Source organism: Emys orbicularis, chromosome 9 (assembly GCF_028017835.1).
Source record: "Emys orbicularis isolate rEmyOrb1 chromosome 9, rEmyOrb1.hap1, whole genome shotgun sequence".
NCBI lineage: Eukaryota > Metazoa > Chordata > Testudines > Emydidae > Emys > Emys orbicularis.
In genome coordinates, this window is record NC_088691.1 from 58,286,866 (window position 1) to 58,431,044 (window position 144,179).

At 43.5% G+C, this 144,179-nt stretch overlaps 3 protein-coding genes across 6 annotated transcripts; 1 reads left to right on the plus strand and 2 right to left on the minus strand.

The window, feature by feature from the left end:
- Positions 1-19,932: 19,932 nt before the first annotated feature.
- SFT2D3 (SFT2 domain containing 3) lies at positions 19,933-20,586 on the plus strand. Its single transcript, XM_065411357.1, has one exon. It carries the CDS (start codon positions 19,933-19,935, stop codon positions 20,584-20,586), a length of 654 nt encoding a protein of 217 aa, XP_065267429.1.
- A 3,906-nt stretch (positions 20,587-24,492) lies between these two features.
- Positions 24,493-89,872, minus strand: WDR33 (WD repeat domain 33). Of its 3 annotated transcripts, XM_065410270.1 has the most exons (22): positions 89,646-89,872; positions 86,570-86,638; positions 85,995-86,099; positions 85,139-85,234; positions 84,481-84,632; positions 82,567-82,664; positions 44,876-45,002; positions 43,979-44,133; positions 43,770-43,848; positions 43,401-43,511; positions 41,813-41,907; positions 41,587-41,595; positions 40,843-40,929; positions 40,416-40,555; positions 40,017-40,169; positions 38,473-39,531; positions 35,172-35,274; positions 34,460-34,910; positions 30,392-30,558; positions 30,183-30,275; positions 27,087-27,272; positions 24,493-25,993 (listed from the first exon to the last, which is right to left on the minus strand). In XM_065410270.1, exons 1-22 carry the CDS (start codon positions 89,847-89,849, stop codon positions 25,764-25,766), a joined length of 3,969 nt encoding a protein of 1,322 aa, XP_065266342.1. In that variant the 5' UTR covers positions 89,850-89,872; the 3' UTR covers positions 24,493-25,763. The 3 variants fall into 3 exon arrangements, with proteins under 3 accessions (XP_065266342.1, XP_065266341.1, XP_065266343.1); XM_065410269.1 differs by lacking the exon at positions 41,587-41,595; XM_065410271.1 differs by lacking the exons at positions 24,493-25,993; positions 27,087-27,272; positions 30,183-30,275; ... (11 more) ...; positions 43,979-44,133; positions 44,876-45,002 and adding an exon at positions 75,993-76,042.
- A 42,298-nt stretch (positions 89,873-132,170) lies between these two features.
- Positions 132,171-138,219, minus strand: POLR2D (RNA polymerase II subunit D). Of its 2 annotated transcripts, XM_065410815.1 has the most exons (5): positions 138,120-138,219; positions 136,070-136,250; positions 133,276-133,371; positions 133,147-133,178; positions 132,718-132,788 (listed from the first exon to the last, which is right to left on the minus strand). In XM_065410815.1, the coding sequence occupies exons 1-5, from the start codon at positions 138,190-138,192 to the stop codon at positions 132,784-132,786; spliced, it is 387 nt and encodes a 128-aa protein (XP_065266887.1). In that variant the 5' UTR covers positions 138,193-138,219; the 3' UTR covers positions 132,718-132,783. The 2 variants fall into 2 exon arrangements, with proteins under 2 accessions (XP_065266886.1, XP_065266887.1); XM_065410814.1 differs by lacking the exon at positions 133,147-133,178 and having other exon boundaries at positions 132,171-132,788.
- Positions 138,220-144,179: the final 5,960 nt, after the last annotated feature.

Genomic DNA, 144,179 nt, shown 5'->3' on the forward strand with positions numbered 1-144,179 from the left:
GGTGACAGGGAACATGATTTCAACGTCCCATAATGCAGTGTTCTCCATCCCATAATTTTATCTGCATTCCATAACATTTTGCACCTCTTTTCCAAATACCTGCAAACCTGTGTGTCCCTCCTAGCTGTCCGCCATCTGTGTCAGAAGTATGGATCCTGCACAACTCTGCACCATTGAGATAAGTGTTGCAAGCACAGGGCACCTGATCCTGTAGTATTTTTGTGGAGCCATGGGCAACATAACAATTCCTTAGAGACTAGATTGCTGTGAGACATAAAAAGAAACAATTCAAAGTTGTTGCCATTCGTGGAGCAGCTGGAGACAATGGAGCTCTGGTTCTGGACCCAAGAAACAAGCACTGACTGGTAGACATTATTATGAAGGTCTGGGATGATGAGCAGTGGCTGTAGAACTTTCGGATGTACAAAGCCACATTCCTGGATGTGTGTGCGGGGCTCACCCCAGCCCTCCAGTGCAGTGACACCAAAATGAGAGCTGCACTGACAATGGAGAAGTGAGTGTCAATCGCTCTCTGGAAGCTTGCAATGCCAGATTCCCAACTCATCAGTCAGGAATAAATCTGGAGTTGGGAAATCCACATAGGGGCTGTTGTGATGCAAGTGTGGAGTGCCATTAATCACGTCCTGTTATGAAGGACTGTGACTCTGGGCAATGTGCAGGACATAGTGGATGTTTTGCAGCAATGGTGTTCCCAAACTGCGGTGGGGCGATAGATGGCACCCATATCCCTATTTTAGCACCAAACTACCTTCCCACAAAGTACATCAACAGAAAGGGCTACTTTTCTATGGTCATACAAGCACTGGTGCATCACCGGGGGGGCACTTTGCTGACATTAATGTGGGCTGGTTAGGAATGGCACATGACAAGCATATCTTTATACGTTCAGAAAGCTGCAAGCAGGGATTTTCTTTCCAGGCTGGTGGATTACCATTGGGGACATTGAAATGCCAATAGTGATCCTGGGAGACCCAGCCTACCCCTTATTCCCATGGCTCATGAAGCCATACTCCGGCCACATCAACAGCACCAAGGAGCATTTCAACTACAGGCTCAACAGATGCAGAATGACAGTTGAATGTGCCTTTGGCTGTTTGAAAGGTCACTGGTGCTGTCTATTCAAAAGATTGGACCTCAGTGAAAAAAATATCCCAATGGTTATAGCTGCCTGCTGTGTCCTGCATAATATCTGTGAAGCAAAGGGGGAAGAGTTTCTGCCGGGGTGGAGGTGAACCAGCTGTCTGCTGATTTTGAGCAGCTGGATACTAGGGCTATAAGAAGAGCTCAATGCAGAGCTATTTGGGCTCAGGGCGGCTTTGAAATACCATTTCAATAGTGAGCCACAGTGATATGTGTTTCTGTAGTGTGCTTTACCTGGCATTGCTCTTTTGCACTCTGGTATGAACCTTGTAATGAGTGCTCTGTGTGTACTAATATAACATTGCAAATGCACCATTGCTGTTATCTGTGAATAGTGTCAGCCCCAGCCTGCATATGTTGTGAACTATTAAAGATGAATTAAGTTTCCAGAAATGGACTTTGATTCCAAACCCATGCAGACAGACACATTTATAACTGAATAAAACATAATAAATAAAGGGAAAAGAACTTCTAAAGGGGAAAGAACAGTCATTTCGATTTCAGAAACGTAAACCAAACGTGTCTTTCACAGCTCAGTGTATGTGCGGCTGTGATTGTACTCTCCCCTGGGGTGGAGTGGTAGGGGTCATGCAGCAGCCCAAGATGCCATGTGGAATGTGGCAGGGAGGGGGATATAGGGAGGTGCAGTTCTTTATGGGCTTCAGAGGGAAGCAAGCATGGGACTTTTGAACCTGAAGGTCAACAAGAGTCTGAGGCAGAGATGTTTGCTGCTTGAGAAGCGCCAGCATCTTTTGTTGTATGTCCCCCTCCTTTTCCTGCAGCTTTCTCCTCTCCGCTCTATCCCTGCCCATGCTGTTCGCGAGGATGATCTTCCAAGACCTGTGGCTTGATATCTAAAGCAGCAGAGGCTTGCAGGATCTTTTGGAACTTGTCATCCCACATCCTCTTCTTGCTCCTCCTTATCTGGCTGAGTTGCTCTGCTGGTGTGGATGGAGAGACCCTCAAGGCCACATTTCCAGTTGCAAAAGATACAGTGCACAGAGGTACTATTGTGGCTGTATTCACGAGATAAATCAAAACTGGGTATACTGAACTCACTCCCCTTTATCCACACAAGTTGCAAGCACTACATTCTCACTTCTCCTTGAGATTCATTGAGCATGGTGATACTCCAGTCATGGTGACCATGGCCCTGGGTGGCTGGGGGTGTTGGGGAAATAAGGGGGATAGCTTACAGGCATGAGTATATGCAGACAGGGCAATTGAACTGAATACTGGCACTGTTTTCCATAGGCACTGGTGATTTTAGCTGATATCTCACTCCTGAAGGTAACGGAGGCTGAAAGGAAACAGCTCCTGCTGCATCCATCTGCAGACTGGGGCCATATGCTGCTAGCCTGTGTGCTGCAGTGGTGCATGTTGAAGTAATTTCTGGGTGGCGCAGGGAAATGTCGTACCACAGCGGAAGAAATAAGGCAGCCCTTCGCAGAAACCTTCAACAGAGGATTGCAGACTACTTCCATGAAAGTTTCCTCGAGATCTCTATGGAGGATTCACGGGATATCCCGGTGCACATAAACAAACTGTTCCACGGGGCCCCCTCTGCCTAGCTGAACAGGTGAATGAGAAGCAGACAGCAACTCTACCTCTGTTGGTGATTTCACTACCTTTTCTAGCATAAGTAAAAAAGAATAAATCAATAGATGTGTCCTGCTACTTTAGAGGTTCCATCCCTGCAATTTCAAAGCAAACTGCACATTTACTACAGGTTCCTTCCCCTGCATCATGCTCACCCGTGCTGGACTGTAGGGACTGTCTGGACTGCCCAGAACTCTAAAACAGGTCCTGGCTTGCTGCGCCACTGGATCCCCCTGGTCACCTGTTCCCCATACTCCTCCCTCTCTTCCTCCTCCTCCTCCTTGCTGTTCACAGTGGAGGCCTATGACTCAGGCACCTCCAAATTATCTACAGGGCTCTTGGGAGTGGTGGTGGGGTCTCCTCCGAGGATGGCATGCAGTTCTCTGTCAAAGCAGCACATCTGAGGCTCCACAACAGAGTGATTGTTAGCCTCCCTTGCCTTCTGGTACCCCTGCTGCAGCTCCTTGGCTTTCACGCAGCACTGCTGCTGGTCCCTTTTGTAGCCCTCCTCCTCCATGCCCCAAGCGATCTGCTTGTATATGTCAACGTTTCTACAGCTGGATCGGAGCTATGCCTGCACAGCCTCTTCTCCCCACAAACCCAGGAGACCCAACTCCTGTGCAGGGCCGCCGGGGGGGGGGGGGGGGGGCGGCAAGTGGGGCAATTTGCCCCAGGCCCTGCAGGGGCCCCGCGAGCCCTGGCGGTGGTCCGGGTCTTCGGCGGCACTTCGGCGGCGGGCCCTTCAGTTGCTCTGGGTCTTCGGCAGCATTTTGGCAGCGGGTCCTTCAGTGCTGTCGAAGACGCAGAGCGACTGAAGGACCCGCCACCCCCACTGCCGCAGACTCGGAGCGCCGCCTGGTGAGTACAGGCGCCGCAGCTCCCCCGCTTTGCCCCAGGCCCCCTGAATCCTTTGGGCGGCCCTGCTCCTGTGTACTCCAGACAGGAGCGCGTCTACAACATGAAGCCAGCATGGTCAGCTGGGCAGTTGCTAGGCATGTTCTAGAGTTGCTAGATGAGCTCTCTAAGCCCGGCAAACAGGAAATGCAATTTCAAAATTTCATGAGGCTTTAAAGGGGAGGGTTGGCTTCCTGGGTACCTGGCCGCTGGGCAGCGGAGATCAAAATGGGACACTGTGGGACACTTTCTGGAGGCCACTAACAGGTGATGTAAGTAACACAATGTCTACACTGACACTGCATAGATCTAATTATATCAATCTAAACTCTATACATAAGACATAAGCTGTGTTGTGTCGACCTAACTACGTAAGTGTCTACACTAAAATTTCGCTCCCGCTGACGCAACTACCTCTCTACATCGACTTAATAACTCCACTTCCACGAGAGGCGTAGAGTCAATATCAATGTAGTTAGGTTGATTCATTGTCAGTATAGAGACTGTATTACTTACATCAACTGTTACTGGCTTTTGGAAGCCATCCCACAATGCCCCACACTGACAGTACAATCGGTACAACTGCTCCTGGTGAGGTCGCACACACCCCCATACAAGGAGTGGACACACAAAAGCGATTTAATTACTGCGGCAGCTGTATGCCAACGTAATTTAGGTCAACATAGTTTTGTAGCTTAAACATGCCCTCAGGTTCATAGCATGCTGCTGCTGAGGACGGAGGAAAACACTTACAGAAGACTCTTGCAGGATGATTAGATTGTGTCTCAGGCCTGGTCTACACTACGAGTTTAGGTCGACTTTAGCCGCGTTAAATCGAATTAAGCCTGGACACGTTCACACGACGAAGCCCTTTCTTTCGACTTAAAGGGCCCTTTAAACCGGTTTCTTTACTCCACCTCCGACGAGGGGATTAGCGATAAAATCGGCCTTAGGGGGTCGGAATTGGGGTAGTGTGGACGGAATTCTATGTTATTGGCCTCCGGGAGCTATCCCACAGTGCTTCATTGTGACCGCTCTGGACAGCACTCTCAACTCAGATGCACTGGCCAGGTAGACAGGAAAAGCCCCGCGAACGTTTGAATTTCATTTCCTGTTTGCTCAGCGTGGAGAGCACAGGTGACCACGCAGAGCTTATCAGCACAGGTAACCGTGATGGAGTCCCAGGATCGCAAAAGAGCTCCAGCATGGACAGAACGGGAGGTACGGGATCTGCTCGCCATATGGGGAGATGAATCAGTGCTGGCCGAACTCCGAAGCAGTAAACGAAATGGCAAAATATTAGAAAAGGTCTCCAAGGCCATGAAGGAAAGAGGCCATAACAGGGATGCACAGCAGTGCCGCGTGAAAATTAAGGAGCTAAGGCAAGCCTACCACAAAGCCAGAGAAGCAAACGGAAGGTCCGGGGCTGAGCCGCAAACATGCCGCTTCTACGCGGAGCTGCATGCCATTCTAGGGGGTGCAGCCACCACTACCCCAACCGTGTGCTATGACTCCCTCACTGGAGAAACACACAGGGAAGAGGGTTCGGAAGAGGAGGATGGAGGAAATGTAGATAGCTCACAGCCGCAAGGAAGCGGAGAAACTGGTTTCCCCAACAGCCAGGATATGTTTGTCACCCTGGACCTGGAACCAGTAACCCCCGAACTCACCGAAGACCCTGAGGGCACACAGGGGACCTCTGGTGAGTGTACCTTTGTAAATATTACACATGGTTTAAAAGCAAGCATGTTTAATGATTAATTTGCCCTGGCAATCGCGGCCAGTACAGCTACTGGAAAAGTCTGTTAACGTGTATGGGGATGGAGCGGAAATCCTCCAGGGACATCTCCAGAAAGCTCTCCTTCATGTACTCCCAAAGCCTTTGCAAAAGGTTTCTGGGGAGGGCTGCCTTATCCCGTCCGCCATGGTAGGACACTTTACCACGCCAGGCCAGTAGCATGTAGTCTGGAATCATTGCATAACAAAGCATGGCAGCGTATGGTCCCGGTGTTTGCTGGCATGCAGACAACATCCATTCCTGATCGCTCTTTGTTATCCTCAGGAGAGTGATATCATTCACGTTCACCTGGTTGAAATGGGGCAATTTTATTAAGGGGACATTCAGAGGTGCCCGTTCCTGCTCTGCTGAACAGAAATATTCCCCGCTGTTAGCCATGCGGTGGGGGGAGGGGTGAAGTGATCATCCCAGAGAATTGGGTGTGGGGGAGGGGAATTAGTTGGGTTTGTGCTGCATGTTAACCCTGAAACCGTAGCCCCTCCTTTTACATTGCAAACCCATTTTAAATGGCCAACCCAACGGGTGCTTGGTATGGGAAATGAGAGCACTACTGTTTTAAACCATTCCCACATGTTAAGAAGGTTAAAAAAGCCAAAAGACTGTGTCTTACCATGGCTGCCTGCAAGCTGAAATCTGTGGCCTGGCACTGCGTGAGTGATCTCTCACACCAAACCGGCAGGCCCTCAATATAAGAGGAAAAATGCGACCTTGTAACGAAAGCACATGTGCTGTGTAATGTGAACAGCAAAATTTAACGTGAAAGAGTGTACCCATTGTTCTCTAAAATGTGTCTTTTTTAACCACCTCTCCCTTCTCCTCCACCAGCTGCAAATGTTTCTCCTTCACAGAGGCTAGTGAAGATTAGAAAGAGAAAGCGAAGGACACGTGATGACATGTTTACAGAACTACAGATGTCCTCCCACGCTGACAGAGCACAGCAGAATGCGTGGAGGCAGTCAATGACTGATTATAGAAAAGCCCAATATCAACGAGAGGAGAGGTGGCGTGCTGAATCGTGGGATGAACAGAGCAAGTTGCGGGCTGAAGATGATAGGTGGCGTCAGCTTGCAGACAGAAGGCAAGAGTCGATGCTCCGGCTGCTGAAGCATCAAACTGATATGCTCCAGCGTATGGTTGAGCTGCAGGAAAGGCAGCAGGAGCAGAGACCGCCGCTACAGCCCCTGTGTAACCAACAGCCCTCCTCCCCAAGTTCCATAGCCTCCTCACCCAGACGCCCAAGAACACGGTGGGGGGGCCTCCGGCCACCCAGTCACTCCACCCCAGATGATTGCCCTAGCATCAGAAGGCTGGCCTTCAATAAGAGTTAAAGTTTTAAACTGCAGTGTGTCCTTTTCCTTCCCTCCTCCCCCACCCATCCCGGGCTACTTTTGCAATTATCCCCCTAGTTGTGTGATGAATTAATAAAGAATGCATGAATGTGAAGTATCAATGACTTTATTGCCTCTGCAAGTGGTGCTCGAAGGGGGGAGGGTAGGGGAGGGTGGGGAGGTTGGTTTACAGGGAAGTAGAGTTAACCGGGTGGTGGGGGGGGGGAGGGGCGGAGGGTTCATCAAGGAGAAACAAACAGAAGTTTCACACCGTAGCCTGGCCAGTCACAAAACTCGTTTTCAAAGCTTCTCTGATGCGCACCGCGCCATGCTGTGCTCCTCTAACCGCCCTGGTGTCTGGCTGCGCGTAATCAGCGGCCAGACGATTTGCCTCAACCTCCCACCCCGCCATAAATGTCTCCCCCTTACTCTCACAGATATTGTGGAGCGCACAGCAAGCAGCAATAACAATGGCGATATTCTTTTCGCTGAGGTCTGAGCGAGTCAGTAAGCTGCGCCAGCGCGCTTTTAAACGCCCAAATGCACATTCCACCACCATTCGGCACTTGCTCAGCCTGTAGTTGAACAGGTCCTGACTACTGTCCAGGCTGCCTGTGTACGGCTTCATGAGCCATGGCATTAAGGGGTAGGCTGGGTCCCCAAGGATCACGATAGGCATTTCAACATCCCCAACGGTTATTTTCTGGTCCGGGAAGAAAGTCCCTTCCTCCAGCTTTCGAAACAGAGCAGAGTGCCTGAAGACGCGAGCATCATGTACCCTTCCCGGCCAGCCCACGTTGATGTTGGTGAAACGTCCCTTGTGATCCACCAGGGCTTGCAGCAGCATTGAAAAGTACCCCTTGCGGTTTATGTACTCGGTGGCTTGGTGCTCCGGTGCCAAGATAGGGATATGGGTTCCGTCTATGGCCCCACCACAGTTTGGGAATCCCATTGCAGCAAAGCCATCCACTATGGCCTGCACGTTTCCCAGAGTCACTACCCTTGATATCACCAGGTCTTTCATTGCCCTGGCAACTTGGATCACAGCAGCCCCCACAGTAGATTTGCCCACTCCAAATTGATTCCCGACTGACCGGTAGCTGTCTGGCGTTGCAAGCTTCCACAGGGCTATCGCCACTCGCTTCTCAACTGTGAGGGCTGCTCTCATCCTGGTATTCTGGTGCTTCAGGGCAGGGGAAAGCAAGTCACAAAGTTCCATGAAAGTGCCCTTACGCATGTGAAAGTTTCGCAGCCACTGGGAATCGTCCCACACCTGCAGCACGATGCGGTCCCACCAGTCTGTGCTTGTTTCCCGGGCCCAGAATCGGCATTCCACGGCATGAACCTGCCCCAGTAACACCATGATTTCCACATTGCTGGGGCCTGTGCCTTGTGAGAGGTCTATGTCCATGTCAATTTCCTCATCACTCTCATCGCCGCGCTGCAATCGCCTCCTCGGCTGGTCCTGGTTTTGCTTTGGCATGTCCTGGCTCTGCATATACTCCAGGACAATGCGCATGGTGTTCATAGTGCTCATAATTGCCGCGGTGATCTGAGCGGGCTCCATGATCCCAGTGCTAGCTATGGCGTCTGGTCTGAAAAAAGGCGCGAAACTAGTATCTGACGGACCAGGGGAGGGAGGGAGGGAGGGGCGAGTGACGACATGGCGTACAGGTACAGGGAATTAAAATCAACAAAGGTGGCTGTGCATCAGGGAAAAACACAAACAACTGTCACACAGAATGCCCCCCCCCCCCTAAAGATTGAACTCAAAAGCCTGGGTTTAGCAGGCCGTTGATTTGACGGAGGAAGGGGGGAAGCAAATGAATACAGAACAAATCTATTTTTTACATCTTAAGACGACGGTGCAGCATGACTGATAGCCCTCGGCATCTTCTGGGTGCTTGGCAGCAAATACTGGGCGCTTGGCAGTAGCCTTCAGGCCTATTGCACGATCTGCTGCTCAGGGAAGACTCTGCTAATGTGCGATGATCCAACAGGGCGCTTGGCAGAAAATGGCATACTACGACTGATAGCCATCATCATCATTGTGAAGGCAGCAGAATATGACTGGGGGGATGGGGGACTGGGGGACATACGGAGTTCCAGCCACTGCTGGACTGAACATGTCTGCCCAGGTGCCCATGATCGACAGCCACTGCAATACGATGATGACGGTTACCAGTCGTAATAAACCATCTACTGCCAAAAGGCAAAAGGCAAGGGCTGGTGCAATGCAGCCCTACGGCTGCCAGCCCCACGGCTGCCAGCACCCAGATCGCCGATGAAGGCTACCAGTCATGCTGCACCGTCTACCGCCAAAAGGCAGTTAGCTGCTGCTGCTGTGTAGCAATGCAGTCCCACGTCTGCCGGCACCCAGATGACATATGGTGACGGTGAGCTGAGCTGAGCGGGCTCCATGCTTGCTGTGGTATGTTGTCTGCACAGGTAACCCAGGTAAAAAGGCGCGAATCTATTGTCTGCCGTTGCTCTGGCGGAGGGGGAGGGGCCTGACGACATGTACCCAGAACCCCCCGCGACACTGTTTTGCATCATTCGGGCATTGGGATCTCAACCCAGAATTCCAATGGGCGGCGGAGACTGCGGGAACTGTGGGATAGCTACCCATAGTGCAATGCTCCGGAAGTCGACGCTAGCCTCGGTACTGTGGACGCGGTCCGCCGACTAGAGCACTTAGAGCATTTTATGTGGGGGGACACACAATCGGCTGTATACAACCGATTTCTATAAAACCGGCTTCTATTAATTCGACCTAATTTCGTAGTGTAGACATACCCTCAGGCTGTCAAGCTACCAAATAGGTGTTATCACTTAAGACAGCTCAAGCCACCCTTATTCTCTTGTACTAATGTTTGAGCTTTGCTTAGTGAGATAGAAATGTATTGCACCATGTTATATCATGATGTGGTAATGTAATATCACAATGATCTGGCCAGGGGGAGGAGTTCCTGTCCAAATCCAATTTCTATTTTGTACTAATTCCCTGCAAGCTAATCAGGCAGGATTTGACAGATATCAAAATAGGATTTTTCTGAAAAATTTCAGGCAGGTGATGGCAACTCTATGCTCACTGAATTTCATGTTATGTAGAGCTGTCTTGTTTGAACCATTTGGCAAAAACCTAGACTTCCACTGACTAAACTAGGCTTTGATTGTTAAACCTGATTAATTAAATGGGTACAAAATGTGTCAGAACTTTCTTACTTCTGTTTAGCTTTAAGTTGATTCAGAATAGTTTTAAATAGGTTTCATTATTAACTGCAATATGCCATTCAGACTGAAATAAGAATGTTCACACTGATTTCATAGAACAAATTTAACTAAACGAGTGTAAGTTTGTGTATAGAAAAGCCCTTACACACTCAACCTATTTATTTTAGGTACTTATATGGCCCGTTACCATAGTATCAGAATATTGTGCAATATTTAATGTTTTTATCCTCACAATTCCCCTGTGAGATACGGATTATCCCCATTTTACAGATGGGGACCTTGATGTTGTCTGATTAAAATATAATTATGCAAACCATTGTTGCTACCACTGTTATATAATTGCAACGAATCCGGTACGAAGTGTAATATATGGCCAGAAAGGGTTAAGCAGCTTGCAGGCTAACTAACCCAGAGCCAACCTGTAGAGACATGTTAGAAATGGTAATTAGGGCCATTCAATGCTAGACAGGCTAGAACTTTGAAATGCAAACCTATATTGTTAGAAGTTAGAAGTGATAGTAATTGTGTACTCATAAATGTTAGCCATGTAAACGGACAGTTCCTGTCTGTCACTATAACTACTAATTCAGAGATCAAAAGGGAATATTAACAGAGACAGGTGCATCGTGAAGGTGAATGCCTGGCTGCGAAGATGGTGTCGCCAGGAGGGCTTTGGCTTCCTTGACCACGGGATGCTATTACAGGAAGGACTGCTAGGCAGAGATGGCGTTCACCTTTCGAGGAGGGGAAAGACCCTATTTGGACACAGACTGGCTAACCTAGTGAGGAGGGCTTTAAACTAGGTTTGACGGGGACAGGTGAGCAAAGCCCACAGGTTTAAGTGGAGAACATGGAGACCTGGGAGATGGGTCGGAAATAAGAGGGAGCGTGGGCTATAATGGCAGAGCGAAAGGAGGGTCAGGGCAAAACTGGGAGGCAAAATCAAATCAGTATCTTAGATGCCTATATACAAATGCGAGAAGTATGGGTAACAAGCAGGAAGAACTGGAAGTGCTAATAAATAAATACAACTATGACATTGCTGGCATCACCGAAACTTGGTGGGATAATACACATGATTGGAATGTTGGTATGGATGGGTTACAATTTGCTCAGGAAGGATAGACAGGGGGAAAAGGGAGGAGGTGTTGCCTTGTATATTAAAAATGTACACACTTGGACTGAGGTGGAGATGGACATAGGAGACAGAAGTGTTGAGAGTCTCTGGGTTAGGCTAAAAGGGGTAAAAAACAAGGGTGATGTCATCCTAGGGGTCTACTACAGGCCACCTAACCAGGTGGAAGAGGTGGATGTGGCTTTTTTTAAACAACTAACAAAATCATCCAAAGCCCAAGATCTGGTGGTGATGGGGGACTTCAACTATCCAGATATATGTTGGGAAAATAACACAGCGGGGCACAGACTATCCAATAAGTTCTTGGACTGCATTGCAGACAACTTTTTATTTCAGAAGGTTGAAAAAGCTACTGGGGGGAAGCTGTTCTAGATTTGATTTTAACAAATAGGGAGGAACTTGTTGAGAATTTGAAAGTGGAAGGTAGCTTGGGTGAAAGTGATCATGAAATCATAGAGTTCACAATTCTAAGGAAGGGTAGAAGGGAGTACAGCAAAATAGAGACAATGGATTTCAGGAAGGCGGATTTTGGTAAGCTCAGAGAGCTGATAGGTAAGGTCCCATGGGAATCAAGACTGAGGGGAAAAACAACTGAGGAGAGTTGGCAGTTTTTCAAAGGGACACTATTAAGGGCCCAAAAGCAAGCTATTCCGCTGGGTAGGAAAGATAGAAAATGTGGCAAAAGACCACCTTGGCTTAACCACGAGATCTTGCAGGATCTAAAAAATAAAAAGGAGTCATATAAAAAATGGAAGCTAGGACAAATTACAAAGGATGAATATAGGCAAACAACACAGGAATGTAGGGGCAAGATTAGAAAGGCAAAGGCACAAAATGAGCTCAAACTAGCTACGGGAATAAAGGGAAACAAGAAGACTTTTTATCAATACATTAGAAGCAAGAGGAAGACCAAAGACAGGGTAGGCCCACTGCTCAGTGAGGAGGGAGAAACAGTAACAGGAAACTTGGAAATGGCAGAGATGCTTAATGACTTCTTTGTTTCGGTCTTCACCGAGAAGTCTGAACGAATGCCTAACATAGTGAATGCTAATGGGAAGGGGGTAGGTTTAGAAGATAAAATAAAAAAAGAACAAGTTAAAAATCTCTTAGAAAAGTTAGATGCCTGCAAGTCCCCAGGGCCTGATGAAATGCATCCTAGAATACTCAAGGAGCTAACAGAGGAGGTATCTGAGCCTCTAGCTATTATCTTTGGAAAATCATGGGAGACAGGAGAGATTCCAGAAGACTGGAAAAGGGCAAACATAGTGCCCATCTACAAAAAGGGAAATAAAAACAACCCAGGAAACTACAGACCAGTTAGTTTAACTTCTGTGCCAGGGAAGATAATGGAGCAAGTAATTAAGGAAATCATCTGCAAACACTTGGAAGGTGTAAGGTGATAAGGAATAGCCAGCATGGATTTGTAAGAACAAATCATGTCAAACCAATCTGATAGCTTTCTTTGATAGGATGACGAGTCTTGTGGATAAGGGAGAAGCTGTGGATGTGGTATACCTAGACTTTAGTAAGGCATTTGATATGGTCTCGCATGATATTCTTATCGATAAACTAGGCAAATATAACTCAGATGGGGCTACTATAAGGTGGGTGTATAACTGGCTGGATAACTGTACTCAGAGGGTAGTTATTAATGGTTCCCAATCCTGCTGGAAAGGTATAACAAGTGGGGTTCCGCAGGGGTCTGTTTTGGGACCGGCTCTGTTCAATATCTTCATCAACGACTTAGATATTGGCATAGAAAGTACACTTATTAAGTTTGCAGATGATACCAAACTGGGAGGGATTGCAACTGCTTTGGAGGACAGGGTCAAAATTCAAAATGATCTGGACAAATTGGAGAAATGGTCTGAGGTAAACAGGATGAAGTTTAATAAAGACAAATGCAAAGTACTTCACTTAGGAAGGAACAATCAGTTTCATACATACAAAATGGGAAGAGACTGTCTAGGAAGGAATATGGCAGAAAGGGATCTAGGGGTTATAGTGGACCACAAGCTAAATATGAGTCAACAGTGTGATGCTGTTGCAAAAAAAGCAAACATGATTCTGGGATGCATTAACAGGTGTGTTGTGAGCAAGACACGAGAAGTCATTCTTCCGCTCTACTCTGCGCTGGTTAGGCCTCAACTGGAGTATTGTGTCCAGTTCTGAGCACCGCATTTCAAGAAAGATGTGGAGAAATTGGAGAGGGTCCAGAGAAGAGCAACAAGAATGAATAAAGGTCTAGAGAACATGACCTATGAAGAAAGGCTGAAAGAATTGGGTTTGTTGAGTTTGGAAAAGAGAAGACTGAGAGGGGACATGATAGCAGTCTTCAGGTATCTAAAAGGGTGTCATAAGGAGGTGGGAGAAAACTTGTTCATCTTAGCCTCTAAGGATAGAACAAGAAGTAATGGGCTTAAACTGCAGCAAGGGAGGTTTAGGTTGGACATTACGAAAAAGTTCCTAACTGTCAGGGTGGTTAAACACTGGAATAAATTGCCGAGGGAGGTTGTGGAATCTCCATCTCTGGAGATATTTAAGAGTAGGTTAGATAAATGTCTATCAGGGATGGTCTAGACAGTATTTGGTCCTGCCATGAGGGCAGGGGACTGGACTCGATGACCTCTCGAGTTAATTAATGTATATTAATTTTTTAACCTATACTCTCTCACTCTCCTTTTTAAATAAATTTTAGTTTAGTTAATAAGAATAGGCTGTAGCATGTATTTGGGTAAGATCTGGAATATTCATTAAACTGGGAGGTAATGTGTCCGATCCTTTGGGATTGGCAGAACTTTTTTATATGATGAATAAGATTTTCATTAATCTTCATCATATTTGACTTGGGTATCTGAGTGGAGGCCTGAGGCTGGGTACTTTAAGGGAACTGTGTTATTGACTTCTGAGTAACCAGTGAGGTAATAAAGAAGCTGTTTTATGCTGGCTTGGTAAATCTAAGTATTGGAATATCCACCAGCTTTGGGGATTGTCTGCCCCATTCTTTGCAGTTCACCCTAATTGAGTGACCTCAGCTGGCTCTCCTGGGAATCCGGTCACAGGACCTGACCATTCTTAAAGTGGTCTGAAAAAAAGTGTGGGGGTCTGTAATTTTCTACAGAAATGTAAGTGACATATCTGCCTGTTCCCCCCATCAATTCTGCCCCCATGTCCCCCCAAGCCTCATCTCTACTCCTTCTGTGGCTCTTCATCCACCTCTTCCAGGCCTCGGTGCTACAGTGGGGTCCCTTCTCCACCTTCCATGTTGGCAGGGAACAGCTCCAGGGGCTGCTTACCCCCTTCCCAGGCCAGGTGTTGCAAGGAGCAAAAGAGCTGTCCTATTGCTCACAAGAGGGGAGAAGGAAACAGAGGAGCTGCCCTGAATTGCTGGGCTCTTTTTGTTCCCCCCATCCTGTAAGAAAGGTATTGGCTCTTCAGATGAGGTTGGGGAGAGCTGGGACTGCTTTACACAGCAGCTCTGATTGGCTGCTCTACTTCCAGAGGGTAAGTGCGGGAGCCAGACCACAAGAGGGGTTTTCTCCATGCACAGCTGAAATGTGTGCCCTCAGTGCCTGGCTGGCAATGTAGACATTTTATCTCCTGGGTCTGTGACCCGGATCACTTTAAGCACTGGGAACTGAGATACAGAGAGGCTAAGTAACTTAGAAGTCTGTGGCAGAGCAGTGAGTTGAGTTTAAATCTCCAAGTCCTAGGCTAATGCCCTAATGCCTTGGATCATCCTTCCTCTTGCCTAACAAGTCTTTTGTTCTCATGCAGGCAGGGCTGAATTACATCCATCTCAAATACTGCCCCCCACCCCATCCAATACTGGACCCTTAAATACATCTGCACGTTCCAATTCCACCCTAAATAATGGAGCTTTGCAGGTCAATGACAATCTCCAGCCTTTTTTCCAGCTGCTGACATCTTGCACTGTGACCCCTCCCAGCCACCAAGCACTCTTAACCACTCCATGAGAAGCACCCTAACCTAATTCCCCTTTCAGTTGCTGAAGCCTTCCCAACCTGCAACAGGCACCCTCACTCCATTCTCTTAGCTGCCAAAGCCTCCCATCCCCCTAAAACAAGCACCCACCCAGCCCCACCTATGAAACTCCCCTTCCCTCCATCATCAAGTGCCCTAATCCACCTCCTGTATATTCCCTGTACCTCATCCTGATACACCTAGCTTCTACTGCATTCCATCGCTCACTCCAGCTGCCAAGCCTACCTCCCCCCCCCCCGTTAAAAGCCACCCAGTTACTCTCCTGCAAATCCCCAATTGCTAATCTGTCTCAATCTGACACCCCCTCAACTGCCACATCCTTATCACATCCCTCACTGAAAAGGACCTATGTCAGCTTCTTGCCCAATCCTCTATTACCATTGGCCAGACCTCTTTCTCAATACTCTACCCCAGCAACAAGTACCCAAAGCTCCCCACCCAGCTGTAAAACCCTCCAGTTCTCAGAACAAACAGTGCTGGGCTACCCCATATAGAGCATTTCTCCCCTGCAGTTAGCAGCCAATGGAATTGAGTATCTTTGAAGGTGTTAGAAAAACGACAGAAAACAAGTCTGTTACGTTTTGTGCATTTGGCTGAAGTCCCGCACAGAGAGGACTGAGATGACTTTCTGCAGCTCCTATCCTGCAGTCCGTATTTCTGCTTCTCTTAACAGAGTCTTTACCTGCTGCTGGAAGCTCCTCAACTAGAGAAACATCAACTGCTCCTAGTCAAACTGGCCCAAGGAACAGGAGCTAGGATGGCTCTAGGCTCCAGTCAGCACAGGTTTAATAAGGCATTTTACCTTTTCTGGTATTCTGTACAGTGAAAAGTTTCCCTAATTTGCCTGAGTCTGGATGGGGAAATTGAAGTGCCAGAGACTGGAGATGTGCTCAAATGCAGGAAACTGAACCTGGTAGCCCCTAAATGGAGCTATAAAGATGTGAAGAAATCCAAACAACTACATATTTGTATTTATATTATATTTGTCTTTCCTTCTCTCAGCCTCTGTTTTATCACTCATTATGTTGCTTCTAAACTTAGATTTTAAGCAACATAGGACAGTGACTATACCTTTTACTTGTTCCTTAAAATGCCATCATTGTGAGGACATTGTATTAATAATAAAAAATGTAAATTAATAATAAACTATCATTAAGCCTACAATTTACTTAGGGAGGTCGCGGCAGTCACGGATTCCATGACTTTACCAGACCTCCGTGACTTCTTGGGGTTCAGCTGTCAACAGCTGAAGCTGGGGCTGGAGCTGCGGCTGGAGTCAGGGCTATACTTCCCTGCCCCGCGTTGGGGACTGCAACCTGGGCCGAGCGCCCCGTCTTGCGGCTTCTGCCGGGGGATGAAGTGGGACCGTGCGCCCCTGCCCCGCGGTGGGGGCTGAAGCTGGGGCCGTGCGCCCAGCCCTTTGGCTTCCGACGGGGGCTGCAGCTGGGACCACGCACCCCTGCCCCGCGGTGGGGACTGCAACCTGGGCCGAGCGCCCCGTCTTGCGGCTTCCGCCGGGGGATGAAGTGGGACCGTGCGCCCCTGCCCCGCGGTGGGGGCTGAAGCTGGGGCCGTGCGCCCAGCCCTTTGGCTTCCGACGGGGGCTGCAGCTGGGACCACGCACCCCTGCCCCGCGGTGGGGGCTGCAACCTGGGCCATGCGCCCCTGCCCTGCGTCGGGGGCTGCAACCAGGCCGAGCGCCCCTGCCCTGTGGTGGGGGCTGCAGCCAAGGCCCTGTGCCCCTGCCCCACGGCTTGTACGGTTATATTTAGTAAAAATCATACACAGGTCAGGGGATCCCTGAATTTTTGTTTGTTGCCTGTGACCTGTTCATGACTTTTACTAAAAATAACCGTGACAAAATAGCCTTAACTATAATGAATTTTGGAGATGCAGTATTATACAACCCTCCATTCAGATAGTTACTTGTGATTCAGCTGTTTGCTGTACATTAGTTTCCAACATAACCAGATCTCGTGTGAATGGAGGATAGAGGAAAGAAGGGTTGCCATGATAAAAATTAGGACTGTGAATGTGTCTTTTAAAGAAACCTTCCTCTTTATAGATTTATAAAAAAAAAACAAAAAACCTTTACAACACATTGCAAAATAACACAGTACAAACTATGAGCCTGATTCTGTAATTGAATGCCTGGACGGGGACTCCTGCCTTTCTGAAGAGCCCTGATTTAATTCCATGGGGCTCCACAGATATGCCCATGCACATCCCATTGCAGGATTGGTCTTCAAAATAGCATTCAGAAAACAAGGCAAATACTAGAATATGCAATCTGGTATAGATAATATTATCCTGTTAGCAAAGTCACATGCTCACACCAGTTGTCAATGGCAGACTACAACTACTTAAATGTGATCTACAAAGGGGAAAAAGGGCATGTGCCTCTGTTTGTTTCTTTATCACACATAGAAAAGGCCTCATGTTTTAAACACTTTTTTGAAGCAGGCAGCAGTATCTCCTGTCAATATAAACCGACTTGTTTGTCTGAGTGATTGGCTGACCAAGAAGTAGGATTGAATGGACTTGTAGGCTCTAAAGTTTTACATTGTTTTATTTGTGAATGCAGTTTGTTTGTACATAATTCTACATTTTTAAGTTCAACTTTCATGATAAAGAGATTGCACTACAGTACTTGTATGAGGTGAATTGAAAAATATTTTTTTTTGTTTTTTATAGTGCAAATATTTGTAATCAACAATAAATATGAAAAGAATGAGGAGTACTTGTGGCACATTAGAGATTAACAAATTTATTTGAGCATAAGCTCTCCTGGGCTAAAACCCACTTCATCGGATGCTTGCAGTGGAAAATACAGTAGGAAGATATATATACACAGAGAACATGAAAAAATGGGTGTTGCCATACCAACTATAACGAGACTAATCAATTAAGATGGGCTATTATCAGCAGGAGAAAAAAAAATTGTAGTGATAATCAGGATGGCCCATTTCCAACAGTTGACAAGAAGGTGTGAGTAACAGTAGGGGAAAAATTAGCATGGGGAAATAGTTTTTATTTTGGGTAATGACCCATCCACTCCCAGTCTTTATTCAAGCCTAATTTAATGGTGTCCAGTTTGTAAATTAATTCCAATTCTGCAGTTTCTCATTGGAGTCTGTTTTTGAAGGTTTTTTTGTTGGAGAATTGAGACTTTTAGGTCTGTAACTGAGTGACCAGGGAGGTTGAAGTGTTCTCCGACTGGTTTTTGAATGTTATAATTCTTTACATCTGATTTGTGTCCATTTATTCTTTTGCGTAGAGACTGTCCGGTTTGGCCAATGTACATGGCAGAGGGGCATTGCTGGCACATGATGGCATATATCACAGTGGGAGTGGATGGGTCATTACACAAAGTAAAAACTATTTCCCCATGCTAATTTTTCCCCTACTGTTACTCACACCTTCTTGTCAACTGTTGGAAATGGGCCATCCTGATTATCACTACAAAGGTTTTTTTTCCTCCTGCTGATAATAGCCCACCTTAATTGATTAGTCTTGTTATAGTTGGTATGGCAACACCTATTTTTTCATGTTGTGTGTGTGTGTGTGTGTGTGTGTGTATATATATATATACACCTTTCTACTGTATTTTCCACTGCATGCATCTGATGAAGTGGGTTTTAGCCCAGGAAAGCTTATGCTAAAATAAATTTGTTAAGTCTCTAAGGTGCCACAAGTACTCCTCGTTCTTTTTACTGATACAGACTAACACAGCTACCACTCTGAAATAAATATAAAGTGAGCACTGTGCACTTTATATTCTGTGTTGTAATTGAAATCAATATTGAAAATGTAGAAAAACATCCAAAAATATTTATTAAATTTCAATTGGTAGTCTATTAAGTACAATTACTCACGATTATTTTTTTAAATTGCAATTAATTTTTGAGTTAATCATGTGAGTTAACTACAATTAATTGACAACCCTAAAATTAAGATATCATAAGAAACAAGTGACTGAAACTGGATTACTTGAGAAGGGAAGAGATTTTCAGATGGTTTAAAACTCTTTTTGGCTTCTTTGCTAACACTTCTTTAAGTCCAAGACCTAATGAACATTTGAGGAAAAGGAGAACATCATTAAAGTTTCAACACATCATCCCTTCGGTTAAGTTCTTGAGCTCACAATAAACATCCCTGAGTTTCCCAAGAAACCTTATAGCAAAATCCCTGAAGAGCAGACATACCAAACAAACACAATACAAGCATAAATAATATTAAAAGAAAACAAAAACTCTTATAGGCCTCCTTGATCAATCAAAAATATATTTAAAAGAACACAAACGTAATGCTCTCTCTCTCTCTCTCTCTAAAACTTTGCAGGTCATAATTAAAATCCCCCTTAATTCTGCCTTTTTCATGGGGCTAATGAACACCCCAACTGTCCCAGTGGCAGCCCATGATCCCTGAGCTGTCGAACCAGCTCTATAACTACAATCTCCTTAAAGCTTTGAGCAGCCACATTGATCCAGGTGCGGTGGAACAGGGGTGGGGATGGTTAGGCGTCGCACGCGGGGCTCCGCTCAGAGAACTACCTCTCTCCCCTAGTTCTACGCCCTTTCCTGAAACTGGGGAAAGTCACGTGATTGATTGTGCCATGTGACAACCGTCTGCACCACCGCCTGTCGAGCTCTACGGAGTCTTCCAGTAACCCGGATGTGGCTGCGCTTCATCGAGGGCCTCGAAGAGCAACGTGTCCTATTGGCGCTGGCATTCACATCCGGGTCTTTCCCTGCCTGTTGTTGCCCTCCCCCTCCAAGATGGCGGAGCTGAACCGGCAGTTACAGGAGTACCTGGCTCAGTCTAAGAATGGCAGCGGCCCCGGCCCAGCGGCCCCGAGCTCCTCGCGGCCGACGCCGGATGCAGCCGACGCCGGAGGGAGGACGTGGCTTGGCCGGCTGAGCCCCTTCTCAGGCCGCTCCTCCTCTTCCTCGTCCCCGGCGGCCGGCTCGTGGCCCTGGGCGGCCGAGCCGGACCCCTGGCTGCCGGGGCTGTCGCGCTGGCAGCGGCTGGTGGGGAGCGCGCTGTGCCTGTTGCTGGCCGCGCTCTGCTTCGGCCTGGCCGCGCTCTACGCGCCGCTGCTGCTGCTCCGCGCCCGCAAGTTCGCGCTGCTCTGGTCGCTGGGCTCGGCCTTTGCGCTGGGCGCCGCCGGCTTCCTGCGGGGGCCGAGCCGCCTCCTGCGGGAGCCCAGCCGCGGCACCGTGCTCTACCTCGGCGCCCTGGCCGGCACCCTGTACGCCGCGCTCGGCCTGCGCAGCACCCTGCTCACCGCGCTCGGAGCCGCCGCCCAACTCGCCGCCATCGCCGGCTGCCTGCTCGCCCTGCTGCCCGGGGGCCCCGCCGGCCTGCGTTATCTCGGCGGCCTCCTGGGCGGCTTCGTGCGCCGCCGCGTCTCCAAAACCCTGCCCGTGTGAGGGCGCGGGACGGCGTGCGCCGAGCAGACCCGGATGGGGGCTGAGACCAGCGGTCCCCTCCCCATCCCCAGGACGGATCTTTGCTGCTGTCCTATGAGACCGATCCCCCATCCCTGCCGGGCGGACGCGAGGACACGGCTCTCTGGCTGGGCAACAGCCTTTCTGAATACAGGGCCACAGGCCATCAGCATCCCGGCCCTCTAGTGCGGCTCGCACGGCTGCCTCCGCGGGGTATGCGGCTCCGAGGCCGTAGCGGGGCGTGGGTGTCCTGCTGCTCGGGGGCAGGGGGTGACTGAGCGACAAAGCCAGTGCGGGTTTCCCCCCTTCCCCCGGTCCTATTGAAGGCAAGTTCTTCCTGTACAACCGGTGCGCTGTGGTGAGGGAGGAGGCACTTGGGAGCTGCGCTCTGTTCGTGCGCCTCCTGAGGACCGGGACCTGTACAAAGACACTTGGCTGTAAGTCGGCAGAAGTTACTTGGGAAAGTTCAGGAAAAACGACTCAAACTTGACAGTTAATGTGGACAACAGGAGCGAAACCGACCAAAGGAGGGAAGAGTTTTGCTTCTCCAAGGACCAGTGTTGATGGAGCTGTGGAACATTTTTTCTCCCTAACTTTGAACAGTGCAACTAAAATCCTAAAGCTGCATCTATGACTATACATTGTTGTTCTTTTACTGTATTCACGTGTAACATTTTTGTGTGCCATCATTCCCAGTCCTATCTCAGTATATGCTTTGCCTGATCAGTGCAAAATGAGCTTTGTAGTAATATCCTGGAGTCTGTGTCCTGTTCTGGGTGGTAGATGACAGGATTACCAGATTCCTATATCAAGTGTAGGATCACATGGCTGATCCTCTTACTTTGAAGTGGCCTGTAAGAATACAGAGCCAAGCATATTGTTGATACTAAACTCTACCCATAGTATAATGCTTTGTTATACTCCTGAGCCTTGCAGGATTCACTCCAGCTTGGGATGTGCTGATGCCAGGTGCCTCATAGGAAAATCTGTTTATAGATATCCATGAAACTTCAAAAAAAGTTGGGTGTATATATAGAGCTCCTGTTTTGGAGTTTGTTTTTGGATGTTTATTTTTAACAATTTTGAGTTCTAGGTAGATGTCCAAAAATTTGGGGTGGGGGTTGGACCAAAAGTTGGTCCTCCTTAGTATATACTGCAATGAGTAATCTCTTTATTTTTCCTAGTGTGCTTTAATGTAATACTATTTCAGATAGCGCTACTTAAAGTGCATTAAGGAACCTTTTATGCACCCCAGCAGGGTCTGTGTGGACCTATTAATACACAACATATGTACTTTAGAAATCACACACCCGTAGTCTGCATTACTGCTGTGTTGATCAGCCCTTAGACACAAGTTAACCATATCCAGTATTGATTGGATAAATACTTTTTTTCTTTTTGGAGCAGGGGTTTTATTGGTTAAAACCTAAAATCAACTCTAGATATATATTACCACAGATGTTGTTTCATGACATCTTTATATCAGATTACAATTGTAAAGAGTCAAAATGTAGTGATCAACTGTAATTGCAACCATCTTTGATTGGCTTATAGGGTAGTCCGGTGAATGTTGACATACCCATTCCATTTAACTGTCTTTAAAAAAAAAAAATAATCCCTGACCTTCAACATATTGAAAACAACATGAGCATGGGCCTGCTAAAGCCAGGGTTGTGAGTTCAATCCTTGAGGGGGCCATTTAGGGATCTGGGGCAAAAATCTGTCTGGGGATTGGTCCTGCTTTGAGCAGGGGGTTGGACTAGATGACCTCCTGAGGTCCCTTCCAAACCTGATATTCTATGAACATTCTTTAACAAGTAGCATTCATAGAGGTGGTGGATCACAAAGTCATATCCTTTGACAAGCAGGGGCATACCTCTTTTACGTAGGGAATCACGAAAAAAGTGAAAGCATATCACAGAGACCATTTAGTTCTTTGCAGTAAGACTGCCAGAATGGTGCTACAGAAACTTTTGCCTCCAGAGGTGCAGAGTCAGTTCCTGAAGTCCTTGCCCATTGGTTCTAGGAGTTGGGCAGGCACTGCTTATTTAGCAGTGATGCTTGTAGCCTGACCTTGAGAAATAGATTGGCTAGTAGAGGCTGGGCATATTGCAAAAAAAACATACTTGAGTATTCTTATCAGATGCTACTTAGGAAGAGATTATCTTAATCTACTCATTTAATATTTGCACAGAACTACAGTAAACAAATGCTTAACTTTATAAATATTGTACATCTATTTTAATAAAATATTTTTATACTAAAGTGTTAATCTAGACAGTAGCAGGTCTAGTTTTTATTTTTAAACAGCAGCACTGAATCTGTCTTCCTGTTTACTTTTATAGTTTCATTTGGATTTATATCAGTGTAATATCAGGTTAGTGTGAGATTGCTTCTAAACTAAACCTAGGTTAAAGTTCTTGGATGAGATTAACTTTTTTAAAAAGTAGGTTAAAATATTTACGGTAAAAGCCTAGTAAATCTTTCATCTCTCTGGTAAAAGGTCTTATATGGAAAATGACAATCCTCCCACTACCGGAGGCTGGCCACAAGAACCTCCAACCACTAATCTACTCCACAGGCTACAGTTGTATCTGCACAGATCCATTGGGTCACAGCAGAGCATGTCTCTATAAAGAGCTGAGGATGTCCTGGTTCTGCCTCACAGGCATTTTCTTCCCCTCCTCCCCCCGAAAGCAGCAGAGCTATTGTGGCTCTTCTGCATTATGGACTTAAAGATATTACCCTAAAGTTAACAAGAGCTTTTGTGTACCAATTGTGATCATATCCACGTGGCTTGTCTTAAGGGAGCTCAAAGCTTTAATTTAGAATGGTGTGGTTTGGGGAAGGTAGTTTTTCCTAAAATCCAGTATTAAGAGTTAAACAGGGTTTTAGGTTAAAGGAGACCTGCAGAGGAAAAACATAGGGTTTTTGAAAATTTTTTTTTTTAAACCTCATTTCTAGTGTTTTCCTGTTGTTGGGCTCAGATGTATGGAGTGAGTTTTTCAGCCCTTAACTAATGGTAGAGTGGTTGCTGAGTGTTCTCTTTTCTTCCAGCTGTTTGAATTAGAATATTTATCTTCCCCTTTATTACATCCTAACACAACTAGGATCTGCCTTGAGCTGCAGAAATTAATTTACACAGATAAGCTATAACCTTCATCAGAAGTCCCCATATAGAAATTTAACCTTTTCTTTAAGCAGGAAGCCACTAGCCTGTGCCAAACCTGGCTCAGAAGAGTCTGCTAAACTGTTCTGTGCATATCATTTCCTTAGGGCTACTTCTCTCTTCAGCCATAGTATAATAAACTTTATAAGCTGACCACCTTAAACATTCTGGAGCATTTCTTGTGTCATTATATCTGCAATAAAACAATTAGGCAGTGTTCCTATTCACTACCATGTGACTCAGTCCAAACTGTTCTGTACAATAGAAGCATATATCTGAATATGACAGCTGCTGAGTAAGCAGGAATGTGAAGATCATAGCAATTCTCCTTTATCCATACTTTGATCTGTTTAAATAGAGTTCCTACAAATATCTCAAATCCATAACCTAATTAGACTGTGGACAGGGGAAGGTAGATAGTTTGGCAAAATAAGTGGGTGAAGGAGTGGCTGCCACAGCCCACACTCACATAGTGAGGATTAATTTACTCTTTCCTTATGATTCCTTAAACAAGCTTCCTCAGCCCTACACTTGCTTTTCCTTAATGTACTATTTACCCTAGGGGCTTGTGAAAAAAAAATTACTAGTGAAAATATGAAAAGGATGATTAAAATACCACTATCAGCCACCTCCAACACTTGATCTTGTTTCCTAATGCTATAGGGTGGGAAATCTGATTTTCAGGAAGAGGTTAGCTCTAGGTAATACTAATTTCTTAAATGAGGTTTAGGGTACTTCGGTAGCTATCTTAGAAATACTTTAGACAGACATGCTGGTGGATGAAGCCAGATAATCTCATATGTTATGGTGATAACTGAAACACCATAATTGGTAAACAACTTTATTATGAAATGCAAATAATTGTAATGTTGCAATGGCACTAAACAAAATCCTGTGGAGAATACTTAAAACAAAAATCTTTAAAATCAGGGTGGCTTAATGGTTCAGAATGTTCATTATCCTCACTATTCAGAATGCACCAGCTTGTAAGTTAGTGGCCATTCCTCATTTCTCTGCCGTGTGGTGTGTACTACAGTACTGTAAAAAATTATATACATCCCTGTTAATCAAGCTGCAGAATGTCTATCGCTTATGGTGTAAAACTAACGCCATGGAGAACAAAGGACAGATCCCTTTGCAAGGCTTGAATCAATGAGGGTTAGCAGGAGCAGATGAACATTGAATGTGCAAACTGGATTAGGATGCTTGCTCATATGATCTATAGTTCAAAAGAAGCTTTTCACAGCATTCCCCATATGTCCTTTTAAGAAAGGTAGGAGAGGGAGCATTGGTGTGGTTTTGTTTTTTTGTTGTGTATGTATGTACTGGACTCAACTTCATCACAACAGATAACATTTTTTAATAGCACATGAATGTTGCTAAAGGTGTAAAAATAAAAATTCTCAAAACATGAAACCCCAACTGATGTATTAAGGCATTAGGAACTGTACTGTAGAAACTTCTAGAGCTAGTCCTATAGTGCCATGTACTTGACATATGGAAATTCTATGGAAGATGGGGTGTTTTGTAGTTTCATTGAGAGTGTAAATATAAAGAATCACATACTGCACTGATTTTTTGTTAATTTTTGCGCAAATTACATTCTGTATTCATACAAAAACAACTTTTTTCTGACAAACTGTACATATAGAAACAAGTTTCCATCTGGACGTGAACTGAAATCTGTGGAGGTGCTCCATGTCTCACAACACTAAAAAAAATTCCAGCTTTTATCTTTACAAAACAATGCAGGTAAAAGGTGAGGAGAAAGAGGTGGAGAGGATGAAATAGAAAGCCAGCTACCATGTTGCTGCTAGCAGCAGTCGCTTGATCTTAGGAGAAGATCCTTGTTAGGAACTAATGCACATTCATTTATCCCAGTTAAGAGTCCAGATTTGTGGAGTTGCAGAAGTACTTTCTCGAGTCCACAATAGGTGTCTATTTAAACACTGTCCAATAAGGAGTGGGTATCATCCAGTCATAGCCTCTTCTATCGGCCCCTTCCACCACCCCTGGATGCTCCTCTCCTTGACTGGCCAGAGTTCATGTTACTGCCTCTTCCCCAATTACTTCCACTCCTCCCTCCTCTGGAAGGGTTATTGCCTCCTGCAGGGCCTCCAAAACCTTCATCTCTGTGGAATCCATCATGATGGTCTCCTTCCAAAGAGCTAGACCTCCCAGACTTTGGCACTCTCTGTGAAGGTCCTGAGCTTCCTCGTCCTAAAAGATGAGAACATTTAGTTTTTGATTTTATAGTTTACCCCATCCCTCTCAGGCTTTTGAGGGTTACCCCAGGCTTAGACAAGTGTTTGGGTTCAATTCCCCTATGATACAATCCCTCACAGATTATACAGAATGTGAAATCTGACATACTGGTCTCCAATTTTACATTTCTTCCCTCAGCACATAATTTTTCTTACCACATACAGATTTCATATAAATATGACAGTCCTTGAGAGGGACAGCTACAAGGCAATTCCTCTGGAGCTAAGATACTGCCGCACCTCATTGATCAGCAAGGACCTTGTTAAATAAGAGAACACCGGGAAATGGAATGCACAGGCTCATAAGCACTTGAGAGACCCTGAATAAAGTATTCAAATCCAGATTCTCTCACTTGGCAGCAGACCTATTTTGGCCCTGTTTTGCATACTTCTCACTCTAAATAGGGTGTTGCCTAAACCCAGTAACAGCAGCTGTTCAACCATTTGGGGTGGTAATGAAGGAATTAGAGTAGTGTCCCTGAAGGAGGTTTATCCTCCTTTAGCCAGTTCTGACAGGGTGCAGTTGAGAGATGCTATATTCTACTGTGGGGCATAAGTATGACCTGCATCTTCTCTTGTTCCCAGGAAGGAGGACTGTCTGTTCCGCACAGCTCACTTTAGATATGACACCAAATGCAAGAGAAAAACAGGACTTTTGCCCAAAACAGCAGGGGTAGTAATTTGAGGGGAAAATGCTTTGCCCACCTATCCTCTTAGCTAAGGCATAACTAAATATTTTTTGTTCCACTTTAACAAAACTTCTGAGAGGCACAGCATGCATGGTTCTGTACAAAAGAAGAAAACATGATTCCTGTCTCAAAGAGTTTACAATCAGTGTTAGATAAATTCATCTTCAAATGACCTTCCCACCACAAGACTGATGGCAGCAGGGCCTGCACTTGAAAAGGCATTACTCAAATTTTCTTTATCAAACTAAACCTTAAGTCTGCTTTAGCACCTTGGCCTGCATGAGGAATTCTGCAGAAGTGCACTCTGCGAAAACAGTATAAACCTATGTGAAGTTCTCAGTACCGGTTAGTTCCCCTTACCTTTGCCTCTCTCCTCTGGAGGTGCACCTGGAGCTTCCATTTCTCTGTGATCAGATGTCCCTGGTCCATCGTGCCAGGGACGTTTGCGTGGTGGCAGTGAGGCCATGTCCATACCCTGAAGTGAGGAAGAACGCTCTCGGCTGGCAGGAGACTGTCCATCATGAGGAGGGTGATCCTGACGGGAACCTGCCCATGAAGAGAAAAGACAAAGTCATGAGTAACATGCAACTGATGGGCACAAGGAATCTAACATTCTTCCTCTGTGTAAAAGATACCAAAATAAATGTATATGCATTCTACATTCTTTAGCAATTTCACTCATGGCAAGGACATCTATCTCACTGCCCTTGTTCAGAAAACACATGAGCCAGTTCTTAACTTTTCAGAGCATCTGCTTTTTAAGGTGCACATATATACCTCTGTTCAATATTTCTAAAGATACCCATGAAAAATATATATAATTAACAGACAAATAACTGACAAAGAGTCCTGTGGCACCTTATAGACTAACAGACGTATTGGAGCATAAGCTTTCGTGGGTGAATACGAAGTGGGTATTCACCCACGAAAGCTTATGCTCCAATACGTCTGGTAGTCTATAAGGTGCCACAGGACTCTTTGTCACTTTTTACAGATCCAGACTAACACGGCTACCCCTCTGATACTTGACAAATAACTGCATCTTTATAGATGAATTAATGTAAGAGTAGAAGGAAAGATAAGCGTGTGCTGTCATAGAATGCCAGACTAGTTGCAATTTCATATTTGTGGCAGAAAGACCAGGTGGTAGGAAACATGAGATATGAAGTGAGCACATAAACTGAATTTAAACAAATGAGGGAATCAGGCTGAAAAGGATGATTCTAAGGGCATGTCTTCACTAGCAACGTTAAAGCACTGGCTGTGTAGTCGCGGCACCAGCGCTGGGAGAAAGCTCTCTCAGCGCTATAAAAAAAAACCCACCTCCATGAGGGGAGTAGCTCCCAGCACTGTAGCACTGTCTATGCTGCCATGTTACAGTGCTGAAACTTGCAGTGCTCGGGGGATGTTTTTTCACACCCGAGTGAGAAAGTTGCAGCGCTGTAAAGTGGCAGTGTAGACAAGGCCTAAGGCAGAAGATGCAATGGATAGGCTCAAAATGTTCATTTCAAAAGAAAACACCCTCATATTTTAAAGAGACAAAAATCAAGCATTGCTTGAGTCAGGACAGAACGCTCCAGAATGCCATTCTGACACTTTTTTGGGAAGCTGGAATGATGTTCCAGTACTTCAGATAGTTGTAAAGTAAACCAGTAATTATTCATGCTAAAAATATTGGAAAATGACCACTAAAGCATGTGATGTTGTGGCTTGTCAAAATAATGTGTTCTGGCACTTCTTTTTTTAGGATTTGAGCACTGAAATCCAGGTGTGCAACTTTTCCTTCACTTGACATTTGTATCATGATTTTTCCATTAGTTTTCTATGAAGTTCCAATTGCAAGTTTCACCCTCATCGTGAATCCCCATTCATATTGTTTTGTTTATCAACACTACTACCAATTCTGAAGCCAATAAACTGTCAACAATCACTGCAGCTGATAAACATTATCCAGTGGATAGGTAAGATACCCCCAGTGATCCAGCTTCAGAAAAAGATTATCCTAGTATTAATACATGCCCAAAACGTATGAGCTGATAAAAAGACAAATGCACCAGCCAGTCTATAACACAGGGGTGGGCAAACTTTTTGGCCCGAGGGCCACATTGGGATTGCAAAACAGTATGGAGGGCCGGGTAGGGAAGGCTGTGCCTCCCCAAACAGCCTGCCCCCCGCCCCCTATCCGCTCCCTCCCACTTCCCACCCCGACTGCCCCCCTTAGAAATCCCGACCCATCCAACCCTCCACCCGCCCCCGCTCCTTGTCCCCTGACTACCCCCTCCCGGGATCCCCGCCCCTAACCGTCCCTGTCCAATCCCTCCAATCCCTGTCCCCTGATGGCCCTGCCCCCATCCATACCCCCGCCTCCTGACAGGCCCCCCGGGACTCCCACCCCCCTCCAACCGCCCTCTGCTTCTCATCCCCTGACCACCCCCTCCCGGGATCTCGTCCCCTGACCGCCTCCCGGGACCCCACCCCCTATCCACCTCCCACAGCCCCTTTTGGAATGCGGTCCTGAGAACACGGGCGGAGGACTCAATAGGAGCAGGGGCAGCTGCGCAGCCGGAGAGAAGCTGCGGTTTCCCCTTCAAAGCGCCGCTTCTCTCTGGCCTGCTGCGCAGCTGCCCGGTGCTCCTCCTGAGTCCTCTGGCCGCGTTCCCTGCGCTCCTGCCACCCACACGGCCTGCCTACTCTCCTGCCCCTGCAGCGCAGCCCTTCCCCCCCCCCCTCCATGGAGGGTGTGCCGGTGCTGAGCTGCCCGTGTGCCCGGCCCTGGGGCCCCCTGTTGTTGGGGGGCCCCATGCCAGGGCACCCTGTGTTCACTGTTAAATCTGCCCCTAAGCTGCGCCGCCCAGCCGGAGCCAGCCACGCCGCCGGCACGGTGAGCTGAGGCTGTGGGGGAGGAGGGACAGCAGAGGAGGGGCCGGGGCCGGCTGGGAGCTCAGGGGCCGGGCAGGACGACCCCGCAGGCTGGATGTGGCCTGCAGGCCATAGTTTGCCCACTTCTGCTATAACGGAATGAGGTCTAAAAGGATGATTGTGACAGGCAATATTGAATGGGCTCTATTGTATTTCAAACTAAAATCAAAACTCAAGTGACAGAGGGAGGCCAAGTTCAGTCTTTGATGGGACAGCTGCATATAGAGTCCATTACATGTTGAATAACACAGAAAAAGTAGCATCATGTTGCTAATGGGGAAGGACAGAAGGAGAATGATCAGCAGAGCTGCAGAATGAGAGATGATAGAACTGTTCTGTAAATTCCTAGTTTAAGTAACAGCTACATAAGAGTAGTTACCAGCCATTTTCTAAAGATAGTGTCTAAAGATTTCCATCACTGGAAATGATGATTGGATGTTTTTCCAGTTCAAAGAAATTAATTAAAGATAGTTCTACAGCCTGTGTTATACAGGAGGTCAGACTAGACAATCACAATGGTAATACCCCAGTTTTTACCTGGTTCTCTGTTTCCATCCCAGGATTCTGGTTTCCGCCCTCCTTCAAAGCGGGGAAACTCATCTGGAGTGGGAAGTAGACCCTTTCGGCCTCCTGCGAAGTAAGAAACATAGGACATGAGACACTGTACTCATTAACTATATTAACAACTTCAGCGCTATTGTCACTGACTTTCACATGGGTTTCAGTTTGGAAGAATGTTCACTTACCTCTCGGAGTACCTCGACCTCGCCCCCGACCACCATGATCTCGTCCTCTTGAGTTCTCATCTGATGAGTTAAAATTGTCTTCTGGCCCAAAGTCTTCTGGCCCAGGAAAACTATCCCTTCCCCTGGGTCCCCGCCCCTCATGTCTTGAGGGTGCTCCTCTTCTGAAACTGCAAGAAAGAACACGGTACAAACACGGTTTTTATGCAGAATTTAATCACTAATGAACTAAAGGGTCATTTTCAATTTAATAATTAAACTTGTGTCTGAAATGTTTACCTACTATTGTTACAACATCTACAATTATTAGCACTGGAAGAGATTAGTGGGGGAAAAAACTTCTCGTTTACTTTGTGCTTATTCATTTTCATTGTTTCCCCTCTTCAATTTCCTCCTGTTGTTTGTTCAGTCTTTCACATAGGAACAAGGAAGAGAAAAAGACTGACTAGACTGCAGGTAGACAGTGTCCATTTAATGAAAAGTGAAAGGTTAGGGAGTGATGGTGGGTGAGAGTAAAGAGAGGTTCAAGTTCAGGGCCAATTTTTTTTTTTCAAAGTGGGATGAGTGAAATTCCTTAAAATGTGATGTGCTAGCACCTGTATTTTTTTAAAAAGCCATTTCCTTAGTAATGAAACCAAAAGTAAAAATACAAGTAACAAGAGAGTCTCATTCCATGGCTAGATAGAAGAATTTTAATTCCTGAATCTTACTCAATTTGGTTTCTTTTGCTGGCATAAAATTATCTAAAATTTATACAGCACCTTTTATCCCGAAGGGTCTCTGTAAGATTTACAAATTTAGCAACTGATTCTGGAGTGCAGCCACCTCTGTGGTGATGGCAACTGTTTAACAGTGCATAGCAATATACGGCAACACGAAGAACAGTTTATTCAGTTGAAATACTGGGGGATTTAGTCTGGCAGAATATAGTTATCCAAAATCATTTTGGTCGGGGCAGTGAAGTAACACTTCCTTGTAAGACGTACCAGGGGATCTTTAATGATTTGATGTGATCAGGACCTTGATTTACATCTTATCTTAAAGAAGCACAATCACCATGCTGAGATATTAATTCAGAATTTCTTCAGAGAGAAGAGTGTCTCCTACTGCACCACTTCTTGTAGCATCTAGAATCTTGTCTAGACACTAGATAATTTTGCAAAAACAACGAGGAGTCCTTGTGGCACCTTAGAGACTAACATTTATTTGGGCATAATCTTTTGTGGGCTATAATCCACTTCATCAGATGCATGGAGTGAACATTTTGGTATTTACAGCACCTGGAATGTATGTAAAACACTGTGTCCTTGCACAAAGGTGTTTGTAATGTTTTGCACGTTCTAAGTACAATTCCAACAGAGTGCACCAGCTCAGTTTGTTGTAACTGTTTCAGTGCACACCAGCTCAGAATAGCTTCTGTACCAGCATAAATGAAAAGTTTAGGTGGTGCAGCTATTCTAGGTTCAATTAGTGCTCACAATGCAGTTCCACAATACTCCTGGCCACCCTGCTGTGATGGCTCTGACAACTCAGAGCATTGTCTCTGCCCACTTGTTAACACGCTTCCACCCCATCCCAATTCCATACCAGCCAAACTGCAGCAGAGGTGGTACTCAGACTGTCTTGGCTTTGTGCAACATCCCCTTCCCCCATCTCATTAAAGACACAGTGCATCCTATTACAAGCAAAGCTTTAAATACTTTTATTTAGGATTTTAACAACAGTAACCTTATAATTACAAATTTAAATATTTGTAACAGTAGTCATAACACAATACAATATTTTTAAACTTGGTGATACATTTTTTTTAAATTAACACAATAGATCTCCACCTCCTGGAAAAGACAAACACAATACAGAGATGAGGAAGCTGTGCCTGGAGTGGTACAGCAGTGGTTGAAGGGAGTGCTGTGCATGGACAATGAACCATTTTACAGTAATTTAGATTATTAGGGCAGACAAACTGAACAGTTTCAGGAACAAATGGTTCCATAACACTTAGCAATACTATTTAACCTTGGAACAGCACAGTTCTCTAATGTAGACCAATCCTACGAGTTCTTTAGAGGGTCTCCCATTTAAATACTGACTAGGTTGTCTGAAGCTGTTTAGCTTGTGAGATCTTATGATCACAAGACAAGGTCCTATGATAGCCAGGATCAATGCCTTACTTCCTGTTTTTCAAGCAATTTAATGGCCAAAGAATTCAGTTTGGAGTTCTATCACCACTATGCTGGACACAGTCATAGCCCCTAATTTGGGCTCATAAATACCCTTTTTCAAATCACAGTCACATATGAAACTCTGACTGGTGTAGTGCTCAGTTTCTGTTTGACAAGTCTCAAATCCTCTTTCATGAGACATAGGAACTTAATTTACAGAACTACACACTGTGCAGAGTAACAGGAAAAAAATAGGCAGGTCTCTGCAGCAGAAGCATCATGTTGATGTGCACAAGTGGAGTAGAAACAGGACAGGGATGAAAGGACAGGAAACCAGAGAGAGAGATAAACACATACATACCACTCATGCATAATCAAACCAGTTATGGTGTTTAAACTCAAAACTAAATGGAATGAGTGGTTTGGAATTCTTGGGATCACCCCATAAAATCTCCAGTATTTAATGTCTATTTCACCTCTTCACTTGCTCAAATAATTTAAGTTTGCTAATCATAATACTTCTTACAGTTCTATGATGATTGCCTCTAACCAACTGTAAAAATGTTCTCTTATTTTGATCCCTGGTACTGTGACAATAGAATCTTTCCCACTTCAAAGGTCAAACTTACAGGTCTGCAGTTTCCTGGACTCTTCTCTTGAGGCCTTTTTAAAATCAGAATGACACATTAGCTTGTTCTCAGTCCCCGACCCTTACTTCCAACAAAGGGTTAAAACCCCCCAGCTACAACTATAGTTTAATTTAGTTTGCCATCTCTTTCAGAATTCTGTGATTCAGACCATTCAGCTCTGGAGTTCTCTGTTTTTAGTTACTCTAATTTATTTTTAAAGGTGTTCAGAGGTTACCTTTGTTTAGTTATTGTTCATTTCTTTTCATACTCCTCACACAATAGGAAGGTACATCTTACAAGTTAGGTAGCAAGTAGCTAAAAGGAGAGCTGTATAGGTGTAAAGTAAAAGGAATCTAAGAAAATTATTTAAAAAGCCAACTAAAAGAGAGGATTGTACATTGTGTGAAGACAACAATAAGTTTTTACAAATATATATATGTGTATATATACATATGCAGTAGGTTAATGAGAGGTTTAAACCCTGAGAAGCCAAATTCTGCTCTCAATTATACTAGTGTAAATGTGGAGTAACTTCAATGTCAGTGAACTTCACAGACTTTTAAGAAGTTATTCCATATTTAGTGATTAACTAGAAGCAAAACTTTTTCCTTTGAGGTTTACTCAGGGCAACTTGGTGAGTGATGAGATGACTATTGCTAGGAAACTAGATTATTTCTGTTTGTGTTTTTCACCTGGTAGTGAGAAAGAAATATGTCAGAAAGCGAAATAAGACTCCTAAGAGCAAAAACATGAGAAAATAGTCTTGACAGTCCAAAAGAGGGCGTATCCATGCCCCTTGTACTTGATAGTAGGTTCACTGTTCCTGCTCCCTAACTGTATATTACATCTCACTCAGATACACTCTATACTCATGCTGTAGTTTGTGATTGGAGGCAAAGTATCAATCTCCATATCTAGTGTTCAAAAGTTTGTCGCTTCAGTGTGGAAATCTCTGACTTTCCAGTTTCCTGTTCACTCTTGTCAATATGATCTCAAATCTTCGGCCTGCATCACCCGATCTTCTCTACAGATTTCCTCCCTTCTCTTTACTTACTGTATACAGGCACTGAAGCTGTTGTGTGCAATGACCTTTTTCAAGTTCTCTTCTATTACTGAATGATTTTATGGACTCTATACTCGGGTACATTAGAGTTTTCATTTCCTTATTGGTTTCCAGTTTATAAATCTGAAATAGATAGACTCCTTATGAAAAGGAAACCAGGGAGGAAGATCCCCTCCAGTTACCTTTACCCAAAAGCACCAAATGAACTTGTTCTTACCTTTCATCCCGTCTTCCCCGGAATCTTGCATCCTCAGGTTCTCGCGGATATCTCTCATCAGAGGGTCTCCGTCCTTCCCAAGGCCCAGGAGGGCCACGATTTGGGCCCCCTCCTTCAAAGTCCCTGTGATCAGGGGGAAAGGGAGCCCCTGGGCCACCTCGTCTCCATTTCTCATCTTGTAGCAGTGGGCCGCCTCGCCCCTCAAATTCACGCAAGCGGTGGCCAAATCGCTTATCTGGATGAAAATCATCTGGTCGATCAAAGTCATCATGAAAATCTGGGTGAGGTCCTCGTCTATCAGGCAGGCCCCTGTTGTCCCTACCATCACCCCACTCCTGGCCACCTCGGAACGGCCCTCTCTCAGGACCATGATCTGGACCACCACTGTTTTGGTCATGCCTTCTTTCTGAGAGAGGGCCCATGTGATGGTTTGGTGGGCCACGGTTGTCACCTGAAGTGAAAGACACAGCAGATTTCTGTGATGTTTTCTAAAAACATTCCAGGGAACTGTCTAGCTTTTATAATTCTATGAAAACACACATTAAAACACTGTCAGCCATTTGTTGTAAGGTTTTCCACCATATTCTTACCAGAGTCCTGAGCATACCCCCCATGTGCACCTACCCCACATGCTGTGTTAGGGCCTCATACATTTAGAGGCACCTCACGGGATGTGACTCTCTTTGGAGGGTTACTTAAGATGTTTAGTTACCTTTATTAGGGCCAGGTCCTTGGTTGTGAGGGGCAAGACGGCCTTGTCCTCCCTGCTGCCCCAGTCCTGGTATCAATGGTGGGGGACCTGGGTTCTGTCCTTCCTGCAAAACCCAAGAGGCCATGTGGTTTCCATGTATTATACACAATATTAACTCTCAAAATTACAGCAAGAGGGCAGTAACAAATTTGATAAATGTTACGTACAGTGGACATCTTCATAGATCTCCAAATGCTAAATACAGAAACATTCATGGATCTTGTAACCATTTGATTCTAATATCTTCAAGTAATCAAATGGGGCTACTTGTGAAGTAAAGTGTGCTACTCAATGTGAATAACAGTGTGTGTGGGGGGGAATAATGAGTGAGGATGTATACCTTCTATTGGTTTGAAAGCAAATTTAAAACTGAAATTTTCAAGCTGACATAAAAACATGTTCCAGGTTCAAAGTATTCAACCATTTTAAGCAGTAACAGTGTATTTACATTAAAATGTATTAACAAAACATCACTGACAGTGTTGTAATAACTGAAAGTGTCATCACTGTTATTAATGCATAATAGTTTAATGTGTAACAGAGACCAGGACAAACCAACTCAAAGAGGCACCAGACCCTGCCAAAACAGATAGAGGCACCAGACCCTGCCAAAACAGATGCAAAACCTACAGATATATTTCTGCTGCTACGATGATCAATACCCTCCACAACACACCGTTCAAGATCCATGGGTCCTACACATGCTTATCACAACATATGGTGTACCTCATCTAGTACATCAAATGCCTAACAATTATGTGGGTGAAACCAGACAATCACTATGCTCTCGAATAAATTTACACAGAAAAATGATAACAGACAAAAGCACTTTACTACCCGAGGGTGAACACTTTTCACAAAGTGATCACCTCACAACTGACGCCTCAGTCCTCATCATCAAAGAAAACCCACACAATACCTTCAAAAGACGAGCCTAGGAACTTAAATTCATAACTCTGCTAGACACTGAAAATCATGCACTCAACAGACACACAGGTAGCGTGACCAGATGTCCCGCTTTTATAGGAACAATCCCGATATTTGGGGCTCTCTCTTATATAGGTGTCTATTACCCCCCCCCGGGTCCCAATTTTTCACACTTGCTTTCTGGTCACACTACACACAGGTTTTATGGCTCATTAAAACAATCTGTAACTGACTAACCCTCCTATGTCCTATAACTGCAGAGGTGTTAATTGCCCACTTCATGTTAACTGGTCTCCTGAAATGTGTTATGCTTAATTTATCCCACCTCATATTGAGCTGTAATACTCTGGTCATCTTTTCCAGACCTGAAAAAGAGTTCTGGGAAGCTTGAAAGCTTCTCTTCCACTCACAGAAGTTGGTTTAATAAAAGCTACTACCTCACCCACACTGTCTCTCTCATATCCTGGGACCAACATGGCTACATCAACACCGCAAACAATGTATAACATTAACATTTCTGAACTTCTCAGTATTTAACTATGCAATGTTATCAGTTTTTGGTATTTATTCATACACAAACACACATGACTCTGCTTATTAGCAACCCTTCGGAGGACAGCAAAGATTGCCATTATTCGACAGTTGCTAATAAGCGAAAGTCAGGTTTGCGGGGTTGCATCCAGAGATGGAAGTGCTGGGATATGCTGATACTGGGCCCCAGGATATTTTGCGTGCAGGGCCGCAGTGGGGAGGGGTGCTGCTGCCCAGATACTGGAGCTTTCTATGGAGAGTGGGGATGCTGGGGGTCCATGGGGCTGTATAGTACCTCTTCCTATGCTCTCCAGGCTGTGTCCTGGTCTGGCATCTGGGGCACGGGCTTGACTTGTCCCAGCACCCCTGCTCCATATGGAAAGCAGGCAGCTTTGCAGGGCTGCCAGCTAGGGAAGCTGGGACACAGCTACAGCCTGCATCCCCCTTCCTCCCCCCCTAAATATATATAGACACATATGTACATACACACATTCTTCTTTTTTTTATTATTATTAACACAAATATATTTACACACACTCAGTTTGATCCAGCACCCACTGAAGTTAGTGGAAAAACTTCCATTAATTTCAATGGATATTGGATCAGGCCCTCTATTTGCATTTTTTTTTTTCTGCAAACCAGCAAAGCTTCAAAGCCCTGGAGACTGTGGCTCCTTTATTGGTTTTACCTCCACTCCCACATATACATAAAGAAGTACACGTGATCTGTCTGTGGCCATAAATTTGTGATCATAAAAAAATCACATCACAGATTTGTGAAATCTGGTCTCTGGCCGCCCAGCTCTGAAGGCAGAGTGGAGAGCAGCGGCTGCTGGCCAGGTGTCCAGCTCTGAAAGCAGCACCGCCGCCAGCAGCAGCACAGAAGTAAGGGTGGCAATACCATGCAGCCACTCCTCTCCCATTCCCCAGCTTCGGACAGCGCTGCCGCCAGCAGCAGAGGAGAAGTAAGGGTGGCAATAACGCAACCCCTAATAGGCCTGTGACCCCCTTTTGGGTCAGGGCCCACAGTTTGAAAAACACTGTGGAGAAATCACACATTTTTCATGGGTTGGTCACAGCATAAATAGCAAATTTCACAGATGTGTAACATATCTGCAAAATTTGCTATTTATGATCAACCCGTGAAAAATGTGTGATTTCTCTGCAATTTAAGTAGACCCCCCTAACAATAATTCCATATGGGGATTCAGGAACAGGCACAGTATTTCAGATGACTCTTAACTTTTTTTTTTAACTGAGCAGTAAATCCATGCCAGTTTAACGTTTAAAAAGAAGCTGTTTAGTCATATGACGACAAGTAAAAATCTACAAAAACGGCTTGTGAAAAGCACCACACTCATTTCTCAGAAATGGCTAGATGGAAGTTTACAAAAATTTTCCTCAAAAAAAGTCACCTGAACAGCTGAGAATAAGTATGAGAAATTTGCTTAATTCAACTTTTCTGAATTTTTTCTCGGAGGCTCCCTGTTTTCAAGAGTTCAGTGTGGGGACTCCTCTGTCTTAATTAGATAACGGATTTATTTTGAGGTTAAATATTTTCTTGCCAGACATTAATTCTACATCAGTATTAGTAATCCTTCCTTCTCTATCTTTATTATTGCCATTTCAAGCTATATAACTGTTTTCATTAACTCACAGGTAATGGTGCTTCATTATTTTCCAACTGCACTTACCCTTCGGAACCCCACCTCTTGCTATTGAGGGTTCATACTGTGTAACTAGAATACTCAGCATATCCTTCCTACATTCCCAACACTTTCAGCATTATGCTGACTCAGACGTACCTGACTGAATGGGACACGAGGCCCATCACCAAGCAGAGGGGTTTTCTGCTGCTGGAAAGGTAGTGGACCCTGGGGAGGATGTGACCCCCTTGAAGGATTCTGCTGTCCCGGAGGTCCTGATGGTCCTTGCATACTTCCTTGAGGCCCAACTAAAGAGTTCTTTGGAGGCCCCTGCTGGCCTTGTGCACCTGGTGGCCCACGTAACTCCTGTGGAGGTCCTAACATTGAACCTTGAGGTGGGGGTCCCTGTAGGCCCCTCATCTCCTGGGGACCATGTCCGAGTAAACCACCCTGCATGTGAGGTCCTCTCATTTCTTGCGGATGACCCATCATCATCCCTTGTGGAGCAGGTCCCTGATTATCACGGGGCCCTGGTGGACCCTGCATCCCTCTTGGATTAAGTCCCATCAAAGGCCCTTGAGATATAGGGCCCTGCATCCCTTGAGATCCTGGACCTCCTTGCATTCCATGAGGAAGAGGAGGCCCTTGCATTCCTCTTGGACCAGGTGGCCCCTGCATTCCTTGACCACCAGGGGGACCCTGAGGACCTAAGTGACCTTGCGGCCCTAAATGAGTCTGAGACCCAGGTGGACCTTGTGGTCCTAAGTGACCTTGGGGGCCAGAATTACCCTGTGGACCCGGTGGCCCTTGAGGCCCCATGGGCCCATGAGGTCCAGGATGTCTCTGCATTCCTTGATGCCCATGTAGATCCTGAGGCCTTGGCAGTCCTTGCGGAGGTCCCTGGGGACCTGCAGGTCCTTGTGGTCCCATGAAGCCTTGTGGACCTCCAGATCCTTGATGTAATGGAGGACCTTGGGGTCCCATTTGTCCCTGGGGTCCTCCAGGTCTGAACTGTCCCTGTGGACCAGGGGGTCCCATTTGAGGCATATTCATTGGCATCTGCTGAGGTGGAATGGGCTGCTGAAATCCTTGAGGCATCTGCGACATTGGGCCTTGTCCTGGGAAAGGCTGGGGTCCATGCAGAGGGCCTCCTGGAGGTGGTGCCTGCTGCTGGACTTGCTCAGCTTGCTTTTGTGCAAGTCTCTCAATCTTCAGTTGCTGTCAGAAAACAAATACACGTTTAAACAGGCTGCACATACATGTATGTAGAACTACTGGAAAGCAGACAATCATTTCACTTTTGGGAACAAGGGAACTCTGAACAAAGCTTTAACACTTTTAACCTGACTGATAAATAGAGATACCATTAAAAAGAATAAGAACTCAACAGGATAAAGTTAACTGAAATGCTGCCAACTCATTATCAGTGTCACAATAAGACAACCTCATAGTTTGGTGGTCAGGTTCAGTATTTACTTGCCCTTATTTAATTTTCACTTTATTCCAGCAATGCTTTTAATTATACTCACCACTAAGAAGTGCTATTTTAATAATTTTTAATGAAGTGCACCATATATTTCACCTAACTTCTGCTTTCTTCTCTACAGTGATTAACTCTGCTTTCCACCACTTCCTCTTTTTGTCTTTTATCCAAGCACACTCACTCGGTTGGTATTTGCTATAGTTTAACTTTCCTTACATACCTCCAAGAGCTGTGGGTTGGTGTACTGAAGTGCTGCCATTTCCTGCTCGATCTCTGCCTGTGTTTTCTTTTTCTCCTCCAGTTTAATATCCTCCTTTCTGTCATTCATCAGCTCAGGTGGAGCAGGGATAGGGACCTTATTCTGCATCCAAGCCTATAAGGAAAGTGAAGATATAAAATCAAAATACTTACTATTTTAGGTAGTAACCTTGGATTGGAGGGATTTAACCAAATATTTTATTCTCAAGTGTTCATGAACTGGAACTGGTCTGGTGTATTATTCTGCACTGGATATTGATCTATAGAAGCTAGAATTTGGAGTGTTGTATCAGGTACAGGCTATTGATAGTTGGGCTAAAATCAGTTTAGTCTGATGTATCATTGTGTATCATGTACTTACCTGTTGAAACTGTGCTGGGATTGGTTTCGCATAGGGCACTTTTTTCTGTGGCACTTTCTTTTGGTCCTTTTGCATCACCTCCTCCATTCCCCAGTCCAGCCCTGGGATTGTCATCTCAATTTCATTTGACTCATCTTTCCCTTGAACGTGAGGAGGAACAGCACAGTCAGCATACAAAGGAGGATGAAGAAATCTTGTTAATTTTTTGAGTCTCTACTTAAACAAGGGGACCAGGAAACCCTGTTCATTTCCGTCTTAACATTGAAAACATGTACTACACAGAATGTCAGAGAAGTTCAATGTGAAAGAAATACATCACTTTCTTTCTCCTCAGGCCCCCACGACAGATGAGAAGTATGAGAAAGAGCCAGCCAGTAGCTGAATAGCTTATGAAAATGAGCCTGCATGCATCATTTCTCCCTCTTACCCATCTGCTCTTGTTCCATGGCTAGTTTCAGTTGCTCAGGTATTCCCATCCCAGGAATCACTGCAAGGCTGTTGGGTTCAAGGTCATCTAGAGGTTGAAAACAAATAGACTGATTTCAGCAAGGATTTTAGATCAGTAATGTCTTTCCTGGAAGTTGTCTTATTATTTGATACAATTTTTGCATACAGTTAGATTCCCTACATATTTCACAGATGCTGGGGCACACTTTATCTCACTCATGAACTGCAAGATATTAAAATAAGACCTAGAAATTCAGAGATGGAAAACCACGCATAAGACTACAACAAATGTCCTTTCAGCAAAGCTGCTTCTGTGAAAGAGACTGGGGAAAGAAACATGCTTTCCAATACAATTCCCTGTTGTACTTTCATAAATATAGATAAAATGAAAAATTCATGGAAAATTTTGATCTAAAAAAATTCTGGGACACAATGTAATCAATTATCTGAATGAAAAAGACAAACCCATGGGACAGGAGGGGAGATGGGCAACCCTGAAAGACCTGACATTGCCAAGAAAAAGCCTTAAAAGAGGAAAAAGACTTAAGATAAAGGAATTTTGAGTCCAGTTCAATAATTTAAAAGGTTTTCCTGTGCTCTGTAGCTCAGGATTGTGAGAGATCTTGAAGTCACATGCTGAAGTTTTCAGGAGGCAGAACAAACTGGGAATTTTCCCAGAGGGAGAGCCAAACCTCCTTCCTGTGATTGACAGAGCTGGTCCTACCTCCTGGAGCTGCAGAACAAAAGAAAACTCATTGTTGGAATGGGGACCTAGATATAATGGAGAATGAGAGATTATCCCACTAAAAAAAATCCTCATCTACCCAGTCACCAATGCTATTGTATTTCATCATGTTACCCAGAAACTGGATTAGAACTGTAGCTAAGTGCTCTGGGCTTGCTCCTGACACCAACCCTCCATTCTTCTGAATTCATGGCAATAGCCTTACCATATTCCACGCCATCCTCTGACATTCCTGGCAGCAGGTTCAGGTTGTAACGATCTCTCATTTTATCTCCAGGCCGATTTCGAGTCCAGAATTTGCTATCAAAATAAAATAAGAGTGTGATATGAACTTGCGGAAAGTGTTGGGAGATTCATTATTTTTAGTTGCCATATTCTCTCTTCCTACTTTTGCATTTTATCACAATATCTTGATTATTTAGATTTTCAAGGCCTTATTCATCAGGCTCCTATTTGGACTAAACATCAGGTATGATTAAAAAGTTACTCAACTCTCACATTCCAATATGTTTAAAAACACTTAGATTTCAGAGTGGTGGCCGTGTTAGTCTGTACCAGCAAAAACAACGAGCAGTACCTGTGGCACCTTAGAGACTTACAAATTTATTTGGGCATAAGCTTTTGTGGGCTAAAACCCACTTCATCAGATGCATGGAGTGGAAAATACAGTAGGGAGCTATATATACACAGTACATGAAAAGATGGGAGTGCCTTACCAAGTGGGGGGGGGGGGGGAAGGTTCTAACGAGAAACTGCAGAACTGGAATTAATTTGCAAACTGGACACCATCAAATTAGGCCTGAATAAAGACTGGGAGTGGATGGGTCACTACAAAAACTAAAAACTAATTTCCCCATGCTAATTTCTCCCTACTGTTACTCACACCTTTTTGTCAACTGTTTGAAATGGGCCACCCTGATTACCACTACAAAAGTGATTTTTCCTCCTGTTGATAATAGCCCACTTTAATTGAATTGTCTCGGTAGAACTGGCTCCTGACTTAGTAAGGCAACTCCCATCTTTTCATGTACTGTGTATATATATCTTCCTACTGTATTTTCCACTCCATGCATCTGATGAAGTGGGTTTTAGCCCACAAAAGCTTATGCCCAAATAAATTTGTTAGTCTCTAAGGTGCCATAAGTACTCCTCATTGTTTTTACTTAACAGATAGTCGCAGTGAGAACTGAAGAACTCTCTGTATTGACAGACTGGACACAAGACTGCCATACTCCCAGTCCTCTTCAATAGCCCTTGCTATTCTTAGCAGGTACTGATGGGCTATCGTTCTTGTGACATGCACTTTTGTGCAGATTCACTCCGCTTATAAAATATAACTGTTGCACCATTTATAGTGTTTCCATCCTACAAGATTTAAAGCACATCACAAAATATATGCTTAGAGCACTCCTGTGGGATGGAGGGTGACATCTGATTAGCACAAGACTAGTGGATGGGGCAGGTGTTGAGAAAGCCTTAAGAAGAAATATTTTCTGTCAAAGACAACAGAAAAACCTCTCAAAAGTTCCATATGATATTTTTGTGACCATGGAGGTCTGGTAGGCCCTCACATTTTAAAGTTTCCGCCAAGAGGAATGAGAGGCTAGACTTTAATTCTACCTTATGCTGTAAAAGGGTCAGTGCTTTTCCAAACAGAACACCTTAGTCTCTCTCTGCATCTTTGCTTTCTTAGATTTGGGTTGTTCCTGCTATCGAACCAGCCATCTCAGGCTTTTTCCCAGCTTTTAAACTGTGTGTGCCCCTGAAATATTTGTTTAAATACTTGAAAATACCTGGTATGGTCATTTGAGCCTGAGCAGAGAATGTGTCCAAGAGGATGCCAAGCCAGACTCCAGATCATTCCCTCATGGGCCATTTCCATTCCGCCAACCTCCTTCTCCACCCTGAAACATCACACAGAAGAACCCAGTATGAGGGATTTTAAAAAATATATACATTTATTTTGCTACTCAGTTGCTCATAGCTTTCTATACATTGCTCATTTCAGGCCTCAGTTATTTTTCACTCATTTAAATCTGCTGTTCTGGGACTCTCAGATAACAATAAAGATTCAAGTGGTGACAATATAAATTATGTTTACTATGATGATATCTAACACTGCGTGAACTACATTTCTCCATGTTGATGAAAAAGGTACTTACCCAACATGCCAGAACAACAAAGAGCCATCGGAACCTCCACTGGCAAAAAGCCCTTCATGAACAGGGTGCCAGGCCACAGCTGAAATCCAAAAATTAATAATCAGGAATCTCTGGTGAATGTTAAACTGTACCTCAAAGCCTTGAAAATGTGTGCCTTTAATCCCAATTCACTCATAACAACGGTAGTATGAAATGGAGTTCATTCTGACCTGTGGCCTCTTTCTTGTGACCCCTGAAGACTTGGAGCTCTTCTTTCAGGTTTCGGATGTCAAAGAGCTTGCAGAGATGGTCACGAGATGCTGTAAGCAGCCAATTCCCATTCAGGTTCAACTTTACCTCCATCACTGTGTTTTTATGAGCGTGTCTGGAAGTAGAGGTAGAAAAAGACTAACTGGCTAGAAGTCACACATTCCCAATAGAATAACCTATGTGCTTCTATACAGAGGGCCTGGGTCTATGTTTTAAGGTTGGCCTTTTGATCCCTGTACGTATAGGACCTGGAGGTACACACAGAGACATGTTTCTCATTACTCAAGGATACAGGGCTGGCTCCAGCGTTTTTGCCGCTCCAAGTGGCAGGGGGAAAAAAAAAAAAAAAAAAAAGCCGCGATCGGCGGCACTTCGGCGGCAGCTCTACTGCCGCCACTTCGTTCTTCAGCGGCAGGTCCATCCCCCCGAGAGGGACTGAGGGACCCGCCGCCGAAGAGGCGTATGTGCCGCCCCTTTCTGTTGGCCGCCCCAAGCACCTGCTTGCTGCGCTGGTGCCTGGAGCCGGCCCTGCGAGGATAGTAACTTCTGCTGGTTTAATTAGGTATAAGTTTAACTAGGTACCAACAGTAGCTCAGGAGAACTCTGGTGACATGAGGCTTGTGAACAAGTGGAAAGACAACTTACACAAGGAAGGGATAAAAAAGGACTTCAGATCAAATTATGTCTACCCTCTAGATTTCCTGACCCGACTAGAAGGCCTGCCCCTATTGCAACTGTTACGTATGGTTGAAAAGACCTGGTCCTAGAGGGGGGCAACTGAAAACAGAATAAAATAATCAAGAGTCCAAGCAGTTTTGCCCCTTCTGACCTGAGCAAAACCTCAGGTCATAACTTACAGTGTGGCAAGGCTCTGGCCAGTTTTTGGATCCCAAAACTTGATAGGCTGTTGGCTGTCTTTGCTTCCTGATACAACCAATCCCTTTGTTGGATGCCAGTCAACACACTTCACATCTGCCCCATGCCCTGTTGGGAATACAAGTTGCTCATTTAGGGATTTCAGAGAAAAACTATTTCACGAAATTTTCAGTTATGTAATTTGTGAACTAAAATCCTGTCTAGCCCAAAATGGGATGAAAAAACACTACAGAGCATGGTGTGATCTTAAACTCCATAATGCTATTTAAAAATAGCAGTCATTTGTTTTCTGTATTGCATTACACTCCCTCCTTACAAATAACTTGAAATAGTTTCCTTCTCAGCTTTCACAGTCTTTATTAGAAAACACAAAGTGGATTCCACCTATTTGATAACTGAAGTTTCAACTGGGCATATTTTTAGCCTTTGGTCCTAAACCATTGTGTAACGTTATGTTAAACATCTCAGAAGTGTCTGCTTTGTAGTGATAATGCAAAGTACACAGTTACATATTACCTTGCTTTTGCAACTTTTTTGGGAATAAAGGCCCTTACAATATGAATGTAAGCTATCTATTAACACCCACTACTGAAATAGTATTGCAGCCCCTACAGAAAATGATAATAGGCAAAAGAAATTAGACCAGATGACTGACTAAGATGATTTTTTTTAACCTGTTAATTTAGTTTCTCAAAGTCCCTTACACCAGCGCAGATAACAAATTCACATTTTCCTAGCAGCAAATGAAGATAGGAAAAAAAGAAAAACGTATGCTATCATTTCCCTATAATTAGATTGGCTGACCTTGCTCATTTAGAGAATCTGTATTGCTTAGGAAATACATTTTAAAATCAGACAAGTTCTCAACTGTTATTGACAGCAATATGGTGAGGTATCTGGGTTGGAATATAGAAATTTGGAGGGAAAAAATAAAAAGGAAAGAATAATTTCTTTCTACAATATCTCTCTATACCAGCCCATTTAGTGGGAATGCCAACAGTAATGTTCAATACCAGAAGAGAGAGCAGCTGGGTAGTTAGGGAAAAAGTGAGCATATGCTTTCTGAAGGCAGCTAGCGACTTACTTACTAAGCTCTACAATTATTCTGAGATAGATATGTAAACCATTCTCACATCAGATGTATGAACTTTCTGATTTTTGTGGGGCTGGACACAATGAGAAGAGAAAATTTTCTTGACTCCAGAGGAATGGGGAAACCACCTTGGGGAGGAAATGGGGAACAGCTTTAATCACTATTTTGTCCAGACAAGGATCACTGCAGTAAAGAGCCTGACCCTCCTCCCTCACTCTCCCAGCAGACAGAATTGACTTTCCAATTTATAGGGCCACAAGCAAGAGCACCGTCCTCAAGCTGCCAGAGCTGAAAATCTGGTCACAAGTTGTCCCTACTACCAGACAGGAGTCTTGTGGTGATGGTTTCCTCCCCACCCGATTCTGCTGGGAGAGGCAAATGAAGCAACATCTCTTTGAATATGTTATGTCTAGGTCTTAGGTCCCAGGTGAACTGCATTCTAAACAAGGGTTTAACTGGAATAGCCCACTCTGTCAGAACCCAGAAGGCCCACTCTATATTGCAGCCAAAAGGGGCCAAACCACCCAGACAGATGTGTGCTCTGTGTAATTGAGGCAACTCAGGGTGACCCTTGGTGGACATTCTCATTCTTTAACTACCAGAACAAAAGATCACTTCAGCTCCAGAGGCAAGGATAGGCTGGACAGAGAAAACTTGGACCGAGGTAATGACAGCTGAATAGTTAATGCTGGGGAGATCATGTATTGTATGAAAACATGCTGACAGCAATGAGTTCAAATACACCATCACAGAACCCAGAAAATGCAGAAACATGCAGGCTAGCTCCAAATTTTACTAGAGTTGGGTTGGCCTCTCTTGTTCCTAAAATAATCAGACTGAGTGAAGTAGGAGTACTGAAAGGAGACAAAGGGCTATTTTCTCTTTGATCAGTAGGGCTTAGGATCCTGAAATCTGGATATGCGACTAATAAAGTCAGGCTTTTCTTTGAAGATTTCATATGCGTTAGGCCATTTTCAAAAAGTTTTCCCTCAAAAGACAGACAGACAAAGGCAGTTTTAGATGCAAGATCATCAGCTCAAGTTCACAGCCACAACACCTGGAAGGTGGTAACAGATATGGCCATACCGTGGAAAAAAGCTTGCATAACACCACAAATAAGTTAAAAAAAAAAAAAAGAGGCTACTTGACAGAAGGAACAAGCCTCAATATCTTCCTCAGACGCCAATTTCTGTAATCATCTTACCAAGGTCCTGGCCACATAAGCCATGTAGCACAGAGAACCCAAAATACTCTAGTATGTTACTCTAATATGAGTAGCTTGTCCTGCCAATTCAACAAGCACTGGGAAGTGGCCTCAAGAAGAGATAGTTTTGGGGTATAACAGGAAAGTCAGAATCTTAGGGACAAAGAGAACCACATCAGACTTATCCCTTGAGAGGGCATAAAGTCACCTGAAGGATCTAAGGGATTGCAGTTTCTTGTTGGGAGCAGTCCAATCCATGCCCAACATGGCCTGGACCAGAGCAATAACTGGGAAAAACTTGAGTGTCCTTTTTATGGCTAGTCAAAATAGCCCCTACATTCCTACCTTCAGGAGCGTAATCTTTTAGACTCTCAGAGCAGGTTACTTGCCTGGTTAGCAAAGTCAGACTTTGGAGGAATCCAACTAGCTGTTGGAAGGGATCCCCCCATTCGCCCTTAGCTACAATTTTCCTGGGAATGGCACCAATGAATGTGAGGAGAAAAAATAAACTCTGCTATGACAGCCATATATTTGTAACTAGCTAATCTTGAGAGATGAGGACCACCGGGGTGGGAAGTTTTTAAAAGAAAAATGTAAAAGCTAAAAATCTAGCTTAATCACTCAGAAGAGTAGCAAGCAAACAGTAAAACAACTGATCAGGGTCATTGAAACAAGACTCCTTTACAGGGAATAAGGGCATACCTTGCTGTTTTCCTCAGTCTGCTGATAGGGAGATTTATGTCCTATTGTCTGTGCTAACATAGTGGGTTGTGGAACAAAAATGTGTTTTTATTTTAAACACTAAAAGATAGTCCAGTGGTTAGGGTACTGGCCTAGGACTGGGGGAGACCTGGGTTCACGTTCCTGCTCTGCCATAGACTGCCTATGTGATGTTGGGGAAGTCACTTATCCTCTCTGTGTCTCAGTCCCCCATCTGTAAAAAAAATGGGGATTATAGTGCTTTCCCTCACAACACCCCTGTGAAGTACATTTTACATTAGAGTGTGAAGCACTAAGAAACTATAGGTACCTAAGATAGACAGACCTTTTGAAGGATTTTAGACTTGGTTAGCGTGTTCAAATCCTTGCATGGTGAGGTTCAGTATGTTAATATATTGTGCTTTTATGGGAAAGATGGATACTTTCAGACTTAAATTGCCCCCCCTCCCCAAAAAACATTGACACATATAATAGGGAATATTAATAAACATACCCTCCTTAAAAAAGAAAAATACATAATGAATGTGGTAGAAGTATTGCAAAATTTAATATTCATATACTTACAAATTCACATAGTAAAAGGAGAAAATATATGCAAAAATGATCTGAAGATTGCTATAGGGAGAATAAGAGACTTTGTATAATCTAAACACACTTAAAATTATGAATTAGTGTGGGAACATGAAATAGTCTAAAACCTGTTTTTACATGGGCAAAAATCTGATGGATACAGCTTGTTCAAATTTTATATTTATTTTTGTGTGTGTGAAAAATATTGAGTAGTAGTCAATCCCTAAAGAAGCCTAGATGCAAAGCAGTTTTTCTATAAGAATTCTTTCCACAAGTGGAATAAAGTCCTGATCCATAACTCAGAGCTGATTGAAGTAAAGGCCTTAGGTGACCAGTTAAAACATTGGATTATTAAACATACTTCCACCCAATACACTTTCAGGATTGTGTTTTTAAAAGATGAAAACTGCAACAAACCATAACTAGATAGGCTTAACTGCAGTAGTGTCTGATTGGCCAAATACAGCATGTCACCAATGTGAAGAATTGTATAATCTCAAATTATTGAAAATTTAATGATTTCTCCTACCCCTTTTTTTCAGATATGACTTATTGGACATTATACCAACAAACAGAGTATTACCCATCTTTTTATAACTATTTATAATGTGCCTATATATTTTGTATTACTTTATATATCTAAGTTATAAATGTGAAATGTATGTATATTGCCTTCAGTTTATTACTGTGACCAATCGTTTGCTATTTCTTCCCTCCTCCTCCGCCCCCCCCCCCCAAAAATTACAAACTTTTAAAAATGTTTCACACTTAAGGAGAGCTTTATACATATGACTTTTGCACATATTTCTATATTTCCCCACACACACACTTTAGCTCAATTTTTAAAAAATTATGCATATACAAGTGAATGTTTTTCTGAAGCATCTTATTTTGCTTATAACTAATTACCTTAATCAAAAAACATGCAATATTGCATATATATTGTAAATACTGAACACTCAATTTCACATTTCAGTACTGTCATAACTGAACAAATTTGTCACAAGACAGTACAATTTATTTTACACTTTAAAGGAAGTTTTGGATTTTGTTTTTTCTTTAAATGGTAACCCTGCAAAAGCTCGATCTTGCAAGGTACCAAGTGTCCTCCATTCCCATTGAAATCAGTGATAGTTGAGGCCTCTCGTTGAGCACCTTGCAGCAGGTATCCCCAAGAGAACTAAATCTCTTAGAAGAAAATGAACACATACACTTTATAATTTTATCACCTCACACTTCATTTACTAATAGTCTCCATAGTGTTAGGAGCACTATAATGCTGGAGGAGCTGAATTCTAAGATGATTTACTGTACCAACACCACACCTGTTAGAGGTTTTCGGGATACTATCCTTTGTAACCTGGAGGTTACTCCTTAATTTATTAGCCCAGTACTGTCAAGTAAGAGTATGGGTTTTGTTCACCAAGAGAATGCACCACAAAAACCCTGTGTATTTCTATTCTGAACTGACATTTATTGTTTGGTAATATTGATTGATGTTACCAAATCAGTGAGGGATGAGAATCTTTTAATTCCAGGAATTAAATAAAGTTGTGTTCTCGCTCACTCTATTGCACCCATCATGTTCTATGAATGACCCTCCTCTTGGGAAGTGTGTCTGTGCTTCCCTCCATTTTCAACTCTTCACTTCCCTCTGTTCAAAGGCTCCAAATGGCAAAAATGTTCCTTCTGCAGCCATTCATCAGTTTCTTTTAAAGTCTGGAAGGAGGTGCACAGAGAGCAACAGGAAATACCCCTTTTCCACCTTGAATGGGTTAAGAAGAATATTGCCTCCATAGCATCTCCAGATCTTGCCGACCTGATAAAGGATTTTTATTTTTTATTTTTTTTAATTTGCCCATGGCATCCTTCCCTGGATGTCAGCTCTATACACTTGTGCACACAAATCCTGATGTCCGGGCAGTCTGCTAGAGGATTTATTTGTCAATGGTGAATGTTTCTTGTATCATCACTATTTTAACATATCAATGTCACTTTCCTGATGCTAGCTTTGGTCTACACTTCTACTACAAATACCATTGTTCAGGGATTTACAATTGTGGTAAGTTTTCTTTCCAGGCTGAAAGCTGTTACACAAGATGGGATTTTTTCCCATAAATTGTGTATTTTTGAGCTATGAAATATTGAAAAAAATGTTAATGAATGTTAGTGAAACATGTCTATCTCGATAGAGGGGCTGTTGCCCTGACACCAGACTACTGGAGAGGATGATCTAATCATGACAAAGGTGAGAAACAAAACAGCTTAAAAATTCAGTGTTTCTGTAATTCAGTTTAGAATTTGCACATCCTATTCCCAAGTGCTGATGCCCTGTACAAAAATCCTAACAGCGGCATATAGCATTCTATTGTCATGGAAGTTGCACTGGCCTTTTGGTCATCCTAAGAAACACTTTGGTTCTATTACAGGAGCTAAACAGTCCTGCAAATCTTTTTAATATTCTGTACATCTCAGAGATGGCTTCTCCTTCAGCAGCACAGAAATTAAAGTTTATGGCTGTGCAGATGTGAGATATAAGATTTGTGAAGACTACGATGAGAGTCTTTGCATATCATATATAGTTATTAGCAATGGAACAGTCATTGGGACACTTTTTTCAAACTGGAATAATAAACCACTCAAATATTTGGCAAGGTTTTCTATAATACGTTCTATACATATATGACTGGAGTGAAAAAAGCAAATCCACATATAGTCATGGAACAATGAGTCGCTTAGTAACTGGCAGAATTGAGCTCTAAGTAGGGCTCAACCCTGCCAATTGCTGTCCAGTCTCCAACAAAACACAAACATGTTCTTAACCACAATGGGACTACTCACATATTTAATGTTAAGTGGGTACGTAAGTGCTTTACAAGATTGTAGCCTTTACAGAGGTACATAATTCAATGCCAGTGCTATCCTGCTTTGAACAGGGACAAAGAAGTTACCAGAGATTTAAAATATCTACAATTTCAGATATGTGCCATCATCCACAGAAACTCAGTTTTCTAAAGTGATGGTCTAGAACACTCTTTTTTTTCCAGTAAGAGGAAAAGTTAACAGGAAGAAATTAATATTTTAGAGCCTGACTAAAATTCTTCTGTTCAATTTTAGCACCTGCCATAGAAGATAAAAGCACACCTATCATTTCTCTTTAGGACACAGGTGCTTTTCCATCTATCCATAGCTTATCCTTGAAGCTCATTACTCCTAATATGGGGGACAAGTTAGAATGTAGTGAGATTCTGATGCTCTAGCACACGGCTTCTCAGGACAAATTTTTTGGTGGCCTCAGAGTGCGGCCACCAACTCTTGCTCTCACACTTTTCCCTAAAATACTTAAAATACTTAATTAGCTTTAGGAAAAACTAATAAATATGCACATATACATGTCCAAATCATTGTAATTTATTTATTGCTAGTTAGAAAGTCTGTTGTGAAAAGTGATATTAACAAACATGCAAGTATCACTTTTCACAGCAGACTTACTCAGCCCCGCCAAGCCTGGGGACAAATTAAGCCCTGGATGGGGGGGTTAGGGGAGGCAGCAGGGGCCAGGGGCAATGGGGGTTGGTGCATGGGGGTCTGGGGAAGGCAGCGGGGGGCTGGAGCCTGAAGCCCCACGGCCAGAGCCTGGGGCCTGCCACCACACAGCCAGAGTCCAGAGCTGGGGCCCGAAGTCCCTCGGCCAGAACCTGCTGCCCCACCACCCCAGAACTGTGGCCGAAAGCCTGAGCCCCACTGCCCCCAAAGGTGGGGAATTCACCAGCAATCAACATCAAGGCAGTGCATTCAGGAGCAACAGGGAGGGGGAGGGGCCACTATTTTGCCACCCATCTCCACCCCATCACAGCCCAGGAGGCTGTGGCTGCAAGAAAAACCCTGGTGGCCGCATTTGAGAAACGCTGTGTCTAGAATATATATTGTAAAACTACATCTGTGAATAAATAGTTAAGCTGGACAACAGACAGTGCAACAGAAGTAGAGAAGTAATGGAAATTTCATTAGTAAGACACGGAATAATTGTTCTCAAAGTAACGAGAATGGTACATCAATAATGTGATATGTATGTTTCAGTATTTCTAATTAAAAAAATATAACTAAGTCATACATTCAGAATGATCACCAGTACTCATAACTTGAGGTGTCAGTAGTATCAATTTATGACAAGAAATACATTTCCATTTATGTCTATTGTCCTTTTACAGTGTAGAATTTCCTGATATCCTACTGTAATTTATTTAACCACTTCTTAGTCAAAATTGATGCACTAAACTGATGTCCTACTGCACAATTCAGCTACATTACTATGCCTTGTAAAGAATAGCATGGTACAGGGTGCACAAGATGACACAGCAGAGGCAGTCAATTCCTATAATGGAATTGTGCACAGTATTTTCTGTTCATAACCAGCAAACAAAAAGGAAGCTCAGCTCCAGCTCCAATGAAATGGCACTGAAATAGAGCAGCCAGGCTGTACAGAGGGAAAAAGATATTGTTTAAAAGTGTTTATGTGAAAATGGCATCTTCTTATTCAACTCATCTGCTTCTTGGGTGTTTTCCAGAAATGCCTGCTTGCTTTAATGACATAGACAAGTTTTTACTACTGTTAACACTATAGAGTCAATATATTTATAGAAGAGCAAGATGGATTCTATTCTGCCCTATCGCAATTATCTTCTAAAATTCTGATTGCAGAATCTGTTACTGCTTATCAGTACTTACTAGGTCCTGACAAAAAGGAAATTATTCTCACATTTTGTGGTCCCCAAACACCATATATACTTGTTCATAAGCCAAATGTTTTTGGTAAAAAAATGACGCATCAAAGAGCGGGGGTCGGCTTATAAATGGGTCAACACCAAAATTTGATGATTTTAAACTCTATGGAATCATTGAATTGAATATCTAATATTGTCGTTTTGTTTACCTGGAGCATCTGCAGGCATGGAGCCCCTCAGCTCCTTGTGGCCGCGGTTCGCCGTTCCCAGCCAATGGGAGCCAAAACGTCCCAACCAGCCAAAGTTTTCCAACCCCTGAAAATAGGGTCGGCTTATGAAAGGGTCATACAGTTTTTGATATTTTTACCTATCCATTTTGGGGGGTCTGCTTATAAATGAACGGGCTAATGAACGAGTATATACGGTACTCATGGCTAAGCACACCTCCCTAATACAGGTTACAGTTAGCCAATGTACCTTTAAAGCAGCAACACGCTCACTGTTTATTGAAGAGAAAGTGTTTATTTACAACAGTAATTTACATGAAAAGGCAAAATAAGAATTAAACATTATACAAGAAACATATTAAATAAGTAACAGATATAAGGTATATAAATCCTCACACATAAGGACATAAGCCAGACACCACCTGACAGGAGTTAAGAAGCAGCTTTCCCTATAGGCAAGTTATTCCATAATTGTCTATTATGAGTCTGCTTACAGCTTCCTCGGAAACATCTGTTACTGGCTAGCGTCATAGGACCTAATCTAGCATGCACTGACATCAACAAGGGTTTACTGTTCTTAGTGGATGCTGGATCAGGCCTACAGACAGGACATTAGACAAGATGGACCACTGGTCTGATCAGGTATACAACTTCTGTGTTCTTCCATAACTCATTTCCAAGAAATTATATAACAAAGGATAAGAGGTCTTTTTAAGATAGAAGGAAATATAATTTGAAAGACATTGACAAAGTTACTATTCTTTCTATCAACAGTAGGGCCATATGATTTCCATGGTTTTGAGGTTTCATAATAAGGTGCAGAATCAAGCTGTGCAGCAGGATTTGGCTAATTTTTTAAAAAGTGAACATTCAAAGCTTCTATATTACAAAAAATTGAAGGTTTCCAGTCCTTGTGATTGCAAAGCAAACCTTCCAAATGTAAATCATACGTAGAATAAACTAATGCCCACTCTGAGTCTGCACAAAGCCTGAAAAACCAGCTCCGAGAGACATTAACTGACTCCACTAATCTCAATGGAATGTCAAAATGAAATCCTATATTTTATAATCAATATTTCACTGCTGTTTTCCAACATAGGAGGAGCACCCCTTTTATACATGATAAATCAAAAAGCAGTAAATGGCCTCCTCCCCCCCCCCAAAAAAATGGGTGCCTAAAGTTAAGTTTCTGTACCCATATTTAAGCACTTATATGAGTGACTTGATTATAAAAAGGGCTGATCATCCAGCAACTCTGATCAAATAGGTGCCTACATATGAATTTAAGATCTTAACTTTAGGCACCTATTTTTAAAAATGTTGGTCAATGTCCTCATCTATCACCACTGGTTACCAAAACTTCCTGCTCTCTGAGCCAACAGCTTAAGCAAAGCAGTTGTGCATTATTACAAAATTGTGTGACAATGAAAAACGTGCAAAAATTGAGATTTGTATTCAATGTAATACCAACAATAAATAATGTAATGCATATTGGAGACTGTACTATGTAGGTTTAAAACAAAAGAGTTTTTGAATTTACTTGAAGCTGCCATAGAATTTAGTGTGACTCGACCAGAGAAATGAAGGGGGGAGAAGGGTGAAGAGGAGAGAAATCAGAGGGCTTGCTGTAGAATTTAGGACCAGCTTGCCAGAGAGCACAAGAATTTAGGATGGACTCCTTTAGACCAGTGATATTAGCTATGAAGTGGCGATCCTTCCTAGTTTCAGTGGACCAAAGAACACACATCCATCCATGAAAACTACAGAAGTCAGATTCACCATCAAACAGTAATTTTCAGTAATTCCCTTCCCTTTAGCTTCTGCAATAATATTCATTAAGGTTATGGTGTTGGTTGGTGGCAGTTTTGAGTGATCTGTGAACTCTAATTACCTGTATTACTCACTAATCAATGTGCTGAATAAGCAGCTAATATCACTCTGACCAGGCTGAAGTTAGCTATCAATCCAGAGAACAGCTTTCTTGGGCCACAGCAGAAGATACCATATAAGAATAGTGTTTGACTCATGGATTGCACAAGATACTCTCTCACCCAAGTGAACCCAGAATATTTAACAGGACCATCCTCTATGAAGGACCATCCAGACAGCTTGATTCTTCCTCACTTGGGCTAGTAAGTTTCAAACAAATACTCTGGTTCAGAATGCACTATAGACCTCTACTTTTCTCACTTATCTTTCACTGGGCTAAAAGGAGGTATCATCTTGATCACCCAGTCCACTTACCCAGAAACAAAAGCAAATCTTGTAGACTAGGGAGGACCAACTTGGAGAAAGTATCCCAGGGTGGAAAACCACCATCAGTTAGATCAGATGAGTAGTCAGGATGGGATCCAATGCAGTTCACAGTAAATGGAGCCCTTGTGATTGTAAAGGTAACTCATACAATATTAACCAAATGTAAATAAATGCACTGATGTCTGCCTGAATCTGCAGACAGCATGAAACAACTGTCTTTGATTGTTCTCAATGGGGTATCAACATTGAAGCAGAGATAATTTAAACTTTGTTAACTATTTCACTACCGATCAAACCACATTAGAAAGAAGAGGTTAATCATATTATTAGGATCTATAGAATCAACTGAGAGTGGTATATGAGCCCGATCAAATGGGAATCAAGCTGAGGAAGCTTAGTGGATCTCTGCTGGGAATATCAACCTTACCTGAGGAACCCATCAAAGCACAAAAGGACATATTCTGAACATCTGTGCAATCTACTGGAAGGGGCGTCTCAAGTGGGCAGCTTGCCTCCCCCAACTCAACCCAGTTGGGGCTAACAAAAATCTAGTCCTCAGCACCCCCAAATATTAGATATCAGCAGGAGAAGCCATTTAGGGATTGGTAGGATGTTTTCATCTAGAACTAGTTTTTTGATTTCCAGATACTGGAAAGCCACGGCCAAAGGCCCACATACAGAAAGCTAGTCTGCCCCTCCCACAGATCCTCAAATTTATCTTAAAGACTCTTTACTTCCTCCTGACTATGACTCCTTTAGACATTCAGTCCTTTAAGGTGGCCTTCCTGGTAGTTACTGGATCGGGTAGGACTGGAGAACTTTGATCCCTGCTTGATAGTCACCTTTCATCATTCTTCAGAAGATCAAGGCACTCTAGACAATTCCCAGATTCTCCAAAAAGAAGTCTTCCACTTCTGTAACATCCAAGAAATTTATCCTCCCTCCATCATCATCCTCTTAAGGAGAGAGCTCTCCACAGGCTAGATGTTCTTAGGTGTTAAAGAGAATACGACCTAACGGTGGAGAGGGGTAGGCTTCTAGTGCTCCCATAGCTCAGTGGATCCAGGCTAACCCCTTCAGGTGTGAAGACACATACAGTGCCATAGCTACTAGGCCAAAAGGGAAATAGCTACTGGAGCAGACATCTGCTACACTGCAACATGGAGGTCATTATATAATTTTCTAAGAACTAGAGCTCAAACATATCAACCGCAGCAGCCTTTGGACACTAACTCCTTAGCACAGTTGTCCAGTAGTTCAAGTATTCCCTTTCTTCGTCCACATTGTCATGAGTGCTGATCCATGTAGGCCACAGATCTCGAATGAAGGACCCAAAAAAGGGTATGTACCCCTAATTACATATGGAGTTTGTGCTCATCACATAGGACAATCTGTAGTCCTCCTTGACCTAATATTGCTGGACTCTTCGTCCTTTGGGTTTCACATAGTCAAATGTATATACACCACTAACTCGATATAACGCGACCCGATATAACACGAATTCGGATACAACACGGTAAAGCAGTGCTCCGGGGGGGCGGGGCTGCACACTCCGGTGGATCAAAGCAAGTTCAATATAACGCGGTTTCACCTATAACGCGGTCAGATTTTTTGGCTCCCAAGGACAGCGTTATATCGAGGTAGAGGTGTAATTCTTATTCTCCCCCCCACACACACTATATTTTTAGTAAAATAATTCAGATTGATAAGTAAGACTTAGACTGGAACATTAGCACTGAAGAGCACGTGGGATCTTCTCTCATCAGGGAAGAAAAGTTTTGAAATGAATGGCCTGTCTACCTGTTCAAAGTGGAAAGAGGAATCTGTCCCATCAGTCTAGTTTGTCATTACTGACTAAGATGAAGCCAGTTGATATGCAGATACAGATTCCCTCCTTCCTGACCAAGAAACTGCAAAAGCAACTTTCTTTGACAGCCAATATACATTTTGCTTTCTGTCTAAACAATTCTATTGAAATTTTAAGTTCAAAAAGTTGAGTTTAAAGAGGGAAAAATCACAACAGTTGTTTCTTTTAGAATAAACACTGCATGAACATTCATCCTTCACAGTAAGGTAGGGGGAAGAAGCAACAAACAAAGAAATGCAGTTTGGCTATCACAGACTGCAGGAAAGGACCCATGTGTCACTATCAACCTCAGCCATAATGACTCAGACAACAAGTGGCTCATTAAAAAGCATTGGAGATCTGAGCCAAAATATGAAGGAAATTACTGTTGAGATTACCTAATCATGGTAATTTGGTAAACACTGAAGGCAAATTACGGAAGAAACAGAATCATGGAGATAAGCGGATGGTTGAAAAAGGTGGCACATTATTCTCACTATCCAATGTGGCTAGAATAAGTAGTATTGGCTTCAAATGCAGCAGGGACAATACTCATTCTCCTAAGAAAAATTAAGCAGTGGAACAAGTTATCAAGAACAGAGTTTGGGGCAACCATTGCAGCAGATATTGAAGATTATTATATGTATTTATCTCCCAAAGATGGTATAAAAATAATTAAATATGTTGTACAACAGCATGATGGAGAGGGATATATTGAATGTTTGTAACCAAATTATTCTATGTTTAAGAGAAGGTGGTGGTGTGAAGTGGTGGGTTGTTTTTGTGTGTGTTTTGTTTGGTTTATTGATTTAAAGAGGTTTAAATGGCAAAATGTAGGACATGAAGTGTAAAGTATTTTGTAACAGAAATATTGAAATGTATAGTTTCTCTCCATGACTCAGTCTGTACTTGAACACAGATGCTGTTTTTGAACGTACATTGGTATAGTTACTGCATGCTATGGGATCACATGATTGTATAAGTATGTAGTGATTTTTGGAGAGCTGATGGTGTGGAGGTTTTCAGGAAAGTACCCTGAGAGTCCATTCCAGTTCTGGCTCTGCATCTAGTGCTTGTTTGTAGGGATCAGAATTAGAATTTAAATTAGAACACGTATGAAAGATTTCTGCCTAGAGGTAGAAAATGGGTTTTAATCCCATTGCCATATAGGAAATGACTGGCAAAAAATCCTGGATGTCATTACATATGCCTAGATATATCACCAGAATTATACCTTTTAACATTTGAAAGAGAAGTTGCTGCAGTTAAAGTCTGTTCAGAGAATAAACTCCTGTTGTGGAGTCATAGGAATATGTTCCCACCAAAAATGTTTAGTTATTATACTCATAAGCAGATTCCTGAATCTAGAAAGCATATTTTAAAAATTTAGAAAATAAAACAAAAAACAAAAACATCTTTAGAGAATCTGGTACTCTTAATAAAGTGCATTAGTACCAGACATACAAAATGGATACAGCTAAGGACATGGAGAAGAGGAGACACTCCCCGGTAAGGTACACTGAAGTACTCAAAAAAAGTGTGAAAAATCAGAAGAGGGCCCTGAGCACCTTGGCAATGCTCTGAACACTTGTTAACCAAGGAGCAGAAATTGCACTCAAACTCTGATCTTACCCATGGTACTAGGACACAAGAGCATGTGAGCCATTAGGCCAGTACAAAAACCCAAACCAACCAACCAACCAAAAATAAATAAATAAATAAATAAAATAAATAAATAATAAAAACACATTTCAGAGGAAATTAAAGCTTTGGGGGAGGGGGGGGAGGGAGGAAGGGGGTTTGGAGCAGTTTATTGTTGTCTTTGATTGTGGTGTTCTGTTACATACACTGGAGCCTAATCCTTCCCTTGTTAACCAAAAGAGTCAATGGCAGCTTTGAGTGTATAATGCTGGCTTAGGCCCCTGAAAGAGAATTCTACCATGCCTGTAACTACTCAGAGTCCTCATTTCTCCTATCAATTCTTCTTAGAGAACCATTTTCCTCCTATATAGACACTTCTCTGAAGACCATGATTACAAGAACTTTTTCCTGCAAGAGGAACTGATGTTTTATGTCATTTCATACATAAACCAAACAATGAACTACCCTCCTATGCTAACCCTTTAATGCCCCTTTTTAAAATATAGTTCCTTTATAATTTTTTATAATGTAAAAGAACATGGTGTGTTCCATGCCACCCACCTACCCTATAACTTAACATGTAGTTCTACATCTCTGTTGCCTGTTACCTCCCGCAACATCCCACTGTCATATTTAGTTTAGTTTTGAAACAGTAGCCTCATACACCAGTGCACCACCTTCAAGATCTGAGGACAGTTTGTTTAATTTAAAACAGTAATCCAGGTGACCCTATCAGGCAAATTAAGTTCCTTGGACAGTCTACCACTTAAGAAGAGCAGCATATTGCGAATGTATTAGTAACTTCTCCAATGTGTAGATTACCAAACATCTACTTAAGCTTATCCCACCCTACAGTTGTTACATAATTAATTTCGTCACAAATTTTCTCAAATAAGATAAAAGACTAAATAAGGAAAAACTAATGAACTACAAAAATACCTAACTGATCTGAGGCAGCTTTGTAACAAACTTGCTTGGTATGGCAAACCTGTATTCACTGAATTCTGTCTTTTACTTCTTTGTAATCGTGAATCACTATATAACTTAGCATGATCACATAAAAAATATGACAAAGCACTAACATTCACTGTATTGAGGTGATGCAGCAAGAAGCTACTTGAGTGACATGGGGGAATAGTCAATCTTTTCTCCACTGTGAAAAGTAGTAGTCGTGCATCAAAAACATAAAAATAGATTTTAAAAGGATTCCTGTCTCAGAAATCCATAGTCATGACAATGTGCTGACAATGAACTGAAACTGTGCTGAAATTTTTTAAGGAATCAGAGAAGCTAAAAAAGACAGTATATTTGAGGTATTATATATCCACAAATAGGAAAATAAGTAACTAAAATAAGGAGGCAGGGGTACATAAATAAAAATTGAATGGGGAAAAAGTCCTGTCTTGAAACCAAAGCTGCAGACCTGAAATCTGCTTCAGATGAAAAGACTTTACAGATACAGGTCATCTAAAGATTGCAGAAAAAGTGCACTAGGTCTAGGCAGAGAAAATTGTTATATTTTTCTCTTGTAGGAATCTGTCCTTCAGTGTTATTCCAAAAAAAATCAAATAGCTAATGTACTGATTCTATGAATGGTGGAAGAGGTAGCTGAACATCAGTCCCACTTCTGAAGACTAATATCATTATGGATGCTCACTCTAACCCAAATTAAAGTATGACCAGAAAAAGGTTGACTCTCATGGACGAAAGTAACAGCACCTGTGTTTAGCAAGACGGTAGGAGAAAAATCATAAATATGCGCCTATGTTCCTCGGGCAAATCACGAGAGGAGCTGAAAAATCATTTGCCACCCAACTCAAAAATATTATATATTCGTATTGTATTAAAATATAAATATTATAGCTTCAAGATTACATTTTAATTTTCTAAAGATTTTAATTCATAGAGGCTACCCTGTAACTGGGGTATTTTAACCTTAAAAAAAAAACCACAACCCAAAACCTTGAGATGTTATAGACCCCTTTCAATATGTTTTATTTTAAAGTGTCAGTTAAAATAGTTATTGCCTTCATACACAAAATACACCTTCATCAGAATATTCCATGCCCATGGACTACATAGAATTCCCATTACATAATAATTATTTATCTGATGTGAGTGGGCTGTGCTACAAATGGTACTGACTTGTGTCATGGAGAATATCAATGCACACAAGACCGAGGTTCAAGGAGGTTATATAATAAGGCTGAGAAATATTTAAATTTCAGAGTAACAGTCCCTCTCTATAGGAGACTGGGCAGCATGGTCATGTATATGCTCCATCAGTACCCTAGTTTCTCCAGAGATAGTACATCCTAAAGCCTGATTGTGCCTCTACATTAGCAAGACTGTGCAAGAGAACACAATGGATTTTAAGTGCTACTACATAGGGCTTGGCTACATTTGTGAGTTACAGCGCAATAAAGGAGCCCCGGGCGCACTAGCTCACTACCCGTCCACACTGGCAAGGCACGTAGAGCGCTCTGACTCCGCGGCTACAGCACTGCTGGTACTCCACCTCGGCGACTGGAATAACGTTTGCTGCACCCCCGCTGGAGCGCCACGGCGCCAGTGTGGACAAGGTGTTGCATTACTGCACTCTGATCAGCCCCAGGAAACGTCCCATAATCCCCTTAAGTCAAGTGGCCACTCTTCTCATTGTTTTGAACTCGCTGTGGGAATGTGGATATGCCGTTTGAAAGCTCCATTTCAGATAGCTTATCTGCTCCGAGACAGAAACGTGTGCTCTGAGACAGATTAGTGTGGAATGCTGTGTGAGAGAGAGAGAGGCGGGGGGAAGGGGGAGTCTGCTGCTGTCTGAACTTACAAGACAGCATGCTGACATGCTCTCAGCCCCCCCCAAAACCCACTCTCTCTCCCCCCACATACACACAACACACTCTGTCACACTCCACCCTCCCCACCCCATTTGAAAAGCACCTTGCAGTCACTTGCATGCTGGGATAGCTGCCCACAATGCACCGCTCCCAATGCCGCTGCAAGTGCCGCAAATGTGGCCACGCCAGAGCGCAAGCAGTTGTCAGTGTGGACAGACTGCAGCGCTTTCCCTACTGCGCTCTCCGAAGGTGGGTTTAACTCACAGCGCTCTACATCTGCAAGTGTAGCCATGCCCATAGTTTCTGCAGTAATGTGCATCGTCGATAATGGCTACGCACCTTGCAAGCACAGGCAACACACTGGAATTTACTCCTGCTTTATCCCATGCAGTCAAGGTTATGTGATGTATGTAAACATTAAAAACGTAGAGAAAACTTTTTTTTTTTTTTTAAAGATAAAGTGAATTATCTAATGTACAGTTTTATGGTGAATGGCTCCTGCAAAAGAGATAAGCAAGAAAAAAAATTGCAAGAGTAGTCTGTTTAAGAGACTGGTAATAAGATACACATGGCCTTTCATCACTAGAGGTCACTGGTTCAGATTGTTAGTGACCAGAAGTAGTTACTATCTGATAACTGCTCAGTTGAAAATATGTGAATTGGTTGTCCCAGCAGAGTCACTAGCATTCAGTTAGCCACAAGAACTGGCACCACTGCTGGGATTATCAACAAAGAACCATGGACTACCTTGGCATGAAGCCTGAACTATCTTTTCACTGCTAGGTATGTTCCCTTCCCCTTCTAGGTCAGGACTGAAGAGCATAATCACAGTGGTGAAAGAAAATTCGTATTGATTATGTTGCTCGTCCCGAATAAAGCATTTCCATTTCTAAGGCTAACAATCTGGCACTTTACACAACATTAAATTCTCTTGGTAAAATTTAAAAATCAAAGAAAAATTGCTTATTTTCAAACCAGTTACCTTACCATTTTTGTTTAAAAAGATGCAAAAAGTCTCCTCTCTTCAAAGTGTGTATGTAACAAATATTACTGTTAATAGCAATTCTCTGCACTCTGACAGTACAAAAAAAAAAATCTTACAGCAAGAAGGCGTTGTATATATAAGTTATTCATTACAAATACTGCTGTTTGTATTCTATTGGGACAAAATTATTCATTTGGCCAACAAAACTTATTTCAATACATGGGTTAAAAACGCTTCTTATGATTTTATGATGAATAAACAGTTTAGACAACCCTCGCCCCAAAATAATTAAGTGCTATAATTTGTTGGACGTTCCACTGATCTTCAACTGAGAGGGGACAGAGTTCTGTAGAGACTTTACAGCTAGTGCAAAGCCAGCCTCAAGGGCCACAAAGAAACTTAATTAGTTCTGTCCCAGCCTCCCCATCTAAGTAATAAGGAACTGACATCTTCAAGATGAAGCTGTATTCTGCACCCTAACTAGCAATTGTTGGTAGGCCAGAAAAACTTTTACTATTCTTTGAAGAAAGGAAGCAGGCCCATTAGGTAAGGAAAATAGATTGAAAGAGTTGGGGAGGAAGTATATAATAGAAGAAAAAAGGTTTGGTACATCCCCAACCCTTCTGTCTAGCCATAAAGAAAGTGAGGGTGTTAGCAACTGCTCTGGACCTGTTTGTCACACCTCTGAAAGTTGTGATTCAAGTTGAGAACCCATGATCTAGGAGTACATGTTCAATAACAGTGTAAACCAGCTGGGCAAAGCCAGACGGGTCCATCTAAACTTAGAAGGAAAGGAAGGAAGGGGACTACCCAGTGTATGGGGAGGATTGTTTGTATGAACACGTAATTATGTCACATATTCTATTTAAATCGTGTGCTCTCTGGGGCATTGCCACAGCATGCAATTTCAGGATTCTACAATTTGAAAGTAAGTGTGGGGGGGGGGGGGGGGGAGAGGGGTCAATAAGATGACCATCAGATCTGCTGGGTGTTTCCAGTGCCAATATAAAGGCTCAATGACTAACACACATCCTTCTATTGTTATGGTGCTATCAGAGGGAGCTTAGCAGCTATGGTAGTCTTTCCACTAGACCTTCCCATCCTGTTTATGTGAAATTTTGCATGTTTGAGGAGTACAAGAGACTCTTCCACACTTTAGATGCATGCCTTGATTAGATCACATTCAAATCAAATTATTGTGTTAAAATAATCCGCAAGTGCACTACCCCTCTCCGAAGAACTCCACCGAAAGCTCCCCAATCTCTCACCCAAGCACCCACTGATCCCCAGTGTCTGGTGGAAGTGTGTATTTCCTCCAGACATTGTTATGGTTATCATAAAAAGAACCAAAACACAAGTTCCTGCTGTGATCATTTGAATGTTTGCTCCTTAGGTTGCATGTTCAAATGTACCTTTGTAAGTAATTAGCATAGTTAAATACACTAGCGCATTTCTTTGCTCCTAAAATAAAATGCAAGAACAAAGTTAAACGAACAGTGATGTTAATGCTTTTAACAGTTAATGTTAGTGCAGGGGTAGTGCACTTAAACATAAAAGTCAGAAAATTCAAACGTTAAGGTTCTCACAGCAGTATCAACTTTTGGAAATAGACAATTTAAAATTTGGTAAGGGCTTCTACACATTCTAGTGTATCCGTGGGATAATGCATGAGGGGAAGCAAGAATGACAACTCTTTATGGGCTTTTTTTAGTTCCCCAGTATGCATGTAATTTTGGAGGTAACTAATGACTTAGAAAACTTCTGTTTTCACTAGTTCAGAGGAGAAGACTTGCTCTCTGTTTATCAGGACTCATTATTACATGTTAATATATGTCTTCATAAGTGAAGAACATACCTGGGAACCTTTTAGTCTCCAATTGTGGAGATCTCCTATAAAGACTTACTTTGTCATTTACGGAAGAAAAAACAGCTTATACTATGAAAAAAAGTATAGCTAAGTATAGATCAGGACTTTAATTATAAACTCCTATTTTCAGATGCTTATGAACTCCCTAAGAAATTCACCCATGGACTGAAATTCCTTTGTTTGGCCTCATCCCAAAGACGGATTTTTCCCCTACAGAAAATTTGCGGAAAATCCCTTCAGCTGTTTTCTGGAGTGAAAAAACATCCAGAATGTTGAGCTTTTTTTTTGTACACCAATAATTCAAAGAGCTAGAAAAGCCTTCTAAACTTAGCATAAAGACAATCCTTACGGGGTTTAAAAAAAAAAAAAGCTACAGGGAATTGAAAAAATTTATGAGCGTGCTAAGATTTTAGCAGATTATTGTCCCCTTTATATCATCATGATGTGGTATCCCAGACAGACTACGACTGCTGATGGGAAAACATGAAGGACAAAGATTGTGAATGTCTTAGTACATGGGTTCTCAACAGAAAGGTCACAAACAAGTGTTAGGGGGCTATGTCCTTTCCATACTCTTAAATGGGAGGTTCTGTTACCTCAGCAGAAGAGGACTTGGTATGAAAATGTTTGAAAGCCACTGTCTTAACTGTGCAACATTTTTAACAAATCTGTGAGCCTTCTACTGTTCCTTACAACGTATAAAGACAGCTTTAAACTTTTAAAGAATTTTTCACTTTCGCAAAAATCAGGAAGCTCAAGACTTAATATTTACAGTAACTTTTGGTGGGTTGAACAGGTGACAGCAAAAACACTGAACCCTCAGTGCATTTTTCTCAGCCCTTTCCTCACCTCTCAGTTGAGCTTTGAAAAAGCTGCATCTTAAGTTATAGCCTGTTTGGATGTCACCATCCCACTCCAGTCTTCTAAAGCAGCGTTTTTCAACCTTTCCAGACTACTGTACCCCTTTCAGGAGTCCGATTTGCCTTGCATACCAAGTTTCACCTCACTTAAACTCTCCAGATGCCCAACTCTGAAGGCAGTGCCGCTGTCAGCAGCACCACAGAAGAAAGGGTGGCAATACCATACTGTGCCATCCTTACTTCTGCGCTGCCTTCAGAGCTGGGCAGCTGGAGAGCAACGGCTTTTGGCTGGGGCACTCATGTTGTTTGTGGCATGGGAAGACTAATTTAAAAATCCTGCTCCCCTGGCATTTTCTGAAGAAGAGTCTTCCATGGTGTTCCTTTTCTCCACAACTCTACCCCACCTTTACTCATGGAAGCCTGGAAGTTCACAACTAGAGCTGTTTGGAGGGTTTTTGACTAAAATGCTTTTTTCTATTAAAAAACAGTTACCTACCTCTCGTAACTCTTGTTCTTCAAGATGTGTTGCACATGTCCATTCCAACTTAGGTGTGTGAGCGCCCCGAGCTCAGCCATGGGAGACTTTTCCCCTACGGGTATCCGTCGACTGAGCTCTGGCACCCCCTGGTGTCGCACACTCATAAAGCCGGTATAAGGGGCCCTGTCAAGCCTCTACTCCTCAGTTTCTCCTTACCGACCACTCCAAGAGTGAGGCCAGTGGGTGGGTTTTGGAATGGACATGCGCAATATATCTCAGAGAACAGTTACGAGAGGTAGGTAACTGTTTTTTCTTCTTTGAGTGCTTGCACATGTCCATTCCAACTTAGGTGACTTGCACGCAGTAATAACAGAGGTGGGCTCAAAGTTCAAGGACAAGCTGCCTGTAGAACTGCTCGGCCAAAGCGGGAGTTATCTCTGGCCTGCTGTGCGTGGAGAACATGTGCACTGATGACCAGGTTGCTGCTCCACATATGTCCTGCACTGGAACTTGAGCTACGAAGGCCGCTGAAGAGGCTTAGGACCTTGTAGAGTGGGCAGTAAGTTCTGGCAGAGGGGGAACGGCTGCGCAGTCATAGCATGCTCATATGCAAGAAGTGATCCAGGACGAAATCCTTTGGGAAGAGACGGGAAGCCCTTTCATTCTGTCTGCTATTGCTATGAAGAGCTGTGGTGATTTATGGAATGGTCTGGTCCTTTCAATATAAAAGGCCAGAGTCCATCTGACGTCCAAGGAATGTAGGTGCTGCTCCTCCTTAGTTGCATGAGGTTTAGGGTAAAAGACTGGCTGGTTTCAGTGGAATACAACCTTTGGAAGGAATTTAGGGTGCGGCCGAAGCTGTACCTTGTCCTTAAAGAAAACTGTATAGGGTGGCTCTGCCGTAAGGACTCGGAGTTTAGAAACCCTTCTGGCCAAAGTAATCGCCATCAGAAAGGCTGTTTTCCATGAAAGATGCAGGAATGATCACGTTGCCATTGGTTCAAACGGTGGTCCCATCTGTTTTGAGAGGACGAGGTTCAAATCCCATGGGGGAAGCGGTTCCCTCACTTGAGGGAATGCCTTCTCCAGACCTTTGAGGAAACGAACTACCATTTCATGTGAGAACACTGACCTATTATCGACCTTAGGGTGGTCCGTCAGGTGGTCCTAAATGGTTGAAATGGCTAGGCCCTGTTCTTTCAAAGATAGGCGGTAGTCCAAGATTAGTTGAATCGAAGGTTGCATCGGTGGAACCCCATGACCAGATGACTAGAGGGAAAAATGTTTCCACTTTGCATTGTAAGTTGACCTCATGGAAACCTTCCTGCTGCACAGGAGAATTTTCCAGACCTGCTCTGAACAAGCCTGCTCATCGGGATTCAGCCACGAAAATACCATGCCATCAGATGGAAAGAGCTGAGGTTCGGGTGGAGCAACCAACCGTGGTCCTGTGAGATTAGGTCTGGGTACAGCAGAAGCTCTATCGGGATCTCGCAAGAGGGGTGAACAAGCGAGGTGTACCAATGTTGCCTGGGCTACGCTGGTGCTATCAGGATGACTCGAGCTCGGTCCTGCTTGATCTTTGTCAACACCTTGTGCACCAGCGGAATGGGTGGAAAGGTGTAGAGCAGGTGACGCAACAGCTCAGCAGAAGCGCATCTGTCATTGAGCCTGGCCTGTGGACCCTCAGAGAGCAGAACTGCTGGCTCTTTCTGTTGGAACATGTGGCAAAGAGATCTATGTGGGGGAAAGCCCCATCTGCAGAAGATGCTCATTGTGACATCCAGATGCAGGGATCACTTGTGGTGAGTGCAGAAGGATCTGCTGAGGCTGGAGGGTGTATCTGACCTCCACTGTGTTTAAGACCCAGCGGTCAGAAGTGACCTGTTTCCAGGCCTCAAGGAAGTGGGAAAGAGAATTGGGAAAAAATAGGGGTAATTGGATCATGTGAGAGTGGAACTGGTATACTGTCCTCAACAAACCCATCAGAACAAATGCTTTGAGGCACCTGAATGGCGAGGGGCCAGTTGAGAGGGCCCCGCCGAGGAGGAGGAAGGTGGATGTGGCCGGCACCCAGAGCCTCTATTCCTTTGTCTCCTCTGGTTGCATCTCTGGTGAGAATAGAAACCGCCAAACTGCTGAGGCCTATATGGTCTCCTGGGCTGAGACTGCAAACCCAGGGATTTCAGAGTTGCTTTGGTGTCCTTAACACCGAGGAGCCTAGTGTCGGTTTGTCCCAAAAAAAACTGAGGGCCCTTCGAACGGTAGGTCTTGCACCACTTGCTGGACTTCTTGCGGGAACCCTGACGCTTGCAACCACAAGGTCCTATGCATAGTGACTGCTGTGGCCATAGATCTGGCTGCTCAGTCCACAGCGTCAAGGGCTGCCTGTAAGGAAGCTCTGGTAATTGTCTTGCCCTCCTCCACCAGGCCTGAGAACTCCTGCTAGTTTTCCTGGGGAAGCCTATCCTTAAACTTAGTCATCACTTCCCACTTTATAGTCATAGCGACCCAGCAATGCCTGCTGGTTCGCTATGCGCAGTTGGAGTCCTCCTGTATCATAGGCTTTCCTTCCCATAAGGTCCATATTTTTTGGCTCCTTTGGCTTTGGAGTTGACCCCGTGTTGCCTTGACAGTCCTCCTCGTTAGCAGTTGCTACAACGACAGACCCAGGCAGGGGATGGAAAAATAAAAACTCTCATCCCTTGGCCGGCACCTTTATCTCGGTTCTCTTAGCCGTGGGAGGGATGGATGCTGGGTTTTGTCAGAGGATCTTTATTGGGCCCAAAATGGAGCTCTGCGAGGGGGGGGCTACCCTTGCTGGGGCTGTGACTGTCAGAATGCCCAGAAAGCCATCAGATGGTTCCCTAACGACCTCTGCCTGGAGACCCAAGTTAGATGCCACCTGCTTAAGTAAGTTCTGATGGGCTCTCAGGTCATCCTGGGGAGGAGAAGATCCTGTAAGCATTAATTTGTCCTCTGGTGAGGACAAGAAGGCGGCATGAGCTGCTGTCCCAGAGTCCAGGAGAATCTCCTCCTGGCCAGCTTGCAACTGCTGACAGGTATTGGTACCCACTTCGGTACTGTGATGTGTTGCGGATTCGGTACCGGGTCCAGCGTCAACGGCAGGGTTCAGCTCAGGAATGTCTTGGTGTGTCCCTTGTCTCCAACATCGCCAAATAGGAGCGCCTCGAGCTGGTACCATGGCCCGGGGGAAACCCCCCCGGGTTCCAAAAGGACCATTGTAATGATGCTGGTCCCCCGATGTCAGAGATGGGTGCAGGGAGCAATCACGGTGCCGGTGCCTTGAGATGTCAGACCCTGAATCTGAACCCAAAGACAAGGAAGAACCAGATGACCGAAGTCACCATGGCCTTGCCGATCCTCCCAGTGCCGGGAACCGGTGCCACGGGGACATCTCCAGTGAGGTAGTAAACGGAGGCTTTCCCCTAGAAGCAGGTCTTGAGACTGGCCTGAAAGTGGTGGGTTCGGAGCTGCTAGGTAGCACAGGCAGTGCCGCTTCAGGTGCCTTAGGGGGACTCAGTACCGGCACAGTCATCAAGTCTTTAGCGGCAGCATATGCCTCTGGGGTCGATGGTACCGCAGTCTTCCGTTCGGTACCAGGCGGGGGAGTAACGCCTCACCCCTGGGTGTTTGCGGTGCCGGTGGTAACACTGGAGGCTGCTGCAGCGCCGGTGAGGGACAGCGGCCCTGTATGGATTCTCGCACTGTTCCTATCTGCCTGCTTGTCCGTCCTCGGTGCTGGGAAACTAGTCTTCCAATGTCTTCTGTGCCTCTTCCTAGGCACAGGCGAGGAAAAGTGGTGCCGCGAGCTCTTAGGGGCGGGCGGTGCGCTCTGTACGGACGTGGATGTACTCGGTGCCAAGTCAGACCTCGGCTCCAAGGCGGGCCTCAGTGCTGCCTGCATGAGGAGGACTTTTAGTCTTGCTGCTTGGTCCTTTTGTGACTACAGCTTGAAATTGCAGCAGATCTGGCAGCAATCTTTCCTGTGCCCCTCACCCAAACACTTAAGACAACTTAAGTGCAGGTCTCTGGTTGGCATAGGCTTTGCACAGGAAGATCACTGTTTAAACCCTGGCGACCGAGGCATGCCCCGGTATAGAGGAGAGATGGACCCCCTTTCCCGACACAGAGAGAAATCCTAGTTACTACTCTAAACTATCTACACTTAACACACTATGTGAACTAATAAAACTTTACAGAATTCTCAATTAGGAAACCGCAAACACACTTTGCCAAGGCAAAGGGGGGGAAGCTCCAACAGCTGCCACAGGTTGTAAGAAGGAAATGAGGAGCAGAGGCTTGGCGGGGGCCCTTTATACCAGCGCTATGAGCGTGCGACACCAGGTGATGCCAGAGCCGACTGATACCACTAGGGGAAAAATCTCAGATGGCTGTGCTCAGAGCACTTGCACAACTAAGTTGGAATGGACATGTGCAAGCACTCTAAGAAGAATATGCTGTTTCAAACATACATACATTTCAGGGAGATTTCAACGTTTTCCAACAGGAAGATTTCCGGAATCCAGGGTGGGCTCTCCAGTCATTTAGATAGAAATAGAGATAGAGAGAGAGAGATTGAAAGCATGATCTTTTCAATCCAAAAACCATTTTGACACAATCCCATTTTGAAAAAACATTTGAAAGGTTTTGGTTTCATTTCACACTGGAAAGAAAAAAAATCAGAACTTTGAAAGCTGTCACAAAACAGAATTGTCATCCTCTAACCAACTCTATTCACAACATAGAATACCGTTTGCATAAATTCTGTCCAAATGAACATTAATACAGTAGCTCAGAACTCATCTTTCCTCTGGCCACAGCCACCTAAATCAAGACGCTCTTACTGGGCAGTGGAAGATGTAACTACCTATGTCCTTGAGCAAAGTGCAATCTTTTTTTTTTTTTGCTCAAGAAAGAACAGAGTTGTTAGGCATCTTCCGCACCTTCTATATCAGCCCATCCAGAAAAGGGTTCAAGCACACAGCACCTCTATTCATAGAGAATGAATGATCCAGGTACTTGTCAACTTTGTCTCTTGAAGATACATGAACATGGACAAAATCAAAATCAGTGGTGTTAGCCAAACCTTGGAGAAACTGGAACAAAAGGCTAGAATCTCTAAGGCAGGGTCACTTATCTCCTGCAGAAATACACTTGGTCTGATGAGTTTCCAGACTCATATGTGGAAACTAATGCACATCAAAATGTCAACCCCCTTGATCCCATACAAGCTTTGAGAGGTGCACTGGTGGGGGAGATTCAGAAGTTAATGCTGTCACAGTAACTGACACTGACTACACTGAGACCACAAGCATGGATAGGTTCAATGCCAACATCAAATGTCTAGATTGGGACACTGAGGTTCTTCCATCAGCACCAAAAGCTCTGACCTAAGTGACAAAGATGGTACCAGTATCTTTGAGCAAAGACAGTTGAACTTTAAATGATTCAAGCACAGATGCAAATACACACTGTTGCCATCTAGGGTCATCCAGATCACTTTCTGTTACTGAGCATGAGTGGACTGTGTGAAGCTTTGATGCAAAGCTGTCTGAAGTGAAGTAGTGCATCAAAAGACTGCTGTTTTTAACTTATCACCTCCTGCACATGGCACTCTGGTAGCTTCATTCAGCAAGAAGTTGGAGACCAGGAACATGACTTAACACGTTGAAACCCTGACACAATGAGGCAAGTGCAAGCTGTTGAACATCACAGACCACTTCATGGCAGCCAGGTTAGTGGGGCTGATGGATCCGAAGAGTCGCTGGGTCTACGTAGATGGTTGAGGCCAACACTAAGTACCATTTTTCTCTCACCTTAGGCTTTCACTTTGAGGACATATCCTAAGCACTCTGGGCCATCTTCAAGGACTGCTCTAGTGGACACTTACAGGAGACACTTTAGGTGTTTCTGCCATTGTCTAACAAACAGCCTTAGGTGATGTGCCCATACAAGCGTCTCACTCAGAAAATGATGCTCTTCTAAGAACACAATGCGGCACTTATGCCTGTCCATGAGTGACACTTTATGCTACATGTGCATTTCTTGAATTTGCTGAGCTTCCTTCCTTCCTATTGAGACAAAGACAATAACAAACTTGAAAGAGCTATAAAAGTAAAATAAAATAAAATGCTGCAGCAATGAAGAAAGCTTTGACACAAGTAGTCAATGAAGTAATTCATGATATGTCACATAATCAGGGCCGGCTCCAGGCACCAGCCGACCAAGCAGGTGCTTGGGGCGGCACCTTGTAAGGGGCGGCCAATCTTGGGGTGGCAGGGGCACTCGGGTGGGGTTTTGTTTTTTTTTTGGTTCGGCGGGGCAGCGCTCGAGGTTTTTTGTTGTTGTTGTTGTTGTTGTTGTTTTTTCAGCCGGGCGGCGCTCGGGGGGCTGGGTTGTTTGTGTTTCGGCATTGTGGCACGGTGCTCGGGGGAGGGTGTTTTGGCGGCGCAGCGCTGGGGGGGGGGGTGTTTAGGCGGCGCTCGGGGGGTTGTTTCGGCAGTGCGGCACTCGGGGGGGTGTTTCGGCGGCACGGCGCTGGAGGGGGGTGTTACGGTGGGGCAGCGCTCTTTTTTTTTTTGCTTGGGGCAGCAAAAAAGTTAGAGCCGGCCCTGCACATAATGAGATATTGAATGCTAAAAATTTGAAAAGCAGGACTCCTACTGTTCCAACTGCTAAAGCATTCAAAGCATCTCAGAGAAGCTTAGCGCAAACCTCAAAGGGGAATGTCCTGCAAAGCTAAAATGAAGCATCAAATTTATGTAAATCAAAACCAACACTGTGCCTAGGCCCATCAAAAACTGGCTCAACTGAATATGGCACAGAAGCATATGAATACCAAATTGATAGTCCAAACAAAAGCAGAAAAAAATACCATGGTCCCAGTGTGTCAGGGCCAACTAAACCAAACACCACAAACAGTTTTTTAAAAATATTAAATTTTATTGGGACTGAGGATACACTTCTGTTCAAACCAAGCACAATCAGCAGAGATGGAGCATGAATGGTAATCTGATGCATAGCTCCGACAAAGAGGTCTTTAGCTGACCGAGGTCAAGAAAAATCTAATAAAGAAAGTTCTAGAAGGACCTGAGTCAATCCCAATTCATCAGCAAGTTAGAGGGTGAGGGTGAGAATGGATATTTGCTCAGTTATCAGTGACTCAGGAGGATAAAAATCATAGAGCTCGAATTCCCAGCCTGTCTCATTCTGGAGAAACAAGAGCCAAAAGTTGGCATTTTTGAAGAAATATATAAAAATATTATTTAAATACCTCTGAAGAATACCGTGTGGGTAAATTTTAAATGTTACCATAAGAATCTTAACTTTCCATTTCTAACTCTTTAAAAATATATATACTACTGGGGGGGAGGAGGGGGAGAGAGAGGGGTGTCCTGGAGTTTTCTTGTACTTCTCAAAAGGAACTGCTTATGAATATTTTATGCTACAAAGTAGCCTGGACGTATCACATAGGAGCTAAAGATCCAAAAGTGAATATATATTATAAATACAACAAGAACAATTACAGCATATAGTTTTCATACTGAAAGACTGTGGGTCTTTTAGTACTTAAATTTTAAAAACAAAAGTACTTTCCCTCCTATGAATTACCAAACTAATGCTGAATAATTAAAACAAAACATTTATTAAAGGATAGCCATGTCTTCCAAACAGGGTCAATCATAAGACTTAAGTGACATGTGTAATAACCTTTTTGTACACAGATCCAATTAGGGTTGCCAATTCCCCAGGAATTAAAGATTATGTCATGTGATGAAACCTCCAGGAATACGTCCAACCAAAACTGGCAATCCTAGATCCAATGTGTCGTGCATTAAACATCTGCTGGAACACTGGACAGGCCCATCATTATATAGCTTAAATGACAACTGGATAATACTTTTAGTTTAAAAACAAAAATACATAAAAGTATAAAAGTAGATACTATGTAAATTTTACATAGTGCAGCATAACTAGGATACATGGAATGACAGAATTGAAGGCTTTTCAGCTATTCAGTTCCTTTACTACATAATCTATCATTGTCAATCCTGGAGCCTGTGAAAATCTATATAGCAGCCATCTGAACAGTGTCTATAGAAACAGAGCAATTCTAGAGAAAAATGTTTATAGAATGTTTCCAGAGAAGACTCCCCCTGAACTAGATCAATCCTCCAAAGAAATTCCAGACATTTTAAAATGGACTTATATAGAAAGTTTCCAAAAGGTGTAAGATTTAAAACAAACTCATTCCTGAAAATCTTTTGGAATGCTGAATTTGATCTTCAGCTGGAATAGTCACAACAGCTATCGGTATTTGGGAGCAGAATTTACATACAGGATATAGGGTAACATACTTTCCAGTCCCCTAACTGGGTTTTCCTTTTGTGTGTTGCTGAAAAGGAATTAAAAGGACTGTTTCAAATAAAAATATTTTTGAAAGAAAACATAAGACTTTAAGGTAGCTTACACAGTAGTTACTACAAAAATGAGCAATTAAAAAAATAAAAACAAAAGCACTTAAGAACTAAGAGAATCTTGTTCCGTATTGGTAGGTGAATCGGGTGTTGAGAGGAGACACTGAGCAAGAGTCGGAATGTATCATTTTAAAAGCAAACCAGTCTCCCTAAAATATAATTTAAGTTTAGAAGCTCCTTCACTGGAGGTTTTCAAAAAGAGGCCAGATAGACATCTGTCTTGGATGGTTTAGACACAACAAATCCTGCATCTTGGCAGAGGGGTAGTCTATATAATCCTTGCAGTCCTCTTCTAACCCTATAGTTCTATGATTCTAAGTTGATCCTTATTTTTGTGATAATTAGCAGAATATCTGTATTGGCTAGCAATTCAACGGGGCTGGACTGATTATTTTATTAAAACTACAGGAGTGTTCTCTGGCTTACCTTCTGAAACAAAATGCTACAGAGATGGGTCACAAGAACAGTGGAAATATATTTTTATAGAAACAAGCCAGAAAAGCCACTAGAACTTCAAGATCCTATCTCAGTACCACAATCGGCTGAGGCTGTAAATAAACAGCCGCACAAGAACACCTGCATTCTAGTGCAGAGGTCTTCAAACTGTGGGGTGCGCTTCACTAGGGGGGCACGGAAGAAAATTCAGGGAGGGCACAGCTGGGGCCTGAGCCATCCCCCATTGGAGATGGAGAGGGAGCGCCACTCAGCACCGCTCCTGGCCCCGGCTGCTGGCCCGTGCCAGGAGCCCTGGCTGCTGCCCCAGCGCCTGGCCTCCAGCTACGGCCCCAGTCTCAGCTCCCTTAGTCCTGTCCATGTCCCCCCTCCCAGAGCCACGGTTCCGCTTCCCAGTTGTTCAAAATTTCCATTTAACTGTAGGAGTTGAACCACCAATTAAGTCTTTTGGAATTTGGACAAACGGCATACTGAGGGCTTATCTACACTTACAGTGGTGCAGCTTGCAGCATTTAGTGACGACACTACCTATGCCAACAGGAGTTTCCACCAGCGTAGATATTCCTCCTCCCCAAGAGGCATTAGCTATGTTGATGGGAGAAGCCCGCCCATCGACATAGCACTGTCTATACCGGGGGTTAGGTCGATATAACTAGGTCACTCAGGGCTGTGGATTTTCCAACACTCATAAGATAGGCAAGTACTTTTATTATGTAGCAGAATCATAGAGGAGTAAACTGAAGCACACAGATATTAGGTGGTTTGTCCAAAGCTACATAGCAAGTCAGTGCAGAACTGGGAACAAAACTCAAGAATAATTGTTCCCAACCGCCTCTCAATTACTAGACTGCATTTCCTCCAAAAGCCAATAAGGAATGCTGCTGCCCTGTCGGGGAAATAAAACCAATCACATAAATGAAACAAAGTCTTTCAGAAATTAAACTGTAAAAGAATCAGAAACTTAGAATGAAGCTCCAAGAGATTTTACAACCCAAAGCAGATCCAGAAGCAGAATATATTGACTGGAAAAAGCTGAGTTCTTCAGAGTTGTTTCAATAGGACTACGTATGGAATGAGGTGTTACTCAACAAAAGGGCAGCAGACCCAGCCTCTTATTGTTTCCAAACTTGTGAGCATATGAAAATATTACTACATTTTATCACTATTGCATTGAGTTCCAGTACGCACACGTGCTACTATTTTTTTGGTGTGGAATGGGAGCTCCCAGATTACTTTCTTATGCCTGACTGGGAAATTCAACTTCTCCCCCAGTCAAAGCAAAGGCATTAAAGATATGAGCAAAAGGCATTTCCTTATAGTAATTTATAGAATTGGAAGAAGCCATAGTGACTTATAAACTCTGAATAATCATACTAGAACAGAGTTTAAAAGAAACTATGGTGGCTTATAATCACCCAAGTTACTATATGAAAAAGCCTTTGGCTAATACCTTGCCTTGGCAGGGAGAAAAAATGAATTTATCATTCTATTTCATAGATGGATACAGGAGAGAAATCCAGGAATACCCATCCCCTTTTAAACTTTCCCTATCAATCCCTACATCACTGGCCTTCTGCACAAACCAGCTTTCAGAGGACTTATTTTAAACCAGGCAACCTCAAAAATCCTTGGAATACATCACTAGCCTGGGACAATGGTACCTGGAATGTGAACCTTCACCTCTCCCAAACAGCTATCCATAAACACAGGGGGGAAATGGGAGACTAAATATACCCAGAATGATAACCAGAAGCTCTTGCTCTGAGACAGGTGGGGCCAATCTGTGGCTTCAGAAGTTAATATGCGGCTCCTTATATAGGCACCAACTCTGGGGCTGGAGCTACAGGCGCCACCTTTCCAATGTGCCAGGGGGTGCTCATTGCTCAGACCCTGTCCCCTCTATCCCGCCCCCTCCCCTGAGCCTGCTATGCCCTGGCTCCTCCCACTCCCCTGCCGAGCCTCCTGCATGTCATGAAACAGCTGATCGGGAGGTGTGGGGAGTGAGGGGGAGGCACTGAATGGTGGAGCTGCTGGTGGCTGGGAGCCGGGGGTGAGGAGCTCATGGGGGGCTGCTGATGTATTACTTTGGCTCTTTGGCAATGTACATTAGTAAATTCTGACTCCTTCTCAGGGTCAGGTTGGCCACCCCTGCTCTAAGACAATTAGACAGTATTAACACAGGAGGTTAGGTGTGCCAGGAGTCTCTGAAAGCAGACGAGGTTTTGAGAAATTTGTTACTGCAAATTTTATGGTGATATGAATACAAGATTCACCAAGACCTGGCATAACAAAACACTATGAAAGCTTTTTTTAAAAAAAATTAGGAAAGCACAACATAGTAAGTCTGCATTTCAGCTATACACACAATCCTTTTGGATCTTTGTTAAAGTGCATCTTATTACAATGCTTTTTCATGACTCACCACTTCTGGGAAGGGTGCCTGACAGATTTGCAACTTTAGGAGGAGCTGGATATTTTCTACATACTACAGTACTGCATTGCAACTGCTATCAAAAAGTGAAATATGAAAAAGGAGTTAAGTGTAGTGAATATGATTAAAAGTAAGTTTAAAAAAACTAAGTTTGAAATGAGAATTGCTGTTCTGTTTGAATGCTGAATTCTGATGAACCTTGTTACTAAGATAAGCTTTGGAATACATTTGCAGAGTATGTATGAAGAGCGTATATACATTTCTCAGGCCAACACTTATGGGACTACTTACATCAAAAGTAGTGAGACCCAAGCAAAACACAACCCAGAATCAAACACAGCAAGGTGGCTCAATTTTTAATACAGTACAAAGGCAAAAGTGCTCAATATATTGCCTATTTCATTCTGGATATGAATTATAGCTCTGAAAGCTTTAGACCAGTGGAAAAGTTATTTTTCTTGTCTGCTTGTGGCTTTAAGGATAAAAAGATTAGGGTTCAAAACAAATGACTGCATCCCTCAGTGCACACAGTTCATCCAATTCTGGATAGCAGTCTTTGGGCATTCCTGATAGGTTTTAGGTCAACTGCATTTTAGGTGTCTTTCTCAAAAGTCCCTGTAACTGTATAATCTTGCTTAAAGAGAACTAGAATAAGAGGTTGATGAAAGTACTCAAAGCTACTGCTTGTATTCATTATTTACAATGATGGTATGTTCTGGCAACGTAAGTGCAAAGCCAAGCAATAGTCACCCAGAATATTCTGAGTCTTCTTTGGATCAAAGACCAGTAATTTAACTGGCCAACATATTTAGTAACAGAGCTGGACTTCAGCTCTTTCCAATGTTTGCAACTTACAATTTCTTCCTGTTATAGTACATAACTAATAACAGTATGTATTTTATCCACTAGATACAATGGGCCAAATCTCTCTCTCAAGTACACAAGCACAATCCCACTGATTTCAATAGGTAGAAAAAGGAAGAAAATTTGGCCCAATATGAACTTTAATATTACTATCAATTGTGTTATATACGAAGGCTCTCGATTTTAAGTAGACAATTATAACATAACTAGTATATTTAAGAAAAATGGTGTATCCTAACCTATGATTTCTGTTCATACTGTTGTGTATAATTTAGAATGGCATGTTCACTACAAATGGGATTTAAACACCTTCCTTGCCCCATTAGCACGAGCCCAACATCCTGGGATTCAAGCCCTCTCAGTAAAGTCAATGGCTAGCTACCTGTCTCCTAGAAAATAAAACAACACCAGAAGTTTATTACATATAATTTTTGCACACCCATTTCAGATGGAACAAGTGTTCCTACAAAAATGTGAACATGTAAGCTGTCACAGAGAAAAGAGGTGTTAGAAGCACAAATCCTTGATTTGTGAGTCATATAACAAAACCTTTAGACCAAAGACTTATTTTTGTTTCACCTGCCCTAACAGAAATGCCTTTAGAAAGGCCCAAAAAAATGCTCTCATGCAAGACTTAATTTATTGACTTTCCATACAATTTTCTTTCCTCACTTAAAAATTATCAAAAACTGTATAAAACTGTTTATGTATAAACAAGGGCTTGACTCCAATCCAGTCTATTTTAACTTCCTACTTGATCCGGTCATGTTTTCATATTGACAAATTTGTAACATCACAACTATTACTAAGGTGAAATGTTGTTTGTACCACTGTTCTTATTTCAAGTTCTTTCCAACGTGAAATCTCCTTCAAGATAAATTTCTTATCAGTGACATACAAAGCAAAAAAAGAAGCTTTTGTCCTTTTTACTTCTTTATGATGTAGATTAGAATATAAGCTTGAAACTATTTTTTTAGAAACCAAATGAGTTTCGAATGTTAAAAAATAAGTTAGGTCTTGTCGGCCCTGAAAGACTACAGTAATTGAAGAAATGGCAAGACAATGACATCAAAAGAATGAAAGCTGAGCAATTGAGGCTAAAAGGATTGAGTCAGGCTTTTTTCTTTAATTCAGTCCTTTTTACAACTTAAAGCAAAATAAGGCACAAAGAGGTCACCCTAACTTCTACATTTGTGTTTTTCCATTTGACAACTGCTAATTGCCCCCGTTTCTAATGAAACCAAAATAATAATGGTTCTTTGACTACCTTCAGTGATGACACAACATCTTTCTCTAGAATTCCTCAAACCCCGTCTCCTCATCTCTCTCTCTCTCTCTCCTCCCCTCCTGCAACTGAAGGTCAGTCCATCGGCACCACTCCCAACCTGGCTAGAATTGTTCCCAAAGAGCAATATCAAGCATTTCCTCCCCTAATGGGGATGAACAAACTTGGTCACTTCCCCAGTGAGCAAAAGCATTAAGTCAATAGAGTATCATCATCTTATACCAGAGATGAGCCTGACTTTGTTGTACTCTCTGGCCCTGCTAATCTAGAAGCAAACTAGAAATGTGCTACAGCAGCATGGTAGTGCATTGTGCAAGATCCTCAGGCTTGTTTTGAAATAGTTTGATTAGCTTGCTGCTGCAGAATCAGCAGGAAGAACTTGTTATTGACATTTGGACTCTCAGAGAATGGATTTTTTATGTACAGTCTGATAATGAAGTGTTGGGAGTCTTCTATTTTTTATAAACAGATATTCATAAGCTGGAGGATAGTGTAATATTTTAAGAATCAAATTTTGGGCCTAAACTACATCAGAGCATCCCCTTAATTGTGTTGAACTTCAATGGCATTAGTATTAACCAGAATACTTGAAGAACGGTTTGAGTGAGAACAGGAAGTATACCATCATTCTTGATCAAACAATATATACAGACATAACCGGACAGGTCAAAGCGTGAGAGGTGTATTGATATCAGTTAGTCTTAATTAAATCCTTTTAGGATTCTAATCTGCACACAGCCCTCTGCAACTTTACTTGCTGAAAACTTAAGTGAATACAAATCTTTTAAGACAACCATCATGGTAGGGGGATGCGTATGTTCTAAAATCTGTACTTGATTGAAAATTTTTCAGGCAATCATCCTAAATAATACTTTAAAACTTCAATATGGGGCAGAAGATAAAGGAAGGTTTGGAGCAAGAACGCCCATATTACATCTCTCTCTACTGAGAACATGTAACAGGCTCTCATATAGTTCCTTTAATCAGATATACAGCACAGGGCACCAGAAAAATCCAGCGTGCACTCCTGAATGAAGAGATCGCATTTTCCACCACTTTTAGAAAGGTTTTTTGTTCCGCAAGCAAAAGTAAAGGTTCTCTCAAGAATCCATGTGCTCTATTATGTCAGGTGGTGAAGATCTGGCAATACTGCTGATTTACATAAAGTCAGTAAAAAAGGAGTGTATTGTACATACACTATATGGACAGTGACGGTACAAGCCCTATTCTCTCTATACAACTATTTTGCTATATATAAATATGATGGATTTCACTCTGACAATTTTATAGTGTATTTAAAAATGAAACTATATCTAGAAAGTACACACAATCCCAATCTCTAAGTAAATGAAACAACAGAAGGAAATACAGTACAAGTATCATTATATACTGGCCTGAAATTCTTAAGTCATTTGTTCCCTTGGCCTAAGAGACCTCTATGCAGAAGAATATAGATGATAGGGAAAGAGTAGTGAAATTAATGCAAGACCTACACACTGGACTGAACTCTGCACAGATGTAATCGCTCCTCCCTTATACAATCCAACTGAATAGTTAATGTGATTGCATGGAATATACATCAGTACAGAATTTGATCTTTTGTACAGCAGATAGCACAATGGTCCCCAACCTGATTGGTGCCTCTAGAGATAACTGTAATACCAACAATATGCCCTAGAAATCTGTTTGTCAACTCCTGAAAGGAACAGAAACTCCTGCAGTGATGTTTCTGATGGAAAAATCATGAAAGCAAGACTATATTGAAATACTAGGCTTCAACAGTAGTGAGGTTCAAAGGGATAATATAACAGTAAAAATCAGAATAGAGTCCAAGAGAAGCAGGGAATATTCTCTTTTGTAAAATGGTGCAAGTCCAAGTGTGATATATAAGGTTTTTAAAACCTCTGCATTGGCAAATGTCAAATGAGTTCAGGCACCTAGGCCAAGAGTTCCAGTGTTTTGTTAAAGTCATCTTCCTTGCAGACTGTCTGCATGCCGACATCCCATTCATATCTCGTGACATGACAGCAATGTTAATACAGCCCTTAATGATATTTCATCCTGTTACATCTACTATATCGCACTGGTCCAATATATGAACATTAGCAGATGAACTCAGAAAATTAAGTGGCATCTTCGGAAAGAAAGGAATAATTTATATAGGCTATTGCTACTAAACAAGGTTGCAGAAAAAGAGGTAGAAAGCTCCTGAACTGTATCTAATGGAAAGGATTCATAAGTGTCCTCTCACAGACACTACTTCTGAACTGAGAAGCCAAGACATTTAACATGTGCAGAGTGTGGTGTGATCAAAACTTAGTGTTTTTTGTTCACCTAGTTATGTTCCACACCGATAAGGAGTAACTGACTTGCCTTAGAATAAATTAGAGTCAAATGAGTGTTTTCAAAGTTACTTCTCTGAAAAACAGCACATTCTGCATGACAATGTGTGTACTCTGGAGCAAATGTTGTCACAGTTACTAAGCACTGATGAAAGATTAGGAATATATTTGCCTTCCTAACAGCTGCTTCTGCCAACACCAGGATTAGGAAAGCATCTTTATACCAAACTCCAAAATCTAAAGAGTTTAAACAGGCGGTAAACATGGATAATGTAAATCTGAAAAGCTGTCTGGACACTGGGAGATATGAGAAACAGTGGCCAACTGAAGTATCCGTTTTCCTGGTGGCATTATCTGTTTGGAGGATTTAAGGTAGGGATGTCATAGGAAAAATGGAGACAAGCTGATATTTCTGTATTGTGAACACTTAATTACAAAAAGGTTTCCCCCTCTTGAAATATCCCAATCAGTACTATTTGCACACATACCTCGAAGAATTCTCTCCTCATGGCAACGTAGAAAGTCCCAGATTCTAACAGTGCCGTCGTCAGAGCATGTAGCAAATTTATTATCCGTGGGTGAGAAACTGTTACATGAAGACACACAGCAGGGGAAAGAAGTCAGCATTTAACAGAATATCTATGCTTCGCAGACAGGGCAAAATTAAATTGTAAGGTGTTATACATTGAAAGAGGCATTTGAACATAAGGGCCACTAATTAAACATAGTGTCTGCCATTTGACACATTTCCATCAGAAGACTTTGAATTTAGTTTAGGATTTACTTCTGCATTTTGATCCCCAGTCAAGTGGGAAAATCCAGAATTTATATTTAGCACTATCCTACTATGACTGTACACAGCAGCACCTTCTCTGTGAGACCAGCAGCAACACGAAACTGACTTAATAGCAACTGCAGCCCTAGACTTTCACGCTGTTGATAGTGGTAAAGCGACACTGTGCAGAAGCATGGGGGAGAGCACTAAGAGTAAATTTCCTCTTCAGCCACAGGTGCCTTGCAGCAAGACAAGCAAAAATAAGGGAAGGTGGGAAATAGGAAGAGGCTACTGCTACTAGCAGTTGGACTGGTTGCTGAAAAATTCTTATATAAAACATGTTCCACACATATGAAAAGGAACAGAGGGAAGATTTTCCCCTCTGTGAAATGAAGTTAGAATTCTACAACCATGGAAGATGCTTCCAAATTTATCAATATTGCTTGATGAAAGCCACTGGGAAAAGTGTGAGGTTATTTAGCCACGTGATTAAGGTCAAACCATCTCCAGCAACTGACAAGCAGCCACTTCCATTCTGGTGCAGCGAATGACCAAGGAAGAGTCTCTGTTCAGTTAATTCAACAGCAATCCCCTTGAAATCCTGGATCTTTATGATCGGGAAGGGGCTTACTGTTGGAGAAATTCAGTGTATGGACATGATACACTAAACCAATAACTGCATCCAATGTACGCATGTCTTGTAAATCAAACTGTCAAGAAATCCTGAATCTTATCAGAGGGGAAAGTGGTGACCTCAATAGAAAGTGTTTCTGTGGCAGTGAACCTCTTACCACCAAGGGGCAGCACCCCAATCTGAAAAAACACTGCTTTAGATTTATTTTGGGTCTGCAGCTCCTCTTCAGGTTTACTTTAAAAAACATTTCTTCTCTTTACATATCTTACTAAAAGATTCATCCATATTTACTTTAGAAACATCTTTCATATACATCTTACTGAAAATATCACTTAACTCCATTTTTATATAAAATATACATTTGCACAACTGAGGTATCAACACTGAATCAGGAAAATGTCCTACAATCTTCTTTTCAATGATCTGCTTACAGCTTCAAAGCTTAAGAACCCATTCAATGTTAACATTAGACTTCTGGATGTGGCAATCTGTGTGGGTCTTCAGTATTAGTGGAAACCTTGGCCTCACCAAGCCAAGCAGTTCTTCACTTTATTTAGCTTTTTTATTATTATTATTATTTTGTGAGAACTATGCAGGTGTTTTGTTTCTGAAGGTTTTATATTTTATTCAGTTAGATTATTAAAGACTGAATTCTTTATTTGGAATGAAATTGTTGTCTTACACAGTCCGTATAAAAAGGAATAACTGATACACATCGTCACCATATATAAATGAAAAGAATACCAGTGCAAAATGCGGCAGACAAATACATCTCTAACATATTGCAGAGGCAGATACTGGGACAATACTATTTCAGAAAGTTGCCAGCAAAACGGTGAGAATGTGGAAACAAAAGAAAATATTGTGTTTACTTGGTGCATGAAGTTTCCCAGAATCTGACAGAACCCATGCATCTCTGCACCCAGAATACACTTAGAGAACAGTCTAATTATGGAAATAGGTACTACAGAAAATGGTATATTGTGTATAAACCTGGCCTCTCTAATCGCCTCCTTATGTGCCTGGAACATCTTGACGTTGTTCATGTTGGACTGCCAGTATTTCACATATCCCCCGTGGTCTGCTGTCAGCATCCACATATCATTGTGTGACCAAGTCATGGCCCTTACAGGGCTGTCGTGAGCCTGAGGAGTCAAAAATAAAACTTCTAACAAATACGTTCAAATGTTACCTAACCCACATGAACACAAAAGTCATTCAGAACGTGTACATTTAACATTTATGACAAGGGAATAAAAGAAATGGAGAATATTTAGATCTGCAAGCTCCTCAGGGAGAGACTATTTTATGTATCTTGCACAGTGCGGTGCACAATTTACTTGTGAAGAGCTAAATACTTGCACGGTGTCTCCAATACTTAAAACATAATAAATCCTCACCATATTCCCTTGAAAACAAGTCAGAAATATTATCTCTATAGTTCAGACAGGGAGATGCAGCTCGAAACATTAAACAAATTGCCCAAGATCACAACTGGAGTCAGGGACTGCGCAGGATAAGTACTCGGGTATTCCTAGCTCTCAGGACTGAACTTAGTCCACTAGCCCATGATTAGTATGCGGAGATGCAGGACTACAATATTCTTTACAATCTCAGAGAAAGATGCAGACAGCTTGCTGGATGCAGTTACCTGTAATATTGTTTCAAAATTGAAAGTCAATCCATTCCACAAGGTGAACTCTCCACTAGAAGCCCCAGTGACCAAGCGCCTCCCTTCAGGAGTCCACTGCAAGAGAAAAATTGAATGAGATTGTGTAGTCAGTGCCCAGACACCTTTCCTGTATCCTTCAGCATTGTTAAAATACAAGTGCCTGCATGAGATTCTAAAGCATTTGGATTTATAAAGTGACTCTGTACTGGAAGGTAAGAAGAAAAAAAAAAATCAGATGGTTGTCATAGGATACAACAGGGCTTTTCATCTCTAGGTCACCAGTTCAAATCCAGCCCAAAACAGTAGTGACCAAGAGTTATCAAAAGGTGGCTGTCAAGTCACCTATGTGAAATGAGTTTGATGGCTTCAATCCAGTTCTAGTGAACAGGTGTCCTCATCAAACATGCCACTACTACTAGAATCCTGGCACCCTTGCAGGCAAGCTAGTAGATTGCAAGGATTGAACAGGCATCGTGACTGAACTACCCTCTTCCTTCGAGTTGGTTCCCTCAAGATAATGTTGAGACACATTGGTACAAAAAAAGTTTTGAGAAAATTAGACTGAAGGTGAAATACATACAAACCAAACAGTGAATAAATTGATTAATTGTCCCAGGGTTCCTAGGATCCTCTGTGAAAAAGGTGAGGCGTGTCAGTCCAGGTTTTGAAAAAGCCTTGGGGTGCCCAAGACCTGGAATCCTGCATGATGGTTTTACTTAGAAACATTTCTAGTTTTATTATCTTGCCATTCTAATTTTATTACAGACAAATATTTCACAGTTAACTAATCACGCCTGGGAACAAATCTTCTAGCCCAGGCCAACATAATACTCACCCTGACAACAAACACTGGGCATTTTACTTTATTGGTAGATGTCCTAACAAATTTTGTTGTTACAGCATTCATAGGGTTATTCAGCATTCCTATAGGAGGGACCAGCTGTAAGTGAGGAAAGAAAAGAATTTTAGCAACAATGTTTCAACCTGCATCTTGGGAAAGAAGCAAGAAAAGCAGAGGCCCAGAAGGCTCATTACTAGAAAAACAAGCATTTGATTATAGGAATGAATCAATTAAATACGTTCAGAGTTTGAAATCAGCAGATAATACTCTCACCATCTCAGGAACACATACACACACACACACGATCATCTCCTCAAATGCAATTAACCTTTCAACACCTGAACTTTAGCAATTTCACTTCACTAGAACAGGACTGAAAGAGTCCATTAACCTTCAGGCTCTCTCCTTGGGACAAAAAGGTTCCTTTAGTGCAGGGGAACATAGCATGAAGATTCCCTCTAAGTCTTAGTCACCTCTCAAGGGCAAATAGAGAACTTTGGTATACAGAGGCAGAGTCCTACTTTTCAGGTAGAAGAATTTTAGAAGCATATATAAAGATTTGTACTTACATCATTATAATATCCTGCATCAGGCTGAATTGCCCGCATATCTCGCTGGTCTCTCTGCCATACTCTATTCTGGAAAGAAAAAAATAGCTCCTGGTTATTATTATTGCTGTATTCCAGTGTTACAGAACAAAAAGTAGGAAGAATTATACAGACTGCATATTTGGAAGCTTCAGTATGCACTGCATAAGTTTCAGAACAAATCCAGTACAAAATTTTGTGCTTCAGGAAACTAGTAGATTTTACATTACGTAAGATGATGGAGAATAGAGGTAGATTATAAGGAACATGTAAAGTCAGAAGAATGATTAATTTATAACATAACAGAAAGTGTGATTGGGGATTTCCATGTATTTATTCACTGAAAGTAAATGTTCTATGTAAAAATACTAGGAAGGCAGTGATCCTGTGTTTAATGTTCTGCATTACTACAAGAGACACATAAGCCTGGCCTCTTGGTTTCTAGGCCAGAAAGAACTGTATACTCCTGCTCAACTCTTTAAGAGCTTTGGCTCTTCAGTGACCCCTTGTAGCAGGGTGCTGGTGCAAAAGCACCTAATTAGCCCTGCCCGGTCAGCTCCAATCAAGGAAAGCAGATTGGGGCTGATGGAAAAGGCCTGATGCCGGCCTGAGGATTGGCAACACCTGCTGGCCTGACAAGCCAAGGGCTATAAAGGCTGGGAGGGAGCCAGAAGGCAGGGGACAGCCAGGGAGAAGTCAGTCAGGGAGGGAACTGGAGGCCTCCTAGCTGAAGGCTGACTCTGCCTGTAAAGGAGGTGACTAATCCTGTAAAGCTTCTATATAGATGGACACTGGTGGTGGGACAACTTTAAGTAAACAAAGACACGGGTGTTGCACAACCCTGTAGCCGCTCTTAGCCTTATTGGGGGCAGCAAGTGGGCCCCAGGAAGAGGGGCAGGTCCTGAACCCTGTTATATGAGGTAGAGGGGTGTAAGAGCTGTATTGGTGACCTCTAAACTAAAGCGAGTTCCATCCAGTATACTTGCGTAGAAAGGACATTTCTATGGTCAGGGCACCAAGAGCAGACAGTGGGGTGGGGTTTGAAAGGCCAGAAGACAAAAAAATTCACTTCCAATATATATGATATTCTATATTGCCAATCATAACAGTATTCAATTATTAGACATGGCATGATTCACAGCTTGGCAAATTTAAGACTAGCACCCTACGTTAACTTGATATTGTGGGTTCAATCAAGTTTTGACTGTGAATCAAAGTTTAAGCTAGAATTTTAGATAAATATTTTTGGCATGTAATTTTCTGACTGGGGTGACTATGATGTGATAAAAACATGAAAGCCCATGCCACACCAGTTAAAATTTCAGATCAGTTAAATATGGAGATAGTTTGAACCTGGAGCCTTAACTTTTGATGGTATGGGATTCAAAACCTGGCTCTAAATGTTGCTAGGTGGGCACAGGAACCTCTTTTTCAAATATATATATATATATATATATATATATATATATATATATATATATATATATATATATATATATATATATATATATATACACACACACACACACTTCTTGTACATTTTAAAACATATACCCACATAGCTATAGAAGCAAGGGGTGTGAAAAACACACAACCCCTACTGATACAGCTATGCTGACAAAACTCCTGGCATAGACACAGCTATGCTGAGGCTATTTGTGCCAAGGCTCCAGCGCTCTATTGCCAGTGTAGACACTTGATTGCTTTCTGCACTGTAATTGGCCTCTTGAGCTGTCTCATAATGCCTCAAGTGACCGCTCTACTCATTGTTTTGAACTCGGCTGCCCCAGAGACATGCACCCCTCCCCATTCAAAGCACAGTTTCTGACAGCCCTTGTGTGCTGTGCTGGCTGATCTGCTCTGGGCCACAAAGCAAACCATTAATGTGGAATGCTCATGCTATTGAGCACAGAGACAGTATATATCTATCTATCTGTGCAGAGAGCCCAGGGAGGAAGGCGGGAGCTGATGTCGGGGTTTCCCCCTCCCCCAGGACTGGTTGCTTCCTGCAGCTGTCTGAACTTACAAGACAGCATATTGACACTCTGTACCCAAAAAAACACTGTCTCTCTCCTCCACACACACACACACACAGACACACACACACACACTCTTCCCCCTCCCCCCTGCCCTGCCCCTTCAGTTGAAAAGCAGCTGGCAATGTAGTAGGATACCCATGGAACAATGGGATTGGGAAACCTGAATCACATAACACTATGTCTGCCCCATGAGGCATTGCAAACCCTTCCCAAAGCACCCTGCAGCCAGTTGCACAGAGGGATAGCTACTACAATGCACTGCTGTCTTTGCCGTTTGAAGAGCTGCTAATGTGGATGTGCTCCAACATCACAAGGAGCACAGTGTGGACACGCAACAGCGGTTTATTTCCAGCGTTCTAATAAAAGTGGTATAACTTGTGGCGCAGAAACTTGCCTGCATAGACATACCCCAAGTAATTTGGAAAGCCAAGTGGGTATTTTTTCTTGGAAAGATATCTTCTGCAGTATTTGGTTCAAAGTAGTCTCAGCCATTAGGACTACCCAAGGTGGTTCACAGACTTGTGGTACGAGTAGCCTATATTAGTTTTTTTTATTCAAGGAGGCAGTTGAATAGAAAATGACAACTACTTTTCTGTTGCCCAATATGGACAAACAAGCTTTTTTGATTTATCATTTCTCCCCACAAAGAAAAAGAAAAAGTAAAAGTTGACAAAGAATGATCATATGAATCTTAACATAATTAACGTATGATTTAGGTCAGCTTGAATGTCAAAACAAAGTAATAATATATGCAATTCTTGTCCCAAATCTGAATTCACAGAAAAGCTTTATATAACAGTAAATCTTCCACTTCAAATATGCACTAAAGGTTTATTGTTTTATTCAGAATGAGCAACATCTATCCACGCTTCACTGAATCTGTACATTTCTGAAAGAACACTGTCAATTATACATAATCCCCAATTACCCAAACTACTCTGAACATACCTGAAATTTGAATAATCAGAGTTTCAGAAAACACTATTCAGACTTTGGTACAGTAGACTAACTAGACTTACCTCCAAATATTTAATTACAGAGGGATTGTAGTCTATGGTTTTCCGGTTCACAGCTTTTCTCATCCGTTTCCCATCAAAGGTGAGCTGCTGCATTGCCTGCTGCTGTGCAAAATCAGGTCTCTTGTAGAACAGCTGCCGAGGTGCCTGGTGCTGGAACCTCGGCATATGGAAAAACCGGGGTGGGGAGCCAATTTCTGTGGCCATGGCTATCTTGTTTCTAAAACACTAAAAGAGGTAAAATATTAGGCAACTGCTGTAATTAAGATATGTTTCTGCTAAAAGTGTTAAAATAAGTCTATCTGGAAATCATTTTACTTGCTCATGTAAACATGGTATATGAAAGTCTGTCTCTTTTCAGAGAACAGGTTTGCAAATAGGCACTTCCTATTCTTGCTTTGCCTCTCAGCAAGTACTTAACTCAAATCTGTAAATTGCAACTTTCAACTTAGTTCAGTAAGGTATGATTTGCATCTAAGGCAGAGAGGAATTTTCTGCCAAGACTAGTCACCACACCAAGCGTTTGTCTATGCAGCAGCTCGAAGCATGTTTCCCAGTGCAGATAGACAGACATATGCTAGCTCAAGCAGAGAAACATGATTCCACAGCTGCTATATAGAAATACACCAAGTTAGCATTCATTGCAGTTTAGAGACAAACCACAGAAAAAAGTATACTCCTAAACAATCAAGACCAGAATAACTTGCTGAGACCAAAGTCTTATATTTGCTTTTAAAGAGCAAATATAAACCAAATTGTTGTACGTTTAGAGTCTTGAAATTGCCTGGCTGGAGAAAGTCAGTTTTAATTTCCTGATATTTCTAAGCAGTCTTAAAAGAAATACACTTTTTAAAAAAAACAAATTAAATAACATTACAGAAGTCCCTTAAGACAGGAGGAAAATCCTGTTTTTAAAACACAAGTATTGTGGATCCATTCCATAGTGAACTTTTTTTTTAAGTCCCGTCAAGATCGAGATATTTAATGTTTAAGATTTGAGAGACAGCTGGCGGGGGGGGGAGGACACAGATACAGAAATAGGATTGTGCCACTATTAAGTCTGCTACTGTGCTAGTAGAAGCACAGCAACTCACTTTTGAAAATACACTACAATGCCAGCACATCAAATTCTCAGTTCAGAAGGGAGATTTTTCAATTGCCAGCCCTAACAATTTACCCTGGGTTCTGAAAAACCAATCTAGATTATTTTCATACACGTGTAGAAAACATGCTGCAAGATCAAATTCCACTTTCAACTACACAAATTATGCAAATACAATTGCACATTTTAGGGTATAATCTTAAAACAGGATTTTATGCAGATATAACAGACATCAGAATTTGGCCTACAGTATCTTTTATAACCACTGATGATGCCTGTGTATGAAGAACAGCTCATCTTCAAGCTGCAAGGCAGACAGATTAACAGTAAAAAGTAAATAAGGTTTTTTAAATACTCAATTTTAATCATTTGTTTATAAAACAGAAAATGTTTTACAGTATGATTTAAATTAAAGTGTTCCCATAAAGTCTGAAGAGAAAGCTGCCACAGGAGTACAGAAAGAAATAACATTTTAACTGCCAGATTTAATTTCACATGGTAAGTTGTTTTTTTTTCTTCATTTAGTGGAGTTCAAAAAAGTCTTCATATTTTACAAACAAACCTGAAGTTTGATAAGATTTACACTTAATGTGTATAGGAAGATATCAAGATGTTGACAGTTTAAGTTTTTAAAATTTCTAGTTCTTAACCACTGGGATTCTTGAAACTTAAAAACATCTCTTTATGAAGTCTCCCTGGCACATACATTTTCCATTATGGTATGAACATACTAAATTATTATGTTAGGATTGCTCCCAGGTAAAGGATGATTGCTAGCTCTAATCTTGCATCTTCAAAGAAAACCAAACAAGTTTTGGGGAAAAGAAGGATTGTCAAGTAGCCAAATACCCAAGAACTTTTTTTTTTTTTTTTTTTTTTAAATAAAGTAAATTTGGGACCTACCAACCTTTACTGTGTCCAACAATTTTTGAGATACCTCACAGACAATGTGTTGAAACCTAAAGCCTTGTACACATATAATTGCTAGATAACAATTCTGTTGAGGATGTACACGAATATTTTTAAATTTTTAAATATTTTCATATAGAATAGAATCTAATTTAGTCTTCGCAAGTTTAAGTAGTAAAAAGCAGGATGCTGCTTTTACAATTAGATTAAGCAGACATGACTGAATATGTACAGGAACTAAAGGCATTGAATAAGAATGTGCATTTGTAGAATTCTATCAGAGAAAACTGCATTTTGTGTAACAAAACTTCACTGAAAGCAAGAAACAACTGCAGCAGTGGGTACATAAGTTCACTTGGGAATGGGTGGGAAATCAAATACAAGCTTCTGCAGCATAACAAAATAGAGGACTCTTCAAAATCCAGGCATCTTATCTAAGGTATCTAATAGGCAGTCTATTGGATACCGCTAACAGCTTGGATGTACATGGAAGTCCAAATCCAAAGTAAATGCTCAAAACCCACCTTTAACTATTTTGAGACAAGAGAAAGGAGATGCTAAAACTTCCTCATCCAATCCTCCAAATATTGCCCTAACACAGGAGGGAACAGAATAAACTGACTTAAGGTAGATCAGCTCACTCTTTCAGATTTTACATCTCAAACTCAGTTAACAATACAAATTTCAAAGATCAGATTTTTATTAATATCTCCAAGTACATCACCACCACACCACAAGTTTAGAAAACTTATGGCAATTCATGTGCATATTTAAAAACAAGTTAACAATTTTTTAAAAAGCAGGCAGATTTAATAAAAGGTTGTCATTTTCTATATGGCTCTGAAGATACTTGAATAGATGTCACAGTACAGAAAAGGAAAAACTGAAAGAATTTCAGTGTAATATAAAATATTTTCCAGATCTCTTCTAAAATTCTCACCATAATGAACAGAATTCAAATACAAAGAAGTCATATACTTTTACTCCCCAGTAGTCAATGCAAAATTGAACTCCCAAGCTACAATCGCAAGAAAGTGGAAAAGAGGTCCATACACCACCTGGGACTGCCAAAATATTTTTGTCAGAAACACAACTTGGGGGGGGGGGGAGGGGGAAGAAGAGGGAGAGACACAACTGCAATGTATATTTTGATAAAAATCCAGCCTGTTTGCAGAAACACTCCCAACTTTATTCAGAATAAATAATAGCAATGCAAAAGCAGTTACAAATGTGGCTAAACATAAAATATAAGATAACAAATGGATCACAGCTTCCATTAGACATCCCTAAAACCAGCATGAGGAGTGTATGGCTTTTATCAATGTTGCTGTAACACACAAACATCAGGCTAAGACTAAACTGTACTACGTCTAGAAAGATGTAATTTTGGTATGTACACCTAATTCCCTCCTTGCCTCCACCATCCTTCTCATCTCTTGGGTGCCTAATCTCAGTGTTATCTTCAACTTTTTACTACTATATCGAGTCTTTTACTAATCCTATAGCTTCTTCCTTTTTATATTTCAAAAGCTGTTTCTTCACTCTAATTATTAAAAACATTATCCATGCCCTTGTTATCTTTCACCTTAATTACAGGAACCTTTCCACCTGTATAGCTACATATGCTTTACATGTTTGCAAAAATATTTCACTACTAATTTTGTATAAAACTAGTTACTTGTGAACCTATTAATCTACAATATACCAAATACATTGTTTTTACCCATGTAATACCATATTGAAAGTATCTCTACTTATCTTCTTTACATGTATAGGTATTTTACAGATAAATACAAAAAATTTCAGAAAAGAAACTGAAAGTTTCTTTTTCTCAGTTCAGTGGTCAGATCATGAAACAACAGTCCCTCTGGAGAATCCAGTTCAAAATGATCTAGAACAGTGCTTCTCAAAGCCAGTCTGCCGCTTGATTAGTAAAATACTGACTGCTTGAAAATTAGGTGACCAGTATTTGTGTCTAAAAGAGGTAATGTTCTAGAACAGTGCTTCTCAAAGCCGGTCCACCGCTTGTTCAGGGAAAGCCCCTTGCGGTCCAGGCCGATTTGTTTACCTGCCGCAGGTTTGGCCGATCGCGGCTCCCACTGGCCGCGGTTCGCCGCTCCAGGCCAATGGGGGGTGTGGGAAGCGGCGCGGGCCGAGGGATGTGCTGGCCGCCCTTCCCGCAGCCCCCATTGGCCAGTGGGAGCCGTGATCAGCCGAACCTGCGGACGCGGCAGGTAAACAAACCGGCCCAGACCGCCAGGGGCTTTCCCTGAACAAGCGGCGGACCGGCTTTGAGAAGCACTGTTCTAGAACATTACCTCTTTTAGACACAAATACTGGTCACCTAATTTTCAAGCAGTCAGTATTTTACTAATCTTTTGCTAGGAGATGGGAATCCCTTGGCGTCAGAGAGTAATTCAGGCAGAATATCCTAAACTCAACTAAAAAAAGCAAACTTTAATAGTGTTGTTTGCACTTGCTGTATATGCATAACAAAATTCTCACCTGTTACCACCAGGACAGCGAGAAGAGAAGTAGAACTTTGTTTTACCCTTGTTAAAATATTCTGTCAATCTTTTCTTTAACACTTCAAGCAGCCCATGCTTCAGAGCAGGGACATGAAATACGGCGGGGGGGTGGCCCTTCCATCAGGGATGTGCTTTTTGCAGTCTTTATGAAAAACCATCCTAATTTGAACATAAGCCTTTGAAAAGCAGTAGTTCACACATGCTCAGCTGAGATTTTAGCACCTAAAAATCTTCAAAGATTCTGCCCTCACCAAGCAAGATCAAGCTTTTCACAGCTCCTAAAGAAGACCAGACTACATATGAGCTGTCTCCACAAAGCTACTGAGTGTGCTCCAGCCAAGGGGAACAGGGGGTCAAAGCTGGCTTTTCACCCTGTAATGAGTGCTCCAGAACAGGGTAGGAGGCCTGTCTCTCCTGGGCTCTTGAGGTCTCTTCACCGCCGCCACCACCACCACTACTCAGGCAGTGGGAAAGAGGAAGCTGTCAGATTTGAAGGAAGAGGGGAGGAAAAGTAGTATATTGGTACAAGGAGTTTGGTGATACAAGAATTGGAGGGGGCAGGAAGAGGAACTTTGGCTAGGAGACTGGGAACTGGGTGGGAGGGTAGGAGTGGGTGAGCAAGACGATTGGGAGCCAGTTAGGGAAACATGAGGGGACTGGAAGTCAGTTGGCTGGGGGAAGGGGGAAAACATAGATCGGACAAGGAGACTGGGACGAGGAGCCAGTGGAAGGAGAATAGATACAGATCAGACAAAGAGCTGGAGTGCAGGTGGAGAACTAGGACTGACTGGGCAAAGCAACTGGGACAATCAGCCAAGGAAAGGGTAGTGGGGAAGATGGAAATTAGACAAACAACTGAATAGTTGCACTGTCCATTCGATATAGAAGGATAATGCCCAGCGAACATACAACGAATGAAGTTTTTGCTCCCTGCTGCTTGTATACGGCTTGGGATAGAAAATTGGAAGATAGATATTCTGGTTAACATGAAACTGTGAGACCACCTTGGGAAGAAAAGCCAGATACAGTCTAAGCTGAACCTTGTCCTTATAAAAAGCAACAGAGGGTCCTGTGGCACCTTTAAGACTAACAGAAGTATTGGGAGCATAAGCTTTCGTGGGTAAGAACCTCACTTCTTCAGATGCAAGTAATGGAAATCTCCAGAGGCAGGTATAAATCAGTATGGAGATAACGAGGTTAGTTCAGTCAGGGAGGGTGAGGTGCTCTGCTAGCAGTTGAGGTGTGAACACCAAGGGAGGAGAAACTGCTTCTGTAGTTGGATAGCCATTCACAGTCTTTGTTTAATCCTGATCTGATGGTGTCAAATTTGCAAATGAACTGGAGCTCAGCAGTTTCTCTTTGGAGTCTGGTCCTGAAGTTTTTTTGCTGTAAGATGGCTACCTTTACATCTGCTATTGTGTGTCCAGGGAGGTTGAAGTGTTCTCCTACAGGTTTTTGTATATTGCCATTCCTGATATCTGACTTGTGTCCATTTATCCTCTTGCGTAGTGACTGTCCAGTTTGGCCAATGTACATAGCAGAGGGGCATTGCTGGCACATGATGGCATATATAACATTGGTGGACGTGCAGGTGAATGAGCCGGTGATGTTGTAGCTGATCTGGTTAGGTCCTGTGATGGTGTTGCTGGTGTAGATATGTGGGCAGAGTTGGCATCGAGGTTTGTTGCATGGGTTGGTTCCTGAGTTAGAGTTGTTATGGTGCGGTGCGTGGTTGCTGGTGAGAATATGCTTAAGGTTGGCGGGTTGTCTGTGGGCGAGGACTGGCCTGCCTCCCAAGGTCTGTGAAAGTGAGGGATCATTGTCCAGGATGGGTTGTAGATCACTGATGATGCGTTGGAGATCCCACTGAGGAATACACTAAGAAACTGCACCATCTACTCAGGACACTCCCTACACTAACACAGGAACAAATCAACATACCCTTAGAGCCCCGACCGGGGTTATTCTATCTACTACCCAAGATCCACAAACCTGGAAATCCTGGACGCCCCATCATCTCGGGCATTGGCACTCTCACTGAAGGACTGTCTGGATATGTGGACTCCCTACGCCACCAGCACTCCCAGCTATCTCCGTGACACCACAGATTTCCTGAGAAAACTACAATGCATTGGTGACCTCCCAGAAAACACCATCCTAGCCACCATGGATGTAGAGGCTCTCTACACAAACATCCCACACACAGATGGAATACAAGCTGTCAGGAACAGTATCCCTGATGATGACACAGCACAACTTATTGCTGAGCTCTGTGACTTTATCCTCACGCACAATTATTTCAAATTTGGTGACAATATATATCTCCAGACCAGTGGCACCGCTATGGGCACCCGCATGGCCCCACAATATGCCAACATTTTTATGGCTGACCTGGAACAACGCTTCCTCAGCTCTCGTCCACTCACGGCCCTTCTCTACCTACGCTACATTGATGACATCTTCATCATCTGGACCCATGGGAAGGAGACCCTGGAAGAATTCCACCATGATTTCAACAGCTTCCACCCCATCATCAACCTCAGCCTGGACCAATCTACACGGGAGGTCCACTTCCTAGACACCATGGTACGAATAAGTGACGGTCACGTTAACACCACCCTATATCGAAAACCCACCGACCGCTACGCCTACCTTCATGCCTCCAGCTTCCACCCCGGACACACCACACGATCCATCGTCTACAGCCAAGCACTGAGGTACAATTGCAGCTGCTCCAACCCCTCAGACAGAGACCAACACCTACAAGATCTTCACCAAGCATTCTCAAAACTACGATACCCACACAAGGAAATAAAGAAACAAATCAACAGAGCCAGAAGTGTACCCAGAAGCCTCCTGCTACAAGACAGGCCCAAAAAAGAAACCAACAGAACTCCACTGGCCATCACCTACAGTCCTCAGCTTAAACCTCTCCAACGCATCATCAGTGATCTACAACCCATCCTGGACAATGATCCCTCACTTTCACAGACCTTGGGAGGCAGGCCAGTCCTCGCCCACAGACAACCCGCCAACCTTAAGCATATTCTCACCAGCAACCACGCACTGCACCATAACAACTCTAACTCAGGAACCAACCCATGCAACAAACCTCGATGCCAACTCTGCCCACATATCTACACCAGCAACACCATCACAGGACCTAACCAGATCAGCTACAACATCACCGGCTCATTCACCTGCACGTCCACCAATGTTATATATGCCATCATGTGCCAGCAATGCCCCTCTGCTATGTACATTGGCCAAACTGGACAGTCACTACGCAAGAGGATAAATGGACACAAGTCAGATATCAGGAATGGCAATATACAAAAACCTGTAGGAGAACACTTCAACCTCCCTGGACACACAATAGCAGATGTAAAGGTAGCCATCTTACAGCAAAAAAACTTCAGGACCAGACTCCAAAGAGAAACTGCTGAGCTCCAGTTCATTTGCAAATTTGACACCATCAGATCAGGATTAAACAAAGACTGTGAATGGCTATCCAACTACAGAAGCAGTTTCTCCTCCCTTGGTGTTCACACCTCAACTGCTAGCAGAGCACCTCACCCTCCCTGACTGAACTAACCTCGTTATCTCCATACTGATTTATACCTGCCTCTGGAGATTTCCATTACTTGCATCTGAAGAAGTGAGGTTCTTACCCACGAAAGCTTATGCTCCCAATACTTCTGTTAGTCTTAAAGGTGCCACAGGACCCTCTGTTGCTTTTTACAGATTCAGACTAACACGGCTACCCCTCTGATACTTGTCCTTATAGAGCACCATGTAAGGAGGCTCTGATGTTAGAGCCTTGAACTCAGACACCCTCCTGGCCGAAGATATCGCTACCAGGAATGCCCCTTTATATGAAAGGTAAAGCAGAGAACATGTTCCAAGCAGTTCAAAGGGTGTCCCCATTAGCCTGGAAAGGACTAGGTTAAGGTCCCAGGCTGGGATCAGTTGTCATATGTGAGGGTATAGTCTGTCAAGACCTTTAAAAACTACCTACTATCTGGTTGGCAAAGACTGACCAGCCCTCCACGCCTGGATAGAAGGCGGAAATGGCAGCCAAGTGGACCTTTACTGAAGACACACAAAGCCCCTGCCGCTTTAGGTGGAGGAGTCGTCCAATATCATGGGTATGGACGAGAGCGTTGGAGACAGGAGATATTGTGAATCTTTCCCATTTGGCTAGGTAGGTAGCCCTAGTGGCGGGTTTCCTACTGCCAAGGAGGACTTCCCTGACTGGACCCAAACAAGCCAGCTCCAATGGGTGTAGCCATGGAGCTTCCACACCGTGAGGTGAAGTGAGTCAAGGTTCGGGTAATGGAGTCAGTTGTGATCCTGAGTTATGTCCGGGAGCAGCAGCAAGGTGATCGGGTTTTCCACGGACATTTGCAGGAGAGATGTGTACCAGTGCTGACGGGGCCAGGCAGGCTGGGGCTATCAATATCACTGAAGCTTCATCTCTCCGAACTTTGAGTAGCACCTTGTGGACAAGTGGTATGAGTGGAAATGCGTGCAGGAGGTGGTCCTTCCATGGAAGAAGGAACATGGCCGTGATGGAGCCCGGGCTGTGATTCCAGAAGGAGCAGAACTGCAGGCACTTTCTGTTGTGTCACGTGGCAAACAAACCTATCCTGGGGAATTCCCCACAGCTGGAAGATGGTGTTCACGACATCCAGGCAGATGGACCACTCCCAGCTGTGAAAAGACCTGCTGGGATGATCTGACAACTCGTTCTGAACTCCAGGGAGATAAGAAGCCTCCGGGTGTATTGCGTGAGCTAAGCAAAAGTCCTACAGTTTCAGGGCTTCCTGGCACAGGGGAGAGGTGCATGCTCCCCCTTGTATGTTTTATATAAACATTGCTGTTGTATTGTCCATCATGACCGATACACACCTCCTTTCCAAGTGAGCTTGGAATATCTGGCATACCACACGGACTGCCCTCAGCTCTCCAACGTTGATGTGAAGTGAGAGCTCCGCTTGGGACCCGAGGCCCTGAGCTCCCCTAGGTGTGCACCCCAGCCCATCACTGATGCATCCGTCACCAGCAAAAGGGATGGCGGTGGGCTGGTGAAGGGAACACCCACCCACCCACACACACTACTTGTGGGTCGAGCCACCATAGGAGGGACTCGAGAACTGGCAGAGGTAGAGTGACAATCTTGTCTACATTGTCCCAAATAGGTCGATACACCGAGGCTAGCCATGCCTGAAGAGGCCGGACCCTCAGTCTGGCGTGCTGTACTACATAGATACAAGCGGCCACGTCACCAAGTAGCTTTACGCAACTCCTTGCTGTAGTGGTAGGGAACTGCCTGAGACCTCGTATGATGTTGCACAGGGTCTGGAAACGCAACTCTGGGAGGTACGCCCTTGCCTGTGTTGAGTCCAACACCACCCCTATGAACTCTAGCTGCTGAACGGGGGATAGAGTTGACTTCTGTACATTCAATAGAAGGCCCAGGTCTTCGAAAGTAGTTCTTATGAGGCTCACATGAATCTTCACTTGCGCCTTGGAGCGGCCCTTGATTAGCCAGTCATTGAGGTACGGAAACACCTGCACTTGCGCAAGAATGCAGCCACGACTGCCATGCACTTGGTAAACACTCGAGGAGCCACTGACAGGCCAAACAGAAGGGCTGTGAACTAATGACGACTGCAGTTCACCAAGAACCTGAGGTAACTTCTGTGGGACGGCATTATTGAAATATGAAACTATGCGTCCTTCAAGTCGAGGGCGGCATACCAGTCCCCCAGATCCAAAGAAGGGATAACGAAGGCCAAAGAGATCATGCGGAACTTCAGCTTCTTTATGAACTTGTTGAGGTCTCGCAGATCTAGGGTGGGCCTGAGACCGCCTTTAGCTTTTGGTATTAGGAAATACCGGGAATAGAATCCCTGGCCCTTCAGCTCCTGAGGGACCTCTTCCACTGCCCCCACCATTCCTGCATGAGAAGTTGCTTCTGAGAAGGGCCCCTGAAGAGGGATGCGGAAAGAGGAATGGGGGAGGGATGTGAACTGGAAAGAGTATCCCCTTTCTACCGTGGGGAGTACCCAGTGATCTGAGGTGATTCGGGCCCACACAGGGTAGAAATGGGATAGCTGGCATGAGAAGGTAAGGAAGGATGGATCCAGAGTCCGGACTCGTGCGTTGCCCCCAGGCACACCTTCAAAAGTTCTGCTTTTGGCCTGAGGACTGCGTGATCTGCCCAGAGCCCTGGGCTGAGGAGGGAGGAGGCCTCCTTCTACGGTTCCTGTTACGCCTCCTAGAAAACTCCTGCCTGTTCTGCTGGTGGTAGAAATGAGGCGGGGGTTGCGGCTTAAAGTGCCTCCACTGCACAACTGGTTTAAAAAAAAAAAAAAAAAAAAAAAAAATCACAGAGTAGCTATCAGTGGTTCACTGTCAAACAGGGAGGAAGTGTTCAATATTTTCATTCATGACAGATAACAGAATGGAGAGTATGCTAATAAAATTTGCAGATGACACTAAATTGGAAGGAGTTACAAGCACTTTGGAGGACAGGATCAGAATTCAAAACAACCTTGACAAATTGAAGAATCTGTCTGAATTCAACAAGATGAAATTCAATAAAGCCAACTGCAAAGTACTACACTTAGGAAGGAAAAAAATCAAAAGGCACAACTACGAAATGAGTAACTGGGAAGGCAGTAATACTGCTGAAAAGAATCTGGATCACAAATTGAATGAGAGTCAACAATGTGATGCAGTTGTGAAAAAGGTTAACATTCTGGGATGTATTAACAGGAATATTGTATGTAAGACACCCAGCACTGGTGAGGCCTCAGCTGGAGTACAGGTATCCAGTTCTGGATGCCACTTTAAGAAAGATGTGGAAAAATTGGAGAGAGTCAAAAGGAAAGCAACAAAAATGATGAAAAGGTTTAGAAAACCTGACCTACGAGGAAAGGTTAAGAGACTGGGCATATTTAGTTTTGAGAAAAAACAAGAGCGGGGGGAGGGGGACCTTATAACAGTCTTCATATAAGTTAAGAAGGGCTGTTATAAAGGGGATTGTGATCAATTATTCTCCATGTTCATGGAAGGTATGACAAAAAAGACAGTTACCTTTTCTGTAACTGGTGTTCTTTGAGATGTTGCTCATGTCCATTCAATGTAGGTGTGTGCGCTCGCCACAAGTTTTTCCCTCAGCAGTATCCGTAGGGGACCGGCTCCGGTGCACCCTGGAGTGGTGTGCACATGCCGCAGTATATAGGGAACTGCCGGTTCCCCCCACCCTCAGTTCCTTCTTGTTGGAAACTCCAACAGTGGGGAAAGAGGGCAGGTTATGGAATGGACATGAGCAACACAACTCGAAGAACACCAGTTACGGAAAAGGTAACTGTCTTTTCTTCTTCAAGTGCTTCCTCATGTCCATTCAACTTAGGTGACTCCCAAGCAGTACCCCTCAGAGGTGGTTAGGAGTTCATGGACGTGTAGATTGCAACACAGCCCTGCCGAACCCAGCATCGTCCCTGGCCTGCTGAGTCAGGGCGTAGTGGGCCATGAACGTGTGCACCAAGGACCACGTCACGGCTCGGGAAGTATGCCAGGAAGACTCCTGAAGATGCCTGCGCTCTGGTCAAGTGGGCTCTGACGATCAGCAGTGGGGGGACTCCCGCCAACTCATAGCAGGTCCGAATGCAAGAGGTGATCCAGTTAGAAATCCTCTGCATGGATACCGGGAGGCCCTTCATCCTGTCAGCTGTAGAGATGAAAACCTGAGTCGACTTACGGAAAGGCTTTGTCTGATCTAGGTAGAAAGCCAGGGCCCTTCTTACGTCCAAGGGTGAAGGTGCCTCTCTTGACTAGTCTCATGAGGCTTAGGGCAGAAGACTGGAAGGAAGATGTCCTGGCTCATGTGGAAAGTAGACACCACCTTGGGAAGGAAGACCGGGTGAGGCCGGAGCTGGATCTTGTCCTTATAGAAGACCGTGTACGACGGTTCTGAAGTTAGGGTTCGCAGCTCGGAGACTCGCCACGCCGACGTCACGACCACCAGGAAAGCTACCTTCCATGACAGGTGAGACAGGGAGCATGAGGCCAAAGGCTCAAAGGCTGGGCCTGTGAGCCTGGACAGAACCAAGTTGAGATCTCACTGAGGGGCCGGGGACTGGACTTGATGGAAAAGTCTCGAGGCCTCTGAGGAACTTGACCGTCATGTCATGGGATAACAACACCATTTGCCCCTGGATTGGCGGATGAAAGGTCGAAATGGCCGCCAGATGTACCCTCATAGAGGAGTGCGCCAGGCCCTGGTTCCTCAAATGAAGCAGGTAGTTTAAGATTGACTGCACCAAAAAATGCAAAGGGGAGATGCCCCGTTCAGCAGCCCAGCGGGAGAACCTCGTCCACTTTGCCAGATAGGTGTGCCTAGTCGAGGGCTTTCTACTCTCGAGGAAGACTTTCTGGACCCCTTCCGAACAGGCCCATTCATCTGGGTTCAGCCACACAACATCGACGCCGTGAGGTGGAGGGACGTGAGGTTGGGGTGCAAGAGTCGGCCGTGATCCTCTGACAGGAAGTCCAGTCAGCTCGGCAGGGGCCAGGGAGAGATCACTGACAAGCTTGATAGTGTCCTGAACCAGTGCTGGCGAGGCCTCACTAGGGCGATCATGATAACCTGCGACTTGTCTCTCTTGATTTTTGCTAGTACCTTGCTGATGACTGGATTCGGAGGGAACACATACATCATGCTTCCTGCCCACAGAAGGAGGAAGGCATTGGAGAGAGAGCCCTTGCCCAGACCCCGTCTGGAGCAAAACCTGTGGCACCTCTTGTTCTGCCTGTTGGTGCACAAATCCACTTGGGGAGTTACCCACCGATGGAAGAACATGCCAGCTACCTCCGAGTGGAGCACCCACTCGTGGTGAGAGGAGAGGTCCCTGCTTAGGTGATCTGCTAGCGTGTTCTTGGCACCCGGAAGGGGACACGCTTCTAGATGGATTCTGTGATCGATGCAGAAGTCCCAGAGATGGAGTGCCTCTTGGCAGAGGGCCAAGGATTGCGCTCCCCCTTGTCTGTTGATATAGAACATCAAAGTTGTGCTGTCTGTCAGGACTCTGACCACTTTGCCTGACAGGTGAGGTAGGAGGACCACGAATGCTCTGCACACTGCTCTGAGCTCTTTGACGTTTATGTGTAGCGTTAATTCCTCTGGGGACCACATACCTTGGGTCTGGAGGGAGCCGAGGTGTGCCTCCCAGCCTAGGTCCAAGGCATCCGAAACCAACTCGACTGAGTGAGGAGTGCTGATGAAGGGAACTCCTTCCAGGACTTTCCCTGGTCGGTCCACCATCGCAGCGAGGTAAGGACCATCGTGGGGATGTTGACAACCTTTTGGGATTAAAAGCAGCGGGAATAGAACCCCTTGTTCCTGTACTCTGGAGGAACAATCTCCACCACACCTAGCTGCAGTAACCCCTCTGCCTCCTGCACGAGGAGACTCTTGTGAGAAGGGTCCCTGAAGAGGGACAGGACAGGGGAGTGGAAAGAATGGGTAGAAAGTAACTGGAGGGTGTAACCCTATGCTACCATACTGAGGACCCATCGTTTTGATGTTATAGATGTGCACGCAGGGAGGAAAGGAGAAAGGCGGTTGGCAAAAATAAGGGAGAGAGGATTCTGGGAAGAAGCCTGTATGTCACCCTCGGGTGTACCCTCAAAACAAGTGCTTGCCCGCCTGCTTATTGTGGGTCGAGCTCGACCGAGAGGCCTGCGAAGGCTGTTGGCTAGGACATCGCTTATAGCCTCTGGATTTCTTATGGGGAGGCTCCTGGCAGGGGTGGCTCCCCTGGTCCTGCGGCTGCTGCGGCTTAAACCGCTTGCAGGCAGGGCCGGAAACATACAGGCCCAGCGTTTTAAGGGTCATGCGGGATCCTATAGGCCATGGAGCTTATTGCAGCAACTGCTGAACCTCTGTGGACAAGCCAGAGAGGAGCAGCCAGGATACCCAGCCCTTGGAGATGGGTGGCAGGGAGGAGGGAGTTTGCCACCGGCACTAGTGATTTTAGAGACCCCATCAGAAAGGGGCAGAGCCACTCTGGCCGGCGCGGTGGAGCAGAGGACATCGAAGAGAGAGTTCGAAGGCTCCTCTAGCTCCTCCGCCAGAAGACCCAGTTTAGCAGCGACCCTCTTCAGTAGTTCCTGGTGTGCTTTAGTGTCATCTGGAGGAACCGGGGGAGGAGTCCCCGTTATAGCCTCATCTGGCAACAACGAGGAAGATACCGGTGCCGTAGGATCCTCCACAACCACTGATGGCTCAGTGGCTTGTTCCCCTGCTCTCTCTTGGACCTGCAGGGTCCTCGCGCCCGAGACTTCGTGCACCAGAGGAGGGCGGGGGAGAGAGAGGCAGCTGGTCTCTCCGAGGCTCCAGACACCAAGCAGACGACCTGGGTGAACCCCCACAGGTTCCATGGGTACCACGGCGTCAGCCACTGTGCTGGAGGCCATGGGGCCAGTTTCAGCACCTACAAAGTAGTCAGTACCGCAGCTTGTCCCACAGACAGGGAACCTTACTCTGAACCAGGGCTGGATCCTGAGCGGTCACTCCCAGGTGACCAGGACAGAGCAACTGGTGCCGGTCACTCCACCTGGAGTCTGATCTGGAGTGGGGTCTTAGGGACCGATGGTGCTCGACGGATCCACGACGGCTTGGAGTTGGCGATCTACGTCTTGCACTTGATGAGCGGTACTGGGATGAATTCCAGTGCCAGGAAGTGCCCACACATGGTGATGTCCTCCTAGGAGATGGGCGATGATCCAAGGAATGGTACCGTCGATCCCTCAACAGGTGCCTGGAGCGGTACCGCAGTCTTGGAGATACCGGGTGCTGGGACCAGTACTCCTGCCGGGGGGGGGGGGGGGTGTCGGTCTCCAAAGGTCTGTGCCCAGTGGCTCTCGAGCTGCGCCTCGAGCCTCTCTGCCTGTGCCCAAGGTCCGGGGACCAAATGGGGTTGAGCTGAGTCTGCCTTTTGCGGTCAGATGCATGGCGGCTACGGGAGGGCGAGTGCTGGCGGGACGTCCCCCGCAACGGGGAACGGTGCCACTGAGGTGGGGACCAAAGCAGTCCAAACACGAGTTTACTCAGTGACCAAAGAACAGCAGGAGCCAGTGTGGTCGGCACTGGGAGGGACACAATCTCCTGCGCCACCTGCAGGGCCTCCAGCGTGGACAGCACCCAGAGCTGACGGAGGCCTCTGCCACTATCCGGGGTAGCTGGCAGGGAGTGGGTTGGGCTACATCGCTCCACTGGAGCTTGGGCCAGAGATCCCAATGTGGGCGAAGAGTTGCCCAGTATGGGACCTTGCTCTCACAGTCTTATCCTTTCCCTTGCGGGAGGTTGGAGACCGGCCTTGTCCCGCCTTCTTCGGATTCTTGGTCGGAGCCACGGATGGGGATTGGTGCCAGCCAGTGGACAGTCCCGGTGGGGCACTGCGTACCGAGGTCACGGTACTTGGCGCTGAGTCAGAGCGTTGCTCCAGTGCCGGGGTGAGGGCCGACTCCATAAGGAGCGCAATATTAATTTCAGAGTGCTCCTTCTTAATCCTTGGCTTGAAGGACTTGCAAATTTTGCACTTCACTAACATGTCCTTCGTCCAAGCAACGCAGACAACTGCTGTGTGGATCACTAACGGGCATGGGCCTCTTGCAGTGATCACAGCGCTTAAAGCCTGGGGACCAGGACAAGTCCCATCCTGAGACAAAGTCCCATTTGGGACCTACAAAGTCTCTAACTATAGCTAAGGGATTCATAAACACTCATAGAAAACTATATATAATATAATACAGGAAATAACTAGTTCATACGAACAAGCAGCAACAGCTCCAGCACCATCACTAGCAGCAAGAAGGAACTGGGGGGGGGGGGGGGGGAGAAACAGGCGGCGCCCTATATAGCACAGCATGTGCGCGCCACTCCAGGGGGCGCCGGAGTCAGTCCCCTATGGATACTGCTGAGGGGAAAAACTTCTGGCACTGGTGCATATGGTGAGCACAAACACCTAAACTGAATGGACATGAGCAAGCACTCGAAGTAGTAGTAATTGGCTTAATCTGCAGCAAGGTAGATTTAGTTTAGATAATTCTAACTATAACAATAGTTAAGCACTGGAAAAGGCATTTAAGGGAGATTGTAGAATCCCAGTCATTGTCTAACCTCCAAACGCCTGTCAGGGATGGTCTAGCGTATATTTGGTCCTGTCTGAGCACAGGGGGCTGGACTAGATGACTGCTCAAGGTCTCTTACAGCCCTACATTTCTATGATTCTATATCAGCAAAAGCTGGAGTGTAGGCACAGTTACTGACAAAAAAGTGCTTTTGCCAGATTAATTTTGTTTGGGCAACTAGTATAAACTATACAGGCAGAAGCACTCTAGCGTAGAAAAGGCTTAAGTTTATTGGGCTGTTCCCATTTTTTGATCCCTGTTTTTTTTAATCTCTTGAAAAAGTGTTTGCTTATGGGCAATTTTACCTCATTTGGTTTGGTGACTAAGATCCGTTCTTCCCTGTTTTTTCACATTTTCATACTGGGGAAAGAACCTTTCCTGCATCTCATTCTCTAAAACTCCTGTCTGGGAATCTTGTTTCTCTTCTCCATGGAATGGGGATATGAGCCTCTCTCAAGGTTTAGACTTGTGTTTTCAGCCACATTTGGAATTTTTCATACTTTAGAAGTCAAGAGATCAAAAAGATTAATGCATGTACTTTTCTATGCACCATTTTCTCTGATTTAGGTAGAAAACAAGTTCGCCTGACCTGGTAAGGTTCTGAAAGACTAAACACCACGGTCAAATGTATAAGTCTCTTTTGTTTTTTAAGCATGAAAATCCCAGGTGGGGTTTCACAGAAAAAGGCTTTTCCAATTATGCAAATATTACATCCCTAGTAACTGGCAATACCAATATTTTAAACTCTCAGCAACAGTTATTCTGCAGATAGTTTCTCATACTTAAAAAGAAATTAATGTAATTCTTAGTTAAGGCTTTTCCCCCCTTGAACTTCAGCACCAATTCACTTTACTTCTCCCCTACACCTTTTGCTGAAAGGACCCAGCTCTACCAATACTACAGTCTTTCAGAGAGTGAACTCCATTTTCAAGAAGCACTGCTTAAAAAAAAGAAAAAAGAAAAAAAGGCCCTGAAATATGCCAAATACAAATTTTGCATCAAAGAGTCCCCACAATGCTTTCTGAAAATACAATTAAAACAGTTTTGTCTACATGCTTAAGTCATTTTCAATACCTGTTCAGAGGCTGAAATCCATTGTCAGCAACAGTTCAGTTCCCTAAGGTCTGAGAACTTTATACCGCTCAGTTGGCCTTTCTTTGTAAGGAACAGATCAGTTGCCCACCCCTGTGATAAACTCTAGCCTTAAAAATCAAAATCTATGACCTATCTTGGCATTAAAGTACTTAGCAAATTCACTCTATCCTTACAAAACTGAATGTTTGATATTAGTCACGTCAGATATAAAAAGTTTACCTCCAGATACATAAATAATAATGATCGAAATGGGAGTTGCTCAAATTAATCCTGTATGTGGTAGCATCCTGTTGTGTGATCACATAAAGAAAGACCTTACAAGTAGAAATGGAAAAATAAAAAGTTTGTGTAGATACCTTATCTGAGAATTTAGTATTTACAATCTCAATCTTATCTTTGCATGAACAAAGATTTTTTTGCAATGGTAAACTAGATAATAGAAGACTACTTTTAAGAAAAACAAATCACCACTGTATTCAGAGATCTCACTAATCCAATATGATCTACAAATGTATAATCTCTAAGTAATATAAACACCAGTTTCATAGTGCATTACATATACACATACAAAGCTATTTGTCTTCAATGGCTGTAAAACACGATGTGTGAAGTAATAAAGAAAAAACACTTTGCAGCATCAGCACTTTGTCATTTTATTTTATTCAGAGGCATCCTTTACATCCTTTAGTGGAAGCAACTAGCACTAGTCATACACCTCCATCAGCATTTTAAAATTTATTCCCTTATTTAAAATATTCATTAAGACTGAACTACCCTCCTCATACTCAAGACGTTTTCATGAACTTCTGTCATGTGCCTCTGAATTTCCTGCCCCAACATTGCCAATGATCAGAATGTGGGCAGAAACAGACATTCCCTTAATATTATCTTTTGTTTTCTTCTGCCCAGTTTCACCAATAATAAAAATCCAGATATGGATACTCCACAAAGATATAGAGCAGGGGTTCTCAAACTTCATTGCACCGTGACCCCCTTCCAGCAACAAAAATTACTACATGACCCCAGGAGGGGGGACCGAAGCCCGAGCCCCGCCGCCCCAGGCTTGGGGGGGGGGGGGGGGGCGGGGGGAGCCGCTCTGCCTCAGGTGTGTGTGGGGGAGGAGGGGGGGCGCAAATCAAATTTGGCTTCAGCCCCAGGTGGGAGGGGAACTGTAACCTGAGCCTTGCCACCCAGGGATGAAGCCCTTGGGCTTCGGCTTTGACCCCAGGCAGTGGGGCTTGGGATTTGGCCCTGGGCGGTGGGGCTCGGGCTTCGGCCCCAGCAAGTCTAATGTCAGCCCTGGCGATCCCATTAAAACAGTCGCAACCCATTCTGGGGTCCCGACCCACAGTTTGAGAACTGCTAATATAGAGTATGAAAGCAGAAAATGCTTTCTATAACTGACTCATCCACAGCCAGAGGAATCTACAATCTTTTGTTGTACCATAGCAGAGTGAGCCAGACGTGGTGGAATAGATGGAAATAAGTGATGTTACAGATACTGCAGTCACATGCAATTTCTTTGGGAATCATGGATTTTAATACAATATGGAAGATTAATGTATGATTGTTTTTTACTCCATGGGGTAGATTTTCCACAGCTATGAACTAATAAGAGTGGGAGGTGATTAAGGTGAATCACCAAGACTAAACAATTTTGGAGAAGTACCACGCCCAGAGTGGTTCACATATACTAGTTCCGGCTAGGTGTTCCATAGACTAGGAAACAAAGAAAAGGCTTTTGATTTGAAAAGATGACCCTGAACTGACTCATGGCCCTCTTTCTGATTCAGCATACAGATAGGACCTTCTGTCCAAGGGGTAACCCCAATCCTTCCAGAAGGGTTGGGAGAACTTTGACCTACTAGAGCCCCATGATTGATGGGCGACTTCTGCAAGCGTATAGGAATTTTTATTGGTGTGGTTTCTTCTGTTTTTTTGTTTTGTTCTGTTTTTTCTGTAATGCTTTTACCTTACGAATAAATGTACTTGCTGAGAAAGAATTATGTGGTAACTTGTGACTGCTGGCAATACATTGTTCATAACCCTCAGAGAGAAAGCAACACACAGGAGCTCACCTTTAGGCAGACTGGCTTGCTCGGATATTATAATGTAAGGCATTGAGCTGTGCAGCCTTAAATCCCCAGTCACAAGGGAGCGGAACAAGGGTCCCTGCCCAGAGACAGGTGACAGCTAAAGACCTGAGACCTGGCTGGGAACTCCTGGAATGGACCACTGAAGGTATTTCTCCTCCGTTAATCTGAAACGGTGATAAATGGAAAGGAAATGGAGAAGTTAAAATGGCGGTAGGACTGGACAGTGCCCAGATGAGAACTGTGCATAATTTAAAAAAAAAAAAAAAAAAAAAGGCAGAACCACCAGTCTGAGCAGGGCAAATGAATGTTGACTGGGTAGTCCAACAGAGTTTGCTAAATAAAATGACCAACAATTCAAGGGGACAATGAGTACTTTATAGATTCAGAACATGTATGCTTAATGAAGAGTGCAAGGGTCAAAACCACGTTCCATAAGACAAACACAGCCAGAGGCTTCTAAACTTTAAGGGTAGGTCTAACACAGCAAAGAAAAACCCACGTCTGGCCCGTGCCAGCCAACTCGGGCTCATGGGGCTCTGGCTGCGGGGCTGTTTCACTGCTGTGTACACTTCTGGGCTCATGCCTGAGCTCTGGGACCCTCCCACCCTGCAGGGTCTTAGAGCCTGGGCTCCAACCTGAGCTCAGATGTCTACACAGGAGTGAAACAGCCCCACAGGCCAGCTATGGGTTCTTCTTTGCTGTGTAGACATACCCTAAAAGGCTACAACAAAGTTCCTGCAGTTTTGCTCCTATGAAACCTAGGATAGCTCAACTCTGCCAGAGTTCAGGTGCTGTGTAGGAGCGCAGCTTCAGTCCTACTATAAAGAGGTGAAATTCCTGGCCCTCAATCCAAGCCTCTCTTCTGTGCTTCTGCATACCTCCACAAGCAACCCAGCACTTCTTAAATCTCTGCTGTCATCATTAGCTATTTTTAAACAAATAAATACATTTAGAATTGAGAAATAAACAGTAACAAAATAAAGATTTATGCAGTTTTTAAAACTCAAGTTAGAAAGTTATTATGAGGAACATGGAAGATAGCTATTACTTTTATTAATAGTATGATTTGATTACGTTGTTTTGTACCTAAGATCCAAGGGTTAACTCCTGCAGGAGCTCATTGTCCTTCTGCAGGATGGCAGACAAGGGTTTTAGATAACTTAAATCACCACTACTTCACTGACAATACAGGTGTCAAAGCCTTTAAAGTTTTGCTCCTAACTATTCTGGACCCAATACCCCTGCCTTTGGACAGAGAGGGAGCCAACAGGCAGAAAACCTGCAATAAAGAACTCTAGATGAGTTTAAAACTGATCTTGAGCTCATTAGAGGGCATGGGATATCAGGGAACTGTTAGAAAACGGAAGACTGACACAGAGACAAACCCTGATGGATGGGGCTTAAAACAGCTACGCCTCCCTAAGGTTTGGGGGAAACTTCTAAGCTTTGGGGAAGCTATACGTGTGTAGTCTTTTTGTTGTTTTAACACTTTACTCTGAATGTTACAGTCATATAGACTAATTTTGTTTTGAAAAAGCTGTTGAGTCATCGCATTTATCTAAGGATCATGGCTCTCAAAGGGAAGTCTTTTGCAGATGCCAAACCCCGGTGGACCAACTGAGGAATCGTGATTTGTAAAGAGGGGTGCTGTAGCCTGGAGTCCTGGTCCATAAGCAAGAAAATTGGAGGATTCCACCCTGAGGAGTAAAGAATTAGAGCCTTTCCCTTGAAAGGATCCACTCAGGTGAGACAGAAGGCGGGTCAACAGTGAAGCTAATCCTGTAACCATGAATTATAAATTTAGGTTTTAATTTGTTTTTTTAATCCAGAAAACAGAAATCCACAGTTAATGTACTTCAAACAAATTTAACTCTACCCCTATGGCCCCACGTAACTCATGCTGTACAGACAAGTGCATGCATTTAGCACAACACAGGTGCTACACTTTGGTGAAATGCTTGTCAAACACACTATATCCATTACCCCCCTTCAGGTGTTTCTATAGCAATTTCCAAATATGTTTTTCCTTACAGAAGACTCCAGCACCCTCTTTTAGAAAATACGCAGCAGGAGTCTGCAGAGAGAGACTTCACATTGTAGTGAAAAAAATCCATCCATCAAATTTACAAATTGATTACAATCTGGGGAGTAACACAGCTACTCAACCTGTATACAGACAACTGAACTATTAGTTTTTACATTGCTGTCAAAATTAACTGGCAATTTCCCCCCAAACAGAAGCCAAGCCTTATGAGTAGTGAAGTTAGAAATATGCCCACAGAACAGTTTCACATTAATATTAGCAGTCTTTATTAAAAAGATAATGCCACCACACAGGCCTCCAAAAAGATACTGCATGTGCTCTGTGGGAAGATGAGGGTAACCTGCAGTTCTGCCTCCTGAGCTGGACACAGGCTGAAGATCCACCTTAAAGAATCCTTATACTTACCTGCTCAGAAACATTTGTCATGTGGTTTTAATGGCCTTGGGAAATCTAGAGTACAATTTAAGATGATGTGGCCTCAAGTCTGATTTCCCTACGAGAAGTAACAATCTTCACTAGTCCCAAGATGTTTCTCCATATGCTAAGTGTTACTGATCCAAAAATGGACAAGCACTCCAGACTTCAAGATCAATACTGAGGCTTGCTTTCTGTGTCTCTGTGGATGCATCTACACTAGTATTTTCTTTGGAAATTTCCCTTGCACTATTACTGGTGCAGCTCAGCAAAGGTAGGAGAACTAGTGTAGGCAGGCTCACACTTTCTACTCCTACGTCATCTAATGCTGTTCTAATAAATTCTAGAAGACAATAGTAAAAACATTTGAGCCCATCTCGTATGCTAGAAGTGCTACCACCATTCCTACTATTCATGGAGCTACACTACTGGTAGTGCAAAAACTGCTAGTGTGTGGACCAGGTTTTGTGGGATATTCACACTGTTTTTGATCTCTGGATATTTTGATCTCTAGCTCCCATATGCAGGCACCGTTGTAGAGGAGGAAATTAATCACAGCACATTGGTGAGCTTATTAAAGCTCTGACATATGTTGGTTAATCATAAAGCAATGTTGGTTAACTCCAGGACCAAATGCATGGTCTTCATCGTCAAAAGATATTGCAGGAACATGTGGTCAGTGGCCATACTGAAGGACCAGAATTAAGACCTTCAATCATCATCCATGTCCGGTGAGTGAGGAGGTAAAAGGGTACACTAATCACCACATTTTCAAGGCATAATGTATATTTTAATCATATTACAAATTATGGTTTTTTAATTAAAGATACCATACAATTTTGACAGGTTTCAGAGTAGCAGCCGTGTTAGTCTGTATCCGTAAAAAGAACAGGAGTATTTGTGGCACTTCTTATCAAACTGTCTGTACTGAGCTATCTTGATTATCACTTCAAAAGTTTTCTTCTCTTACTTAATTGGCCTCTCAGAGTTGGTAAGACAACTCCCACCTGTTCATGCTCTCTGTATGTGTGTATATATATCTCAATATATGTTTCACTCTATATGCATCCGAAGAAGTGTGTTGTAGCCCACAAAAGCTTATGCTCTAATAAATTTGTTAGTCTCTAAGGTGCCACAAGTACTCCTGTTCTTTATACAATTTTGAGTGTCCTTCAACATGCATTTAGATAGTGAACTACATCCCATGTGTCCTAAGCTAGTCAGACTGGACTTCCTAGGAGTAATATATAGTACCTTTTAGAGAAAGCAGCACAAGTTAAAGTTATAGACATAGTGAATTAGTGTCAGACATGACTAAGAACTGTTTTGAAGATGTAATATATTCTTAATTTATGAATATTTAGCTAAAGATAAAACTCGTACTTTATGGACTTGTATTCTGGGTCAAATTATTTCTAGAGCTTAGCTCATAGTTGGGCTAAACTAGATTTCCTTTGGCACAACTTGATGAGAAAGATGTAGATAATCTTCCTCCACTAGAACTGGGTGCTGCATTAATCCAGGAAAGAATGAACTGCTGCTGAGGTCCAAGAAACATGTATTGACAAATGAGTTTCCAAGCTCCAAGTGATTATGTTTCTAAACAGCACTGCTTCTGGCAATTCTGGGCCTGAAGTTTGTTCTAATGGCATTGCTGGCACCTTTGGATAAAACATTTGCTTTTTAAAAACCCAACATAGAGACTGTTAATGCTTCTCAAAAGAGGAGTATTGTAATGCTTACATAAAATAAGTTCACTGGTCCATACTGTGGTTGCCACACTAAATCCTTGTGTACATCAGTACTGGAATTTAAACACCTTACAAATTTAGATTGATACATAAATTTAAGGGGGGAGGGATAGTTCAGTGGTTTGAGCATTGGCCTCCTAAACCCAGGGTTGTGAGTTCAATCCTTGAGGGGGACACTTAGGCATCTGAGGCAAAATCAATACTTGGTCCTGCTAGAGAAGGCAGGGGGCTGGACTCGATGACCTTTCAAGGTCCCTTCCAGTTCTAGGAGATAGGATATTTCTGGGATTTTTGTAAGCATCTGACAGTACATAAGAAATCTTCAAGATCACTTCTTGTTGTTCAAAGTCACAATTTACCGGTAGGCAAGTCTGAATTATTGGTGTAACGACAAAAAAAAAAAAAAAAAAAAAAAAAAAAGACAGACCAAGATAAACCCACAGAAAAATGAAACAAAAGCCTACTTGTCACACTGGAAAACTTGAGCAATTATTTTGTGCATTGTAAGACTGGAGCAAAAGAAATAGAAAGCAAGCATTGCTGTTTTGTTGAATGCTAAATTCAAAACCCAAATTTTATTTATAAACATGTTCCAAAAATACACTCATGAACAACCACCATATCTTTGAGGATTCTAGAATCAAAACACTTCTTCTAGACTTCCCAGAGGGATAAGCTATATTGTTGTTAAATTATAAGTAACAGTCATAAGAATACATATATTTTTGAATATTCCATACTGCTCAGTGACTAGATTTAAACTTTATTAAACAGCGTCAAATGATACAAAAATGTATGAGGCTAATTTAGGTAGCTGTCAGAAACACTTAAAGTAACACCTTATACTTCACTGAACTCATATAGTGGAAGCCCAAAGTTTACAAAATGTCTTGTGTAACACTGCTCTACAGCCAAAATGCTTCTGAAATAAATGTAGTCAAACTTTACTAATTCTGGGTCACTGAGAACGAAAATGATGCTTATAATTGTTGATTGGCTCTAGTTTTCAAGATATGCTATTGGGTCAGTATATACGACCTTTGACTTGGGAATGGCAGAGGATACGTGAGTTATAAGGGGAAGGGATCTCAATTTAAACCAGAAATGACTAAAATACATCTTTGACTGGATCTATGAATAAATCTATGACTGGGTTTGGACAGTACTTGCTTTTTAGGCAAAACAATGAATGATGCAATCTGAAGCTGGTATTGCGTCATACATGATATGAATTGCATCATGTTATTCCTAGAAGTCATGGATGATGCAATCATAACGAAGCTTACATCACTCTGCTGAACAAATTGCCCTATATCAGCTCTAGAAATCATACAGTGTCGTGCTCTCTTATTTGTCAGTGTTTGATTTTGCAAAGGGACACATTTCTGTTTAGCCAAAGTGAGCAGAGATGCCTCGTACTTGTGTGAACAGTGCAGATAACTTCTGCTATGTTTGTGGTGAAGTGACTTTTGCATCACAAAAGCGCAGTATAACCACTATGGTTAAGAAAGCCTATCACCTTTATTTTGGCTGCAAAATTGGAGATCAGGACAAGAGGTGGGCCCCACACATATGCTGCAACACTTGTGCAACAAATCTTCGCCAGTGGTTGAACAGGAAAAGGAAATCTATGCCTTTTGCAGTGCCAATGATTTGGAGAGAGCCAACAGATCATACCAGCAATTGTTACTTCTGCATGGTGCCTCCAGTTGGGAAAGGTGTGTCAAAGAAGAAAAAGTGGACTGTGCATTATCCAAACATTCCATCAGCTATACGCCCAGTACCCCACGGAGAAGGACTGCCGGTTCCTGATGCACCAGAATCATTCTCACTTGAGTCAGACGAGGAAGAGGAAGAGGATGAAACTTCTGGTCCTGAACCATCAATGTCACAGGACCCACATTTTCTCCCATCCTCCTCCTCTGAACCACACCTCATAACACAAGGTGAACTGAATGACCTTGTCAGGGATTTGGAACTACCCAAGAGTAAGGCAGAGCTGTTGGGCTCCAGACTACGGCAGTGGAATCCCCTGGCAGGTGATGTTAGGGTTTCCATGTTCCGTGACAGTCAAAAGGATCTTGTCCCATTCTTCTTCATGGAAGGTGATCTTGTAGCCTGCAACAGCATCGATGGTGTGATGGCAGCCCTCAACATCGTTCACGATCCAGATGAGTGGAGACTGTTCATTGATTCATCGAAGAGGAGCCTTAAAGCTGTTTTACTGCATAATGGCAATGTTTTGCCATCAATTCCAGTTGGTCATGCAGTCCATATGAAGGAAACCTATGACAACATGAAACAACTTTTGAGGTGCATAAACTATGACCAACATCAGTGGCAGCTTTGTGGCGATTTGAAGGTTGTTGCTCTCTTGCTTGGTCTGCAGACTGGATACACAAAGTACTGCTGTTTTCTCTGCGAATGGGATAGTCGTGCAAGAGATTCCCACTACATCAAGAAAGATTGGCCACTCCGACAGTCATTGGCGCCTGGGAGGAAAAGTGTTCAGCATCAACCACTTGTTGAATCAAGGAAGATTTTGTTACCACCCTTACATATCAAGCTGGGTCTGATGAAGAACTTTGTCAAGGCCATTGACAAAACACTAGCAGCTTTCAAGTACCTCCGTGGAAAATTTCCAAGGTTAAGTGAAGCTAAGATAAAGGAAGGTGTCTTTGTTGGTCCTCAGATTCGTGAACTTCTTCGAGATGATGCATTTGACCATGCACTGCGTGGCAAGGAAAAGACGGCATGGAAAGCCTTCCAGTTAGTGGCAATAAATTTTCTGGGAAACAACAAGGCAGACAACTACAGGTTGTTGGTGGAAAACCTCCTCAAGGCATACAAAAGCCTTGGTTGCAACATGTCACTAAAGATACATTTTTTGCACTCTCATCTAGATTTTTTTCCACCGAACTGCGGAGCAGTGAGCGACGAGCACGGCGAGCGATTTCACCAGGACATTGCAACAATGGAGAAATGCTACCAGGGCAAATGGAGCCCATCAATGCTTGCAGACTATTGCTGGACAGTGACAAGAGATGCTCCATTTAATGAATACAAGAGACAAGCCAAGAAGCGCCGAGTAGACACTGAATAGGACTAAACTATGTACAGAATAGTTTTTTGCCTTTTGTTTCATAATAAATTTTATTTCTATAACCCTTTTGCTGATTTTTAAAGTGTTACATAAACAGGACAGGTGAAATATTATCATGTAAAGCAACCATAAACACATGAAAAGACCTAGGTTTACAATTTATGATTAAAACTCTACTATCTACACAATATACATAGACATAAAATGTAAAAACTTAAATATCTTAGAAACAGTAGCCAATCAGTTGTTTTAATTGTCATATTTGAATTCAGCACATCAAAATACATAATAAATAGCACATTTTATCTCTGAAGCAGACGACTTCTCAAAAATTGTAGACCAATGTAATCAACCCCCTCCCAAACCTTTGTAAGATCAGGAGTTCAATGGAAGATTTTCCCCAAATACAGGAATACAGCTTCCCTAAGGAATGACAATTTAGTAGTAGAAGGGAGGGGACCACCACCAGGGAGCTTCAATCCTGACAACTTTAAGATCTCTGCAGGCCTGAAGTCCTATAACATCCTTCTTTCCTACTTTTAATCTGCCTGCCTTGGGGATGTCAGCAAGCCATGTTTCTGAAAGCTCTGCTTCTGTCAGTAACCCTAAGGGACAGAGTTTGCCGTCAGTTAAGTATGAGTTTCTTAACTGCAAGCTCAGTAAATCAGGGACAGACTGTACTAACATTTCACAACACGCATGCTGTGATGCAGCATGTTTACAGGCCTGATTCTTTAAATCAGACCCTTAAAAGAATAATCCAGACTCCACACCTATTTAATCTTTGGTCTTACTTTACAAGCCTCTACGAGGATCTCTTCTTTCTGTATCATTTGTCGTCCTCATTTAAGACATTTTGGGAAACAACTTGCAAGAAAAGTCTCGTACAAATAAGGTGTCCAATCCCAAGGGATTCAGACCACTGAAATTCCCACTACTGGGACTTCCAAGGTATTTCTCAAGATCTAATCACATAGCTGATTGTTTAGTATAGATGCTTCTTCATTCCTCACCTTTATAACTATGACCACTTCTGTTTAATGAAATAATGATTTTGAAAGCAAGGCTAGGTCAGTCAATGTTTAGGGAGAACTGGAACCAGACTGGGGCTGTAAAGAGCACAAAAAGCTATTCATAAATATTTAAAGAAGATTAAATTTAATCACCTTAAAAAAACTGCAACAATTACTTTTAATTTGATTAAATATGTTCTAAAACAGTGGTTCTCAACCAGGGATCCAGGGCCCACTGGGGGGCTGCGAGCAGGTTTGGAGTGGGGGAGGGAGGTGGCCGGTCAAGCAGGGCCAGCATTATACTTGCTGGGACCCAAGGTAGAAAGCTGAAGCCCCACCACCCAGGGCTGAAGCTAAGCCTGAGCAGTGTAACTTCCCAGGAGCACAGGCAATTGCCCTGCTTGCTACCTCCTAACACCAGCCCTGGCTTTTATATGCAGAAAACCAGTTATTGTGGCACAGGTAGGCCGTGGAGTTTTTAATAGTACGTTGGGGAAGGGGCCCTCAGAAAGAAAAAGGTTGAGAACCCCTGTAGCAAAATATACTAAAAGACATGTTATATATTAACTAAGTCCATAATTGACTGTATCAGAGCTATTACACTGATACTTCCCTGCAGATGCTACATCCTGATTTGTTTTAAGCAAAACTGTTAAATTAACCAAAAATTCTATTGTTTTTTAAATTTAGTTCACAAACATGGGAAAGAAGTTCCCCATATTCTAGTCCACACCAAACTGTGAAGCAAGCAGATTCCTCCGGGTTTTTTTTTTAAACTATTTAGAAGGCCTTTTAAAATTTAGTAATGTATTCCTTATAGTGAAATGTACTAATGAGAACATTACATTTAGTTTTCCTTTAGAGAACCACAATGAGTCCATGACAAAATATTGACAAGCTCTTACAAATATATTATGGATGAGGTAATATCTTTTATTGGACCAACTTCTGTTGGTGAAAGAGAGGCTTTCAAGCCACACAGAGTTCTTCTTCAAGTCGAGAAAAGGTATGCCCATTTCATAGCAGTGCAAGGTGCAACAGATTGTTTAGCATAAGTACTTAGCACATATTACAGGCATGGCCAAACTGTGGCTCCTGAGCTGCATGTGGCTCTTTTACTGTTAAAGTGCAGCTCCAGGAGCACCTCACATACCCTCCCCCCCATTCTCCACCTACAACACTGGGCAGGGGGAAGCTAGAGGCTTCTGTCCTGTGGTGGGACTAGGGTTTTCTGCCCTGCAAGGAAGGTGGGGAATCTAAGGGCTTTAGCCCAGCGGGGGAACATCGGAGAAGAAGCCCCGCACCCTGGTAGGCACGTTGTGCATGTCTTGCAGCTCTTGAACTTCTGAAGATTATTGTACGCGGCTCGGAGGGTCTGTAAATTTGGCCACTCCTAACATATTGTAAGGGACCATTCAAGGTAGAGTGGCCCATTAACGCCTTTGCAGTCATAGGACAAAAAGAGGGGGCTAGTGGGTTACAGTTCCACTTTGCATTTTGCTGTGACAAAAGTTGGTAAAATAAAATTTATTTTCTCACCCACCTTGTCTCTCTAATATCCCGGGCCCAACAAGGCTACAACTGCACTGCATACTAATATATTATTACATTTTGGAGCACACTTCTCCAAAACAAATTGAATGAAAAAATATGTTCAGATTTAGTAACAACAGTTCTGTATGGAAGATTTATAGCTGAATTAGAAAATGAAATGGAAGAAGATAAGAAAAGGAAATTCTCCTTCTGTATTGGGAAAATATAAGTAGAAGTGGCTTGTTACAGTATGTACAAAACCAGAAACAGACAAAAGTGGGAAGAAAATTTTATTTTTGGGTGGAAAGAACAAGAAAACTACTACTATTTTATATATCTGTGAATAAAATATTTTTTATAAAATTATTTGACTCAAGTCCTGTGTGTACTACCCTTGAAATCATTTCAGAGATAACATTTCTCTTTGTAGTAACAGCATAGTTTAGTCACATCTAAAAACCTCTTGTCCACACGCTATTTAAAGAAACTGTGGTAGAACTACCTGCCCAACTACAAAACTCCTTAGAATTTAACTATTGCTGAAATGTTCCCAAAGTGTCCCCTGTATCTTCCCTTTGTGATCTCAATAAGATTCCATGGGAACATTCAGTCTTCGAATTCGCATTGATAAAGTTTGAGAAATTCTTTAAACAAAGTATATTTAAGAGGTTTCTCAACATTAACATACTAAGTTGAGATTTCTTTTGTTTTATTCAAATTATTACTGTTACCCTTATTTTCCCCACTTGGCAGATTACAAGACATCTTAATGGACAAGCGTCTGAAACAGTGAAATTTGGTTTTATTTTTAAGTGACGTGTTTTTTCCAACACCAAGATATATAGCCTTTAATTAAAATATTGTAAGTATTCTGGCTGGGCTTTTCAAAGGAGCCTATAAGAGTTAGGCAAAGGTGGGCACCCTGCTCCCTTAGGTTCCTTTGAAAATCCCAGTCTGAGTGTAAGGCCTGTCTATATCCAAAACTTAGGTTGATCTAGCTATGTCACTCAGTAGTGTGAAAAATTCTCACACCAGAGAGACATAGTTGAGCTGTCCCGAGCACAGGTATAGACACCACAAAGTCGACAGAAGAATTAATCGGTCAACCTAGCTACCGCCTCTCAAGGGGGTGGATTAACTACAGCAACAGAAAAACCCCTTCTGTTGCTGTAGCAAGTGTCTATGCTATGGTGCTATAGCAGCTCATCTGCAGTGCTGTAGCATCAGTAGTGTAGACGTACACCGAGAGTCACTAGATCTATATCATTTCCTATATAGGCCAGAGTGTATTTGTAGTCAGTTTCCAATGTAGATGCGTAGACTTCCTTCAGACCCATACCGCTCCTATTTAAGCAGTTTGCTACACAGAGACAATATAGGGAAAGCAGGTAAACTGACCTGCTTGTAACAGCCGGGATAAAATTCCAACCAAGGGGTGGAGGCAGCCCAGAAGCACACCCCCTATTACATGGGTTCATCAAGTCTGTTCTGATGTTGGACTCTCAGGCTGTCAAACCCTTGCAGCTGCACAGGAACAGACCAAATGGCGAACGATTGTTCGGCTAAGCGTTGAAGTTGTAGTTAACTGACCACTATTTGTATTGTTAGTTTTAAAGCATAAAATGAGTCTTCTGTAGTACCACTTTGTATTTACATAGAATGGAATGTAGGTTGAACCAGAATTGGGATTCAATTAAATTTTGAATAATTTTATAAGCCCAGGAGTAAGAATATCATAAAGTTGGATTTCATGCTACTCTGAGTCCTTGCCAACACTAGGTGACTCTTCAGATATAGTGAATACATATCAAAAATACATAAAGTACATAAAAAGTGTTCAGGACAGTAAAATAAACCAATTTGGTTTGTGATCCAACCTTAAGCACTCGTTAGGGTAGGGAAGAAGGGAAAAACTTGAAGTAAAGCCATGTTAAAACTTTGCTAAAAGTTAAAATCTTACCTGCTCTACCAATCAGATTAAAACTGAACATTGTTAAAGGCCAATTTCATTGCTGATGTTTACTTTTTGCACTAACCTTGGACAATGAAAATAAACTAGCAGGTTTCACTTGCCAGTTTTCATGTATTAGCACAATGCTTCAGTATCTGGACTCAAAAAACTGCCAGGGAGATTTTAGATCTCAACAAAACCTGATTTTTGTAAACTTCATGAACATATTCAATATTTCTAACATTACTCAGCTTTGTAAAAAAAAACAATCTTATAACTTGCAAGTATAAATTTTAAATTCCTGCCCTAAAAAGTGATTGACCCACATAATTAAAACTTTAAAGATACATTGTAAGTACCCTATTGTCCAATTTATTCTAGCTTCCAGCATTCAAAAACAGAGTTTGGAAAATTTACCAGATATACAAAAGACCGCTAAACCAAACCACTGTAAGTGAGAGAACTCAAATTAACACTCAGTATACCATTAGTTCGCAGTGGTATTTATTAGAAAACCAACAAAAGTTTATATAATTTGAATACAAGATAAATTACTAAAATGCAGGTTTAATCTTGCAACTGTTTTTTTAATAAAGAATGTTATGAAATGATAAATAGCAAGAATTAACTTTAGTTAGTTGTGACTCGGTCTCATACAAGCATGTGTTTAAATTGTTTGACAGTATCTAACAAGTTGTTGATCAGTAAACTCACTTAAAGATGACATGTGGTCCACAGGTTAATAAGGCTAAGTGTTCATATGGCAGGGATTCAGAAATTATTTGTCACAGGGGTTAAAATACTCTTAAATTTTTAATGCAATCTGTCCAATAAAGAAATACAATCTAGTAGGATTGGAGATGAAAAAAACTGCTCTTGAATCTCTCCCCTCAAAGAGTTTATTAGTATTTAGTCAGAAAGTATTTTCCAGCATCAAAACTTCAGCTTTGAAAAGCAGGAATGGTAGACCCTGGTCTGCTTCAGCTCTCCTCATTGTTAGAAAAATACCCTTCAGGATCATACTTTTGATTAGGAAATTAATTCAAGGTTTGGTTAAATACAGAAAAGTAGAGTGTAGGACTACTTACCTACATTAGACTTTGTAATACAGTTTAAGCTGGTCAGATAAGAGATGGTATACAAATACAGAGTACAACAAGGAGTCGAGTGGCACCTTAAAGACTAACGGATTTATTGGGCATACGCTTTTGTGGGTTAAAAACCCCACTTCTTCAGATGCATGGAGTGAAAATACAGAGTAGTGTCACTTACAGGGAATGTAGGGCTACTTAATCATAGCAAGGAGTCACATCAAGCCGTAAATTACATATCAAAAGAGAAATACCATCTAATTCCTGAAGAAACAAAACTTAAGGTTTTTTCTCTATCTAAAATGGTGAGTTCTGATTTTACTGGGTCAAGTAGTTTTGCTATGCAAAGAATAAGTTTGAGTCTGTAAAACCACGGAGGATTCATCATATTGTAATTAAGTCTAATGTACTCTGCAAAATAAACGTATAACAAGCCCCAGCCATACATGGTTCCATTTATGCCATATGGCCAAGACCAAACAGCACAGATAACACTGAACAGGCATGGGGGTCTCCTAAACCAAAGGCAACAGGAGGAAAAGCAAGGTGAAGCAGAAACTCCTGTCCAGGGCCCTCCTTCCCCCACGAGCTCTCGTGCTACTTTCAGCCCACCCCCGCTAGCTCTCCAGGAGCCCACTCCAGGCCCTGGGGTTCCCGTAGCCTAAGGGCCCCAAGCCCCCACTGACGTCTCCAGGCTCCGCGCTCTCGTTCCCCACCTCAGGAGCTCCTCCCTCCCCCGACCCAGGCACTAGGCCCCCTTCTTCTCCCCGGCCTCACGGCCTGAAAATGGCGGAGGAGCCACACCGCCCGGCTGCACTGCACCACCCCACCCCAGGCGGCCCGTCACTTATCTCCACTCACCGTCCGACTGTTTTCTTATCCCCGCCACCGGACCCCGCTGCCGCGCCGCTCTCCACACTCCCCCTGGCCCGGAAGCCGCTGCCTCACGAGCCCCCACTGCGCCCGCCCGCCATCTTTTCCCCTCCAACGACCGGGGCGGTGCACGCGCTCTACGTCAGTACGCTCCAAGGCGCCGGGGAGGACCTGGCCGAGGATAGGGACGCAGCGGCGGCCAGGACCCCGTCTGCGCAAGCGCAAGGGAGGCCCGACTGTGCATGGTGCGGGTGCGCGCAGTTGATACAGGAGTGACCCGACCTGGGCAGAACTGCAAGCGGGACGCGCATGCGTCGACAGAAGTAGCGTGGACTACACTCTAATCCAGGGGTTCTTACACTTCATTGCACTGGGACCCCCTTCTGACAACAAAAATTACTATAGGACCCCAGGAGGGGGGACTGAAGCCTGAGCGTGCCCCAACCCCGTCACCCCAGGTGGGAGGTAGGAGATAGAGCCAAAGCCTTAGGGCTTCAGCCCCAAGCAGGAGGCATGTAACGTGAGCCCCCTTTCCCCCCCTCAGGGCTGAAGCTCTCAGGCAGCGAGCAAGTCTAAGGAAGCCCTGGTGACCTCTTTAAAATGGGGTTGCCACTCACTTTGAGGGTCACAATCCACAGTTTGAGAACCGTTGAAATCTGTTCCAGCACTTGGGAGTCCTGGCTCAGAAGAAAGGAACTCCTCTCCCCTCCCAATACCTGCTGGTGTTCGCTGACTGATGTGAGGAGGGGGGAAACTACCTGAATCTGAAAATAATACTGAGCAGCAAGGAGAGCACTGACAAGGCTGGGGAAGGGTAGTAACCAGCAGCTTGAGATCATATCAAGAGACTTCCACAGCCATGGGACATAAACCCTACATTAACATCCCTCTCCCCCCATTCACCAGTGCATGCAACCCAAACATTTCAGCCCTCAGGGAATGAAACTGATCATAATGAAGGAACTTGACTTCACATTGATTTCCATTGTCCCAGCCAAGGCTGATGCTAAAAGTAAAAAAAGCCAAGATAAAATATAAACTGGAGTTTTAGAATTGTCAGTTTTAAGATCTAAGGCATTATTAGTAATAGCTAAGGGCTAGTCTACAGTGGCAATGCTAAAGTGCTGCCATGGCATTGCTTTAACATGCCTTGTGTTGTCACGGCACAGCGCTGGGAGAGAGCTCTCCCAGTGCTCTAAAAAAACCACCTCCATGAGGGGCATAGCTCCCAGCGCTGGGGCACTGTTTACACTGGTGCTATACAGCGCTGCAAGTTGCTGCACTCGGGCAGGGGATGTTTTTTCACACCCCTGAGCAAGAAAGTTGCAGCGCTGTTAATTGCCAGTGTAGACAAGCCCTAAGAATGCAATAGTTTAAAATAAGGGGATTTTTAAAGTATTAATTTTAAGATGTAAGCAGCTATGGGAAGCGGTATATATATATGTTTGAGGACCAGCAAGGAGTCCCCTTTCACATCCTGGGATTTTTGGCATCTTAACCTTTTTGTTTCTATTTTTACTTTCCCTACTGCATGGTTTGTTTGGTTGTTTAAGTTAAACTGTATTGAGCAATTTTTTAACTCCTGATAAATGCAGAAAAACTTATCTGCCAAACAGATTGCCAGCAGTGTATAATAGCAGCTCAGTGAGCAACCCTGGAAGGTAAAAATATTACACAGAAATTACCAAATCAGAAGTCCATCTCTAGTCCAGTATCTGGTGCCTCATACTGTCCAGAAATGCGTAAGACTATTCATATAGATGTATAATTATTTTAGATACGTTACTAAGCTCCTGACTGGCTACAGGATCCTGTGGAAACAAGCTCTACAGCTTGTATATAAAAAGCTATTTCATTTTATAATTTTAAAACATACTACCTTTCAGTTTCACTGGACTTCCCCTTTGTTCTTGTATTATGATAAATGGTAAACAAAGAAGAGCACTATTTACCTTTTATATAACATTATTTTGTATACCTCCAGCATGTCCCTTGTGTCCCCTCTTTGAAAATAATATGGGACAGTTTTGTTTAATATTTCTACAAATGGGAGGCTTCCCATGCCTCTGGTCATTGTTGTTCCTGATCTCTAAACCCACTCTATTTATCCTATATCCTTTTTGAGAAAAGGTGAACAAAACAGTATTCCAGATGAGGGCACTACATTGATTTCTATAATGGCATATTTTAAGTACAGTAGATCCTCAGAGTTACGAACAGACCAGTCAACCACACACCTCATTTGGAAATCAGGCAGCAGCAGAAACAAAAAAAGGACAATAGCAATGTGTTAAATGAAAACTACTAAAAATAAAGGGAAAGTAGCATTTTCCTTCTGCATAGTAAAATTTTAAAGCTGTATTAAGTCAATGTTCAGTTGTAAACTTTTGAAAGAACAACCATAACATTTTGTTCAGAGTTACGAACAACTTCCATTCCCAAGGTGTTTGTAACTCTGAGGTTTCACTATGCTATATTTTTCCCCTTCTTGATCATCAACTCTACACCAAACAGACATTTTTAATGAGCTGTCCACATAAGTGGCCCAGTCTTTTTTTCGAGCAGTTACAGATTATTTAGGAACTAGTAATATATTTGAGTAATTCAAATTATTCTTTCCAAGGTGCAATGAATTTATCTTTTCATGTAGCTAATTCAAGGGGACACAAAACTTCTACAATAAAATAGTCCTGAATAATTTTCATATTTTGAGAACACCCTTACTATACAGTATTAGCAACCCCTTTATTACATGTTCAGTAGTTCAGTTCTATCATACAATAGCAGTTCACAGAGGTTTTATTGGTCTAAGAGGCCTTCTTCCCACCATCTTGTCTGTTTTATTGCTTTTGATCTTCTTTGAAAAGTGGTAGCTGTAATTTATTATGGATTTCAATGTTTGGTAGTTATCAGTCTATTAGTAGAGGATGATGTAAGCAATGTGGGATCAGGTCCAGCTCACTAAAGCAGTTAGATTTATTCTCTAAAGCCTCCCATCTTATTTTTAAATATCAACAAGAGACAACTATCACACCTAATCAGACAAATTTAAAAGAAACCAAATCAAAGAAGCCAAATAATCTAGCTAGTGCTTCCTTACCACCAAAAGTAATGAAGCTAGGAGGTAAGGGTTCTGATATGAAGTTCTTATTAAGACACCTCAATTTGTTTTTTAAAGATCAGTATTTTCATTTCATTGAGGCAGTCACAGAAATCTCCTGTGAGGCAGAGTATAAGAGATTTGTTTGATGACAGCTGCAGCTGGAGATTGAATCTGAGGCCTGGTCTACACTACACCTTTAATTCGGATTTAGTGGCTTTAATTCGAATTAACTCTGGAACCGTCCACACAACGAAGCCATTTAATTCGAATTAAAGGGCCCTTTAATTCGATTTCTGTACTCCACCCCGACGAGCGGAGTAGCGCCAAAATCGAATTTGTCAATTCGAATTAGCGTTAGTGTGGCCGCAATTCGATGTTATTGGCCTCCAGGAGCTATCCCACAGTGCACCATTGTGACCGCTCTGGCCAGCAATCTGAACTCGCATGCACTGGCCAGGTGGACAGGAAAAGCCCCGGGAACATTTGAATTTCATTTCCTGTTTGCACAGCGTGGAGAGCACAGGTGACCACAGAGAGCTCATCAGCACAGGTAACCATGCAGGCTGATAATCGAAAAAGAGCACCAGCATGGACCGTACAGGAGGTACTGGATTTGATCTCTATATGGGGAGAGGATTCAGTGCTAGCTGAACTGCGTTCGAAAAGACGAAATGCCAAAACTTATGAAAAAATTTCCAAGGGCATGATGGAGAGAGGCCACAATAGGGACACAGATCAGTGCCGCGTGAAAGTCAAGGAGCTCAGACAAGCCTAACAAAAAGCAAAGGAGGCAAACGGTCGCTCCGGGTCAGAGCCGCGGACATGCCGCTTCTACGCTGAGCTAAATGCATTTCTAGGGGGGGCCGCCACCACTACCCCACCTCTGACTGTGGATTCCGAGCTGGGGATAATCTCATCAGGGACACCTGATGATTCCGCGGAAGGGGAAGAGGAGGAGGAGGAGGACGAGCTGGCAGAGAGCACCCAGCTCTCCGTTCTCCCCAACAGCCAGGAACTGTTTCTCACCCTGACTGAAGTACCCTCCCAAGCCTCCCAAGCCAGCACCCAAGACCATGACCCCATGGAAGGGACCTCAGGTGAGTTTACCTTTTAAAATATAAAACATGGTTTAAAAGCAAGCATTTTTAATGATTAATTTGCCCTGAGCACTTGGGATGCATTCGCAGCCAGTACAGCTACTGGAAAAGTCTGTTAACATGTCTGGGGATGGAGCGGAAATCCTCCAGGGACATCTCCATGAAGCTCTCCTGGAGGTACTCCAAAAGCCTTGCCACAAGGTTTCTGGGCAGTGCAGCCTTATTCCGTCCTCCATGGTAGGACACTTGACCACGCCATGCTAGTAGCAAGTAATCTGGTATCATTGCCTGACAGAGCCTGGCAGCGTATGGTCCCGGTGTTTGCTGGCATTCAAGCAACATCCGTTCTTTATCTTGCTGTGTAATCCTCAGGAGAGTGATATCGCTTAGGGTAACCTGGTTGAAATAAGGGAATTTAATTAAGGGGACTGAGGTGGCCGTTCCTACTGGGCTGTTTGCCTGTGGCTGAAAAGAAATCCTTCCCTGCATTTAGCCAAGTGCAAGGGGGGGGGGAGGATTGGCCCAGAGCTTTTCGCGTTTTGCTAGCAGGGATCTTCCCTGATACCAGCCAGGCGGTGGGGGGAGGGATAAAGCACTCATCCCAGAGAATTCATGGCGGGTGGGGGGGGGGGGGGGTTAGTTTGGTTCCTGCAGGGATCTTCCCTGATACCAGCCACGCGGTGGGGGGAGGGATAAAGCACTCATCCCAGAGAATTCATGGCGGGTGGTGGGGGGGGGGGGTTAGTTTGGTTCCTGCAGGGATCTTCCCTGATACCAGCCAGGCGGTGGGGGGAGGGATAAAGCACTCATCCCAGAGAATTCATGGCGGGTGGGGGGGGGGGTTAGTTTGGTTCCTGCAGGGATCTTCCCTGATACCAGCCACGCGGTGGGGGGAGGGATAAAGCACTCATCCCAGAGAATTCATGGCGGGTGGGGGGGGGGTGTTAGTTTGGTTCCTGCAGGGATGTTCCCTGATACCAGCCACGCGGTGGGGGGAGGGATAAAGCACTCATCCCAGAGAATTCATGGCGGGTGGGGGGGGGGGTGTTAGTTTGGTTCCTGCAGGGATCTTCCCTGATACCAGCCAGGCGGTGGGGGGAGGGATAAAGCACTCATCCCAGAGAATTGGATGGGGGGGGGGGGTGTTAACCTTCAGCAGCAGAAAACAAGCTAACAGGAAAACTGCAGCACAACGGGCTTTGCTTGGTATGTGGGAAAGCAGGGCGCAGAAGCCTAAAGACAGTGGCTTACCATGGCAGCATGCAAGGTGAATTCTGTTGCCCCGACCTGCGTCTGTGATCTCTAGCAGCAAAGCCACAGGCACTCAATATTAAGAGGCAAAATGCGACCTTGCACAGAAATCACATGTGCTATGTAATGTGAATAGTATACACCGTGAAAGAGTATAAGCATTGTTCTGAAAAATGTATCTTTTAAAAAAATTCTCTCCTTTTTTCACTCCCTCCAGCAGGTGCAAATGTTTCAAGCCTCCCTCCTCCTTCCCGAAGGCTATCCCAGATAAGGCGTCGTAAAAAAAAAACGAGAGAAGAGATGTTTTCCGAAATCATGCAATCCACCAGGAATGAAAGAGCTCATCTGAATGAGTGGAAGGAGACGGTTTGCAAGTATAGGAAAGAAGCCAGTGACCGTGAGGACAGGAGGGACCAACGTGAGGACATGAGGGACCAACGTGAGGACATGAGGGACCAACGTGAGGACAGAAGGGACCAACGTGAGGAGAGGAGAGACGCTCGAGATGAGAGGTGGCGGCAGGAAGATCAGAGGAGTCGGGAAGCAACGCTGGGGCTGCTGCGTGAGCAAACAGACATGCTCCGGCGTCTGGTGGAGCTTCAGGAACGGCTGCTGGAGAACCGAGTGCCGCTACAGCCCCTGTATAACCCCCCTACCTCCTCACCATGTTCCATAGCCTCCACACCCAGACGTGTAAGAACACGGGGGGGGAGGCTCCATACACCCTCCCATTCCACCCCAGTGGACAGCCCAAGCAAAAGGCTGCCATTTTTTTAACCTTTTTTTACTGGGCTTTTCCTTCCCGCTGATCCTCCTCCCAAACCCCACTCAGGTTCTGTGCCGCTACAGCCCCTGTATAACCCCCCTACCTCCTCACCATTTTCCATAGCCTCCCCACCCAGATGTGTAAGAACACGGGGGGGGAGGCTCCGTACACCCTCCCATTCCACCCCAGTGGACAGCCCAAGCAAAAGGCTGCCATTTTCTTAACCTTTTTTTACTGGGCTTTTCCTTCCCGCTGATCCTCCTCCCAAACCCCACTCAGGTTCTCTCCCTCTTTTTATAATCAATTCATAAAGAATAAATGATTTTTAAACAATGGTGACTTTATTTCCTTTGAAAGCAAGCTGGGGGAAGGGGGAGGGTGGGTTCCTTACAGAGAATGAGTCAATAAAGGGGGCGGGTTTTCAGGAAGGATAAACAAACATAAATTTCACACTGTAGCCTGGCCAGTCATGAAACTGGTTTTCAAAGCTTCCCTAATGCGCAGCGCTTCATCGTGTGCTCTTCTAATCGCCCTGGTGTCTGGCTGCGAGTAATCAGCAGCCAGGCGATTTGCCTCAGCCTCCCACCCTGCCATAAAGGTCTCCCCCTTGCTCTCACAGAGATTGTGAAGCACACAGCAAGCAGTAATAACAATGGGGATATTGGTTTGGCTGAGGTCTGAGCGAGTCAATAAGGATCGCCAGCGACCTTTTAAACGGCCAAATGCACATTCTACCACCATTCTGCACTTGCTCAGCCTGTAGTTGAACAACTCCTGACTCCTGTCCAGGCTGCCTGTGTATGGCTTCATGAGCCATGGCATTAAGGGGTAGGCTGGGTCCCCAAGAATAACAATTGGCATTTCAACATCCCCCACGGTTATTTTCTGGTCCGGAAAGTAAGTCCCTTGCTGCAGCCGTTTAAACAGATTGGTGTTCCTGAAGACGCGAGCGTCATGAACCCTTCCCGGCCAGCCCACATGGATGTTGGTGAAACGTCCCTTGTGATCCACAAGTGCTTGCAGCACCATTGAGAAGTACCCCTTGCGGTTTATGTACTGGGTACCCTGGTGCTCCGGTGCCAAGATAGGAATATGGGTTCCATCTATTGCCCCACCACAGTTAGGGAATCCCATTGCAGCAAAGCCATCCACTATGACCTGCACATTTCCCAGAGTCACTACCTTTCGTAGCAGCACCTCCGTGATTGCTTTGGCTACTTGCATCACAGCAGCCCCCACAGTAGATTTGCCCACTCCAAATTGATTCCCGACTGACCGGTAGCTGTCTGGCGTTGCAAGCTTCCACAGGGCTATCGCCACTCGCTTCTCAACTGTGAGGGCTGCTCTCATCTTGGTATTCTGGCGCTTCAGGGCAGGGGAAAGCAAGTCACAAAGTTCCATGAAAGTGCCCTTACGCATGCGAAAGTTTCTCAGCCACTGGGAATCGTCCCACACCTGCAACACTATGCGGTCCCACCAGTCTGTGCTTGTTTCCTGGGCCCAGAATCGGCGTTCAAAGCCTATAACCTGGCCCATTAACATCATAATCTCCAAAGCACCGGGGCCCGCGGTCTCAGAGAATTCTGTGTCCGTGTCCATGTCCTCATCACGCTGGTCGCTGCGCTGCAATCGCCGCCTCCTCCTCCTCCTCGCCTCTTTTTTCTGGTCCTGTGTAAGCATAAACTCCACGAGAAAGCGCGAGGTGTTTATAATGTTCAAGACTGCGTTCTGGAGCACAACGGGATCCATGCTTGATGCAGAATGGAGTCTGCAGAGTTCACTCAGGAAAAAAGGCGCGAAATGGTTGTCTGCCGTTGCTTTCAGGGAGGGAGGGGGAGGCTGTACCCAGAACTACCTGCGACAATGTTTTTTGCCCCATCATGCACTGGGGTCTCAACCCAGAATTCCAAGGGGGGTGGAGACTGCGGGAACTATGGGATAGCTATGTAAAAGCTACCCACAATGCAACGCTCTGGAAATCGATGCTACTATGGTAGCTTGGACGCACACCACCGAATTAATGGTGCCTAGTGTGGCCGAATACATTCGAATTTATAAAATCGGTTTCCTAAATTCGAATTATATAAATTCGAATTAATCCTGTAGTGTAGACATACCCTAAGATTGAAACGAGGTGGATGTAGCTAATAAAATACAGGACCTCACTCCTGTGTAACCTTTTCTTATAATTCTGACCCAATTAAAGTTACTGTGGTTAATCAGAAAGGTATGTTTGGTTTATTAGATTCCAGGAGACATAATGATATTAAAAGGAATAAGTTATGTTACTGCTGCTGAGTCAATAGGTGTCACTCAAGGTAACTCAGGCAGCTATTATAAAGCAGCATGATCTTTCAACACTATGGATATGGATGTCAAGTTTCCAATCATAGCCTAATAAGAGTGTCATATTCTCTCCCTCCCAAAATATGTGTATACAATTCTGCTCATTTATATTCATTTGTAGTAATAATCACAACTGATGTTTGGATCATCCCCTCCCCAGAGACTATTCCCTCCTTCCAGGTCAAAGTGTTTCTCAATAGGACTTAAATAATTAAAGTTGGAGTGAATCAGATAATATTTACAAATTATAGGAACATAATAAGAAACATCACATTTTAATTCAAACTGAACAATGATGCACTATTGAAGGGGGAAAAAAACATTATCTTGAACAAACATTTCAAAAGACACTCAGAATCTTTTTAGCCCTGATTCTACAAACTACTAGGATTTTCAACAACCAATGGGCACAAAATTTCTCCACCTTAGGTAACTGGAGTTCATAAGAAAGAAGAATCACACCTACTCTTATTCTAGGCCCTGTAACCAAAAACACTTTAAAGATTCCCATGGCAAGGACAGGAAGTTGGGGGAAACAGGTACCGAAACCACCTAGACAGGAGTTTCCAAGATTCCATGGCTCTCACCACAAATGAATCTTTGTCAAGTTTACAATATTCAGCAAGTCAAAGAGTGGTCCCCAGTTTAAACATGTCTGTGTGGGACCCAAGGCTGAAGTACTGTGTATCAAGAACTCTCTTTGCTCTGTCCTGGAGCTAGCTAGATTGGTCTGGTGTGCACAGAAACATCTGAAATTCTCTGATCTTTCCTTTCATAATAAGGGCTGGTAATTAGCCCTAATACTGGAAGCTTCGTTTGGTCTGAATGTCATCAAGAATCTGCTGTAGCTCCTCATCTTCAAACCGGCCCTCTAAGCTGCAAGATAAGAACAATAATGATAGAAACAAGCCTCTTCTCTGTGCTTTCATTTTTAATATCCAGAATTCCCTCATGTTTCTACACCAGTGTCTCAGACATTTTTGGTACCGTCTGGCATTGCACCATTTATCCAAAATCTCCACCTCCTCCTGTGTTATAATACACAGACAACTCTGAAGCCCCATGTTATAGATCTCATGTGCCTCCACACTGAATTATGCAAATCAAATACCTTCCTCCCTCTACCTTTTCACTGATCAGTTTTAGGACATGACATTAAAAGGGTACCACACTCAGGAATGGGCAGGGCCAGGCATCAACACAGTTATCTGATTGGCGTCATGTAGAATTGTACCTTGTAGGCCAGCCCACTGTGGCTGTGAAACACTGGATACAAAGGGGAAACAATAGGTCAGCTCAGTTTTCCCCTTATTCCTGCATCTTAGAACCCATAAATCATAAAACCTGGGACATAAATTCTCACCTGGGAATCAAAGCCTTGGCCTCCTCAGCTGTCTCAGGACACAGATTAGCCAAACACGCCAATTCAAATTTATGGAGCTTTTTCTGGAGCAACAAACTGCAGAAAGAGAAGATGGTGAGAATATAGAAAAAATTGAGTAAAAAAAGCAGAGGAAAGAAAAAGAATGTAAAAGACACTGAACTAATGACATGGTTCTGACAGATCTGTGAACAAGGAATGGGGATTAGAAAAAGGGCAGCATAAGTTGTATTTATTTTATTAATACAACCCCATTATTGCTAGTAAGAACAAAAAATTATACACAATAACCCCAAAAGCCCTCTCCCCCCCAAAAAAGGGCTAGAAAAGTCCTTTCCATCTACCACAATCTGCTGTCATATAAATATTTATACCAAAATAGCTCTGGAGGTCCTACTTGGGGCCTCTTGTTACCCACTCTACTACAGGGGTTCTCAACCTGGGGGTCATGATCCTTAAGGGGGTCACAAGGTTATTACACAGAGGTGCACGAGCTGTCAACCTCCACCCCAAACAACGCTTTGCCTCCGGCATTTAGAATAGTGTTAACTATAAAAAAATGTGTTTTTAATTTATAAAGGGGGGGGGTCACACTTGCTTTGTGAAAGAGGTCACCAATGCAAAAAAGTTTGAGAACCACTGTGACACGTTGCACCCCATAATGCTTTATAGAAATATGCTTATGAGTGTAAATATGACATAACTGGAATATGTTTTATGCTAGATATGCCATGTAACATATCTTTGCAAAGGTTATGTTCTTCCGCATGTATTCATCCTATTCATATACATGTATCATTTTTATATCTGAAGTTATGAGCATTGGCTCTATGCTTGTATTTAAAGTGTTTGCTGTAGAAAGCACCTAAGGCAGATTTGGTCAACATAGTGTGAAGGGGTTATTCAAGTAATTGGGAGTACTTGGCTAACAATGGACCTTGATAGATGCCATGACTTGCCCATGTGACTCCAAAACTCCATTTTGTAGCTGGATTCTACATGGGGGAGAGAGGGGTTTCCACCCACAAGAGAGAGACTATATATGCCCCTGGGAAAACCTCTCAATTGTGTCTTCAGCTGGCTCAAGAGATAGCCTCTCCCCCCCAAAGAGATGCCTGAAAGAAACTGGAACAAAGGACAGTAACTACAGGGGTGTGAGTGATTGCTGGACCCAGACTAGAAGGAGGCTAGTCTGTCAAAGAAGCTTATTGGAACACCTCTGAGGGTGAGATTTACCTGCATTTAGCTTCCTACTGTATTAGGCTTAGACTTGCATGTTTTTGTTTTATTTTGCTTGGTAATTTACTTTGTGCTGACTGTTAATACTTAGAACCACTTAAATCCTACTTTTTGTATTTAATGAAATCACTTTTTACTTATTAATTAACCCAGAGTAAGTATTAATACCTGGAAAGAGGGGGGGAGGGAGGGCAAACAGCTGTGCATATCTCTCTATCAGTGTTATAGAGGGCGAACAATTTATGAGTTTACCCCGTATAAGCTTTATACAGGGTAAAACAGATTTATTTGGGGTTTAGACCCCATTGGGAGCTGGGTCTCTGAGTGCTGGAGACAGGAGCACTTCTTAAGCTGTTTTCAGTTAAGCCTGCAGCTTGTGGGGGTCGTGGTTCAGACTTGGATCTGTGTTTGCAGCAGGCAAGAGTGTCTGGCTCAAACAAGGCAAGGTACTGAAGTTCCAAGCTGGCAGGGAAAACGGGCTCAGAGGTAGTCCCAGCACATCAGGTGGCAGTCCCAAAGGGGTTTCTGTGACCCAACCCGTCACACACTGCTCTAACAGAACCTCACCAACTCTCTCACTTCCCCAGAAAAACATGACTGAGATCTCTAGAGCAGCGGTTCTCAACCTGTGGGCCGCATGCGACCCAATTAGCACACAGCTGCAGCCCAGCTGTGTGCTAAAAATAATTTCAAAATTTGCGAGGCTAGTCAGGCAGGTGGGCGGGGCTGGCTGAGGGGGTGAGAGAGTAAGGCAGCTTGCAGGAGCGCTCCTGCCAACAGGGGGCTGGTGAGTGCCGCAGGAGGCAGGAGAGTGGGTCTGTGGGTAGGTTTGGGGGGGAGGGCACAGAGATCTAGAGTTTTGCTGGGGTGCTACAGCACCCCCAGGTTTTATATGGGGCTCAGCTGCAAGGGTCGGGTCTGGCTGCCAGGTCCCGTGCGGGGGTCCAGATCCAGCTGCAAGCCGCTCGTCCCCACACAGCGGGGGTCCCAGGCTCCGGCCACCTGGCCCTGCACAGCAGGATACGGGTCCGGCCGCCTTGCCCCGCACAGCATGGTCCAGGTCTGGCCTCCCGGCCCCACGCAGTGGGATTTCAGGGTCAGGCTTCGGCTGTGCAAGGGGTTTCCCGTGGTCCAGCCACTCAGCCCTGCACGGGGGGTATCTCGCGATCCAGCCGCCCACGTGGGGGTCCGGCATCTGGCCCTGCTGCAGGATCCAGCTGCCCAGTCCCACGCGGGAGTCCAGGCTACCCAGCCCAGCACCCAAGGCTCTGCTCCTGGCCCCACTCTGAGCGGGAGCACTAGGCATAGGGGATTGTTGAGAGGTTGGGGGTGCTGTGGTTCTCAGCCTGCGGCCCACGTAACACACTGTGGTCCATGTATCTGGCCCACAATGATAAACAGGTTGAGAACCACTGCTCTAGAGCAACCCTGTTCCTGGGAATAACAATAAATACCACGTTTCAACTTGATAATACAGCACACACATTACATACTAAATCCCCCAATAAAATCATCTTTCCTTGACTCTCTCACTCACCTGCGGACGCTGGCAATGGTCTCCCGGTTTTTGAAGCGGCTGAAGCGAGCCGTGTAGTTCAGAGTTTTCATGAAGACTTCCGAGAGCTCCTGCTCATCCTCAGCACTCTCATTCTGTTGTTTACGATGCTCAAGAAGCATGTGCACTTCTGAATTTAGAAGGGTCTCAGCAGTTTCAAATTCTGTATGCAAGCAAGTATCAGTGTGAGAGAGGGATAAGTACATCAACAAAGAAGCCAATTTCTATATGCTTTCTTTCATGCTTGGATATAGCTTTGGGGAGAAGGAAAATGAACCACAGCTTTGACTGTGAAAATCTTGTACTCCATGACCTGGAAGCCGTTCCTAATGAGAATATAACTATAATTCCTCCAACGCCACACAACTGGATTTACAATACTGAGTAGCACTCCAGTTATTTTTAACTTTCTGATCATACACATTTAAATTATCAGCCCTATCTTTTGAGCTAACCATATTTTTGTAATTAATATTACTCAGTTGACACAAAGGTCCAAAATAAAGGCAAATATTAAAGGGGTAAAACTGAAAAGGCATTTTAAAAATTGGGTTTGTATCTTGCTTTAAAATAAGCTTTTTTTACTACTTGTTTTTTATCTTAGAAACATCAGGAATGGCAAGTGTGATCTGCAGTTTTGCTGGAGAGCTTCTGGGAAGTCTTAGGGATGTTTACTGCTAGCATCTTAATTAAAGGAGGAGGATGCTGAATGTTTAACAAAGGCTTCCTTTATTAGAAATGTTATTTAGTCATTGAAATTGAATAGGCATAAAACAAATAAAAACAAAGTTTTAAACAGTCTGACTAAAAATCCTTTCCCCTCTCCATAGATCAACTTCTCTCACTCAGCTCTTGGTCTGTAACCACTTCACTAGTTCGCTTGTCATCAAGAGTGACTACCAGAATAGACAGGGCATGAATTTCTAATGCTAAAAAGCAAGTAGATTGCAAATATTTCAGGCCTCCATTTACATCAGAAAAGCAAAAAAGAGCATAAGCCCAATTTTTCCCCCTTTTGAGGACACCTTTAAGGAACAAATATAGCTATTCAAACATTAGTATCTTTTTCAGATTCATTCAGAATATTTTCAATGAAACCCACTGGGAAATTGTAATCCCTGTTTCAAATCTAAACAGTTGGTTTCCAAAATAATAATAATTTGAAAATATTCTCACAGGCAGCCCACAAAGAAGAAAAACTAGAGTTCCTCACTTCAAACCTAGGGATCATTTAATTGTGCCAGCTTGATACAGATCAGGGTTTATTACATAAAGTGGTAGGGACTGTCTCTTTGTCCTGTATTTGCACAGCATGGTACAAACAACAACAACAATAATAATACTCCTTTATACACTGAAAAGCATCATATAATGTCATTTAAAGAACACTTCAAAGATGTACTGGTTCTGCTGGAATCAGATGGCCCACTGGAACAATGATGATTGAGCTACTGTCACGGCTGTCAGAGATTCCATATTTTTTTCTTTTTGAAATTACCCTGACTTTTGATATATGGGGATTTATAATGATAAACAGCTCTGGAAATGTGACTGAGTTCCAAGTTAAACTCCGGGCCAGACAAGGGCCAGGAAGCCAAAACTCTGCAGCCAGAAAAAGAATTAAACCAGGAGCTTCATGTTCGGAGCTTTAATTCCTCAGGAGGCCAGGCACCACACAGGTTCAAAACCCAATTTTCAGTCGGATTGTACTGACACGGTTGGGTGCAGTAAAGTGGCCCCCGATTTCCAGACTCTTCTTTCAGACCGGGAACTGTTCCTTTTATTTACAGGGAAACAGATACAGGAATGGGGGGAGGTAACTTGGGGTACAGCAGGCTGTAGAAGGACATGTTTTTCCCTTGCGCCCCATCCCCCCGCTCGGTGGAGTCTCCCCCTCCTACTCTCCGGACCTCCATGCGCCCCCCAGCTCCCTAGGTGGAGAATCTCCTCCTCCTACTCTCCAGTCGTCGTCGTCCCCAGCTCCCGGGGGAATCTCCCCCTACTTCCCGGGCTCTCCCCCGGCTCCACGCACCTTTGGGGAAGACGAGCTGCGAGGCGTCCTCCTCCACGTCCGCGACCCGGGCCTCGCTGCCTCCGGCCGCCATCGCTTCAGCCGGCCCGGCTTCCCCTCCGGAAGCGAAGGCTGCCGCGAGCACCCGCCCTCCTCCTGCCTCGCGGCTGCGCGGCCAGGGCCCGCTCTTCCGAGGAACCCGCCAGGGGGCGCCGGCGGGCGGAGCGGGCGCCGCCTGCTGACACAGCCGGCGTCTCTCTCCCACCCTTCCCCCAGGCCGGGCTGAGGCGGGCCAGGCCCAGGCCAAAAAGGTCCCTCGCCCTGTGTGGTGTGGCCTAGCCCAGGCCCCCAGCCACCACCCGAGGGGTGCTAGGCCCAGGCCCCTCAGGACTGGGCTGGTCCAGAGGCAGGACAGAACGAACTCATTGCGAGTAGGGCCAGCCCCCCAGCGCTGGACAATGCAGGGTAAACCCCATTTGGAACCAGGCTTGGCGCAACCCCATCTGCAAGACATCAACTTCTCGCCACAGGACGGGCCCACTTCCCACCCAGCTCACCACAGAGAGGACATTTCATGTTGTTGGTCTCAACACGCAGCAGGGAGTCCCTGTGATCTTGTGCGGTAACCGCCAAGGATGCAAAGGGATCATTCTCCCTCTGCCAGAGCGTTGACTAGTAGCTCTCCCATCGATTAGGACTACTCCATATAAGCAACTAAGTAACCCAGACACAGATCCACCCAACTATTGCTTCTTTCTGCAGTCACTTACATCTTATGTGGCAGAAATAACTGAGTGAACCAAAGAGCCTCTCCAAAAAGCAAATCCTCACTACTTTTCTTGACATAGTTTGGTTCAGTTGCATAGGAAAAGGTCTTGCAATGCATTTGCTGGGAAATGGACCCACCACCCTTCTTGATTGGTAAAAGCCACCAATGATTCTATCAGCTCACTTTTGACCAAGGTGAGAGGAAATGCTTTCAGTTACCCTGACATATGCATTTGTCTGACCTGTGGCTCAGGATCGTGTTGATAATCTAACCACCTATTGCTTATTTCTAATATCTCCTTCCAGGGCAAGATTATTGAGAAGATGCTGGCTAGCCAGTTGTAGCAGCATTTGGTATCTACCAGCATTTTAGACTTTCCAGTTATGTCAGAGCTGGATATAGTATGTAGAGATTGTTGGTTATACTGATGATCTTACATCCATACCCATAGACCACATTGCATGTATTAATAGTCTCTGGCAGTTGGTTGTGAGATGCTGCCTATCTTAGGGTTGTCAACCCTCCGGGGTTGTCCTGGAGTCTCCAAGAATTAAAGATTGTCATGTGATAATCTCCAGGATTACATCCAACCAAAATTGGCAACCGTAGCCTGTCCCTCCATTTGATGGTGATATTCTCAGGGACTAGGAGGCAAGGTATTCTCAATGGTGGGTCTTAGGTTTTGGGACTCCTTAACATCAGAAATCAGGTTGACCCAGAGACTGGACACTAGTGAATTTTATTGCAAGACAATCTTTACACAAGTCTTCCTCCAATACCAGAGCTATAGAGGGGCGCAGCTACATTCTAGAGGAAAACAAACATCTTAAGAAATCCCACTATGAATAGCAGCTTTAATAGGGGAGTAGAAAAGATTTTTCATGGATAGAATTTTCATGCAACTTTTACATCTGTGGGGCCTAGATCCTACAGTGATAGGTGCATTGGAAATACAGATAGATATCTTACTGACAAATACAAATAGTTAATAGTGGTAGAAAGATGGAAAAGGTTAGACAAACATCTGTCAGGGATTGTCTGGATATACTTAATCCTGCCTCTGTGTGGGGGAAATGAACAAAATGACCTGTTGAGGTCCTTTCTAGCCCTACATTTCTATGACAGCAAACAGAATGGCTTTTCACCAAGCATAATCCCAGAGGTTTCTAAACTGATTTACACATTATATGCACTATAAAGGATCTTACTCCTGGGGGAATTCTGTGTCACTGCACATGCGCAGAACTTATGTCCCCTGCACATTTCTTTGCTTCCCTGCAGAAAAATGACTTTCTGACTGGGAAGCAAAGGGAAGCCACAAGAGCAGTCATGAGTAGGGGTCAGAACATGAAGAATTTTGTATCCAAGTAAAGCTAAAGGAAGAATTTTAAGAAGGTAAAATGTAACTACCCAAATTGGAATTTAGCTAGTTCACTGTGATTAATACCCCACATTTTGTGGGGAAGTGCCTTGGGATGTTAAATTACCAGAAGAAGTCAGGACCTTGATTTTAAGTTTCCTCAAAAAAACAGAATCTCTATACACAATGTCCCCTATTCCATGCCATGCCAGTTCAATGCTGACTCGGAAGAGTGCCACCAAGAGATAACTAACAACTTCCTGGCACAGTTTTGTCTTTCCCGGAGTCCTTCCATTTAAGTACCTACCCAGCCTAATCCTGTTTAGCTTGCAGGATCTGATGAGATTGCTACCCATGCTGGTTTGACTTCATATGATCATAACACAACCTTAAAAAAAAAAAAAAGAATGGGTTGCTGTTATTTCTAAAGAATCAGAAGATTTAACTGTTCACCTGCATAAAAATGTGCTGCTTCCTACAGAATAGTAAGAGCAAAGTATTTAAAACTTGCAAAAGGGTCGGCTGTGAAGTTATGCATGGACCAACTCAAAATGTTTAAAGCATGCCATCTGGATAAATGAATGAGGTGGAGAAACTGATTGGAAACTAGTTCAGATTGCAAAACAGTACAAGTAGAAAGACATTCTGAAAGATTGAATTAAAACATTTAAGGGAACATCTGGCAAATTAGACAATCTCCATTAAGTTTACAATGAAACAAGAAAAGAATCAATGCCAGTTTGATCAGGGAAGCTTTTAGAATGCACTTGGAATCATGGTGACTTCTCAAATAACCTATCTGCCAAGAGCACCAATCTTCTCAGAACAGTAGGTGTTATACCAATAGAATAAAAACCAGCAGGATCTTATTAAGAGGGATAAGGCAAAGATGCCACATTTATTGCAAATATACTGATAAAGCAAAAGATAAAAGTAAACAACGTTGTTTGACTACTTATTTCTTATACACACACACACACACACACACACACATAGAGAGAGAGAGGTTCATTCACACAATCATTCATTTAAGTTCTGTATAGGTGTTATAGTTACCAGCCTAGAAGTTGCTCATGCCAAGTTACTGGCCAGGTATCTTGGTCATGAGGATGGAGCCGAGTCTGTGTCAGATGCACCTGATGCTCCTGGAGGCTGGCAGCAGAACCAGAGACTCAAAATCCTCAGTCTTGAGAGTCCATTCTTATAGGAATTAATTCCTATGTTAGTCTATGGGAGCTGTTTCATCCTGCTATTGCTGACTCAATCAGCAGATGGCACATTCCTGTCCAAAGTGGCACATTCCTGGTGGCTCCACACTGTCCAAAGTTTGTGATTCTCATCCTTCCAGGTGATGGGGTGGATCCCAGTTTACCCTCAGGGGGTTGTCTGGTGGTCCTACTTGACATATTCTTCGGCCGACGGATACTCCCTTTCTAGGCTGGCACCTCCCTAACCATCCATGTATATCAAGCATTCATCAGCATACATTCCATATCTTAACCATATTTTAATTTACTGTCTCCACCACTTTCAGGGTGTGTGCTAATTCATTTGAGACTCCCGGCCCTTTAATCACAGAGGGTGGGGGTCTGTCCTAGGAGCCGTTGAATGAAGTGAAAGTCACTTAACAGCTTATAGTGTTTGTTTACATTGTATCAATTACTTCAAGAACAAAATCAATTAACTTGTTTGTAAGTTTTACATAGTAATAAAGTATCTTTCATAGGATAGATACAATCAATGGTTTCTACAGACAGTAGCTTACAAGTTTTAACAGAAGACCCAAGAGATTTTTGTACTTGATGAAACTGTTGGATTTTAAAGTGTGGGGGACAAATTATGAGGGGGTCACTGTCACTTGGGGGAATCACTGTTAGTACCTTCTTTTATATCCCTACATAGGTAGCTCATGTAGTTATGAATTTTGCATGGTTCTTGTCTATGTGTCCTCTCCACTGAGCTATGTGGAAAAACAATTAACAGAAAGCCAGACACTTGTAAAGGTTTCTAGCTACAGCTGCAGCGGCTATAATGATAGGAACAAAGTGATAAGAATATTATCAACAGGAGCTTGCCTTTTTATTCTTGTATTCTTGTAGGCTCCAATAAATATATTTCAAAATTATATCAGTAAGTGTTGTTCATCCTGTGAAGCAAATCAAAACTGATTCAACAAAAGAGGGCAGGTGGCTCATCTTTAACATGTGCTATTCAGGGGAAAAAATAAAGTGAGATTTCATATTCATTTGGTGGTCATATGCTAAAATAGAAACATATTCAAGGAAGTTAAAGAACTTACCAAATATAATTTACCAGTGGACCCACTGTTCCTATTGTTGGGACTTAGAGTGGAAAAAAAACAAGTTGATACTGACCACTTTCAAAGACAGGATATTGAACTATATGGACCACTGGTCTGATCCAATATGGGCAATTCCTAGCTTCCTAATGTTTGAAACAAATTAGTAACCCACTTAGTAGCAACTAGCTGTGCTACCACATCTCATTGGAAGAAAAAAGGATCATCCAGTAGCATTTTGGCTTAATACAATTTGGGAAATGTTGGTGATAGGAAAACTCCCTTATCAAAATCAACTAATATACAGAAATTCTGAAAAGTGGTTTCCTTTTGTTGAATTAACAGGTAAAAAAATCTCACCACTGTAGACGTCAAGTCCAAGGTTACTTGGTTTTCGTTCAGTAATTAGTGACAAATAGCAATTACTATCATCTTGTTTAGTAAATGCCATTTGGTATTGGTATTGTTATGAAAACATTACCTTCTTAAAAGCAAAAATAACTTTGAGAGAGGGAAAAATAAGAGGATTACAATATCTAATACTTAAAGATTCTTTTTATCAGGTCAGCAACATTTTAGTAAGGCTTTTGATAGTCGCACATGACAGTCTCATAAACAAACTAGGGAAAGATGGTCTAGATTAAATTACTATAAAGTAGGTATGCAACTGGTTGAGAAAACATACTTAGAGTAGTTATCAATGGTTAGCTGTCAAACTGAGAGGACATATCTAGTGAGATCCCAAAGGGTCTTTTCTGGGTCTAGTGCTGTTTAATATTTTAATTAATGACTTAAATAATGGAGTGGAGAATGCTTATAAAATTTCTGGATGATGCCAAGCTGAATGGGCTTGCAAGCACTTCGGAGGACAGGATAAGAATTTAAAACCACCTTGATAAATTGGAGAATTGGTCAACAAGACAAGTTTAAAGTACTACACTTAGGGAAAAATCAAATGTTCAGTTACAAATCAGGGAATTACTGGCTAGATGCTAGTATTACTGAAAAGGATCTGGACGTTATAGTGAACATTGAATATGAGTTAAACGTGATGCAGTTGCTGAAAAGGCTAATATCATTCTGGGGTGTATTAACAGAAGTGTTGTATGAAAGACACAGGAGGTAATTATCCCTCTCTACTCAGCACAGGTGAGGCCTCAGCTGTGCTATGTCTAGTGCTGGACACCACACTGTAGGAAAGAGAGAGACCATTTGGAGAGTTCAGAGGAAAGCAACAAAAATGATAAAAGGTTTAGAAAACCCGAAACTAGAAAAAATGGCATATTTAGTCTTGGGAAAAGGAGACTGAGGGGGTTTCAATAACTAATAGCTAATAACAGGCTTCAAATATCATAAGAGTTATTTTAAAGAGAATGGTGATCACTTGTTCTCCAGAAAGACCAGAAAATTAGAGAGAAAAAGGGAGCAAGCAAGCACCAGATAGGCACAGAACCACTGATAGCTTTGATTTCACTTGTTGACTGGAAAGACGGCTTGGAGCTCCTGTTTGATTCCTCCTGTGTTCAAGGAAACAGGACTATGTACATTCTTTGTAAATAAGGATTGCATCAAAGAAATAGTTGAGTGATAAATTTCTCCTTTTTAACAGAAACAACTCACAGGGCCCCATATTTTGGGTAACAGCTCATACAA

Excerpts from the sequence above, each read along its gene's own strand:
- SFT2D3 (XM_065411357.1), top strand. The coding sequence starts at position 19,933 with ATGGCGGAGCTGAACCGGCAGTTACAGGAGTACCTGGCTCAGTCTAAG.
- POLR2D (XM_065410814.1), bottom strand. The coding sequence starts at position 138,192 with ATGGCGGCCGGAGGCAGCGAGGCCCGGGTCGCGGACGTGGAGGAGGAC. Across the intron at positions 136,251-138,119 it reads GCAGCTCGTCTTCCCCAAAG|AATTTGAAACTGCTGAGACC; the intron begins GTGCGTGGAGCC and ends GCTTGCATACAG. Across the intron at positions 132,789-133,275 it reads GCCAAGGCTTTGATTCCCAG|CTTAGAGGGCCGGTTTGAAG; the intron begins GTGAGAATTTAT and ends CTTATCTTGCAG.
- WDR33 (XM_065410270.1), bottom strand. The coding sequence starts at position 89,849 with ATGGCCACAGAAATTGGCTCCCCACCCCGGTTTTTCCATATGCCGAGG. Across the intron at positions 44,134-44,875 it reads GGCCAGAGCCTTGCCACACT|ACACGCTCATAAAAACACAG; the intron begins GTAAGTTATGAC and ends CTCTACTTCCAG. Across the intron at positions 40,170-40,415 it reads TCCCAGCACAGTTTCAACAG|GCTTGGATGCAGAATAAGGT; the intron begins GTAAGTACATGA and ends CTTTCCTTATAG.